This window comes from Aotus nancymaae, unplaced genomic scaffold (genome assembly GCF_030222135.1).
Source record: "Aotus nancymaae isolate 86718 unplaced genomic scaffold, 86718_ANA_hifiasm-v0.15.2.pri h1tg000016l, whole genome shotgun sequence".
NCBI classification, from domain to species: Eukaryota; Metazoa; Chordata; class Mammalia; order Primates; family Aotidae; genus Aotus; species Aotus nancymaae.
In genome coordinates this window covers 63,654,137-63,794,443 of record NW_026988428.1, presented here as the reverse complement: position 1 = coordinate 63,794,443, position 140,307 = coordinate 63,654,137, and the positions used below count along the sequence as shown (strand labels likewise).

Here is a 140,307-nt window from a genome sequence, read left to right as displayed (position 1 = left end):
CGTGAGCCATCACGTTTGGCCGTTTTTCTTTTGTTTTTTTTTTTTTTTTTAAGACGGAGTCTCACTCTGTTGCCAGGCTGGAGTGCAGTGGTGCGATCTCAGCTCACCACAACCTCCAACTCCCTGGTTCAAACAGTTCTCCTGCCTCAGCCTCTGAAGTAGCTGGGATTACAGATACACACCACCACACCCCACTAATTTTGTATTTTTAGTAGAGATGGGTTTTCACCGTGTTAGTCAGTATGGTTTCAATGTCCTAACTTCCTGATCCACCTGCCTCAGCCTCCCGAAGTGCTGGGATTTCAGGTGTGAGCCACCATGCCCAGCCTGCTTTCTTATTTGCTCTGAACAAAGCCAGCTGCCATGCTGTGAGCTGCTCTATTGCGATGCCATGCATCAAGGCACTGATGTCTATAGCCAACAGCCAGCACCCCAGGATCTGCCAAAAGCCACGTGCATAAACTTGGAAGTGGATCTTCTCTCAGCTGGGCCCTGAGATGATGACAGCATCAGCTAACACCTCGATGACAGCCTTGTGATATACTCTGAGCCAGAGGTACCCAGCTAAGTCGTCCTAATCAACAGAAACGTTGGGAAAATAAATGTTTTTTGTTTTAAGCTGTTAAACTTCGAACTAGATAGATAACTAATATGTTGTATAACTATAATATGGGATTATTTTTATCTATTATATAAATTTAATATTTATATATTTGTAACTATATATAGTATATGTCTTAGTCCATTTGTGTTGCTGTAAAGGAGTACCCGAGGCTGGGTAATTTATAAAGAAAAGAGGTTTCTTTGGCTTATGGTTCTGCAGGCTGTGCAAGAAGCGTGGTGCCAGCATCTGTTTCTGGCGAGGGACTCAGGCTTCTTTCACTCATGGGTGAAGGGGAAGGGGAGCTGGTGTGTGCAGATATCACGTGGCAAGAGAGGAAGGAAGCAAGAGAGAGGAGAAGGAGGAGCCAGGCTCTTTTTAACAACCAGCCCTCACAATAACCAATTAATAGCTAATATTTATGGAGCATTTATCACATATTAGGCTATGCTAGCTAAAAAATAAGTACAGTATGATTATGCTGTATAAATTATATCCTTCTTTGAAAATAAATACATTCATAGGAAAGCAGAGAGAAAAGAAAGAATGAAGATGAAAAGAAAAAAGAATGGCCGGGCGCGGTGGCTCAAGCCTGTAATCCCAGCACTTTGGGAGGCCGAGGCGGGTGGATCACAAGGTCAAGAGATCGAGACCATCCTGGTCAACATGGTGAAACCCCGTCTCTACTAACACAAAAAATTAGCTGGGCATGGTGGCGCGTGCCTGTAATCCCAGCTACTCAGGAGGCTGAGGCAGGAGAATTGCCTGAACCCAGGAGGCGGAGGTTGCGGTGAGCCGAGATCGCGCCATTGCACTCCAGCCTGGGTAACAAGAGCGAAACTCCGTCTCAACAAAAAAAAAAAAAAAAAAAAAAAAAAAAAAAAAGAAAAGAAAAAAGAAGTGGGCCGGGCACGGTGGCTCACGCCTGCAATCCCAGCACTTTGGGAGGACGAGGCGGGTGGATCATGAGGTCAAGAGATCGAGACCATCCTGGTCAGCATGGTGAAACCCCATCTCTACTAAAAATACAAAAAATTAGCTGGGCATGGTGGCGCGTGCCTGTAATCCCAGCTACTCGGGAGGCTGAGGCAGGAGAATTGCCTGAACTCAGGAGGCGGAGGTTGCAGCATTGCACTCCAGCTTGGGTAACAAAAGCGAAACTCCATCTCAAAAAAAAGGAAAAGAAAAGAAAAAAGAAGAGATATCAGAGAAGGGATAGGAGAGAAGGAAGAGACATGGAGAGTGAGAAGGAATCAAGGCCCCATGATTCAATTACCTCCCTCTGGGTCCCTCCCTTAACATGTGGGAATTCACCCAACTTGAGATTTGGGTGGGGATACAGCCAAACCGTATCATTCCATCCCTGGCCTCTCCAAATCTCATGTGCATTTCAAAACCAATCATGCCTTCCCAAGAGTTCCCCAAAGTCTTAACTCATTTCAGCATTAACCCCAAAGTCCACAGTCCAAAGTTTCATCCGAGCCAAGACAAGTCCCTTCCACCTATGAACCTGTAAAATCAGAAGCAAGCTAGTTACTTCCTAGATACAATAGGAGGTATCGGGTATTGGGTAAATACAGCTGATCCAAATGGGAGAAATTGGCCAAGACAAAGGGGTTACAGGGCCCATGCAAGTCAGAAATCCAGTAGGGCAGTCAAATTTTAAAGCTCCAAAATGATCTCCTTTGACTCCAGGTCTCACATCCAGGTCACACTGATGCAAGACGTGGGTTCCCATGGTCTTGGGCAGCTCCACCCCTGTGGCTTTGCAGGGTACACTCTCCTTCCTGGCTGCTTTCACTGGCTGGCATTGAGTGTCTGCAGCTTTTCCAGGCTCTCGGTGCAAGCTGCCAGTGGATCTACCATTCTGGGGTCTGGAGGATGGTGGCCCTCTTCCCACAGCTCCACTAGGCAGTTCCCCCTAGGGACTCTGTGTAGGGGCTACAAATCCCACATTTCCCTTCTGCACTGCCCTAGCAGAGGTTCTCCATGAGGGCCCCGCCCCTGCAGCAAACTTTACTTGGGCATCCAGGCATTTTCATACATCTTCTAAAATCTAGGCAGAGGTTCCCAAACCTCCGTTCTTGACTTCTGTGCACCCACAGGCTCAACACCACATGGAAGCCGCCAAGGCTTAGGGCTTCCACCCTCTGAAGCCACAGCCCTAGCTGTATGTTGGCCTCTTTCGGCCACAGCTGGAGTGGCTGAGACACAGGGCACCAAGTCCCTAGGTAGCACACAGCACGGGGTCCCTGGACCCAGACCACAAAACCCCTTTTTCCTCCTGGGCCTCTGTGCCTGTGATGAAAAGGACTGCTGTGAAGGCCTCTGACATGGCCTGGAGACATTTTCCCCATGGTCTTGGGGACTGATATTAAGTTCCTTGCTACTTATGCAAATTTCTGCAGCTGGCTTGATTTTCTCCCCAGAAAATGGGTTTTTCTTTTCTATCGCATAGTCAGGATGCAAATTTTCCAAACTTTTATGCACTGCTTCCCTTATAAAACTGAATGCCTTTGACAGCACCCAAGTCACCTCTTGAATGCTCTACTACTTACAAATTTCTTCCACTAGATACCCTAAATCATCTCTCTCAAGTTTAAATTTCCACAAATCTCTAGGGCAGGGGCAAAATGCCACCAGTCTCTTTGCTAAAACTTAACAAGAGTTACCTTTGCTCCAGTTCCCAACAAGTTCCTCATCTTCATCTGAGATCACCCAGCTGAATTTTTTTTTTTTTTTTTTTTTTTGAGATGGAGTTTCGCTCTTGTTACCCAGGTTGGAGTGCAATGGCGTGATGTGGCTCACCGCAACCTCCGCCTCCTGGGTTCAGGCAATTCTCCTGCCTCAGCCTCCTGAGTAGCTGAGATTACAGGTGCGCACCACCATGCCCAGCTAATTTTTTGTATTTTTAGTAGAGACGGAGTTTCACCATGTTGACCAGGATGATCTCGATCTCTTGACCTCGTGATCCACCCGCCTTGGCCTCCCAAAGTGCTGGGATTACAGGTGTGAGCCACCATGTCCGGCCCAAAAAAGAGGTTTAATTGAACTTACAGTTTCACATGGCTGGGGAAGCCTCAGTCATGGTGGGAGGAGAAAGGCACTCCTTACATGGCAGCAGCAAGAGAGAATGAAGAAAAAGCAAAAGCAGAAACCCCGGATAAACCCATCAGATCTCATGAGACTTATTCACTACTAGGAGAATACCAAGGGAAAGATCAGCCCCCATGATACAGTTAACTCCCCCTCGGTCCCTCCCATGACACATGGGAATTCTGGAAGATGCAGCTGAAGGTGAGATTTGCATGGGGACACACATCATTTCTCATGAGATCTGGTAATTTTTTTTTTTTTTTTTGAGACAGAGTTTCGCTCTTGTTACCCAGGCTGGAGTGCAATGGCGTGATCTCGGCTCACCACAACCTCTGCCTCCTGGGTTCAAGCGATTCACCTGCCTTAGTCTCCTGAGTAGCTGGGACTACAGGCGTGCGACACCATGCCTAGCTAATTTTGGTATTTTTAGTAGAGACAGGGTTTCACCATGTTGACCAGAATGGTCTCGATCTCTTGACCTCATTATCCACCCGCCTTGGCCTCGCAAAGTGCTGGGATTATAGGTGTGAGCCACCTCACCCAACCGATCTGGTCATTTAGAAGTGTGTGGTACATTTCCGCCTCCCTGTGCTTCTACTTTCACCGTGTGAACAGCATGCTCCTGCTTTGCCTTCTGTCATGAGTAAAAGCTTCCTAAGGTCTCTGCAGAAGCAGATGCTGCTATGCTTCTTGTATAGCCTGTGGCATCAAAAACCAATTAAACCTCTTTTGTTTATAAATTACCCAGTCTTGGAGTGCAGTGGTACAATCTCAGCTCACTGCAACCTCCAACTCCCAGGTTCAAGCAAACCTCGTGCCTCAACCTCCTGAGTAGCTGGGATTACAGGCACCCACCACCACGCCCAGCTAATTTTTGTATTTTTAGTAGGGACAAGGCTTCACTACGTTGGCCAAGGTGGTCTCAAACTCCTGATCTCAGGTGATCTGCCTGCCTCAGCTCCCAAAGTGCTGCGATTACAGGCGTGAGCCATCATGCCTGGCCTCTGACCAGGTATCTCTTTTTTTTTTTTTTTTTGAGACAGAGTTTCGCTCTTGTTACCCAGGCTGGAGTGCAATGGTGTGATCTTGGCTCACCACAACCTCCGCCTCCTGGGTTAAGGCAATTCTCCTGCCTCAGCCTCCTGAGTAGCTGGGATTACAGGTACGCACCACCATGCCCAGCTAATTTTTTGTATTTTCAGTAGAGACGGGGTTTCACCATGTTGACCAGGATGGTCTCGATCTCTTGACCTCATGATCCACCTGCCTCGGCCTCCCAAAGTGCTGAGATTACAGGCGTGAGCTACCGTGCCCAGCAACCAGGTATTTCTTTAGAGTGATGCAGGAATAGCCTAATACAGTGACAGACAGAGCTGTGCTGAGAGCAGTGACAGGTAGAGATACAGTGCTGGTCTTTCGAATACTCCTTACTGACAAGTTACCATGAATCACTGATACCTTTCCATTTGAAGAGCCTTCTCCTCAACTCCCTGAATGATGCTATTTAACAAACTATGCCAAAACTTAGTGATTAAAAACAGCAACAGCTGGCGCAGTGGCTTACGCCTGTGATCCCAGCACTTTGGGAGGCTGAGGTGGGCTAATCACGAGGTCAGGAGATCGAGACCATCCTGGCCAGCATGGTGAAACCCCATCTCTACTAAAATACAAAAAATTAGCAGGGCGTGGTGGCGTGCACCTATAGTCCCTGCTACTCAGGAGGCTGAGGTGGGAGAATCACTTGAACCCAGGAGGCAGAGGTTGCAGTGAGTTGAGATGGCACAATTGCACTCTATCCTGGTGACAGAGTAAGACTCCATTTCTTTTTTTTTTTTTTTTGAGACGGAGTTTCGCTCTTGTTACCCAAGTTGGAGTGCAATGGCGCGATCTCGGCTCACTTCAACCTCCGCCTCCTGGGTTCAGGCAATTCTCCTGCCTCAGCCTCCTGAGTAGCTGGGATTACAGGCACGCGCCACCATGCCCAGCTAATTTTTTGTATTTTTAGTAGAGATGGGGTTTCACCATGTTGACCAGGATGGTCTCGATCTCTTGACCTCGTGATCCACCCGCCTCAGCCTCCCAAAGTGCTGGGATTACAGGCATGAGCCACCGCGCCCGGCCTGACTCCATTTCTTTTTTTTTTTTTTTTTTTTTTTTTTTGAGACGGAGTTTCGCTCTTGTTACCCAGGCTGGAGTGCAATGGCGCGATCTCGGCTCACCGCAACCTCCGCCTCCTGGGTTCAGGCAATTCTCCTGCCTCAGCCTCCTGAGTAGCTGGGATTACAGGCACGCGCCACCGTGCCCAGCTAATTTTTTTGTATTAATAGAGACGGGGTTTCACAATGTTGACCAGGATGGTCTCGATCTCTCGACCTTGTGATCCACCCGCCTCGGCCTCCCAAAGTGCTGGGATTACAGGCTTGAGCCACCGCGCCCGGCCTGACTCCATTTCTTTATTTTGTGTGTTGATTGGGCAGGAATTCTGCTTTACATAGTGTTAGCTGGGCTGCAGGGATGGCTGAATGGATAGTCAGTGCTAGCTGCCAGTGGGAATAGCAAATAGGGTTTTTGGCAGAAGCACCAGTTATCTTCCATGTAGTGTCTCTACCAACTCACTTGAGCTTACTTTTTTTTTTTTTGAGACAGAGTCTTCCTCTGTCGCCCAGGCTGAAGTGCAGTGGTGCAATCTCAGCTCACTGCAACCTCTGCCTTCCAGGTTCAAGTGATTCTCCTACCTTATCATGCCAAGTAGCTGAGACTACAGGTGTGCGCCACCATGCCTGGTTAACATTTGTATTTTTCAGTAGAGACAGGGTTTTGCCATGTTGGCCAGGCTAGTCTCAAACTCCTGACCTCAGGTGATCCACCTGCCTCAGCCTCCCAAAGTGCTGGGATTACAAGGGTGAGCCACCGCGCCCGGCCTCATTTGGGCTTCTGACAGCATAAGCATGGCTTGAGAGAGCATGTGAAGAAACATCACATCTCCTAAGGCTCAGTCTCAGAAGTTCCCACCATGTTCTGTTGGTCCAGATAAGCCACAGGGTCCATTCCAATTTAAGGGAAAGAGAAATGAAGTCCACCTTTGCTGAGAAGAGTGGGAAAAAACAAACATGCAGTCATTTTTAGTCCTCCACAGCATCTCTGAAGTTAAACCTCTGCCCATTCAGCCTTTCAAAGTATTGGAATTAACAGTCATGAGCCACTGCACCCAGCCTCTTGTCACAATTCTTTTTTTTTTTTTTTTTTTTGAGAGGGAGTCTCACTCTGTTGCCCAGACTGGAGTACAATGGCATGATCTTGGCTCACTGCAACCTCCACCTCCTGGGTTCAAGCAATTCTCCTGCCTCAGCCTCAGAGTAGCTGGGATTACAGGCAACTGCCACCACACCCAGCTAATTTTGATATTTTAGTAGAGACGGGTGTGTCACCATGTTGGCCAGGCTGGTCTCGAACTGCTGATCTCAAGTGATCCGCCCACCTAGGCCTCCCAAAGTGCTGGGATTACAGGTGTGAGCCACCGCACCTGTCCCTCTTCTCACAATTCTAAGAAAAGCTGTCACACAAGAACCTCTTTGTTGCTGAATAACACAGACACATTTCAGTCTTATTTTTGTATTTTCTGAAGCATTAGTCACCGCTGACCAGTCCCTGCTTTTTGAAATATCCCCTCCTCTTGACATCTATGATATCAGTCATTTTTTTCCTCTTAACACCCTCTAGTGTTCTTTAACATTTCCTTTTTCTTCTTCTTCTATTTATTGTTAAGTGCTGGTTTTCAAGGTTCTGGCCCGGCCAACTCTTTTTACTGTACTTTCTCCCTCTCCTTCACCCACTCCCAAGTCTTTATTTACCATCTACTGGTTCATTCTCCCAGATCTATACTTCAGTTTAACCTGTATCTGTCAACCTAAAATAATCAAAAGGGTCAGGATCTGATTTCAAAACAGTTTATTCAAGTGCAAAGTGTGACGATGGCACGTCTGGAAACATCAACTCCAAAAGAAGGAAGTCAGCCTTGTGAAGTCAGGAAGTTAAGGTTTCATTTACATAGACAGAGACAGAGGAGCTTTTAGCAGGATTACAACTTTTTTTTAACACAAGTTTGGCACATAGTTATCGCAATCTGATTGGCTATAAAAGTGTTTTTTTTTTTTTGGGAGAGTACATGCACTTGTTTCTTTCGTTTTTTTTTGTTTGTTTGTTTTGAGATGGAATTTCACTCTTGTTACCCAGGTTGGAGTGCGATGGCGTGATCTTGGCTTACTGCAACCTCCGCCTCCTGGGTTCAAGCAATTCTCCTGCCTCAGCCTCCCGAGTAGCTGGGACTACAGGCGTGCACCACCATGCCCAGCTAATTTTTGTATTTTTTTAGTAGAGACAGGGTTTCACCACGTTGACCAGGATGGTCTCGATCTCTTGACCTCATGATCCACCCGTCTCAGTCTCCCAAAGTGCTGGGATTATAGGCGTGAGCCACCGCGCCTGGCCTCAGACAGGCTTTAATTACAGAGAGCAGACTCAGAAAGGGGAAACGCTAAAGAAACACTCCAGTTTGAGCCTCCAGGGACTCTATTACTTCTCCACCATCTAGAGGCCACCCTCTAAAATTGGGATATCACCACTGGGGCATGAGAACCACCCGGGCTGCGCTATAGTCCATATCAAGGAATTACATGCTCACTCCTTGCTGCTCTCCTCACTGAGCTTGGTTTTTAATTCAAGCCTCATTCTAGCATATATGGTCGCTGGAACCTAAATCACCTTCAAACTCTAGCTGTAGGAGAGTCTTGAATATGTAGTTTTTCGTTTTCTGCCACCTGTAGTACAGGAAAAGCCTAAGAAAAAAGTGTGGAAAAATGTTGAGCAAGCTAAATCCTAATAGCTTGACATGTCTGAGACAGAATTGTCATCTTCCTGCCCAGTGCACCCCTACCCTCAGCTAAACTGGGACCATGATCTACTAAGTTACACGGTTGAAATATGGGTGAATTGTCCTCATTTTCCTCAGTTTCTCTCTTTGCCTCACTTGAGTTGCAGCACACACACCAAACCCTTTATCACTAAAATTCCACGGAGCCTACCTCCTTAATATCTTTCAAATCCATCCATCCTCTATTCTTTCCACATGGCTTCAGCTCTGTTCAGTCATTGCTCTAACAGAGTCCTAAGTGACCCCCGAGTTCCCCTCCATGCTTCCCCATATTTATGATACAAAGCAGCCAGAGTCATCTCTTTAGAATTTATCTGATTAAGTCATTCCCTGGTTTAAAAACTATAAAGTCTCCTCATCATCCTTAGGATATGGATGAAACTCCTTAGCATGACATGCACAGCTGTTCATAAAATTTTTATGTTGCATCACCTGTGCTCCAATCCATCCACCTCAGAATCTTTGCCCCCCCTCCCCACTTTTTTTTTGAGTCAGAGTCTCCCTCTGTCACCCAGGCTAGAGTGCAATGGTGTGATCTTAGCTCATTGCAACCTCTGCCTTCTGGGTTCAAATGATTCTCCCGCCTTAGCCTCCCGAGTAGCTGGGACTACAGGTGCGTGCCAACACACCTGGCTAATTTTTGTTTTTTTTGTTTTTTTTTTTTTGAGACGGAGTTTCGCTCTTGTTACCCAGGCTGGAGTGCAATGGCGCGATCTCGGCTCATCGCAACCTCCGCCTCCTGGGTTCAGGCAATTTTCCTGCCTCAGCCTCCTGAGTAGCTGGGATTACAGGCACGCGCTACCATGCCCAGCTAATTTTTTGTATTTTTAGTAGAGATGGGGTTTCACCATGTTGACCAGAATGGTCTCAATCTCTTGACCTCGTTATCCACCCGCCTTGGCCTCCCAAAGTGCTGGGATTACAGGCGTGAGCCACCGCACCCGGCACTAATTTTTGTATTTTTAGTAGAGATGGGATTTCACTATGTTGGCCAGGCTGGCTGCCCCCCACTTTTTTTTCCTTTTTTTGAGACAGGATCTCACTCTGTTACCCAAGCTGGAGTGCAGTGGCACAATCTTGGCTTACTGAAACCTTCACCTCCTGGGCTCGGGTGATCCTCCCACCTCAGCCTCCCAAGTAACTGGGATACAGGCATGCACCACCATGCCTGGCTAATTTATTATTATTATTATTATTGTAGAGACAGGGTCTCACAATGTTTACAGGCTGGTCTCAAACTCTTGAACTCAAGCAATCAGCTCACCTTTGCCTCCCGAAGTGCTGGGATTACAGGCGTATACCACCCGCCTCCCCCCCCAACCCCCCGCAAGCCTTGCCCCTTGTTTTTTAGCCATACTGAATTACTTGCACTTCTTCAAAAGCTCAGAGGTCAGGCCGGGCATGGTGGCTCACGCCTGTAATCCCAGCACTTTGGGAGGTCGAGGTGGGCGGATCACAAGGTCAAGAGATCGAGGCCATCCTGGCCAACATGGTGAAACCCTGTCTCTACTAAAAAAAAAAAAAAAAGCTCAGAGGTCTTTCTTGTTTCTCTTCTTTTTTAAAATTAAATCATTTTTTTTAAATTTAAAACTAGAGACAGGGTCTCGTTATGTTGCTCAGGCTGGTCTCGAATTCTTAGACTAAAGTGATCCTTATACTTCAGCCTCCCAAAGTGCGGGAATTACAAGCATGAGCCACCACACCCAACTGGTCTTTCTTATTTCTAAGACACTGGCGAATAATTTCAGTCTTTGAAAGAACACTCTGCAGATGGGATCCTGCCAGAGGCCCTAAGTTCTGGAATGCGGGGCTGTGTGCAGGAGACACTGTTCAAGTTCTGTCTTTCATTTTTCTCATTGTGGCCACTGAGAAATGGCATGGGTCCCAGCTGCTGCAGGGGGATGCAAAGGAAAATTAATCTAATTTTTCAGGATGGCCTGACACCAGATTTTTACCTATTTAGCAGATTCTGCATTCTTTATGTCACTGAAGCTGATACGGTGGCCGGAAAATAGCTACATAAAGAGTCTTGGTCAGGTTAGGAATTCTGGTAATTTTCTAGGGGTAGTAGTTGAAAGAACTCATATGAGTGAGCAGTACTTTCCAGCCATACAGAAGTTCAATATGCTGGACCTTGGGATGGCCAGTCAGATGGAAGCATCCTCTTGCCTCACCATCCAATGAGTTCAAGAGCAAACCAAAGAGCTCTGGAAAAATCCTTCCTCAGGAAGAAAAGGGCTCTGTTCTCTCAGCCATTCATTCTTCATTTTTATTTTTGTTTTGAGACGGAGTCTTACTTTGTCATCTAGGCTGGAGTGCAGTGATGACATGATCTTGGCTCACGGCAACCTCCATCTCCCAGGTTCAAGCGGTTCTCCTGCCTCAGCCTCCTGAGTAGCTGGGATTACAGGCACCTACCAGCATGCTCGACTAATTTTTGTGTTTAAAAACAATTTTTCTAATATATTTTATTTTCCCAACATCACTTCCAATAATTTTTGTATTTTTAGTAGAGATGGGGTTTCACCATTTTGGCCAGGCTGGTCTTGAACTCCTGATCTCAAGTAATCCGCCCACCTGGGCCCCCCATAGTGCTGGGATTACAGGCCTGAGCCACCATGCCTGGCCCCCTCCTTTTTTGAAATGTGCAGCAGATTCCAGGATTTGGAAAAGTTAAAGCCTTCCTTTTGCATCAGAAGTTTCCAACTATGCAGCAACTGAGTAATGATTCCATCGAAGAACTGGAGCAGCTTGTTGGACAAATGATAGCACAGCAAATCCATGCCTTCTTCACACAGCCCAGGTGGTGCCTGGCCTCACATCCACTACACATTCTCCTTTAGACCCTGAACAACAAGATCTTGGCCGGGCACGGTGGCTCACGCCTGTAATCCCAGAATTTTGGGAGGCCGAGGCGGGTGGATCACGAGGTCAAGAGATCGAGACCATCCTGGTCAACGTGGTGAAACCCCGTCTCTACTAAAAATGCAAAAAATTAGCTGGGCATAGTGGTGCGTGCCTGTAATCCCAGCTACTCAGGAGGCTGAGGCAGGAGAATTGCCTGAACCCAGGAGGCGGAGGTTGCGGTGAGCCGAGATCGCGCCATTGCTCTCCAGCCTGGGTAACAAGAGCGAAACTCCGTCTCAAAAAAAAAAAAAAAACACCAAGGTCTTGTTTTCATATTTAAAAACTAAGAAAAAGATTTCTTCTCACAGCAACTAATGGAAGATGAGGTGAGGCCTGAGTGCAGCCTGAGAGTCGTCCGGCTGTCAGAGACGTGTGAACCAGAGCAACTGCATCTTGAATAGGAGTTGGGTAAATGAGGTTGAGACCTACTGATCTACATTCCCAGATGGTTAAGGCATTGTAAGTCACAGGACTCATCCTGTGAAATAGGAGGTCAACACAAAATACGGGTCATAAAGACCTTGCCGATAAAACAGGCTGCTGTAAAGAATCCGGCCAAAACCCACCAAAACCAAAATGGGCGCCAGAGTGACCTCTGATCGACCTCACTGCTACACTCCCACCGGTGCCATAACAGTTTATGAATGCCATAGCAACATCGGGAAGTTATCCTATATAGTCTAAAAAGGGGAGACATAAATAAGCCACCCCTCGTTTAGCATATCATCAAGAAATAATCATAAAAATGGGTAACAGCAACCCTCGAGGCTGCTCTGTCTATGGAATAGCCATTCTTTTATTCCGCTGCTTTCTTAATAAACTTGCTTTTGCTTTGCACTGTGGACTCACCCTAAATTATTTCTTGCGAGAGATCCAGGAACCCTCTCTGGGGGTCTGGATCGGGCCACCTTTCCTGTAACATGGCTATACTGTCTGGGCTCAGGCATTGAAGTTATTGGACTGCAGAGGGCACTGCCCTCATTCAGATAAGATGAAAAGGGTCACTAGAGATCTTTCCAAGACAGTCAGGGACTCTCATTCCCAGCAAAATGCCAATTAGGGCAGATTTTAGTGTGTGACTTTGACCTGCATCTATTATGGAAAGGTCTTTAAAAAAGTTGTGTGTGCTAGATCTAAAGAATCCATCTAAAGGAAACAAACTTAGAGCGCAGCACTGTGTATTATAAGCCCTTTGTTCCTGGTGTCAGAGCTGCTCTTCTTTAGGTCTAGTCTTTTTTTTTTTTTTGAGACAGGGTCTCACTTTGTTACCCAGGCTGCAGTGCAGTGGCATAATCTCGGGTTCCAGTGATCTTCCCACCTCAGCCCCCCGAGTAGCTGGGACTATAGGTCCATCTCAGCACACCTAGCTAATTTTTGTAGAGACGGGGTTTCACTATAGCATATGGACAGATGTTTTGCTCACCATTCCTAGGCTGGTCTCAAACTCCTGAGCTCAAGCGACCCACCCTCCTCAGCCTCCCAAAGTACTAGGATTTCAGGCATGAGCCACTGCATCTGGCAGGTCTGGTCTTCCTATAGTGCTTTGAGGGCTGCTGCCAATGGAAACAAACAATCGTACCTACATATATATATATATATGTTGAATAAATGTGGTACAATAACATTTGGTTTTTGGGCCTGGTTCCTGTGACAAAGATCTTAAAATCCTTGGAATTGGCCAGGTGTGGTGGCTCAGGCCTGTAATCCTAGTATTTTGGGAGGCCAAGGTGGGTGGATTACGAGTTCAAGAGTTTGAGACCAGCCTGGCAGAGATGGTGAAACCCCGTCTCTACTAAAAATACAAAAATTAGCCTGGCGAGGTGGGGGGCGCCTGTAATTCCAGCTGCTCAGGAGCCTGAGGCAGGAGAATCGCTTGACCCCGGACAAGGGAGGTTGCAGTGAGCCGAGATTGCGCCACTGCACTCCAGCCTGGGCGACTGAGGGAGACTCCGTCTCTTTTTGTTGTTTTTTTTGAAACAGTCTTGCTCCGTCACCAGGCGCCAGGCTGGAGTGCAATGGCGCGATCTCGGCTCACCGCAACCTCCCCTGTCCGGGGTCAAGAGATTCTCCTGCCTCAGCCTCCCGAGTAGCTGGGACTACAGGCGCGCGCCACCAAGCCCAGCTAATTTTTGTATTTTTAGTAGAGACAGGGTTTCACCATTGGCCAGCATGGTCTCGACCTCTTGACCTCGTGATCTGCCCGCCTCGGCCTCCCAAAGTGCTGGGATTAGAGGCGTGAGCCACTGCGCCCGGCTGAGAGACTCCATCTCTAAATAAATAAGTAAATAAGAAATCCTTGGAATTTCCCTGGTGATAAGAGTGTCTTTTGTTGCGGCCAGGCGAGGTGGCTCGCACCTGTAATCCCAGCACTTTGGGAGGCCGAGGCGGGCGGATCACAAAATCAGGAATTTTGAGACCAGCCTGCCCAATATGGTGAAACCCGGTCTCTACTAAAAATACAAAAACTAGTCGGGCGTGGTACATGCCTGTAATCCCAGCTACTTGATTGGCTGAGGCAGAAGAATTGGTTGAACCCGGGAGGCGGAGGTTGCAGTGAGCCAAGATCGCGCCACTGCACTCCAGCCTGGGGACAGAGTGAAACTCAGAAATTCCTTCTCAAAAACAAAAACAATTAAAAAAAAAAAAAAAAAAAAAAAAAGGAGTGTCTTTTGTTATTCACTACAAGCCCCTGCTCTTGCATAACCATCAGGTCACTCCTGAGCTTCTGCTATGCTAATGACTGAGAAAAGGTGTGGCTCCCGGATAGTTCCGGATGAAACTGTTCTCCTAAAGACACAGGGATCTGAGGGCTGGAACTATCAGCCCCACCCACTGACCTTCGGGAAGCGGGCAGGAGAAGGGAGCAGTAATAAAGCTCTGTAAAAACTCTGCAGTGGGTCTTGATGAGCTTCTAGCTTAATGGATTCTTGAGCTGCTTCCATCTGCTAGGAGGGTGGTGCACTCCAACTCCAGGACAGAAGCCCCTGCGCTCAGAACTCATCCAGACCTCTTTATCTGGCTGTTCATCTTCCATACTCAACTGGTAAGTAATATGTTTTCCTGAATTCTGTGGGCCATTCTAGCAAATAATGGAACTCAAGGAGAAGGTCATGGGAAGCCCCAGTTTATAACTGGTCAGTCTGGTCAGTTAGAAGTACCGGGACTTTTTTTTTTTTTTTGAGATGGAGTTTCTCTCTTGTCGCTCAGGCTGGAGTGCAGTGGCGCGATCTCGGCTCACTGCAACCTCCGTCTCCCTGGTTCAAGCGATTCTCCCGCCTCAGCCTCCCTAGTAGCTGGGATTACAGGCGACCGTCATCACGCCCAGTTAATTTTGTTTTTGTATTTTTTTTTTTTTTGGGACGGAGTTTCGCTCTTGTTACCCAGGCTGGAGTGCAATGGCGCCATCTGGGCTCACCGCAACCTCCGCCTCCTGGGTTCAGGCAATTCTCCTACCTCAGCCTCCTGAGTAGCTGGGATTACAGGCATGCGCCACCATGCCCGGCTAATTTTTTGTATTTTTAGTAGAGACGGGGTTTCACCACGTTGACCAGGATGGTCTCGATCTCTTGACCTCGTGATCCACCCGCCTCGGCCTCCCAAAGTGCTGGGATTACAGGCGTGAGCCACCGCGCCCGGCCCTTGTTTTTGTATTTTTAGTAGAGAGGGGGTTTCACCATGTTGGTCAGGCTGGTCTCGAACCCCTGACCTCAGGTGATCCACCCACCTCGGCCTCCCAAATTGCTGGGATTACAGGCATGAGCCACCGCGTCCCGCCAGTACCAGGACTTTAGCATCTGGGTGGGAGCAGTCTTGCAGGACTGAGCTCTAAACTTGTGGGATCTGACATTGACTGCAGGTAGTGTCAGTATTGAGTTGGATTGTAGGACACCCAGCTGGTGTTTCGGTCAGTGTGGGAAAAAAACTCGCACATCTAGCCGGGCGCTGTGGCTCACGCCTGTAATCCCAGCACTTTGGGAGGCCGAGGCGGGTGGATCACGAGGTCAAGAGATCGAGATCATCCTTGTCAACATGGTGAAACCCCGTCTCTACTAAAAATACAAAAAATTAGCTGGGCATGGTGGCGCGTGCCTGTAATCCCAGCTACTCAGGAGGCTGAGGCAGGAGAATTATCTGAACCCAGGAGGCGGATGTTGTGGTGAGCCGAGATCGCGCCATTGCACTCCAGCCTGGGTAACAAGAGCGAAACTCCGTCTCAAAAAAAAAAAAAAAAAAAAAAAAAAAAAAAAAAAACTCGCACATCTGCGTCAAAAGTGTTCTGTGTGAGAGTGTAGAGAAACGATGTATTTCTTAGAATACATAAATTTAAAAACACACAAAGTTAAAAGAATCAGAATTCTTGAATGTGGAGAGAAGAGCCTGTAGTTTTTAAAACTGGACACAAGAGGGCAACAAATAACCTCCAGAGCCTTGCTATTGAGTTGCTTTGCCTTCCAATTGACTGCTAATGTAGTTCATGTAGCAAGAACATTGAACTACGCCTGACAGGATGAAAGGCTCCTAATGACTAAGACCTGTACTTCATTTATAGTCGGTTTCCTTCTCAACGCCAGGCACTGCGTTAAGTGCTGATATTTTCTTTTTCTTTTGTTTTGAGACAGAGTCTTGCTCTGTCGCCAGGCGCCAGGCTGGAGTGCAGTGGCGCGAGCTCGGCTCACTGCAACCTCCGCCTCCTGGGTTCAAGCACTGTTCCTGCCTCAGCCTCCCGGGTAGCTGGGACTATAGGCGTGTACCACCATGCCCAGCTAATTTTTGTATTTCTTAGTAGAGACGGGGGTTTCACCGTGTTGGCCAGGATGGTCTCGATCTCTTGACCTCGTGATCTGCCCGCCTCGGCCTCCCAAAGTGCTGGGATTACAGGCGTGAGCCACCGTGCCCGGCAAGTACTGATATTTTCAAAAGATGAATCAGTCAAGAGTCAAGAATTTAGTGGGAAAGAGAAACAAGCGATTCTTACTTTTTTATTTTATTTTATTTTATTTTATTTTATTAAGACGGAGTTTCGCTCTCGTTACCCAGGCTGGAGTGCAGTGGCGCGATCTCGGCTCACTGAAACCTCCGCCTGCTGGGTTCAGGCAATTCTCCTGCCTCAGCCTCCTGAGTAGCTGGGATTACAGGCACGCTCCACCATGCCCAGCTAATATTTTGTATTTTTAGTAGAGACGGGGTTTCACCATGTTGACCAGGATGGTCTCGATCTCTTGACCTCGTGATCCACCCGCCTCGGCCTCCCAAAGTGCTGGGATTACAGGCGTGAGCCACCGCGCCCGGCGATTCTTACTTTTTTTATTTCCCCAAAATATAAAGAAGCAAATGGTCAAACCCATTTCCGTCAGTAATACTAGCTGCTTAAGATGGTGGAGAAAGGCCTGGCGTGGTGACTCATGCCTCTAATTCTAGCACTTTGGGAGGCCGAAGAGGGTGAATCGCTTAAGCCCAGGGGTTTGAAATCAGCCTGGGCAACATGGGAAAACCCTGTCTTTACAAAAAAAATACAAAATTAGCCAGATGTCGTGTCACATCCCTGTAGTCCCAGCTACTCGGGAAGCTGAGGTTAGAGGATCAGCTGAGAGCAGGTGGTCAAGACTGCAGTGAGCTGAGATCACACCACTGCATGGCAGCCTGGGCCATAGAGTGAGACCTGTCTCCAGAAGAAAAAAAAAAGGTGGTGGAGGGCAAGAGCTTTAGGGTGTTAGGAAGAGAGGATATCAAAAGCTCTGAATCTGAGTGGCTGAGGTGTTCACGTGTTTCACCACTAACGCCTACTCTACCCTAAGTCATTCTGGGCTGGCTAAAGGAGTATGCCACATCTTTTTTTTTTTGAGATGGAGTTTCGCTCTTGTTACCCAGGCTGGAGTGCAATGGCGCGATCTCGGCTCACCACAACATCCGCCTCTTGGGTTCAGGCAATTCTCCTGCCTCAGCCTCCTGAGTAGCTGGGATTACAGGCACGCGCCACCATGCCCAGCTAATTTTTTGTGGTTTTAGTAGAGACGGGGTTTCACCATGTTGACCAGGATGGTCTCGATCTCTTGACCTCGTGATCCACCCGCCTCGGCCTCCCAAAGTGCTGGGATTACAGGCGTGAGCCACCGCGCCCGGCTATGCCGCATCTTAAACCCGTTTTTCCTTTTACATAGACTTGATTTTTAAAGAAGATTTAGGTTCACAGCAAAATTGAGAGGCAAGTAGGGTTCCCATGCATTCCTCACCTTCACACACATTCCCTCTAGCATCAGCATCCCTGACCCAGCGTGGTACATTCGTTATAACTGATGAACCTACATTGACACATCATCACTCAGAGTCCACAGTTTACATTATGGTTCACATTTGGTTTTGTACATTCTATGGGTTTGGACAAATGTCTAATGATGTGTATTCACTATTGTAGAATCAAACAGAATAGTTTCAGTGCCCTAAAATTCTCTCTGCTTTGGTTCTTTATCCCTCTCTCCCCGCAAGCTGCTGGTAACTACTGATCTTTTTACATCTCCATAGTTCTGTCTTTTTCCAGAATGTCATATAGTTGGTTGGAATCATACAGCATGTAGACTTTTCAGATTGACTTCTTTCATTTAAGTAATATGCTCTTAAAGTTCCTCCATGCCTTTTCGAAGCCTGATAGATCATATCTTTTTATTGCTGAATACTATCCCATTGTCTGAATATGCCACAGTTTATCCCTTCATCTACTGAAAGACATCTTGATTGTCTACAAGTTCTGGCAATTATGAATAAAGCTGCTGTAAACATTCGTGTACAGGCTTTTGTGTGGGCAGTAAGTTTCATCTCCCGTGGATGAATACCAAGTAGTACAATTGCTGGATCATATTGTAAAAGTACGTTTAGTTTTGTAAGAAACCACCAATCTGTCTTCCAAAGTGGCTGTCCCATTTTATGTTCTACCAGCAATTAATGTCTGTTGCTTCACAGCCTCCCCAGCATTTGATGGTGTCCGTGTTCTGAATTTTGACCAATCTAATAGGGCATAATGGTATCTTATGTTTTATTTTATTTATTTATTTATTTTTGAGACAGTCTCTCTCTGTTGCCCAGGCTGGATGCAGTGGCGTGATCTCGGCTTACTGCAAACTCCGCCTCCCAGGTTCAAGTGATTATCCTGCGTCAGCCTCCAGAGTAGCTGGGACTATAGGCACGTGCTACCACACCCAGCTAATTTTTGTATTTTTAGTAGAGATGAGATTTCACCATGTTGGCCAGGATGGTCTTGATCTCTTGACCTCGTGATCTGCCCACCTCAGCCTACCAAAGTGCTGGGATTACAGGCGTGAGCCACTGCGCCCGGCCTTATGTTTTTTATGTCCCCAGTGACATATAATGTGCAGCACCTTTTTATATGCCCATTTGCCATCTGTATATCTTTGATGTAGTTTCTGTTCAAATAGTTTGCCCATTTAAAAAATTTAATTTTCTTTTTAATTGTTGTTTTTAAAAGTTCATGTATTATTTTGAATAATATGCCTTTTTCCAGAAGCATCTTTTGCAAATATTTGTTCCCAGTCTGGCTTGTTTTCTAAGTCTCTTGACATTCTCTTTAGCAACGTAGATGTTTGTAATTTTGGTTTTTTGTTTTTGTTTGTTTGTTTGTTTAAGACCGAGTCTTGCTCTGCTGCTCAGGCTGGAGTGCAGTGGTGCAACCTTGGCCTGGCTAATTTTTTATTTTTAGTAGAGGTGAAGTTTCACCATTTTGGCCAGGCTGGTCTCGAACTCCTGACCTCAAGTGATCTTCCCCATTCTGCCTCCCAAAGTGCTGGGATTACAGGCGTGAGCCACCACATCCTGATGCTGTTTGTAATTTTTACAAAGTTGAATTATCAATTTGAGTTTTCAATTATTTCTAAGTTATTTCAAAGGATTATGCCCTTGGTGTTGTATCTAAAAAGTTATTGCCATACTGAAGGTCATCTAAATTTTCTTTTTTTTTTTTTAGATGGAGTCTCGCTCTGTTGCTCAGGCTGGAGTGCAGTGGCGCCATCTCCTATCACTGCAACCTCCGCCTCCTGGTTCAAGCGATTCTCCTGCCTCAGCCTCCCAAGTAGCTGGGACTACAGGCACATGCCACCAGACCTAGCTAATTTTTGCATTTTCAGTAGAGCCGGGGTTTTGCTATGTTGGCCGGGCTGATCTCAAACTCCTGAGCTCAAGTGATCCACCAGCCTTGGCCTCCCAAATTGTTGGGATTACAGGCGTGAACTACCACCCTCAGCCTAAATTTACTTCTACGTTATCTTTTGCATTTTGCATATAGATTTGTGACCCACTTTGAGTAAATTTTTGTGAAGTGTATAAGGTTTGCGTCTATTTTCTAGATTATTATTTTTTTCATGTAAATGTCCAGTTGTTTCAGTACTTTTTTTTTTTTTTTTGAGATAGTCTCACTCTCTCGCCCAGGCTGGAGTGCAGTAGCACAAATTTGGCTCACTTCAGCTTCCTGGGTTCAGGTCTCCCAGGTTCAGGTTATTCTCTTGCCTTGCTCTCTCAAGTAACTGGGACTACAGGTGCACACCACCATGCCCGGCTAATTTCTTTGTATGTTTTGTAGAAACGGGGTTTCACCAAGTTGTCTAGGCTAATCTTGAACTCCTGAGCTCAGGCAATCTGTTAGCCTCGGCATCCCAAAGTGCCAGGATTACAGGTGTGAGCCACTGCACCCGGCCTGTGTTTCTTATTTCAAATTATACTTGCTCATCACTGATATATAGGAAAGCAATTAATTTTGTATGTAAACCTTTTATCCTGCAATGGTGCTATAATTGCTTATTAGTTTCAGGAGCTTTTTTGTAAATTCTTTCAGATTTTTTATATAGGCGATCATGTCATCTGCAAACAAAGACAGTTATTTCTTCCTTCTCAATCTGTACACATTTTATTTCCTTTTCATGTCTTGTTGCACTAGCTAGAACCTTCAGTTTGTTGTTGTTGTTTTCGAGACAGAGGTCCACTCTTATTGCCCAGGCGGAAGCGCAATGGTGTGATCTTGACTCACTGCAACCTCCACCTTCCGGCTCAAGTGATTCCTGATTCTCCTGCCTCAGCCTCCCAAATAGCTGAGATTACTGGTGTGCATCACCCACCCAGCTAATTTTTGTATTTTCAGTATAGACAGTATTTTCACCATGTTAGCTAGGCTAGTCTGGAACTCCTTATCTCAAGTGATCTGCCCACTTTGGCCTCCCATAGTGCTGGGATTACATTACAGACTTGAGCCACCTTGCCCAGCTGTCTTTTCTTTCTTTTTTTTTTTTTGGAGGTGGAGTCTCACTGTGTCACCCAGGGTGGAGTGCAGTGGTTCGATCTTTGCTCACTGCAACCCTCACCTCCCAGGATCAAGTGATTGAGCATTTTTTTTTTTTTTTAAAAGACGGGGTTTCACCATATTGGTCAGGCTGGTCTCAAACTCCTAACCTCAGGTTATCCGCCCGCCTCAGCCTCCCAAAGTACTGGGATTACAGGCATGAGCCACCGTGCCCAGATCAGTTTTTTTTTTTTTTTTTAGTAGAGATGGGGTTATCGCCATGTTGCCAAGGCTGGTCTCGAACTCCTGAGCTCAGGAGATCCACCAGCCTCTTCCTCCCAAAGTGTTGGGATTACAGGCATGAGCCACGGTGCCCAGCCATGCTCTTTCATTTCTGATATTACTAATTTGTCTCATCTCTCTTTAATTTTTTTATTAATTAGCCAGGCTTATTGATTTCAAAGAACTAGCTTTTGGTTCTTGTTGGTTTTCTCCATTCCTGTTTACAATTTCATGATTTCTATGCTATTTTTTTCTGTGTATATTTTAATTTGCTCTTCCTTTTCTAGATTCCTAAGGCAGAAACCTAGATTCAATTATTTATTTTTAGATTTTTTTTTTTTTTGAGACAGGGTCTTGCCCTGTTGCCCCAGGAGTGCAGTGGTGTGATCACAGCTCACTGCAGCCTCAACCTCCCCAGGCTCAAGTGATCCTCCAACCTTAGCCTCGAGTAGCTGGGACTACAGGTTCAAGCCACCACACCAGCTAATATTTGTATATTTTGTAGGGACAAGGTTTTACTATGTTGCCCAGGCTGATCTTGAACTGCTGGGCTGAAGCGATCTGCCCCTCTTGGTCTCCCAAAGTGCTGGGATTCAGCAATTTTTAGAGGTTTCTCTTTTTCTTTTGGAGACAAAGTCTATCTCTGCCGCCCAGGCTGGTGTGCAGTGGTGCCACCTCGGTTCACTGCAATCTCCCCCTCCCAGGTTCATTCTCCTGCCTCAGCCTTCCAAGTAGTTGGGATTACAGGCATGGGCCACCACTCCAGGGCTAATTTTTGTATTTTTATTAGACATAAGGTTTCACTATGTTGATCAGGCTGGTCTTGAACTTCTGGTCTCAAGTGATCCGCTTGCCTCAGCCTTCCAGTGTTGGGATTACAGGTGTGAGTCACCATGCCTAGCCTCTTTTTTTCTAATATATGCATTCAGTGCTATATTTTGCATCTAAACACTGCTTTTACTGCATCCCACAAATTTTGTAAGTTGTGTTTTTATTTTCATTTTCCATTGACTTGTATTAATTTATTACTATTATTATTATTTAAGATAGAGTTTTACTCTTGTTGCCCAGGCTGGAGTGCAATGGCATGGTCTCAGCTCATCGCAACCTCCACCTCTAGGGTTCAAGAAGTTCTTCTGGCTCAGCCTCCCAAGTAGCTGGGATTACAGGTACCCGCTACTTGGGAGCCACCATACCCCACTATTTTTTGTCTTTTTGTAGAGACAGGGTTTCACCATGTTGGCCAGGCTGGTCTTGAACTCCTGACCTCAGGTGATTCGCACACCTCGGCCTCCCAAAGTGCTGGGATTACAGGCATGAGCCACCATACCCGGCCTCTACTGACTTTTAAAAAGTTAGTGCTATATAGATAGCTGCATATATAGAGATGCAGTGTTCAACCCTATGCAGATTTGGAGAGGGCTCCACATAGGGATTATGGAGAAATCAGTGATTATGAACTTTAGTGCATCAGAATCATCAATGTATAACAAAATGAAGAATCTTCAGCTCTTTCCCTGAGGATTTGAATTTGGTGTGCCTGTGGTGGGGCAAGAATATGTTCTTGGCAACCACCCTCAAGTGATTCTGATTCAGGTGATGTTACTAAATGCAGCCTTTCTTACTTTCTTTCTTTTTGTTTTTTAAGAAAAACGGGGTTTCACCATGTTGGTCAGGTTGGTCTTGAACTCCTGACCTCAGGTGATCTGCCCACCTTGGCCTCCAAAGTGCTTGGATTACAGGCGTGAGCCACCACGCTCGGCCGCCTTTCTTACTTTCTACCAGTATTTCTCAAATTCGAGTACATACCTGAATCCCCCTAAGGGCATGATTGCCAGATAAATACAGGATGATCCATTTACTGTGAATTTCAGATAAATAAAATACAATTTTTTTAGTATGTGTCTCAAATACTGGAATATTTGGGCAAATAATCTGTTTAAGTAAAATTCAAATATGCTTCCTCTCTAAGCATCACAAGTACTTTCAAATTAGGAGTTTAAATCTCCCTTGTGGCAGATATTTGTGATTATTATTTTGTCTGTTTAGGACATTTCAAAATATACAGCCTCATCAGAGGATTTTCCTCTTCTTTCCTGTTTCTCCTGTTAACTTTTTCTTAATATCTCTATCTTCCTTCTGTGGTCACTTCAGAAACAAAAAGCTCCAGAGAAATTTTACAACTTATCTTCCATACTTTTTCCTCTTTTGTTTCTCTTTTTATTTTCACACCTCTTGCTCCACTTCCTCTCAGCCTCTGCTCTCTCCTGTTTCCTTTGTAAGTCCCTTGCTTTTGCCCAGGTTGTCCCAGCCAAAATGAAATTTCTACCAGGGCTTCCCTCCTTCCTTTCTTCCTTTCTGTTTTCTTCTCTTTTTCCTTCCTTTCTGTTTTCTCCCTAAGCCATCTATGTCAAAACTAAAATCTGTAGAAACAAATTAGAGAGTCAGGGTACTGGGGACCAGCCTACACTATTGTGTTTCAGAAGGAGATTCTGTTCTGACAGTCCTTTTGAGAGCAAGTTCCAAGTCAGGGGGGAAAAAAAAAAGCTGGGAGGAGGGGTCTGGGAGGTGGGGAGCTTCAAGAAACAACAATTGCTTTGCCTGGGGATCTGTTGGGAGAGTGATGGATGGCACTGCAGTTAGGACTTGGAGAACTGCAGGAAAAGGAGGGGAGTCATTGCCAGGCAGCATGAAGGGAGGAGGTGTCTGGGAGAAACAGCCACTCAGGAAGAGCTTACGAAAGGGGTGGAGAACGCACTGCCTGTGTATGCTGCTTGCAAGACCTTTCTGCAGACATTGTGTCTTTGTGAGCTGACTGCAGAGGCCATGCGCATGTGAAATGTATATGAATGTATGTGTTGCTTATTTCGGATCATGGATGAACCTGTGTGAATTGCTGACTGCAAGAAACGGGAGTGGATTGTTGAAAGGATTCTGCAGTCAGAGTACTTGTTTGTGGTTGTGTGGTATGTGTGGCTGACTTTTTGCCAAATGCACTGTTCTAATTCCAGCTCTGAAAGTTTAGTGGAAGTCTGGCAGATTAAGCCAAGACACAACAAAGTCAGAATTTAGAAGAAAATATGGAGGTAACATGAGAGGGAAACAGAAGCTGCTACAATAAGAGACAAGAAAAGGGAGATCTGGGGAAAGGGGAATGAGAAAACAGAAGACAAATAATAGAAATTCTTTTCTTAAAAAGGACAAATTTAGAGAAGGACAGAAAGAAAAACAACATATTCTTTCAGATACAGGCACTGTATACTCTTAGTTCTTCTGGTACTCCAGCGACATAGTTCTTGGTCTCCCTAATTTCTTTCTGGATGGCTTATCTTGAAATAATGTATATTACTGGTATATTTTGGTTGTACCAGGGGATATTTAAACCTTAACAATTATCCAGAAGTGAGCATTACCAGTTTTTAGATGATAAAAAAGACTTGTTGTTGTTAGAGGAGAGCTGTTGAGCATAATGAAAGGACATTTGGTTTTGATCCAAGGATAACTGAACAAGATTAGAGAATTGTGTGTGTGATTAAAATAATGTATGAAGTGCATGACCTTTTTTTTTTTTTTTTTTTTTTTTTTTTAAGATACGGGGTTTCTCCATGTTGGCCAGGCTGGTCTTGAACTCCTGACCTCTGGTGATCCACCCACCTCAGCCTCCCAGACGGCTGGGATTACAGGTGTGAGCCACCGCGCCCGGCCAACATATATATATATATATTTGTATCTGAGGTGGGCTCTCTGTCACCCAGGCTGGAATGCAGTGGCACTATCTCGGCTCACTGCAACCTCCACCTCCCAGATTCAAGTAATTCTCTCAGCCTCCCAAGTAGCTGGGACTACAGGCGCCCACCACCATGCCTGGCTAATGTTTTTCTATTTTTAGTAGAGACGGGGTTTTGCCATGTTGGCCAGGCTAATCTCAAACTCCTGACCTCAGTTGATTAGCCCACCTCGGCCTCCCAGAGTACTGGGATTACAGGCTTGAGCCACTGCACCCGGCTGTGCATAACATATTTCAAAACAGGGATAATAAAATACACCTTATCTCCACATTCCAAAGATGTTTATTGTTATTACTTTATTAGCAAAATTTAACAGGGGCTACCTATACCTGGAATATGATATTTAACTTAATCATAAGATTTTCTTCTAGAGTTGGTAAACACAGGGAGAGCATAACTTCAATTGAATGTGGACTAAAAAGAGATATCCTAGTTGGGACCATCCTAGTTTTGCTTTGTTGCCAAAACACTATAACTACATATTTTGACTTCAAATTGCAACCATTATAATGTCTCTCTTTCCCAGCATTTTGCTCAATTAATATTAAACCGAAATAATTAGTAGAAATTATGTTTCTGGCACTACTTTTGCTCCATTCATTAATCTGTCTTTTGTTTCATTCAGCCATATTTTCCTCCTGTACTTTCTACTCTTTTTTCCTCCTGCCTCTCTCCTTTGTTATTTTTCCTCTCTGTCATGTTTCCCTGGATTTGATTAAAGTCTCCTTCATGTTTTCCTCACCCTTCTCTTCTTTATTGAAATCATTCCTTTTCAGGTTTGTCTTTCTCCCCATTCCTCTCTCTGGTGTCTTTGTCTTCAGCAGAGGGGGTCTGGTGGTGATTCTGAGGTAGGGAATGAGGCCTGGGAGAACGCAGGCTGGGTATAGGGAGGAGGAAATGGGGTTTTAGCTGTTTCTGCAATCAGCCTACAAAAGATTGACTTAAAGCCTGCCTCTGTAAATCCCCCCTCTTCTGTCCCCTCAAAGGATCTCTCTACTTCCCCACCTTAAATTCCGCCTCCCCCACCCCCATTTCTCTAGTGACATCACTCCTCACCAGCTGTGACTGCCAGGGATACTGACCTACTTTTGGCCACTCTACTAGCCAATAAACCATGTTTTCTCCACTAAACTCAGGATTTTCTGCTAAACCCTCTTTGTCCCAGCATGTCAGTGGGTCTTTTTTTAAACCTCAAAACATTTTACAGTTATCTACAATATAGTCATTTTTTCAGGTCTGAAGTTCGAGAAAAAGCATAATTGATAAAATATTTCTATGACTTTAGAAAATCCATTTATGACTTAAATGGACTTATACTTTATCAAAATAGAATCCATATATATTTGAAGAATCATGTATGTGTTAGTAATAATTTTTGTTGACTCTTTAGAGGTGATGCTCAGTTAATGGATTCTTAGGTTCTTTGTGGCAAACTATATGTACCATTATTTTGTACATTATTAAATGCTATTGAAGCATGAACCCAAACAGCAGGCATTGATATTTAAGTAAAACTTTACTAAGAAGTGAAGGGGAACTGTAGACAATTCTTTTTATAGTCTTTGGAGGGTTTACAAAAAATGTTGGACAAGGCCATTAAGAGCATGTACTTTGCTACTTGGATTCAAATCTTGGCTCTGCTATTTTGCTAGTTGTGTGACTTTGGACAAGTTACTTAACCTCACTATGTCTCAGTTTGCTCATCTGTAAAAAGAAGATACTCCAGGCCAGGCATGGTGGCTCACGCCTGTAATCTCAGCACTTTGGGAGGCTAAGGTGGGTAGATCACCTGAGGTTGGGCGTTTGAGACCAGCCTGACCAACATGAAGAAACCCTGTCTCTATTAAAAATGCAAAATTAGCCTGGTGTGGTGTCACATGCCTATAATCCCAGCTACTCAGAGGCTGAGGTAGGAGAATTGCTCGAACCTGGGAGGTGGAGGTTGCAGTGAGCCAAGATCGCGCCACTGCACTCCACTCCAGCCTGGTGATAGAGCGAGACTCTGTCTCAAAAAAAAGAAAAAAATAAAAGAAGATACTCCAAACCCAGTAGGGTTAGAACATTCCATGTTCTAACATATGATAGGTTTATTATGAGACTGGGGACAGTGGTGTAACTATGTGTTTCAAGTATTTCTATGGTGTGATCCTCATGCCTAAGTCTACATTTACCATTTATTTATTAAGCAAGTATCTAAGTTGTCTGCCCCAGATATTCAGAAAAGTTCTGGGAAACAATAAGAAAGATAAAAACCTGTATGAGTGCAGTAGCATGATCATAGGTCACTGCAGCCCAGAACCCCTGGGCTCAAGCAATCCTCCTGCCTCAGTCTTCTGAACAGCGAACAGCTGGACTATAGGCATGCACCACCACTGTTGGCCAAATTTTTTTTTAAACAGTATTTGGCTGGGTGCAGTGGCTCACACCTGTAATCCCAGCACTTTGAGAGGCCGAGGTGGGCGGATCACCTGAGGTCAGGAGTTCAAGACAGCCTGGCCAACATGGTAAAACCTCGTCTCTACTAAAAATACAAAAATTAGCCAGGCGTGGTGGTGAGTGCCTGTAAACCCAGCTACTCAGTGGGCTGAGACAGGAGAATAGCTTGAATCCGGGAGGTGGAGTTTGCAGTGAGCCAATATCGAGCCACTGCACTCCAACTTGGGGAGACAAAGTGAGACTCTGTCTCAAAAAACAAATAAATACAAAGTTTTTGTAGAGATAGACTCTCACTATATTGCCCAGGCTGGTCTCAAACTCCTGGCCTCAAGTGATCCTCCGGTTTTGGCTTCCCAAAGTGCTGGAATTACAGGCACGAGACACCGCACCTGGCCATTTTTCTTTCTTTTTCTTCACAGTCTCATCTTACCTTGTAGTTTTCGGTTAGGATAAAACCCAAATTGAAAGGTACTGAATGAAAGAAAGGAAATCAAGGAAAGAGGGAGTTGGGGGATTCAGTTGTTGATGGAAGAAAGGTTAAGGAAAAGCAATGAAGATTTTTTTTTTAATGAGTAAATTAGCTCAATGATTTAAAAGCAAAATTAGGGGCTGCGTGTAATGGCTCACACCTGTAATCCCAGCACTTTGGGAGGCCAAGGCAGCTAGATCACTTGAGGCTAGTAGTTCAAGACCAGCCTAGGCAACATGGTAAGACCTGTCTCTACCAAAAATACAAAAATCTGCCAGGTGTGGTGGTAATCCCAGCTACTCCAGAGGCGGAGGCACCAGAATTGTCTGAACCCAGGAGGCGGAGGTTGGAGATTGAGCCACTGCACTCTCGCCTGGGTGACAGAGTGAGACTGTCTCAAAAAGACAAACAAAAAATAAAATTTAGGAACTAGGACAGGTTAAGAATTTGGATTGAATAGCAGTAAACTGCTGTTTCTTTGAACCTAGGTTAACCACATGAACTTAGACTATTGAACAGGGCTCCCCAGTCTAATTCTTCCATGTACGAAAAACAGCAAGGCAGATCAGGACAATTACAGTGGTGTCAGGCCATTAGGATGCTTCCAGATTTCATTCATTCATTTAATCTGTAAATGTTTACTAATCATTCGAGGTGCTGCTGGTGACATAAATGTGTGACAGATGCATATAGCCCTTATGTGGTTTGCATGTTATCATTTCTGTGGTTGGACTGTATGGATGCGTTATCTACCAATTCAGTCCTGTTTCCCTGCACCAAGAGAGGGTTTTTTGTTGTTGTTTTTCCTTTAATACTTGATACTTCCTCTATTCTTTAGATGAGAACACATCTAATGTGCTTTTCCACATTTTCTTATTCCATTTTTTCTTCTTCAATTCTTCCCAGGTTGTTATACTTCTAAGATCCTCCCAAAGACAGGACATCAGGATTAGCAAATTGCTGCCAATGATTTAATTTCATTGCCTCATTTTCTCTTCAGTCAGAGAGGACTAACAATATTTGCTCACTCTTAGAATGTTGCTTGAGGCTACATGAGTTTATACATGTTGAGAGCTTTAAATAAAGAGCATTTTATAAATGGCTATTTTGGTCTCTAAGACACTGTGCTCAAACTTCCACGTGTCTAAGGATCCTTTAGCATGCTTATTCCAAATGCAGATAAATGGCTGATTTTAGATGCTTTGAGTTGCTCAAGAAATGCAGGTATACAGGCTGATTCAGGTCAGAGGCAGAGATGAAGGAGTCTGCATTTTAAACGAGCCTTCCAGGTAATTTCTATGTAGTAGAGGGGAAACAAAAAATCTTAACCAGATACAATTAAAGAAAGAGGGGGAAAAACCTACATCATGTCTCTTGCCAAGACTGTCATTTCTTTCCACCCATTCTTTCTCTTCTATGATTCAGCCAATGTATGGTCTTTCCTCCCTTTGTGTCTGGCATCTGCATTTTCTTAGCATAGTTAGAGAGACAGCTCAGTTTAATGTGCTGAGATGGAGCAGGAAAGAGGAGGAGGGGTATGGGTGAAGAAAGGCTAGATCAGTGTTTAGCTATTCTACTGTGAAGACTGTTGTTGGGCCTGTTGTTGGGCTGGTTCTAGCCGGCTGGCTCCAGGAGAGGAAGCAGTAGGGAGAGCTAGATTTACCGCAGCTGCTGCTACTGTTCCTTATTTGCTAGTGAGGATTCTGACATTAGACACCAACCACCTTTTCTCCAGCCACATGAATTTTGCAGTAATAACGTTAGATAATCCACAAAGAACACTATTTTAGGTACTGATGATAACCATCTCAAAGATTAAATTCTTGTTTATAATTCTCTTTATGACTTCGAGGCCTTTAGTTTTGATCAAATTCCAGCTGGTTTCCTTGTCTTCAAACCCAGGGGGAGATGATTTGCAACAGATGATGTGTATGGGGCACTTAAGGATTTTTGCTTGACGTGCAACAGACAAACAGTTTATTGTTACTTCATTCGTAAATTATGTTTTTCTGGCTGATGCAGATATATTGGTATGTACTCAAGTAGCATAAGAGACATGGTGACTGGACCTAGGTAACTCTGTTAGGGGAGATTTTGTTTTCATTAAACCCTCACTTTTATGTGCCTTCACCCCAGTATCTTCATATTATCTATTATCTCACCAAAAATTTTAAAATGTTTTGTACTGCAATTATTTTTCTTTTTTTTTTTTTTTGAGATGGAATTCTTCGTTCTGTTTCCCAGGCTGGAGTGCAGTGGCACCATCTCAGCTCACTGCAACCTCCGCCTCCCAGATTCAAGTGATTCTCCTGCCTCAGCTTCCCCAGTACCTGAGATTACAGGGGCCCACCATGCCCAGCTAATTTTTGTATTTTTAGTAGAGACGGGGGTTTCACCATGTTGGACCAGGCCGGTCTCAAAATTCTGACCTCAGGTAATCTGCCCGCCTCAGCCTCTCGAAATACTGAGATTACAGGCGTGAGCCACCATACCCGGCCTTTACTGCAAATTTAGTTGTCATTTTCTAATTGGCTAATCTCACCGACTAGCTGAAATGGCTCGATAATATGTGTATTTCAGCACAATCAAACAGTATAGTTAATTCTAACATCTCTGTTGTGTAAACTTGGGTCTTTACCCTGGCTGTGTATTAAAATTCCCTGGAGAGATCTGAAAAAATATTGGTGCCTAGATGCCAATGCTGATTTAATCAGTTTTTGGAAGCTCTCCTGTTGATTCTATTTTTTAAAAAATTGAGATGGGCTGGGCACGGTGGCTCATGCATATAATCTCAGCTCTTTGTGGAAGGCCCAGGTGGGCAGATTACTGAGGTCAGGCGTTTGAGGTCAGCCTGGCCAACATGGTGAAATCCTAAGTCTCTACTAAAAGTATAAAAATTAGCTGGGCACCTGTAATCCCAGCTACTCAGGAGGCTGAGGCAGGAGAATCACTTGAACCCAGCAGGTGGAAGTTGCAGTGAGCGGAGATCTCGCTACTTAACTCCAGCCAGGGTGACAGAGCAAGGCTCTGTCTCAAAAAACAACAACAACAAAAATAGACACAGGGTCTCCCTACATTGCCCAGGTTGGTCTCGGACTTCTGTTCTCAAGGGATCCTCTTGTCTCAGCCTCCCAAAGTGTTGGCACTACAGGTGTGAGCCATCACACCCAGCCCTCTGTTGATTCTTTTTTTTGAGACTGAGTACCACTTTGTTGCCCAGGCTGGAGTGCAGTGGCCCAATTTCAGCTCACTGCAACCTCCACCTCCCAGATTCAAGCAATTTTCCTGATTCAGCCTCTCCAGTAGCTGGGATTATAGGCACCTGCTATCACGCCCAAGTAATTTTTGTATTTTAGTAGAGACAGAGTTTCACCATGTTGGCCAGGCTGGCCTTGAACTCCTGACCTGAAGTGATCCACGTTCCTCAGTCTCCCAAAGTGCTGGGATTACAGATATGAGCCACCACGCCCAGTCCCTCCTGTTGATTCTCTTCAAAGACCATTTTTTTTTTTTTTTTTTTTGAGACGGAGTTTTGCTCTTGTTGCCCAGGCCGGAAGGCAATGGCGTGATCTCAGCTCACTGCAACCTCTACCTCCTGGATTCAAGAGATTCTCCAGCCTCAGCCTCCGAAGTAGCTGGGATTACAGTAATGTGCCACCAAGCCTGGCTAATTTTTGTCTTAATAATAGGGATGGGGTTTCACCATGTTAGCCAGGCTGGTCTCAAACTCCTGACCTCAGGTGATCCACCCGCCTCAGCCTCCCAAAGTGCTGGGATTACAGGTGTGGGCCACCGCACCTGGCTCCTGTTGATTCTCATGTGTCTAGGAATAAGAACAAAAATCTGGAAGTGCTTTGGTGCAGGCAAAGGATGAACCCTAATTTCATCTTGAAGACATTACTCATCCATAGAATTGGTCTCACACTCAATAGGGATATGCAGTAAATATGTACAACTATTTGTATGACTGTCACACACATCTAAACATTGTATAATTTCTCTTTGAATTGCTATTTGACTGTTTTGGTATTAATTAGTCTTACGCAATAATAGCTAATATTCACTGACCACTTACTATGTTACGCACTATATTTGAGTTACCTCATTAATCCTTCCATCTTAATAAAGTGGTGCTGATATGATCTTCATTTTGCTGATGAGAAAACTAAGGTTTATGGAAGTTAAGCAACAATCTTATGCTGCTAGTAAATACAGCTAGGATTTCAAATCAGATTGATCTGACTCCAGACATGCTAGGTTACTTATAGCACGTCTTCCCAGGGGATTCAGTTGACCCCAGAACTTCCTGAATAATACTAATTCACTGGTTAAAAATGAGGGGTGCATGATTATGCCAAGAAAAACTACTTAAAATATTTTTCAGCAGGTTGTTGCTACCCAAAAGAGATTTGAGTCCATAGCTGCCTAACCATACTAACCACGAATGCTCAAAGACTATGAATGAATCTGTGTACAGCCTTTCTGAACTTTGGGTTTCCAATATGGAAATGGTGTAATTTTTGCTCCCTTATTACTTCATACAAAAAGTATGAAGTATGAATTTGGTCATTATTCACATAAACATTATGTTAACAATATCATGATAATGGTAATCTGTTTAAAATAACCCATATCAAAATAAAATAAAATAAAATAAGCCATATCATTGGCTTTTTTTTTTTAAATACACTCCTGAGTTTTGTTTTACCCCCATTAGCTTAAGTCAAAAGCAACGTTGTTACACACATGAGAATATCTTAGAATGTATACGGCACATAGTAGCAATACGCTGAATACACTGAATAACAACTTTGAAGGGCAAGTGACTAGTGAGTTTAATAGTCATACTTCCTATCCACAGTTTCATACTGCCTATCCCTACTTTTTCTGGGGATGCACAGTTACCATGAATTGGATTCCTTAAGAGTGGGACTTCTTTTTTTTTTTTTTTCCCTCCTTTTTTTTTTTGAGACGGAGTTTCGCTCTTATTAGCCAGGCTGGAGTGCAATGGCGCGCTCTCGGCTCACCGCAACCTCCGCCTCCTGGGTTCAAGCAATTCTCCTGCCTCAGCCTCCCAAGTAGCTGGGACTACAGGCGTGCGCCACCACGCCTAGCTAATTTTTTTGTATTTTTAGTAGAGATGGGATTTTACCATGTTGACCAGTATGGTCCCGATCTCTTGACCTGTGATCCACCCGCCTCGACCTCCCAAAGTGCTGGGATTATAGGCGTGAGCCACCGCGCCCGGTCTAAGAGTGGGACTTCTTATTCCTTAAGAGAAGGAATAAATATTATTGATCCTTTGTACAACTTTTCTCCTGTTGTCAATTTCACTGTTTATTTTGCCAGATTTTCAGCATCAGCGTCTCTTTGATCAGTTTCCCTTGATCACAAAACATGCTTCTCTTGGTCTTTGAGTTGAATATACCTTATGTCCCAGGGGGCCGAACATCAGATTGGAAGCAAATAGCAACATTCAAGTTTTGTTGACCTTATCCTCTTTGTTCTCAAGATAGTGTATCTATCTTATAGGGCGTTAGTTCCTCTAAATTTTGTAAAAGTAGACGCCTATCCTAGGTTACTCTGACAGATGTAACGCTGTAATAACACTAAACACAACAGCACTTGATCTTTGTCAGGTGTTCAATATTATATACTTGTCCTAAGGAGTAAATGAGTTAATAAGTATATAATATTGAACACCTGACAAAGATCAAGTGCTGTTGTGTTTAGTGTTATAGGACAACTCCATGAAGTAATTATTTTTATCCTCACTTTTACATCTGAGCCAATTAAAATACAGAGAGGCTAAATTACTGCAGAGGATCACATAGGTAGGGGAACCAGAAATCCAATCTAGGCAGTCTGGATCCAGAAGTTACCACCCTAGGTTATACCACATCTCTTAAAGGACTCTCGAGACCCTGAAGGAAATTTTTAAAAGCAGAAGATGAAATTATATTGGCAATTGACTGGGAGAGGAGCACGGAAAAATTGTTGGCTGACATCACTGAGACAGGGCTGAGACCAGCAAGAAGGCAAACTGGTGAGCACACTACTGTAGGTACACCTGGGGTCTCTGGTGACTGAAGTTATTTGGAAATGAATCTTCCATGCAAACCTGGGAGGTCGTCTGTCGCCCTTGGTTTTTTTTTTCCCCCTTAAGAAAAAGTAATAGCATAGTTGAACATTCATATTCTTAGCCTCATTTAGGCTATATATATTATACACAGTTTTAGAATTTACAAAATGCTCTTAAAATATCTCATTTCATTCTCACGACTCCAGACTGTACTCTTTTATCTTTTCACAACAAAGGCTCAGAGGAAGCGTAGCAACAAAACTCGTCCAACGTTTACACTGGTTTCCAGGGGACAGAGCTGGCGCTATCCATCCCGCCTGTGTCTCCAAACCCGCTTCAGCCAGGGCATTTATCATGTGGTTTTAAATTTGCGTCTCAGTATACAGAGGTATTGTCTTTACTCCTCTCACGGATAAAGACCTTCTAGGTATGAATGATCTTTGTCTCCATCTCTTTGCCTACCAGAGGGAGGGACCACCGTAAAAGGGGACTCCGGGCGGCGGCCGGCGGAAGGGCTGGGCGGGAGGCGTGGGGATGCGGGCCGGACCCTGCGCGGGGGCTCGAGTCGGGGCTCCAGGCGCAGACGGACGAGGCCTGAGCAGGGAACGTGAGGGCGTACAACGGAAGGGACTAATCTCGCGGTTTCGAGTTGGGAACAAACCTCGCCCCCCCATCCGTTTCCTTTTCTCAGTGTAGATGGTTTAGGGGCGGGTGGGGAGGCGCGTCCTCGGAGCGCCCTGGCGCTCCCTTTTCGCTCCCCGCGCGCAATCCATCGCGTCTCTTCTCAGGCCAGCGATGGCTCGGGTGCGGGCGAGGCGCTGGGAGGGCACGTCCCGACGCAGGTGTCAGATCCGCTCGGCCGTGCTCGGCGCACTGGCCCGGCCCCCAGCTCCTCCGGCCGCCGCCCCCCGCCCGCCGCGCCGCCGCGCCAGGAGGGCGGGACCGGGGCGCGCGCCGGTCCTCGGCAAGCGGGCGGGCGGCGCTCGGTCTCGGGGAGCGGGGCGGTCTCCGCCGGCGTCGCGCGCGCTGTGTGTGAGCGGGGGTCGCGCGCGCGCGACAGGCGAGTGAGGGAACGAGGAGCGGCCGGGTGTGAGTGTGTGGGAGTGAGAGTGTGTGAGAGTGGGGTGAGGGAGAGGCTGACGGGCCGCAAGGCTGTGAGGAACCCGGCGAGGGTGCGAGGACGCCCGGCCTGGCTGCAGGAGCCGCGGGCGGCGGAGGAAAAAGGAGGCGGCTCCCGGAATCCCGACCCCCTCCCCCTCCTCTCCTTCCCCCCACTTCCAGCCGTCCGGCGGCCCGCGCTTCCTCGGAGGCCCCAGCCCGGCTCCGCTGGCCGAGAGCGAGGGAGGAGCCCCACCCGAGCCAGGTGAGCGGTACAGTGGCTGCTTCCCCGGCGTGTGGAGCAGTGGGGCGGAGGCGCGCCCTCCCGGGTGGGCGAATTCAGCGGAACGGATCTCCCGAGTAGCGGGGGCTAGGCCGGGGAGGGGACTGGGGCTGGTGGAGGCTGGTGGTCGCCGCGCCTCGGAGTGTTTGGAGAGCGAGGCGGGGCCCGGCCTTCGCGCGTGTGCCGGGAGGCGCCGGCCCGTGGCGTGTGCGTGAGACCGGGCGAGCCGTGTCGAGGGGGCGGCGACCTCGGCCATGGAAGGAGTCTGGTTTCCCCGCCGGCGAGGGGGTGTGGTAACCCCGGAACGCCGGCTGGAGTCTGACCCGGGGGCTGCTGACCTGTCCCCCGGAGTACGGCAACCCCCCTCTGCCTTTCATTCCTTCTTCACATTCTGTGGTGTGACCGCGGGAGGAGGATGGTGTGGTGCGGTCCCGCAGCTACTGTTTTCGATTCCACGTTTTCCTCCTTACGTGTAAATTTTAGAGAGTGTGACAGTCATTCCACCTTTTCCTTTGACAGCCCTCCGAATGAGAAGAGGGTGACCAAATAATTGCTTGCCTAGTTTTGATTTTTTAAAAATTTGAGCATGATGTAAATATTACACTCCTCTCCCCTCACCCCTCCCCCCCACACACACACCAGGACGGTGATAACTTCAATCTTACTAATATATCCATGTTTCTGATCACACATTCGTAATTCCACTATTTTATCCCATGTGTGTTTGCGAATAGAGATGGGGCGGTAATTCTGTTCTGTGAGTGGGGTTATTACACTAACCGTGCTCAATGCAACTGCTATGTAAATTCTTTCAATATGCTGTCATTTTCCCATTAGTTACATATATTGTTACCACATCTTTGTGGAGTTAAGTTGAACTGTAAATCGGTAATGAAACTATATGGGTAGCCTACTGTGAAGATTTTTCTTTTTTTGTGGGCTTCATATGTTCATTATGTTTATGAATGTTGCTAATTATTAACTATAACCTTTGAAATTTAAAGGTTTTTAAATCTCATTTTTTTCTTTCACAATATTGGGTAGCTTAAAGGTCATTTCTTCTAGTTTTAAAAATAATTTCTTCTTGCCGGGCGCGGTGGCTCACGCCTGTAATCCCAGCACTTTGGGAGGCCGAGGCAGGTGATCACCTGAGGTCGGGAGTTCGAGACCAGCCTGACCAACATGGAGAAACCCCGTCTCTACTAAAAAAATACAAAAATTAGCTGGGCCTGGTGGCGTATGCCTATAATCCCAGCTACTTGGGAGGTTGAGGCAGGAGAATCGCTTGAACCCGGGAGGCGGAGGTTGCGGTGAGCCGAGTTTGCACCATTGCACTCCAGCCTGGGCAACAAGAGTGAAACTCAGTCTCAAACATAAATAATAATAATAAAATGATTTCTTAAAAACAATTATCAGCATACTTTTAAGATGTTCATTTGAAAAATAGAACAGTCCGAAATTCCAGTCGTGCAGATTTAACATTTAATTCCTTTTAGTGTGTAAACCTCTAACTTTAAAAATAATCATAAATTTCCAATGGTTAGTTTTATTTGGTTAGTGTGTGAAAGAGGAGGAGGCCTATTTTGTCTTGAGGTAATCAATCTTATGTTTATTCCTTTCTATCTTGGTTAGTGCTGTTAATTTCCTTCTTTCATGTCATTTATTTAGTTGTTAGTTTGGCAACATGGCTGTTGATGTTTTTTATCTTTCTCTGTCTCCCTTTTTTTCTCTCTTGTCTTCTCTTACCCCTACCAGGTGCTGGAGTCCGCTTATCAGGGAGGGGGGCAGTCTGTGATTCTGAGAACAGAACCAAGAAGGGGAACAGCAAATTCAGTCACATACAATCCTCCACTCAGTCAAGAGCCATTTTTTTCTTCCTGCCTTGCCCCCTGCCAGGGGGTAAGGAGCTGAAAATTTTACCTTTAGCCCATTGGCTACCAGCTGAAATTCTACTTATTTTAGCTTCTAGTGGATAGCTTTCTTATTTTGCCCATGTTTCCTTAGAGTCCCTATTTAATATGCTCTTGTCAGTAGTAGCATCTAGGAGGAGCAGGGAGAATGACAAGAAATTATCTCCTTCTTTTTTCCCTTCTCAATCAGACCCCTTTTCCTCTCCAGAGGGAAATTACCAATAAAGTCTTAGAAATCTTCTACTTCTCAGCCATACTGTGAAGAAACACTAAAGTGGACATTATTTTCTCTGATCAGTGAACACGAACCCAGCTTCAGGCGTTGGTTTGTTGTGGCACATGGAGAAACATATGTTTTAAAATATCTCCCAATTACCCTTTTCACAAGTTGTATCCACCTAGGATTTGCTGCTGGGGTAAGTCACTAGATTTATTTCTCAAAGTTCCCCTCTCTGTGAACAGAAAGACTGACCAACCATGAACACTGGTAGGGGCCGGGAAAAGGGGACAGAGCAGAGCCAGTTGTTCCACACTTTGGGAAGCAGGAGTAGCTTTTATCATCTTCCTCTGGGGAGCAGGCATAGAGACATAAACTGAGTGAAAATGGGTGGAGGAAGAACTTCTATAACCACGAACAACATGTGAAGAGAGAGAACCAAACATAAAGTAAGGAGGGTGAGTTTTATTGTATGTTGCTTGCTGACAACTGTTTTGGGGGCACTTTAGGGATATACATTCATAGAAGGACTTTGTTTTATGGCAGATTAGTTTACAAAGAAATTTTGCAAGTGGGATTAAGTCATAAGCGTATGAGAAAAGAGCGTTCAAAAATTGTAATTATGTGGCCAGGTGTGGTGCCCTGCCTATAATCCCAGCACTTTGGGAGGCCGAGGTGTGTGGATCACTTGAGGTCAGGAGTTGGAGACCATCCTGGCCAACATGGCAAAACCCCATCTCTGTGAAAAATGTAAAATTAGCTGGGCGTGGTGGTGCATGCCTGTAGTCACAGCTACTTAGGAGGCTGAGGCATGAGAATCGCTTGAACCTAGGGGGCGGAGGTTTCGGTGAGCCGAAATTTTACCACTGCTCTCCAGTCTGGGCAACAGAGCGAGACTGTCTGGAAAACAGAAAACAGAAAACTGTAATATGTTATTTTAGAATCTGAGGGAGGAGGAGACTGTGATAGGAACAGTGAAAAAAGTATTGTTTTTAAATGTTAGCTGTGCTGATAATGTGCAGTTGTTTCAGGAGAGGTTGACTAGGGAGATTACGTACAGATGTTGGAAATTGTCTCTCATTACATGGATTTTCCTGCTTGTCATATTAGGGATTGTTAAGAAATAAGATAGTACCTCCAAAAGTATCTGTACATAATACATTTCAGATTTATGTGCCATATGTATCCGTGTACGTGTTAGGTTTGCAGAAAAGTACTGACTTTTCTGGCTTCATGGTAACTAATGCCATGGTGTTATTTTTAATGTTTTCTTTTCCAGTGTTTTTTTCCCCTCTCAAAATTGGCTTGGAGGACAAAAGCCACAGAGCTAGCCAGCTCTACTCCCCTAGAGGCTGGTCTGCATGGAACCCATCTGTTTATATCTTTTTTCTTCTTTCTGAAATTATGTTTTTGTTTTTTCTTCTAACTTTGTTAGCAAAGCTAATTATTTCTGGATCAGTTATATGATCATTATGGAAAGTAAGCATTAGGCCTGATTTTTTTTTTTTTAAAGAGAACCTGAAACGTTAAATATGAATTTAGGTAACTACATTTAGATCTTATTAAGCCCAGGCACGGTGGCCCACGCCTATAATTCCAGCACTTTGGGAGGCTGAGGTGAGGGGATCACTTGAAGTCAGGAGTTCAAGACCAGCCTGGCTAAAATGACAAAACCCCTTCTTTACTAAAAATTAAAAAATTAGCCAAGTGTGATGGCGTGCACCTGTAATCTCACTCAGGGGGCTGAGACAGGGGTATTGCATGAACCCAAGAGGCTGAGATTGCAGAGAACTTAGATCATACCACTGCACTCAAGGCTGGATGAAACAGCAAGACTCCATCTCAAAAATAAAATAAATAGATCTTATGGGGACACACATTTCCCTGATATTTAATATAAAAATAGCTATGATTTTTTAATGCTCTTTTACAACTTAATATAGCAGATTATTAAAATATGTTCCATCCCTTCTTAGTGTTACGTATCAGGTTATGTTTCCCACTGTGGATAGCAGCAGGGAATAAAATGGTTATGGGTTCTGTCTTCATGGAGTTTACAGACTAATTTAGGTAATCTCTGTATTTTTCATCTGTCAGTTATCCCAGCAGTATCTGGAGGAGTCTGCTAGATTCTTAGGAATGTATACTAATTCGTGAATTGATGAGCTGGCAAAACAAAAATCTGTTTAAACATTTACATGCCTGATTAATTTTACTACTGTTTATTTCAAAAGTGTCAGTATATCAAGTTATGACAAAAAAGATTCAGACCTGTTCCTTTCTTAAATGCTTTTATTCTGTATTCAGCTTCATACATTTCTTTTTTTTTCCTTCTGATGCTAGCTCTTCATGTTTCTTTAAATTTAGAAATACAGTCTCTAAAATGGAATATAGAATTGCTGTATGAGATCAGACCATTTCAGCCTGGTGCAGTGGCTCACGCCTATAATCCCAACACTTTGGGAGGCTGAGGCGGGTGGATCACAAGGTCAGGAGTTGGAGACCAGTTTGGCCAACATGGTGAAACCCTGTCTCTACTAAGGATATAAAAAAAATTAGCTGGGCGTGGTGGCGAGCGCCTGATCCCAGCTACTCAGGAGGCTAAGGTAGGAGAATTGTGTGAACCTGGGAGATGGAAGTTTCAGTGAGCCAGGATCGCACCATTGTACTCCAGCCTGGGCGACAGTGCGAGATTCTGTCTTTAAAAAAAAAAAAAAAAAATGAGGCCGGGCGCGGTGGTTCATGCCTATAATCCCAGCACTTTGGGAGGCCAAGGCGGGTGGATCACGAGGTCAAGAGATCGAGACCATCCTGGTCAATGTGGTGAAACCCCGTCTCTACTAAAAATACAAAAAATTAGCTGGGCATGGTGGCGCATGCCTGTAGTCTCAGCTACTCGGGAGGCTGAAGCAGGAGAATTTGCCTGAACGCAGGAGGCGAAGGTTGCGGTGAGCTGAGATGGCGCCATTGCACTCCAGCCTGGGTAACAACAGCGAAACTCTGTCTCAAAAAAAAAAAAAGATCAGACTATTTCTAACTTACAATTTTGGGGAGTATTTGAATTTTTCATACTTTATTAGAAAACTGCATTTTGAAAAGTCAGGAAGGTTTGCCCAAATAGCAACCTTGGAATTCTTCCTGAGGCTTTAGAGTTCTCAGTTGTTTATTTCTTTGAAATGTGATTTAGTTAGCCATATCTGTAAAGCCTTGGGCTTGAGAGTAAATGAATAGCTTTCTAAGTCCTTTTTCAAAGTAATATCTGGAAAGAAAATTTAGGCAGAAGGCTAGACGTTTATCATGTTTAATATGGGAAACCTTGGGACTTTGAACTGTACTGTGCATTAAGTCTAGGTTTTGTTTTCAAATTTTGTGCCAGAAAGAATTTGATGTAAGTATCTTCTATTAAGTGAAATCATTAGAAATGTTTGGAGGCTGGGCACGGTGGCTCACACCTGTAATCCCAACACTTTGGGGGACTGAGGCAGGTGGATCACCTGAGGCCAGGAGTTCAAGACCAGCCTGGCCAACATGGTGAAACCTTGTCTCTACTAAAAATATGAAAATTAGCTGGGCGTGGTGGCGAGTGCCTATAATTCTAGCTACTCTGGAGGCTGAGGCTGAAGAATTGCTTGAACTCAGGAGGTGGAGGCTGCAGTGAGCCAAGATCAAGCCACTGGACTCCAGCCTGGGCAACAGAACAAGACTCCCTCTCAAAAAAAAAAAAAGAGAAATGTTGTTTGGATTACAGAGAAACTTTTTTTTTTTTTTTGGAGGCAGGGTTTTGTTATGTTGCCCAGGCCAGTCTTAAACTCCTGTCCTCCAGCAATCCTCCTACCTCAGCCTCCCAAAGTGCTTATTTTTTGTAGAGATGAGGTCCCACTGTGTTGCCTAGGCTGGTCTCAAACTCCTGGACTCAAGCAATCCTTTTGCCTCAGCCTCCCAAAGTGCTAGGATCACATGTGTGAGTCGCTGTGCCTGGCTCCTAACACTTTCTAATTGTGACTTTAAACAAGTTATCTAACCTCTCTGCTAGAACAGCGTCACTACCAAATGAAGACCATAACACACTGCAGAGGGATGGTTGTGAGGATTAAATGATAAAAATAAACCATCTCACATTGTGTTTGATACATACAATTACTGAAAATGTGAATTTATTTTTTTTTCAAATTAGCTTTGATGGTTCTGATTTCTTTGTAGGAAAAAAGCATAGAGAAATAGAAAATCTTAATTCCAGTCTTGAGTCTCGTGATATCTTGGGCTGGTCTTTCTTTAAATTGGGATAATAGAAGTCCGTGATCTCACGTTATTGTATACAGAGTAAGTGACAAAATATATATAGAAGTGTTTTGTGGGTCAGGCATGGTGGCTTATGCCTGTAATCCCAACACTTTGGGAGGCTGAGGCGGGTGGATCATTTGAGGTCAGGAGTTTGAGACCAGCCTGAGCAACATGATTAAACCCCATCTCTACCAAAAATTAGCCAGGTGTGGCAGTATGTGCCTGTGGTCCCAGCTACTGAGGAGGCTGAGATGGGAGAATCACTTGAACCCAGGAGGCAGAGGTTACAGTGAGCCCGAAATCATGCCATTCCACTCCAGCCTGGTGACAGAGTGAGAGACCCTGTCTCAAAAAAAAAAAAAAAATTGATTTGGTAAGGAAAATGGCATTTTATAAACTCACATCACCTAAACATGCTTGCTTGTTGAACATGTGTTCAGTCATGACTGAACCTGTAAAAGAGAAATTGTCTTTATAACAAATAGTGTCATTTAAAAAGTATGACCATCTACATGAAAACATAGACTTTAAAAATGCATCTTATAGCACTGGCAGACCCTAGTTTTTAAAACTAAACCTTAATTATATGGTATGATAATGGCTCAGGCTTGGGTGCAGATGTTAACACATGTTAAGTTTTCCCTGACTCCTAAAGTCATTCTTCCAGAGTATGTCTTACTTAATGAATGCGTTAACACTTGGGACATGGCTCATGCCTGTAATCCCAGCTATTTGGGAGACTGAATTGGGAGAATTTTGCCTGAGGCCACAAGTTTGAGACCAGCCTGGGCAATATAGTGAGAACCTGCCTCTAAAGAAAGAAAAAAGGAAAATATTAATTGGATGTGGTGCTACATACCTGTAGTCTCAGCTACTTGGGAGGCTGAAGTGGGAGGATCACTTGAGCCCAAGATTGGAGGTTGCAATTGTGTCATTGCAGGCTTGGTGCAGAGCAAGAGCTCAACTCTAAAACACACAAGCCCCAAAACTAAAACCATTTGAGCTCAGAGTTTACTAAATAGGTAAGTGTTTTGGGGTATATATTCCAAGCAACAGGAAGCATGAAACAATATATGTTTAGAAAATTGGAAGTGACAGAGGGCAGAAGATATGTTTGGAAGCTTTTATGGTAGTCCAGGTGTCATAAGTTGAATATACTGGCGATAAGAGTAAAGTGGGCCGGGCATGGTGGCTCACACCTGTAATCCTAGCACTTTGGGAAGCTGAGGGAAGGATAACTTGAGGTCAGGAGTTTGAGACCAGCCTGGCCAACATAGTGAAACCCTGTCTCTACTAAAAATACAAAAATTAGCCAGGTGTGGTGGCGCACGCTGGTAGTCCCAGCTATTCCCAGCTACTTGGGGGGCTGAGGCAGGAGAATTGCTTGAATCCCGGAGGCAAAGCTTACAGTGATCCAAGATCACGCTACTGCATTCCAGCCTGGGCAACAGATTTTTGACTCCATCTCCAAAACAAACAAAAAAGAGTAAAGTGCAGGTGATAATATTAATATTTAGGAGATAGAATTAGCTTTGTATAAACAGTGAAAGAAGGGTGGAAATAAAAACTGATGCCCAGTTTTCTGAATTGAGTGCCTTAATAAGGATAGGTGTATCAGTCAGGGTTCTCCAGAGAAATAGAATCAATAAGATGTATATATGTATATATATGTGTGTGTGTGTGTATATACGTATATAAGTATATATATATAAAATTGTATACGTATTTTAAGCAATTGGCACATATGATTGCGGAGTTGGTAAGTTCAAAATCTGCCAGCAACTCAGGTAGGATTTCTGTGAGTCTTGAGTCTTGAAGAAGAGTTCCTCCTTCTCAGTTTTTGCTTTTTAACAAGACCTTCAACTAATTGGATGAGGCTGCTCCACATTATGGAGGGTAATTTCCTTTACTTAAGGTCAGATGAGTAGATGTTAACCACATCTACAAAATACATTCGGCAATGTGTAGACTAGAGTTTGCCCAAACATCTTGGAACCATAGCCTCACCAGGTTGATATAAAATTTAATGATCACAATGGGGAATGTAGGTGCTGAAACATTTCTGTGAATAAAAATACATTAATACTTTTTTTTGTTTGTTTTTTTTTTTAATGAGAAGGAGTTTCACTCTTGCTGCCCAGGCTGGAGCAATGGTATAATCTTGGTTCACTGCAACCTTGGTCTCCCAGGTTCAGCAGATTCTCCTGCCTCGGCCTCCTGAGTAGCTGGGACTACAGATGTGTGCCAATACACCCGGCTAATTTTTTTTATTTTTAATGGAGACAGTTTTACCATTTTGGCCAGGCTAGTCTCAAACTCCTGAACTCAGGTGATCCGCCCACCTCAGCCTCCCAAAGTGCTGGGATTATAGGCATGAGCCACCACACCCATTCTTTTTTTTTTTTTTTTTTTTTTGAGACGGAGTTTCACTCTTGTTACCCAGACTGGAGTGCAATGGCGCGATCTCGGCTCACCGCAACCTCCACCTCCTGGGTTCAGGCAATTCTCCTGCCTCAGCCTCCTGAGTAGCTGGGATTACAGGCACACGCCACCATGCCCAGCTAATTTTTTGTATTTTTAGTAGAGACGGGGTTTCACCATGTTGACCAGGATGGTCTCAATCTCTTGACCTTGTGATCCACCCGCCTTGGCCTCCCAAAGTGCTGGGATTACAGGTGTGAGCCACTGCGCCTGGCCTTTTTTTTTTTTTTTTTTAACATGCCCAACTGAGGCAACAGTGAGTGGCATTTAGGCAGGGATACCCAGTAGGCTCATTGAAATAGAGTCTGAAATTTAGTTGAGAAAGGGGTATCTAGTGGGTCAGTAGGTCAGTAATAGTTGAAACCTGGATTCAGATGACATTTCTAGAAAATGGAAAGCAGAGTTTAAGAATAAAAACTCAGGATTATGTACAGAAGGAGAGATATCAGGAGGAAAGTCACAGAAAAAGAGACTCGGCAACATACCTAAAACTTTATGAGAAAGTGTGGAAAAAACATTCAATGTGCTATTTCCTATTCTTTCAACAACACCAGTCAACACAGACTGAAGACCCACTGATGGGGATTTCTCCTTACCAACAATAATTTCTGATTCTGGACACTAGCTAGGTGTCCTCTAATTCAGTTCTGATACTATATCCCCCTGGTTGAGTGCACCCACAAGTTAAGTGCTCAGTCTCTAAAACAAACCCCTGCCATGCCCCGCTCCAGTACAGGCCTCTGGACTTCAGCCAGAACACTAAATGACTTTAAGTTGGAGTTACCACCACCCTGTTTTTGGGTTCAATTAATTTGCTAGAGCAGTTTACAAAACTTAGGGAACATGTTTACCTGTGTATTATAAAGGATACAGATGAAAAGATATATAGGGCAAGGTGTGGAAAAGGGTCACAGAGCTTCTATGCCCTTCCTGGGTGTGTTACCCTCCAGGATCTTCTATGTGTTCAGCTGTCGAGAAGATTTTTGAACCCAGTTCTTCAGTGTTTTTTTTTTTTTTTTTTTTTGACTTCATTACATAGGCATGATTGATTTAAACCGTTAGCCATTGGTGATCAACTTGACCATCAGCCTGTCTACCCTCTCCAGAGGTTAGAGGATGGGACTGAAGTTTCCAACCCTCTAATCATGCCTTGGTCTTTCTGTTGACCAGCCCCCATATTAAAGCTGCCTAGAGGCTGCCAGCCATCAGTCAGTATTTGCATACAGAAAGACATCATTTTGGAGATTCTGATGATTTTCAGACTAGTATGCCAGGAAACAGGGTTGAAGATCAAATATGTATTTTGTAATATCACACTCTTAAGAGACACAAATTTGTTTTCTCCACAAACCTGATTCAACTCCTGTGATTCTTATTCAAGAGTGAATAATATTGAAAACAAGTCTTTATTTTTTTTATCCTATGTACGGTCATTCCCAAAGCAAGTCTGTATTGACAAATGGAATAAATGCTATTAAAATTATGTTACAATAGAATTCTATAGAAATTCTGTTGTATATTAGTATATGTATTTTCTTTAGTAGTAGGAATTTGGAGCTCATGTTATGGATTTTCTTAGTAGTAAGAGGTACCTTAATATCTTCAGATGATAGATTGTGATTTTTTGCTTTTTCTATACTAGGATAAATACTTTTGGGAAGGGTCCTCACAAGAAAGGTGAGAGGGAGAGAAATGATCTTTCATTTTAACTGTTTTCTTCTTATTCTGTGATGTAATAGAAATCTTTTATGCTCTCATTTGTCTTCTGTACATAATATGTTGAAACATCCTTTTGGAAACTCTAAATATTTGTAATATATTTTGAGATGTTGACTCAACACTGAAATTTTCCTTTGTTTATTAAGGAAATTTGATCCAATAAGAAACAGAACACTAAGTGTTAGATTCCAGAATGTTGACTTGAAAAACTTTTAAAGTAGAAAAATAAATTATTCCTAGGATTGGTCTAATAATGAGAAATAAAAGTTGGGAGAAAAAAAGTGGTACTTTCTAAAATACTACCCTAGAAAAAATCTAGGAGATCTTAAGTAGTGAAACAAATGTCTGTTTAGTTCCTATTTCAGAGGATGAATGAAGCACTTAAGATTTCCAATTAGTTTTGACTGAGTATTCCAAGATTCAGGGCTGTTTTTTATTGGTATGCTGATCCAGAAGTTTGCGTGGGAAAACTGTCTCAAAAAGAAATTCTCTTGGTAGAATTTCTCTTTATTTCAAAAAAGGTACTTTTTTCAGTAGTATTTATTTGGCATCTGATATTTATATATTGTTTTTCTTGATACACTGGAGGAACTAAAGAGAGGATGGGATTGGTTGACCTGAGTTGACATTCTAAGAGGGAGAATACTATATAGTACTCATCTGTATGTGGACATTTGCAAATGATGCATTTATCTTTTGCTACTGGAGAATATTTTCATACAGGTATCTTTTTGGGTAACCAAGCTTACTCCTTTAAACTACTAGGAAAAAAGTAACCATTTTATTTTATAGAGGACTGTACTGTCTTTTAAAATAGTGAATATTATCTGAACTTACAGATTGTGGATCATTAGCAGGACTGTCATTTTATTGGTGTACTTTTGAGCTCCTATGCTGTTTAGATTTACTAGAATCCTTTTGACTTCTTGTCAGCATTTTTGTTTTTTTTTTCTGTTTTTCTTTTTTCTTGATGTTAGCAGATGGGAAAAGTAGAAAAGTAGATGTTTTAAAATTCTGTTAAGAAGAGGAAACAGCTGTGCCCAAGGCTGGGCGAGAACCATTGAGGAGCAGAAGCAGACAGGCACACCTGGAGCCTCTACCTTTGGGACTGAAGTCTTCACCCAGTGTTTCTGGCATCTCAGATGTGAATCCAGTTGGAGCAGCCCTAAGAAGGCGAGCAGCTATTGCTGCAGCAGCCCTTGGGGAGGCTTCATTGCCTGGGCACCAAGGAAGGCTAGCCACATGTCTTCCTGTGGGAATGGGAGTGTGCCACTGGACAGGTTTCACTTTCCCTACTTTCACTTTCTGTGGTTTCAGTTACCCCCTGACACAGTACAATAGGATATTTTGAGAAAATGGGATAGATACCACTTTCATATGACTTTTATCATAGTATATTGTTATAATTGTTTTATTTTATTTTTAATCCCTTACTGTGCCTAATATACAAATTATCATAGGTATATATGTTTAGGGGAAAACAGTGTGTGTGTGTGTGTGTGTGTGTGTGTGTGTATGTGTGTGTGTGTATATATATATATGGTGCAGTTTCAGGCATGCACTGGGGGTCTTGGAATTATCCCCTGTGTGTAAGGAGGGATTACTGTACCTGGTAATCAGAGGTTTAATGTAGAAAAATGTGTTCTTTTGTTTGTTTTGTTTTGAGATGGAGTCTTGCTCTGTTTCCTCGGCTGGAATACAATGGCATAATCTGGGCTCACTGCAGCCTTGACCTCTCAGGTTCAAGCAATTCTCCTGTCTCAGCCGTCTGAGTAGTTGGGATTACAAGCATCATGCACCACTACTCTTGGCTAGGTTTTTCGTTTGTTTGTATTTTTAGTAGAGACGGGATCTTAACCATGTTAGCCAGGCTTGTCTTGAACTCCTGACCTTAAATAATCTGCCCACCTCAGCCTCCCAAAGTGAGACTCCCTGCCAGTTTGTTTATTTATTTTTGAGATGGAGTTTCGTTCTATCACCCAGGCTGGAGTGCAATGGTGTGATCTCCACTCACTGCAACCTCCACCTCCTGGGTTCAAACAATTATCCTGTCTCTGCCTCCTTAGTAGCTGGGATTACAGGCATGCACCACCACGCCTAATTTATTTATTTATTTATTCTTTGAGACGGAATTTCGCTTGTTACCCAAGCTGGAGTGCAATGGTGCAATCTCGGCTCACCGCAACCTCCGCCTCCTGGGTTCAGGCAATTCTCCTGCCTCAGCCTCCTCAGTAGCTGGGATTACAGGGACGCGCCATCATGCCCAGCTAATTTTTTGTATTAGTAGAGACGGGGTTTCACCATGTTGACCAGGATGGTCTCCATCTCTTGACCTCGTGATCCACCCGCCTCGGCCTCCCAAAGTTCTGGGATTACAGGCTTGAGCCCCCGCGCCCGGCCTAATTTTTTTATTTTTTAGTGGAGATGGGGTTTCGCCATGTTGGCCAGGCTGGTCTCAAACTCCTGACCTCAAGTGATCCGCCCACCTGGGCCTCCCAAAATTCTGGGATTACAGGTAGGAGCCACCATGCCTGGCCTAGAAAAACATGTTGACTGAAAGCTTTGTGGCTCTTCAGAGGGGAATATTACTATTTTCTGATTTCAGAATCATTGGAAACACTGTTGTAGCCCATGTAATTTCTGACTACTCGTATCAGTAGCAGCAGAACGTTTCTACTTTCCAGTTGCTAGTGACTATAACATTCCATTTTGACTGCTATTGGGGCAGCAACTGCCACACTCAGGTGAAAACCTACAGTGCAGTGAAATTAATCATCAATTGGCAGGGCATGGTGGCTCACAATCATAGCCTCAGCACTTTGGGAGGCCAAAGTGGGAGGATTGGTTGAGGCCAAGAGTTTGAAATCATTCTGGGTAACATAGTAAGGCTATATCTTTACCACCCAAAATAAATAAATAAATAGAGGTCAGGCCTGTTGGCTCACACCCGTAATCCCATCACTTTGGGCAACACGTAGAAACTCCATATCTACTGAAAATACAAAAATTAGCCAGGTGTGTTGGTAGACACCTGTAATCCCTACTCAGGAGGCTGAGGCAGGAGACTCGCTTGAACACGGAAGACAGAACTTGTAGTGAGCCAATATTGCCCCACTGTACTCCAGCCTGGATGACAGAGGGAGACTCCCTCTCAAGAAAAAAAAAAATTAGCCTGATATGATTTGCTTCTGCCATCTCAGCTGCTTGGGAGGCAGAGGAGACAGGTGTATCACCTAAGCCCAGGCTGCAGTGAGCTATGATTGCACCACTGCACTCCAGCCTAGGCGACTGAGTGAGACCCTGTTTCAGGAGAGAAAAAAAAAAAATCTGCCAGCGGATGAGTTTCAAGAGTTAAATGTCAGGCCAAGGCATGGACATACCTTCAGAGTATTGGAGGTCAGTGATAGAGTCTTTTAATAACTACTGATTACAGACATTTTTAGGGCATTTTTACAATTCCTTTGCCAAGGGAAGCTGAGGATATTCTACATCAGGTTTTCTGGTGTAACTTTTTCTTTTGTGGAGCTTTGCTTTCTGAGCGAGACCTTCCCAAGTGCCCTGGAAGGCCCTGTGTGGGTATGACCTCTCTTCCTAATGAGCATAGTATCTTTGGATACAGTGTCTGGTCAGGGACACACTGTGGCCTTCCCTGTGATTGTCCACAGGGAGGAGACTGAAGTGCAACCCATAAGAAAAAGTTGTCCCATCAGGTTGAGATGATAGTGCAGGTTTACTCTGTACCTTTCCCATATTGCTGTTAAAATGGAAATCTCTTTTCAAGAAAAGTTTCATAGGAGAAGTGTATCAGAAACATTCTGTTCAAGGAGGAGGGTGGATAAGGCTTATTGCCTGTAATATGCGTGAAATGTCCTGTTGTAGGGAAGCCATAGTGTTTATATATTTTTCATTTTAATGAGCCTGGTTCTCATCTTGTTTTTTCTTTCTTTTGAGATGGAGTTTCACTCTTGTTGCCCAGGCTGGAGTGCAATGGCATGATCTCAGCTCACTGCAACCTCCACCTCCTGGGTTCAAGCAGTTCTCTTGACTCAGCCTCCCTAGTAGCTGGGATTACAGATGCCTGCCACCATGCCCGACTAATTTTTTTATTTTCTTTTTTAGTAGAGACTATAGGCATGAGCCACCATGCCTGGCCTTATCTTCTAATAAATAAGTTTGTTTATTTATTTTGAGATAGGATCTTGGTCTGTCACTTAGGCTGGAGTGCAGTGACACTAACATAACTCACTGCAGTCTCAGCCTCCTGCACTCCAGTGGTCTCACCTCAGCCTCCTATGTAGCTGGGACCACAGGCACATGCCACCACATCGGACTAATTTTTTAATTTTTCATAGAGACAGGGTCTCGCCATGTTGTCCAGGCTGGTCTTGGACACCTAGGCTCTATCTATCCTCCCACTTCTGCCTTCCAAAGTGCTGGTATTAGAAGACGTGAGCCACTTGCCTGGCCTAATAACATTTAAATATTATAAACTTTAGCACAAATATTATACTTTATAATTTACAAATTGACCAAAATTGGAGAGAGTATGGTATTTAAAAGAATAAACATATTTGAAAGAATAAAACATGTTTATTTTTAAAAATCATTAAATATGGCCAAGTGTGGTGGCTCACGCATGTAATCCCAGCACATTGGGAGGCTGAGGTGGGCAGATCACCTAAGGTCAGGAGTTCAAGACCAGTCTGGCCAGCATAGCGTAACCCTGTCTCTACTAAAAAAAATGAAAAATTAGCTGGGCATTGTGGCACATGCTACTTGGGAGGCTGAGTCAGGAAAATCACTGGAAGCAGGGGTTTCAGTGAGCTGAGATCATGCCATTACCCTCCAGCCTGTGCTAGACAAGTGAAACTCCATCTCAAATAAATAAATAAATAAATAATTATTAAATATTCAGAGCTGCTAACCGTGGAGCATCTGACATTAAGTTAGCATAGTTCCTTCCTATGTGTAAGGTGAGTTAATGCCATATCCACAGCCTGGGCAACAAGAGTGAAACTCTATCTCAAAAAATAATTAAAAATAAAAAATTATTAAATATTCAGAACTGCTAACCATAGAGCATCTGACATTAAGTTAGCATAGTTCCTTCCTAGCATGTAAGTAAGCTCAGTTACTGTCATACCCAGTTTAGATATCCTGCTTAACAGAGACTTATGCCTTCGAGGCAATAGATTATGGGGCAGTAGGTGGGTTAAAAGAGAAGTAGGTAAGTGTGGCAGACTTGGCATTTCAAGGTGCTTGGGAATGTGTGCCATTGGCTCTGGTGGTGCCCTGCCCAGCAGTGCTCTGCTTTTAAACCGTGTGCACTGTGGAGCAGACCCTTCTTGCTGGTACCTGGGAGGGTGGACCATGTCCAGCTGCCTCTATACAGGAATCTGCTCTATGGCCTTTCCTTCCTGCACTCTTTGCCTTGGACTTTTCCTTTTGTGTTAGTTGTGCAGTATTATCTGGAATGATACTTGAATGATAGTTGACATTTTGTTTTTTGTAACACTTAAAAAAGTCTTTTTGTTGCTTGTTCTGAAACTTGTAACTTTTCTGCTTCTCAGGAAGATGATTTTTAATGTTACATTGCTCATGATACAAACTCAGAAGCAACACTATCTGAAAAAAACAGTCCCTTTATGCATTTTAGTAAACAAGCTGCATTTATTTTTTAAAATTCTATTTATAGAAAGAATAAAAACATTGAGTAAGAGCATGCTGTCCTCTGATTGAAATAAATGAAATTTGTGAATGGACCTGGATATTTATTTTGGTTATTGAGAGCTCTTTTGCTCATTCTCCAATTATTTATTTTGGCTGAAGCTACTATGTAAATGACCTCATCATTGAAGCTTACTTAGTAAGATAAGTGCTACTACCTATTTTTTTTTTCTACATACCTATAACAAAACCAGGGAAGAAAATTGAATATAAAGTTAGCCATAGATACAAAAATATACTTAAGTGGAGTTTCTAATGATTGGAAAGATGGAGATATATTGATGATTGGAATTTCATTTTATATCAAGAACAGAATGTTGAGGGAGGAGATAAAAAGTCAGTGATTAGATTAAACTGCATTCCTAGACAATATGTAATATTGGGAATGGTATTTAAAGTTTGTGCTACGTGACCAGCTATAATTATTAAGTTGCAGTGGCAGCTTCCCCAAGGAAAAATAGAAAAATCATATTTCTGAAGAGGTGGTCAGTTTCCATATTACTAGTGTATAAACATTTTAGTTTGAATAAAAGGGAAAAAGAAATAGTATCTCTCGGCTGGGTGCAGTGGCTCACGCCTGTAATCCCAGCACTTTGGGAGGCCAAGGCGGGTGGATCACGAGGTCAAGAGATCGAGACCATCCTGGTCAACATGGTGAAACCCCGTCTCTACTAAAAATAAAAAAATTAGCTGGGCATGGTGGCGCGTGCCTGTAATCCCAACTATTCGGGAGGCTGAGGCAGGAGAATTGCCTGAAACCAGGAGGCTGAGGTTGCGGTAAGCCAAGATCGTGCCATTGCACTCCAGCCTGGGTAACGAGCGAAACTCCGTCTCAAAAAAAAAAAAAAGACAAGGAAATAGTATCTCTCCACTTGTTTTTTCCTGTTTGTATAATTAATATATAATCACAGCATTTACTTGTATGAGATCCAGAAAGCAAGTAGATTTCTTAATTTACCTTGTATGTATATTTTCTTTTCCATCTAGATAGACGTTACATCTAAGAGGAAATAATCCAGCCAAGGAAGCACAAGCTGATCAAGATGTGTAGCTCTGTGGCTGCCAAGTTGTGGTTTTTGACAGATCGTCGCATCAGGGAAGACTATCCTCAAAAAGAGATTTTACGAGCATTGAAGGCCAAATGTTGTGAGGAAGAACTGGACTTTAGGGCTGTGGTGATGGATGAGGTGGTGCTGACAATTGAGCAAGGAAACCTAGGTAAGTCTATACTAAGTGATCTTTTGGATTTTTACTTAGAATATGATGAATTTGCATGTTTTAGGAAAAATTAGGACAGGAATTGTTAGCCTTGTCATTGCTAAGTATCTTCTAATTACAAGGTCTAATATATTTTATGGAAGTAAATGTAAACACTAATATTTATTAACTTACTGTATTAGGAAACAGTTGTGAGGGACATTAAAGATGACTTTCAAAACAAACAATTAAACAAAGTAGGCCCATGCCTGAAGTTCCAGAGGCTAAGGTGGGAGAATCACTTGAGTCCACAAGTTTGATTGAGTCCAGCCTGGGCAACATAGTAAGACACAGTCTCTTAAAAATAAAAGTGAAGTTGATTCTCTAATTCCTTTCATTTTTACTGTCTTCTAGTTTTAAAATACCTTGTTGATAAGGTACTCCTAAGGAAATCTGTTATCTTTGGAGGTTCTTTGAGTAATACTTGAATAATAAATTATATCCATGTGATTCCTTTTTATAAAATACTTTATACATGCAATATAAACTAATACTGTTTTTCTTATAGGTAAAAGTGTCTTAATGATTTAACTTAATTAGTGATAAATATTTCTAGTATTTTTAGTAGTTTGTATTTGTTTTAGGATCTTAAGGGGAAGATATCCTGAAAAAACAGAAATTTTTTAGTGAATTTCACTTTCTTTAAAAGTGATCACTTTTTTTTAAAACTGATTTTCAGGAAACTCAAAATTTTTGCTTTTGAAAGTTTTATGGCTGGCTTGCTGTAGCGAAATTGGTAGTTTCTGTCAGGGAGAATTATATGGTGTCATAAATGGAATTTTTGATTGGCTTTCAGAAAATACTTCATAATTTAATGATACAAAAATTTAATACATCTTAGATCACTTCTTGCTTTGTGACTAGAATTATACTGAAGCCCTGTAATTTAATTTCCTAATCAATGAAGTGGAGAAAGACAGTTATTATGAGAATTAATGCTATGCAAAACACAATAAAGTCTTACCTTTATCTACCATGGTAAGATTTCATTCACAGGCTAGTTAACTGATCTAGAGTCTTGTCTAAATTAATAAAATGTTAACATCGGTTGAGTATCACACTAAGTATAATCTCTTAGAAAACATCACTTTTATTTTCAATCCTCTTGTAACATTTATTTATTTCATCCACAGTACTTTTGGTATCTGTTGTTGCCATAGATGTTTCTTTGTTGTTTCGCTTAAATGGATAAGTACTGTTCTTTTATTTTGAGACAGGGTCTTACTTTGTTAAGCAGGCTGGAGTGCAGTGGCACAATCTTGGCTCACTGTGACCTCCGCCTCCCGGGTTCAAGCAGTTCTCCTGCCTCAGCCTACTGAGTAGCTGGGATTACCCAGCTAATTTTTGTATTTTTAGTAGAGACAGGGTTTCACCATGTTGGTCAGGCTGGTCTTGAACTCCTGAACTCAGGTGATCTGCCTGCCTCGGCCTCCCAAAGTACTGAGATTACAACATGAGCTACTATGCCCGCCGACTCTTGTTTTCTTGAATGTAGTTACTAGCTTTATGAGGATGATGCTCACTATTTCATTTTCAGCATAATTCTCTTTTCAGTGTATATTGCCTGATATACAGGGTCCAATACCTAGTTATTTAGATTCCAGGGATCTGGGATAGAGTCTATTTCATTCTTTCATTAAGTATTATTTAAGCATTTATTATGTGCTTGATAGTGGTATGGTATATGAAATAAGATATAGTCCCCCTGTATTCTAAAGGATAAGGTTAACATTAGTCAAACAATCACACAAATAAATGTAAAGTTATTATCACTTTGGTAAGTTATGAATGAAGAGTATGAATGTACGTTGTACCCCTCTCATATCTGTGACTGAGACCCTTGATCAAATCAAGGGCTAAATCTTCTCTAAAACTCATTATCTATGACATGCTTGTTCAACTTACACAGCTTTACACAGTGTAAGTGTATGTACAATTATTATTAAAATTGGAGTCAGAAACTCAGACACTATTGTTTTGAGAGCCATGTTCTTGAAGTCTGCATGAGAAGAGACATACCAGTGTAAAACGTTAGTTCACTCAACACCACTCCCATAAGGCTTCTGAAGTTTGGAAAACCAAAGGCTATAGCCATAGTTTCTTATGAAATCTAGTGGCTAACAAGTAATAACACAAAATTTGGGGAGTAGAAATGGGCATCTCCCCCCGCCCCCGAAACAGAGTCTTGCTCTGTCCCCCAGGCTGGAGTGCACTGGCATGGTCTCGGCTTACTGCAGCCTCTGCGTCCCGGGTTTAAGCAATTCTGCCTCAGCCTACCGAGTAGCTGGGATTACAGGTGCACAACATTACGCGCGACTAATTTTTTTGTATTTTTGTAGAGATGGGGTTTCACTATGTTGGCCAGGCTGGTCTTGAACTCCTGACCTCAAGTGATCCACCTGTCTCAGCCTCCCAAAGTGCTGGGATTACAGGCATGAGCCACTGCGCCCGACCGGGCATCTCTGTTTTTTAAAAGTGTGTAGGTTGAAAAGGATCTAGGGTTGAAAACCATTGCTCTTGACATTTTTCCCAGTTACCTAGTAAACATTTTCTGTTTACTAGGTAAACAGAAACTCACTGAATTTCATTTTATGCTCAAGTGGCATTTCTGTGCCATTCTAACTTTTTTCTGTCAAAACTGTTTTGTTATCTCATCTTCTCTGTCTCTGTAATATCACCTTTCTCCCATTGAGCTAGCCTTACCTTTAACATGTTTTTTTTTGTTGTTTTTTTTTTTAAGACAGAGCCTTGTTCTTTTGCCCAGGCTAGAGTGCAGTGGTGCAATCTTGGCTAACTGCAACCTCTGCCTCCCAGGTTCAAGCAATTCTCCTGCCTCAGCCTACTGAGTACTGGACTACAGGCTTGTGCCACCATGCCTGACTAATTTTTTGTATTTTTAGTAGAGATGGAGTTTCACCGTGTTAGCCAGGATGGTCTTGAACTCCTGACCTCGTGATCCACCCGCCTTGGCCTCTCAAAGTGCTGGGATTATAGGCGTCAGCCACTGTGCCCAGCAAGGTTAAGACCAATATTTTAATTAATAGGTAAAAGAAAGAGAAAAGAGATCAGCTCTCTCTCCTGTGAGAGAAAGGGGTACCTGAGTGGGGCTTTCCATGGCTTCAAATTTTAATGACTTTAGTTAGCCCTCTAGCTTTTTTCTTACTTTTCTGTTTTTTTTGTTTGTTTTTTTTCTTTCTTTGAGAAGGGGTCTCACTCTGTCACCCAGGCTGGAGTACAATGATGTGATCTTAGTTCACTGTAGCCTCAACTTCCCAGGCTCAAGGGATCTTCCCACCTCAGTATCTCTTTCTTTTTCAAAACTGTCTTTTCCCCTCTAGCATTTTCATATCTTCATTAAACACAACTTTTATCATTTTGATATTAAAAATCTTTAGAAACGTACTTTTCCCCTCTAGTGTTAAATCTAATTTTTAAAGTTTTGAGACTTTTTGTTGATGCACCTCCTATACATTCAGGCATTTCTAGGAGGGTTTTTTTTGTTTTTTTTTTTTTACATTTTTCACATATTAAACTCTCATGTCTTATGAGGGAGGTAATATTACCATTATACAGATGAGGAAACAGCCTCTTTCACATAGTTAAATGGAGAAATATAAACAAATTGGGATAAGGGAAATGTTCTAAAATTGTGACTATTTTGTATAATACAGTGAAAATATTAAAAACCACAGTTTTATACTTTAAATGGATGATTTTACAATATGTGAATTATATTTCAAAGCTGTTTTAAAAATGTTACACATCATCTATGCAAGCAGTGTTTTCACAGTCAAGTTAACGAGAGGGTATAATTGTAAATGAGTAGAAGGTATAGAGGTTGTTTTTCTTTTTCTTTTTTTTTCCCTCATTGCCTCTCCGTTTGTGTCAGTGTGTGTAAAACTTCTCTCTTGAACTTCCCTTACAAATCTGTTCTAGCTCCAATATTAGTCTTTTCTCTTAATGGTATCCTCTTCCTAGCCTAAGCTTGAAGAAATCATGAAGCCAACTTTCTTGTTCATTCTCCCTTACTTCCAAATAATAATGTTGTAAAAGATTTGTCTGTTTTATTTGTAATATATCTGAAATAATGTCTGTTCTTACTACTGCTAATGAAATCAAAGTTGACTGAACTATTAGAGAGTAACCTCTAAATTTGTTTCCACTTTAAATTCATCTTCTAATGTACTGTAGTCAAATTAATCTTTCAGAATTATGGCTCTAGTTATATTTGCCGCTCCCAAATCTTCTTTATCTCTTTATTGTCTAATCCTCCAAGGTTTTTTGTTGTTGAGTACCTTCATCGGTTAAAAACTTTTGAAACATTCACTCCAATATATGCCTGTTTTAAAATAATGAATAATGTGCTGTGCTGTTGCCTGTTGTACGGCTGTCCTTGGGCTAACAGAATTATATTTTCCTTGTTCAGCTCTTTTCTTTTCTTTTTTAAGATGGAGTTTCATTCTTGTTGCCCAGACTGGAGTACAATGGTACTGTCTTGGCTCACCACAACCTCCGCCTCCCGGTTCAAGCAATTCTGCTTCAGCCTACTGAGTAGCTGGGATTACAGGCGCCTGCCACCACGCCTGGCTAATTTTTGTATTTTTAGTAGGGATGAGGTTTCACCATGTTGGCCAGGCTGGTCTTGAACTCCTGAACTCAGGTGATACACCTGCCTCAGCCTCCCAAAGTGCTGGGATTACAGGCATGAGCCATCTCATCTGGCCTTGAAAATGCCTTCTTCACTGAACTTAATCTTTCATTTTAAAGTGAGAGATTTGTGACTCTTCCTTGTCCTTGAACACTTAGAGCCACTGTAGGATTATTAACTGGCCTAATTTCAATATTGTTATCACAAGGAATAGGGAGGCCCAAGGAAAGGGAGAGAGAGATGGGGAAGCCACTTGGTAGAGCCATTTGGCTCAAGTTGTCTTTCTACCTCAGCCTGCCAAGTATCTAGGACTATAGGCACGCACCATCACACCTGGCTGAGTTTTGTTTTTGTGGAGTTGGGGTTTTGTCATGTTGCCCAGGCTGAGCTTAAGCAGTCTGCCCACCTCAACCCCCCAAAATGCTAGGTTTGTATAGATGTGAGCTACCATATCTGGCCATTCTTCAGTCTTTTTCATTCTTTTTTGTTTCTCTTTCACTGACTTGGTAATTTTAGATGATCCGTCTTTAAGCTCACTCTCGGGAGATTTTCAGTTCAGTCATTTGTTTTCTCTAGCTATAGAATTCGTTTGATTTTTACAAATGATTCTCTTTTTTGAACATCTCATTTGGTTCGTTTTTTTCTTCCTGATCTTGTTTAGTACTGTGTATTCTCTTACAACTCACTGAATTTCTTTAATAAGATTATTTTGAATTCTTTGTTAGGTACTTTGTAAATCTCTATTTCTTTAGGATCATTTACATTTGCAGTATTTTATTATTTGATGGTGTTTTTTCTGATTTTTTTTTTTTTTTTTTTTTATGATCCTGAGGCCAAGTGTTGATGTTTGTGTATTTGTTGATGTGCATACTTATTCCAGTCCAGTGGCTTTAGCAGAGAAAGCCTTTAATAGTCAGCTCATCCAGAGATTTCTGTATGGTGTCGTCTCTGAATGGTTTGAACTGCCACTTGCCTTTGCGGCACTGGGCCTGGAGTCTAGCTTCATAATTGCATCACTCAGATCCTGAGCCCAAGTCTGTAGGGACTGGCCAGGTTTTGGGATATAGGCTTGGCACCTGGGTCTACAAATGCTGACACCGGGATAGGGCTGGAAGCTGGATCTGTAGGTCCTTGCCTGGAAACAAAGTCCTCAGTTACCAGCCTGGGGTATGGTGCTATGGGGGACTGCCTGTCACTGGGTTTTACTGATACAGGGCTTGTGTTGGGATCTAAGGCACATCTGTTACTTGCTTCATTCTCCTGCTTACGGTTAGTGGAGGGGTGATGTGGGTAATGTGACACTGTCCTTTCTCTCTTTAATGCATTTGTCTTATTTCTGTGCTACCTCCAGGTACTATAATTTCTCAATTGATTCTTTAGATCTGATAAAAGTACTTCTGTGCATTGGTAGTTATTTAAATTGTTGTTTCTGTGAGATGGCAAGCACTGGATCATCTTACTTCACCAGCTTGCTAACATCCAGAAGAAAATTACTTGCTACACACAGGTGTCAGACATCCCAGGTCATGATGGAGTCAGGCTTCTCATTCAGGTAAAGACATTTCTGAAAACTCCATATGCAGACTGTCTGCTCGTTACAATTTTATTTCCCAGGAGGGCAAGGGATGCTCTACTTTCAAGTCATCCTAGAGTTGCATCTGCCTCAAGTCTGCAGCTGGCCCCTTTGCATGTGTTCTGAGTCTGCAGGGCACACCAGCCCTAACAGAGGCCACAAGGGGGCAGGGAAGGTGGGAGCCAAGGGGAGCCTTGCTCTGGAGTGGCTGCTGGATAGGGCTTTAGTGCCATATAAAGGTGGTTTAAACATCTGTGTGCAGGTATGTGTGGGCATAAATTTTCAGCTTCTTTTGGTACACACCAAGTAGCACAGTTTTCCTGGACCATATGGTAAGAATATATTTACTTTTGTAAGAAACTGCCACACTGTCTTCCAAGGTGATTGTACTGTGTGTGTTTGTTTTTTGAGAGGGGCTCACTCTGTTTCCCAGGCTGGAGTGCAGGGACTAGATCTCAGATCACTGCAATCTCTGCCTCCTGGGTTCAAGCAATTCTCCTGCCTCAGCTTCCCAAGTAGCTGGGACTACAAGTATGCACCACCATGCCCAGCTAGTTTTTGTATTTTTTTAGTAGAGACGAGGTTTTACTATATGTTGACCAGGCTGGTTTTGAACTCCTGACCTCAGGTGATCTGCCCACCTTGGCTTCCCAGAGTGCTGGGATTACAGGTATGAGCCACCCCACCCAGCCAAAGTTGGCACTTTCTATCCATAGGTTTTGCAACTGTGAATTTCAACATTCGCAGATTCAACCAAATGCAGATCAAAAATCTAGTATTTTTGGCTGGACGTGTTGGCTCACGCCTGTAATCCCAATACTTTGGCAGGCTGAGGCAGGCGGGATCACTTGAGGTCAGGAGTTCAAGACCAGCCTGGCCAACATGGTCAAATGCTGTTGCTATTAAAAATATAAAAATCAGCCAGGCACAGTGGTGGGCGCTTGTAATCCCAGCTACTCGGGAGGCTAAGGCAAGAGAATCACTTGCCTCCACCCCGAGGATGGAGGCTGCATTCCAGTCTGGGCGACAGAGTGGGACATTGTCTTTAAAAAAAAAATGTATTATTTTTGAACACAGGATGAAACATATTTGTCTTATCAATACATGTATACATTTGTGGAATGCAAAACCCACAGTTAGGGCCAGCTTTTGGTATCAACAGATTCTACTTTGCCAACTAGGGGAACTTGAGGTTGTTGTACATTTTGATATCCATGGGGGATCCTAGAACCAGTCCTTTCTTAGAATTCCTGTATCTCTCTTTACATTATCCACTAGTTTTTGCATGTTGTCTACTATATTTGTGGAAGTCCTTAGCCTATGAATCACAGTCTTTTAAAATTCTACCAGTCCTGCTACATCTATCTTTGGTTAGTTTAATTTCTGACTCTGGTTTAGTTTCTTCATACTGTGTTTTTGCCTTTTCATAAACCTTGTATTTTTTGGTTGAAAGGTTGGAACTGTGTAAAAGGAACTGGAGTAAATAGGCCTTTAGTGGTATAGTGGTAAGGTGTGGGGGAAGGTGAAGCATCCTATGATTAGGTCTCTGCCTTTTGGTAAGCCTCTGCTTCCAAACATAACTAGTGCATCCGAATTATTTTTATTCCCCTTTAGGTGGGACATAATGTCCAGAGGGGACTGGAGTTTTGTTTTTCCCTCCCCCTAGGTAGGTTAGGTTCTAGTAAAATCCCAGCAAGTTAGTAGCTTAGTCTTGTAAGCTTAACAGAAACTGGAAGTTCTGCTTATGAGTCTCACTGTTTCCCAGGTTAGAGTGCAGTGGCATGATCTTGGCTCACTGCAACCTTCACATCCCAGGCTCAAGCAGTTTCTCATCTCAGACTCCCTAGTAGTGTGCCATCATGCTCTGCTAATTTTGTGTGTATGGTTTTTCTTTCTTTTCTTTTCTTTTTTTTTTTTTTTAAGATACAGAGTTTTGCCATGTTGCCCAGGCTGGTCCTGAACTTTTAGGCTCAAATGTTCCACCTGCTTCTGAAACAGGATATTTCCCTGACAGCTTCGTAGGTGGAAACTGGAGTGCTTGGGCACCAGCAGGGGTGAACTCCACTTACTTACTGCTCCACCCTTCATGGGAAGGAGAGCACAGGTATGCGGGTGCAGGAGCCAGGGCAAGTGCTTTTGGGTGCCAGCAAGAGCAACCTTCATACTGGCCCCCCTGCAGCATGTAGGGTGGGGTACCCACAATCTTTAAAGCCCCTAAGGAAGTGTAACAGTGCCCTTTTAGCTTTGCCATCCATAGATGGCTTAGTTAACAGCTCAGTGGAGGGTCAGTGTGACAGCCTTTTGCACCCACACTTGTGGCACCCAAATTCTTGTCCAGTGTCCAAGAGAAATGAGGTCGCACAAACAAATTGAAGGTGGTAAATGTGGGGTATTTTGTTGCACATGAAAGTGGCTCTTGACAGGAAGGGGAGCTGAAAAGGGTATGGAGCAGGAAGGTAATCTTTTCCTGGAGTCCAGCTGTCCCCAGCAGGACTTCTCTCTGAGGCTGAGCTCTCAAGCTGTTCTCTGAAGTCAGGCTCCTTCTGTCTGACTAACTATAGTCTCAGATGTCCAACTGCTTCTCCTTTCTCTGCTGGCTGAGCCTGGGGTTTTTATGGGCACAGTATGCAGGGTGGAGCAGGGCAAGGCAGGCCATGGGTGGTTTTGGAAAAGGCAGCATTAGAGCAGGACAACAGGGATGTAAGTTCTCACTTTGGACCATGGCATCAGGCTTTTCAGCCTGAAGATGGGGCCCTCACCGGGGACCTGCCCTCTTTTGCCCAGAATTTCCCTGCGTATGACCTCAGCCTCCCAAAGTACTAGAATTTCAGGCATGAGCCACCATGCCTGGCCTAATAGTTCATTTTATGTTTTTACCACATTTTATTATCCCTTTTGCATTCTCATTAGGAGTGTAGGAGGGCTTCAGTTTTTCACATCTTTGTCAACTTGTGTTTTATAATAGCCATTCTAATGGGTAGAAGTATTAGCCCATTGTGGTTTTGATTTGCACTTCCCTAGTGATTAGTGATTTTTAGCATCTTTTCATGGTCTTATTGGCCATTCGTATATCTTTGGAGAAATACGCACATTCAAGTCATTGGGATAATACACAAGAATTTAAGAAATTGTCGGGCCTTTTTTGAGCATGTGTTTTGACTGACCTTGCTTTTGTTCTTTGTGTGTGTGTTACTGGGTCTTTCGCTCTGTCACCCAGGCCAAAGTACAATGTTGCAATCATAGCTCACTGCAGCCTCCAACTCCTGGGCTCGAGTGATTCTCCCACCTTAGCCTCCCAGGTAGCTGAGACTACAGGCATGTATCACCACACACAGCTAATTTTTTTTTTTTTTTTTTTTTTTTTTGAGATGAAGTCTGGCTCTGTCACCCAGGCTGGAGTGCAGTGACGTGATCTTGACGCACTGCCACTTCCGCCTCCCGAGTTCAAGCGTTCTCCTGCCTCAGCCTCCTGAGTAGCTGGGACTACACACACATGCCACCACACCTGGCTGATTTTTGTATTTTTAGTAGAGATGGGGTTTCACAGTGTTAGTCAGGATGGTCTCAATCTCCTGACCTTCCAAAGTGCTGGTATTAAAGGCATGAGCTTTAATGCCCGACAGGCTAATTGTTTTATTTTTCAGTAGAGACAGTTTTTGCTGTCTTGCCCAGGCTGGTTGTGAACTCTTCGGCTCAGGCAGTCCTCCTGCCTCAGCCTCCCAAAGTGCTGGGATTACAGGCATGAGCCACAGTGCCCAGCCACCCTGGCTGCTTTTAGATGTCTTAATTTCCCAAACGGTTTCACTCCAGCTTGGTCCCAGGGCCTAACATGGCCCATTGCATGTGTCGAGCTATAATAGCTTGCCCCAGGTATCTGCTAGGCTGTAGTTGGCTTGCAGCTTTTCCAACCTGAGAGCCTAGTTAGGTGAAACAGAGGACCAGCCCTTAGACAGATCTGAATATTGCTAATGAGATCTGCCCTATACTCTCCAGTTTGAGGTGGGGAATTGGGCTGCCTAAAGTCTTCTAAATCAAGACAGCTCTGCATTGTGTAAAGGGTAGGGCAAGAGTGAATAAAATGGCATCTAGTTTTCTACTATTTTCAATGCAGCTTGCCCTTCCTTCCTTTCTTTCCTTCCTTTCTTTCCTTTTCTGTTTTTCATTTTCTTTGAGACGTAGTCTTGCCATGTCGCCTAGGCTGGAATGCAGTGGTATGATCTCCAGCTCACTGCAACCTCCGCCTCCCAGGTTCCAGTGATTCTCCTGTCTTAGCCTACCAAGTAGCTGGGATTATAGGCACATGCCTTCATGCCCAGTTGATTTTTGTATTTTTAGTAGAGGCCAAGTTTCACCATGTTGGCCGTGTTTAAAATCTTAGCATTCACATAATCTGACATTTTAACATTAATAACTAGTATATGCATATCCTAAGAGTCAAACAGTACTAATGACATAATTACAATACAGTCACTTTGTGAAAATAATGCCTATCACCTGCTTTCTTGAATATTCTTCTGGGAGGAAGCATTATGCATATAACAGATATACACACACACACACACACACACTTTAATTTTTTACACAAATCATACACATTGTTCTGAATATTATCTTTTTCTGACTTACTATTTTGGAGGTTTTTATATGTCAGTCCAGCCAAAATTCTTTATTCTTCAATTTTTAGTTGAGGTATAATTCATACAATATACTGTGTAGATCTTACTGGTGGACGTTTGAGTTGTTTCCAGTTTGCAACTTTGAGTAAGTTGGCTATAAACAAATCTTTGTGATAACATTTATTGTTGTTTCTCTTGGGAATATACCTCCCAATTTAGTATGGCTGTATGCTATTCAGTTTTATAGAATTGTGATTTAGAAATATCTATCGATGTTTTGTTTGAAACAACTGGGCAGGTGGTGGCTCTTGGCAGCTAACAGATAGAGGTAAAGGATGCTGCTAAATATCCCACAATGCATAGTACAGCCCCCAACAACAAAGAATTATTCTGTTCAGAAATAGCAGTTCTTGAATTTCTTATTATATTTTATTTAGTAGACAAATACTTCTTGTTAAAGCAAAAAAAGACTCACATTTTAAAACTTTTGCTCAGATCATTGCCACATCTTAACTCAGAACTACTATTATTTCAAAGTTACAAGATGAGATTGTCATGTAGTATCTATTTACTACCATAGCTATGGATAGATATAGAGGAGGAGAATGTTCTATTATTAAGTAACCTAAATATAACGAAAAACATGAAATTGCTTTAAGTCTGAATAAGTGAGAAACTAGAAAAAGTTGAAGTTTAAATTCATGTGAAGAAAAGAGTTTGTTAATTAAAATTGATTTGGGCTGGGCATGGTGGCTGAAACCTGTAATCCCAGCACTTTGGGAGGCCAAGGTAGGAAGATAGTTTGAGGCCAGGAGTTCAAGACCAGCCTGGGCAATATAGCAAGACCCCGTTGCTACAAAAACTAAAATAAAAATAAGAAATTAGCCGGGTGTGATGGTGCACACCTGTACTCCTAGCTACTTGGAGAGGCTGAGGTAGGAGGAATGGTTGAGCACAGGAGTTTGAGGCTGAAGTGAACTGTGACCACTGCACTCTAGTCTGGGTGACACAGTGAGACCCTTTCTCTGGATAGATGATTGATAGATTGTTTTAGATAGATTCTGTGACTACTTACTGAGTGTCTACTATATATTGACTCTTATTTATTTTGCAGTGTTTGAATAGGATATTGTCCTTACCCCATCAAGTGCTTATAGGGTCTACTAGAGGACGATAAAATAGTGTTAGTGGTTATAATAGATGTACAAATAACGTGCTTGGAGAACACAGAGAAATTATCTGGTATGGCAGAGGAATGATGAAGTTTCGTGGAAAAGTTACATTTTACCTAGGCCTTGTGGTAGCAAAGTAGACTTAACCTTTAGAGAAAAAGAACTGTGTTTTAGGCAAAGAAAGGAGCCTAAATCCGAGATACGGGAGAATGAAGGAGAACTTCAAGAAAGGATAAGTTGCCCTAATTATTGCCAGAGTCAGCAATTCAAGGGTATTTCTGAACTAGGGTAGCAGTTCAAAGCTGTTTATGGGAGATAGTAATCTTGTATTTTAACATGGCTGAGAATAGAGAGAATGAGCTAGTTTTATCTGAAACATATTTTGAAAGTAAACATATTGGTTCTGGTTACCTGTTGACTTTCAGAAAGTTTATGTTCTTCTTTTTTTTTTTTTGAGACGGAGTTTTGCTCGGCTCACCGCAACCTCCGCCTCCTGGGTTCAGGCAATTCTCCTGCCTCAGCCTCCTGAGTAGCTGGGATTACAGGCACGCGCCACCACGCCCAGCTAATTTTTTGTATTTCTAGTAGAGACGGGGTTTCACTATGTTGACCAGGATGGTCTCAATCTCTTGACCTCGTGATCCACCCGTCTCAGCCTCCCAAAGTGCTGGGATTACAGGCGTGAGCCACCACGCCCGGCCAAGTTTATGTTCTTATGAGCAGGAAGTTAGTGCCTATTATTACCCTCACCTTACTACCTTTATTTTACATATATATGAGTCTTTGTTTTGTAGATGAAAAATAATATTTTATTAAATCATACACTATTTAATGACATCAAAGGAATCAAGCTATGTTTGGACTGAATGTGAGTTCATTTAGTGGTACTCATGGGTGTAAAAAGCATTGATTTTGTTTTTGTTGGGTTTAGAGGTTGTCATGTTTTACTTGCCCATAGTATTGTGTAACTTCTCAAAGTTTATTTTAGTTGCTTCTTTTTATTAACTAATTCAACACAGGAAGTAGGAAGGAGTTAACTTGTATTCCAAATTATTTTATAAAAATAGATATATTTATTTACTTAAAAAGCATCTTCCAGATGAAGAAAGTAATAAATGCCAAGAGGTAAACTGAATTTACCCCACCACACTGGGCTAAATTCTATCTTCTCTGTTCCAGTTAGCCATTGGTTAAAACCTTTGAAGTTCTTTGTAGTCCTTTCATGAGACTTGATGTGAGCTAAGCAAAGAATACATTAAAGATCAGAAATTCACTTTAGGGGAAAATGAAAATTGAGGTAGTTTTCTTGCTTCTAGCTTCTTCTGGATTATATTTCTTAAATTACATTTAATAGGCAGTAAGAAAAACTGTCCTAAATACTCATACGGGTACAGGAAGGTTTGTAGGTTAAAGACAAAATTTTGTTTTCCTTGGTCAGAGAGCTGCAGAATATTTGGTAATGATGTCAGCTGCAGGATATTGTTGCTTGCTTATCAAGCAGCAATATTTACCAAGCTACTATTTATAAGGCAGGCTAATTTTTTTTTTATTTTCTATTTTTTTATTTTTATTTTATTTTTTTAGATGGAGCCTCGCTCAGTTGTCCAGGCTGGAATGCAATGGCAGAATCTCGGCCCACTGCATCCTCCACCTCCTGGGTTCAAGTGATTCTCCTGCCTCAGCTTCCAAAGTAGCTGGGACTGTAGACACATGCCACCATGCCCAACTAATTTTCGTATTTTTAGTTGAGATGGGCTTTCTCCATGTTGGCCAGGCTGGTCTGGAACTCCTGACCTCAGGTGATCTGTCAGCATTGGCCTCCCAAAGCATTAGGATATAGGCGTGAGCCCCAGTGCCCAGCCTACATTTTTTTTTTTTAATGTGAATACCAAGGGATTAAACTTTAAAATAAGAGGAAATATTGCTGAATAGATGAGATACATAATTAGCTTTGGGGCAAAAATTTTTAAACTTTATACATTGAACTTTTTTGCCTGTTTTTGTTTAATGATTAAAAATGATTATAAGGGAATGAGACCTTTTTTTTTTTTTTTTTGAGTTGGAGTTTTGATCTTGTTGCCCAGGCTGGAGTGCAGTGGTGTGATCTTGGCTCACCACAACCTCCACCTCCCGGGTTCAAGCAATTCTCCTGCCTCAGCCTCCTGAGAAGCTGGGATTATAGGCATGTGCCACCACGCTTGGCTAAATTTTAGTATTTTTAGTGGAGGTGGAGTTTCTCCATGTTGGTCAGGCTGGTCTCGAACTCCCGACCTCAGGTGATCCGCCCACATTGGCCTCCCAAAGTGCTGGGATTACAGGTTTGAGCCACTGCACCCAGACTGATTTTAGACTTCTTATGGTCTATATCAGTCTCTTCAATGCAGCAAGTTAACCAATTTTGTTACAACAGAAAGATTTCTTCCTCAAATGGTAGTATTTTCTTGTTTTGGAGTGGAAAACCGTTGTTGGTTCTTTCTATTTTAATTTTAAGGATAAGACCTAATTTTAGAAGGCTACGAGATTGCTGTGTGGTTGAAAATTATTTTCTTTTTATAAGGTGCTATTTAGGGATGCTGGGTAATTTCTTTCTCCAAGCAGTTAAAATGAAAAGTCTACCAGCTTTGTCTTTCTTTTACAAACATTTTATTTTGAAATAGTTTCAAATTTATAGAGGTGTTACAAAAATAATACAAAAGGCTCCTATATACTGTTTATTTAGTTTTCACCCTTTGTTAATATTTGGCCACATTTGCTTTACCACTACATGTAGTTTTTTTGTTTTTTCTGAGCTATTTAGAGCAGGTGCCACAAATTCTAAATTGTGTATTTCCTTTTTTTTTTTTTTGAGACAGGTCTTGCTCAGGCTGGAGTGCAGTGGTGCTATCCCGTCTCACTGCAGCCTTGACCTCTCTGGCTAAGACTATAGGTGTATGCCATGATGCCCAACTAATTTTTGTTTATTTTTTTGTGGAGATGAGTTCACTCACTGTGTTGCTTAGGCTAGTCTTGAACTCCCGGGCTCAAGCAATCCCAACTGCCTCAGCCTCCCCACATGCTGAGATTATAGACATGAGCCACTTCACCCAGCCAGTTTCAGGAATTTTAATATTACTATTAATTGTTTTTTTTTTGAAGACAGAGTTTTGCTATTGTTGCCCAGGTTGGAGTGCAGTGGCTTGATCTCGGCTCACTGCAGCCTCCACCTCCCAGGTTTAAGCGATTCTCCTGCCTCAGCCTCCCAAGTAGCTGGGATTACAGGCATGTGCCACCATGCCCAGCTAATTTTCTGTATTTTTAGTAGAGATGGGGTTTCACCATGTTGGCCAGGCTGGTCTTGAACTCCTGACCTCCGGTGATCCACCTGCCTTGGCCTCCCAAAGTGCTGGGATTACAGATGTGCCCTCTTGTCTCTTCTTATTAAGGCACTAATCCCACTGATTAGGGGTCTACCTCGTATCATCACATTGAGGGTTAGGATTTCAACACTTACATTTTGGGGGACACAAACATTGAAATAATGACTGATGCATTTATATTTCCTTCTTTTTTTTCCCAGACGGGGTCTCACTCTGTCACCCAGGCTGGGATGTGGTGGTGCAGTCTCAGCTCATAGCAACCTCTGCCTCTCGGGTTCAGGCAAATCTTCTGCCTTAGCCTCCCCAGTAGTGGGATTACAGATGCCCACCACGGCATTTGGCTAATTCTTGTATTTTTAGTAGAGGCAGGGTTTCACCATGTTGGCCAAGCTGGTCTTAAACTCTTGACCTCAAGTGTTCTGCCTGCCTCGGCCTCCCAAAGTGTTGGGATTACAGGCGTGAGCTTACCACACCTGGCCATATTTGTATTTTCTAGTTTTTGAATTCTTTGATGATGCAATAAATAATAATACCAACATGATGAATAACACCACATTCTATTTTGTGTCCCCTCTTTTAGAATACTTTTTTTTCCCCTGACTGTCATTACAGACTTCTTTTTTACAGTGTATTTTTATTTCAGTAGTTTCTGGGGAACAGGTAATGTTTGGTTACATGGGTAAGTTCTTTTGTGGTGGTTTCTCAGGTGGGTACACCCATCATCCAAGCAGTATACATTGTACCTAGTGTATATTTTATCTCTCACCCCCTCACATCCTTCTATCATTCTCATGCCTTTGTTTCCTCATAGCTTAGCTCCCATTTATAAGTGAAAACATACTATGTTTGATTTTCCATTCCTGAATTACTTCACTGAGAATAATGGTCTCCAACTCCAGGAAAATGTTTTACTCTTGATATTAATATTTTAAAGAATATATGTCTCCTTTTGCTGTTTTCTCTACAACTGACATGCACTTAGCGTGAGAGAATTCTCATGGTTGTTTAACCTAACAGTGATAACCGAACTACTTTTAAAAATAAGAGAACCGGACCGGACATGTTAGCTCACACCTGTAATACCAGCACTTTGGGAGGCTGACGTGGGCGTTGAAGACCAGCCTGGCCAACATAGTGAAATCCCATCTCCACTAAAAAATACAAAAATTAGTCGGTTGCACACTTTGGGAGGCCAAGGTGCATGGGATCACGAAGTCTAGAGTTTGAGATCAGCCTGGCCAGTATAGTGAAACCCCGTCTCTACTGAAAATACAAAAATTAGCCGAGCGTGGTGGCATGCACCTGTAGTCCCAGCTACTTGGGAGGCTGAGGTAGAAGAATCACTTGAACCTGGGAGACAGAGATTGCAGCGAGCCGAGATTGTGCCACTGCACTCCAGACTGGGCAACGGAGCAAGACTCCGTCTCAAAAAAAAAAAAAAAAGAGAACCGGTTTAGCTTGAAATATAACTTGCTGGAAGGAGACAAAACAAAACAAAACAATAGGAGAACCAGGAGGAGGGGCGCAAGAGTTGAAAAACTAACTATTGGGTACTATGCTCACTCCCTGGGTGACCAGACCTCAGCATCATGCAAATATACCCATGTAACAAACCTGCATGTGTACCCCCTGAGTCTAAAATAAAAGTTGACATTATAAAAAATGAAGAGCCTTTTGTTTTTGTTTTTTGAGATGGAGTCTTGCTCTGTCACCCAGGCTGGAGTACAGTGGCGCAGTCTTGGCTTACTACAACCTCTGCCTCCCAGGTTCAAGCAATTCTTAGGCCTCAGCCTCCCTAGTAGCTGGTATTACAGACACATGCCACCATGACCAACTGATTTTGTAATTTTAGTAGAGATGGAGTTTCACCACATTGGCCAGGCTGGTCTCAAACTCCTGACCTCAAGTGATGCACCCTCCTCAGCCTCCCAAAGTTTTGGGATTACAGGCATGAGCCACCATGCCCAGCCAGAGAGCCTTTTAATAACATTTGTTATATACTTAACATAAAAAACATGGTATCTATTTAACTTAAAAAGTAGAAGGGAAAGCATGTGAATTTTAATGCTTTTCGTTTTACTATTCTTTGGTTTCTACTGCCATCCTAAAGAATGACACTGTCCCTTTCTGCCCTACCTAGAGAGGGGGAGGGGTCCACATGGCCTTCTCATCTTAAAAGGGAAGTTTTCACAGTATCTGGAACCCTTGATGTCCAACAAAGAGCACATGAAGGAGGAGGATGTCCTCAAGTTCCTTGCAGCAGGAACCCACTTAGGTGGCACCACCCTTGACTTTGAAATGAAATAGTACATCTATAAAAGAAAAAGTGATGGCATCCGCATCATCAGTTTGAGGAGGACCCGGGAGAAGCTTCTGTTGACAGCTCCTTTCATTGTTGCCATTGAAAACTGTATTGCTGTCAGTGTTATGTCCTCTAGGAGTGCTAGCTGGCAGGCTGTCCTGAAGTTTGCTGCTGCCACTGGAGCCACTCCTGTTGCTTCCCACTTGACTCTTAGAACCTTCACTAACCAAATCCAGGCAGCCTTCCAGGAGCTGTGCCTTCTGATAGTTACTGATCCCAAGACTGACCACCAACCTCTCACAGAGACATCTTAGTTAACCTGCCTACCATTACTCTGTGTAACAGATTCTCTGCACTGTGTGGACATTGGCATCCCATGCAGCAACAAGGGAGCTCACTCAGTGGGTCCATGTGGTGCATGTTGGCCCTGGGAAGTTCTGCAAATGCATGGCACCACCTCTTGTGAACACTCATAGTAGATTGTGTCTGGTCTCTACTTCTGCAGAGATTCTGAAGAGATTGAAAAAGAAGAGCAAACTGGGCATGGTAGCTCATGCCTGTAATCTGAGCACTTTGGGAGGCTGAGGCAGGCGGATCACTTGAGGTCAGGAGTTCAAGACCAGCCTGACCAACATGGTGAAACTCCGTCTTTATTAAAAATACAAAAAATTAGCTGGGTATGGTGGCACATGTCTATAATTCCAGCCACTCAGGAAGCTGAGGCAGGAGAATCACTTGAACCTGGGAGGCGGAAGTCGTAGTGACCTGAGATCACACCACTGCACTCCAGCCTGGGCAACAGAGCCAGATTCTGTCTCAAAAAAAAAAAAAAGCAGAACTACTGCAGAAAAAGCTGTGACCAAGGAGGAGTTTCAGGTTGAGTAGACCACTCTAGCTCCAGTTCACTGCTACTAAACATGAGCTTGCAGACTCTTCTGAAGGTGTGTAGGTGTCCTCATTGCCTACTCAGCAGTTCCCTACTGCAGGCAAGAGTGCTCAGCCTAGCACAGAAGATCGGCCTGCAGCTCCTGCTACTCAGGCCACTGATTCGGTAGGAACAACCATTGAGTGGTCTTAAGCTGTTCTTCTACAGGCTCTTAAGCAAGATGGAAATAAGGTTGATGGGAAATACATGTCAGTTTCTAAAAGTAAAGAAAAAAGAATGACATTTGGTACAAGTACTTGTTTATTTGCCAAAGCAAGCGCTAGTTTGAGACCTAGAGAAAACCCCAAACAGTAGAAATGCCTCTCTTTCTCTGGGGGCTCTTAAGAAAGTAGAACAAAATTAAAAGTTATTCAAAGTTCCTATTGAGCAGTGGTGTTTTTCCTGGGTGTAACTGTCTAGAGAACAAATAAAAACTTTGTAACGTGGATACTTTCGTATACTTCTGTTAGGAATCAGGAAGCTCGATCAGCAGTTCATAGTCAGAATTGTTTTCTTTATATGCTCCTATTTACATTGTGTTTGTGCCAGCTATTATGGCAAATGCATTTTGGGAAGTTATGCTTGACGACTTCTGCTTAAAGGTACTCTTTGGGAGATTTCGCTAGTTGAGTAGAAAATCTTCTGTAAAAAGATGGCAGGTTCTGTAAACCTAGAGAGGAGACTCGTGTCTCTCTGAATACCTTTAAATTACTTCTTGAATTACAAGTTCCTATTGAGGGAAAAGAACATTAAGATTGCAAAGCCTTTTATTTTTAAACTTCTAAGGTTTGATAATAACATAGCCTAGGTTTAATGATAAAGTTTTCAAAGCCTAATATGTTCATTTGGTGCTCACATTTTCTGTTTGAAATACAAAAACACCTCCCTAAAGCTCTTAGGTGGGAACACTACTCTTTTCATGATCTGTGATTAGATGAAGTGATCCCTTTTCTTCCTTGGTAAGGATTTTTAAAATTCTAGAATGGGGCTGGATGCAGTGGCTCATGCTTGAAATCCCAGCACCTTGGGAGTCCAAGACAGGAGAATGACTTGAGGCCAGGAGTTCAACACCAGCTCTGGCAACATAGTGAGATCCCATCTCTACAAAAAGTGTTTAAAAACTAAGCCAGGCATGGTGACACATGTCTGTAGTCTCAGCTACTCAGGAGACTGAGATAGGAGGATCGCTTGAGCCTAGGAAGTCAAGGCTGCAGTGAGCCATGGTCATACCACTGCACTCCAGCCTGGGTGACAGAGTGAGACCCTGCCTCAAAAATTCTAGAGTGGATGCATTTTTCTAGTCTTACACTGACAGTTTCATTCCAAACATCTGGGAAGCCTATACCACATATAGGAATCTATCTTTATCCATCTTACTTTATATACCTGGGAGATCACTGTGGGGACGTTCATCATGTTGTGTTTATTTACCTACAGGAAGAAGGCTTAATTAGCATTGAGCTGTAAGTGCCTTCTAATTATGTTGTTGAGTTCACTCATGTTGGCCTGATCAGGTAGAAGGAACTTGTACTTTAATGAGGTTTTGAAAAACTGATTTTAAGAACAGCAATTTTTATGAGCTGCAGGCATACCTTATTTTTTTGTGCTTCAATTTATTGCCCTTTGCAGGTATTATGTTTTACAAATGAAGATTTGTGGCAACCCTATGTCAGGCAACTCTATCAGCATCATTTTTCCAACAGCATGTACTCACTTTGTGTCTCTGTTACATTTTGGTAATTTTCAAAATACTTTAGATTTTCATTATTATATCTGTTATAGTGATCTTTGATATTACTATTATAAATGGGCATCACTAACTGCAACCAGAGAAGAGAGCAAACTGAATAAATGTAAATGTTCTGAATGTTCCACGAACTGGCCATTTCCCTTGTCTCTTTCTCCTTGGGCCTTCCTATTTCCTGTGACAACAATGTTGGAATTAGGCCAGTTAATAAGCCCACAGTGGCTTTAAGTGTTCAAGGTCAAGGAAGACTCACACATCTCTCACTTTATTTTTTATTTATTTTTTTGAGACAGAGTCTTGCTCTGTTTCCAAGCTGAAGTGCAGTGGCACAATCTTGGCTCACTACAACCTCCACCTCCTGTGTTCAAGCAATTCTTGCATCTCAGCCTCCTGAGTAGCTTGGACTACAGGTGCGCACCACCATGCCCAGCTAATTTTTGGTATTTTTAATAGAGACAGGGTTTCACCATGTTGACTAGGCTGGTCTTGAACTCCTGAGCTCTGGCAGTTCGTCCACCTCCACCTTCCAAAGTGCTAGTATTACAGACGTGGGTTACCTCGCCCACCTATCTCTCACTTTTATTTTTATTATTTATTTTTTTGTGTGTGGGGGAGGGGCGCAACAGGGGGACAGAGTCTTGCACTGTTGCCCAGGCTGGAGTGCAATGGCATGATCCCAGCTCACTGCAGCCACCTCTTGAGTTCAAGTGATTCTCCTGCCTCAGCCTCCTGAGTAACTGGAACTGCAGGTGCACGCCACCACGCCAGGCTGAATTTTTTTGGTATTTTTGGTAAATGGGGATTTCGCCATGTTGGCCAGGCGGATCTCAAACTCCTGACCTCAAGTGATTCGCCCTCTTCACTCTCCCAAAGTCCTGGGGTTACAGACGTAAGCCACCGCCCCAGCCGCATCTTTCTCTTTAAATCAAAAGGTTAAGCTTAGTGAGGAAGACATTTCAATAGCTGAGATAGGCCTCTTGCTCCAAAGTTAGATAAGTTGTGTATGCAAAGGAAAAGTTCTTGAAGGAAATTAAAAGTGCTACTTCAGTGAGCACATGAATAATAAGAAAGCAAAGCAGCCTTATTGCTGATACGAAACCATGGGCTTGTTGAGTACAAGCCTCAGGGGAACCAGTAGCTATTGCCATTGAATAGTTTAAAGAATATGAGGAATTTGGGGACAGGTGGCTAGATTGGCCTTCTAAAGGCATTGGAGAGTTTGAGGCAGGAGAAGGAACACAGGGCTCAGATCTCTAAATTCTTTATTCCACCCAAATAAGGGAATTCAGGGGCTTTCTAGTGTTTGGTACTCTAGGTCTAGCCTCACCATTACAGTATATTCCTGCTAAAAGGAGTTTGCTAGCTATCATGCTGCTTAGGAAACTAGCTAGGAATTTGGGGGGAATTTGTGTGAAATAATGAAGAGAACTTGAGCTTTACAACTTAGTTAGATCTGCTTCTGGTTATTAAACTAAACTTCTTGCAGTTGGTCAGACTGATGTTGACTCATTGACTTCCTACTGAATTAAATCTGTTGGTAATATATTTGCTGTCAAGTAGGAATAAAATGTGAAATGCCTGCAGTAGTCCTCCATTATCTGTGGTTTCAGTTTTCAGGGTTTCAGTTGAGATCAACCTTGGGCTGAAAATACTAAATGGAAAAATCCCGAAATAACACATAAGTTTTAAATTGTTGCCATTCTGAGTAGCCTGGTGAAAGCTCATGCTGTCTCACTCTTTCTAGCCTGGGACATGAATCATTCTTTTGTCCAGCATCTCAGTGTATGTGCTACCTGCCTGTTAGTCCCTTAGTAACCCTCTCAGTTATCAGATCAACTGTCAAACTGTTGCTGTATTGCAGTGCTTCATTCAAGTCACGCTTATTTTATGGAATAATGACTCCAAAGATGCTGGCAGTTCAGCTCTGCCAAAGAAAAGCTGTAAAGTGCTTCTTTAATTGAAAAGGTGAAATATATAATCTAAACCATTAGCACACAGAGTCTTACCGTGTGGCCCAGGCTGGAGTGCAGTCACTGCAGCCTCCACTTCCTGGGTTCAAGTGATTCTCCTGCCTCAGCCTCCCTAGTAGCTGGGATTACAGGCGTGAGCCAGCACACCTGGCCTTTGCATGTTTATTTCTGCAAAAATGGCTCACATTCTGCAATTGTTTGATCATTTCCTTTTGATGTTTGCCTCCTGAAGTTTTCTGTAAATTGGCTTGATTATATCCAGGTTACACAATTGAGGCAAAAAATTACTTCAGCGTGATGGTATGTACTTCGTAGTGCAGACAAACAAAAGGCACAAAATGAAGGTCTGTGTCACTATTAGTGATTTATTAGTTCACATTCTTCTCTAAAAGAGTTTTCTCTACTGGTAGTGAACTATATAGTACCTCCTAAAAAGGTTACGTACATGTGATTTTCCCACTTTACCGGTTTTGGGAATAAGGATTTATGTACATATAGTCCCTGACTTATAATGGCCTAATGTAAGACTTTTCAACTTTACAATGGTATAAAAGTGATATACATTCAGTATGCTACTTAACTTCGAGGAGCATCTGTAATAATCCCCTCCTGAGGTACCAAACAGGGCTTTTTTACTGTTTTTCCATATTCATTATGGACTCATGGACTTTTTATACTCACTGTGTTACAGTTCATTCTTTTTTTTTTTTTTTTTTTTTTTTGATGGCCAGATCATCTCAAATTTAGCTAGTGGGAACACCTCCGGGTTGTCTCCTATGTCCTTTTAATACATAGTCTTTGAGTGGTTCTTTAATTTTTGACACAAAGATTGTGTGGGTTTTTAATTGTTACAAACAGCAACTTTACTTGAAACTTTTAGTTAAAATTCTCAAAATACCATAGGTTTTCAAAAGATTCCAGAAATCCAGCTGGGCGCGGTGGCTCATGCCTGTAATCCCAGCACTTTGGGAGACCAGGGTGGTCAGACTATCTGAGGTCAGGAGTTGGAGACCAGCCTGGCCAACGTAGAGAAACCCTGTCTCTCCTAAAAAACACAAAATTTAGTATTTATGTAATCCCAGCTACTTGGGAGGCTGAGGCAAGAGAATTGTTTGAATCCAGGTGGCGGGAGCTAAAATGAACTGAGATCGTGCTGCTGCACTCCAGCCTGGGTGACAGAGCAAGAGTCGGTCTCAAAAAAAAAAAAAAAAGATTTCAGAAGTCCTAAAAAATCATCTGGAACACTTGAGGATGAAATAAAAGTAAATGTCAGCAAAAAGACCAGCATTTGTCTGTTCCTTGATTCCTGAGGGAAAAAACCACTACTAGTACTTACTATTAAGAGTATAATACTTTTAATACTCTACTCTTATAATATAGTAATACTACAACAGTATTCAGATAAGGGTATTAATCAGTCCTTAATACCGTGTCACTCTGCCTTGACAACAGCAGCAACCTTTTAACACACAATACCTTTTATATCCTAATAAAAAAGGAACAAAGATTGCTTCCCCACCCCATTGCTGTTCTAAGGTTAACTTATTAAAATTGTTATGTTAGCACTTTATTATACACTTGATCCGAAACTTAGTAAAACATTTGTACTGAAATCTTAATTTCAATATTAACAAGCTAGATGAAAAATTGTGTAAGTTGGGGTTTTAAGGTATTTATTAAAATAATATTTATACATTAGAGGCTATGGGGTTGAAAACAAAGCACATTCAGTTGGAATACATGTTTTGACAATAAGTAGTGGAATTGTGGGTAAAGTTCTTCAAACAATTATGTGCGTTTGTATACTGAATAACATGAAATTAAGAGTAGAAACCATTCCTTTTATTTCCATTTATAAGCTCTGCATCAAAGGCACGGGTGATACTTGGTGAGTGCTCAAGAGATCAGTAGCTCATAAGGCAGAGTCCTAAGAGATGTCACTTTGCCTTTTTGGCTCACATTCCTCTTTCCAGCCTTGGATCACTTCTGCTTTCTTAGAATAACATCAAGTGTTTGTTTCAGGAGGCATTGAGTTTCTTTCCATCCTCATTAATACCTCCATAGTGCACTGTGCAGGTCTGACTATGCTTTAGGTAGAGTACTCCCATTTCCTGGTGGCAACAGATAGGCTGTTTACACTGGAGAGTGGAACAGGTTTTTTTTGCTTTCTTTATCCCATTTTTTAAAAAGATCAAAAGCTGTTTCCAGTTTAGCATAATGACAGAGTAATAATGGTTGAACTTTTTCTTGCCAATTTACATTGTACAAGTCTCTTTTGTGACTTGTGTTTTTAAATCAACATGTTTTTGAGATTCATCCATGTGGTTATAGATCTCAGAGATATAAGTAGGGATGACATCACCTAGGGCCTGGTAGCCAGGACAAGAACTTAAGATTCTTCTGGGAAACTGGGGAGCTATTGGAGGAATTTTGTTTGTTCATTTTTGTTTTTGAGACAGGCTGGAATGCAGTGGTATGATTATGGCTCACTGCAGCCTTAGCCTCCTAGGCTCAAGCAGTCTTTTTGTCTCAGCTTCCTGAGGCAGCTGGGACCACAGGTGCATGCCACCATGCCCAGCTAAATTTTTTTATTTTTCTTTTTGAGACAGTCTTGCTCTGTCCACAAACTGGAGTGCTATGATGCAACGTGGACTCACTGCAGCCTCTGTTCCTGGTTCAAGCGATTTTCATGCCTCGGCCTCCTGAGTAGCTGGGACTGTAGGCATGGGCCACTGCACCTGGCTAATTTTTATATCTTTAGTACAGACGGGGTTTCACCATGTTAGCCAGGCTAGTCTTGATCTCCTGGTCTGAAGTCATCCACCCACCTTGGCCTACCAAAGTGCTGGAATTACAGGGGTGGGCCACCGAGCCTGGCCCCAGCTAATTTATTTTTGTATTTTGTAGAGACAGGGTTGCCCCTTATGTTGCCCAGGCTAGTTTTGAACCCTGAGCTCAAGATGATCCTCCTATCTCAGCCTCCCAAAGTGTTGGGATTACAGGTGTTAGCCATTATGCCCGGCCCTGTTGGAGGATTCTGAGCAAAGACTGACTTGACTTGCAAAGTAAAAGCATCTGTCATACCACTGCGGTGTTAGGAAGAGATTAGGAGGGAAGGGTAGAAGCAAGAAGACCCATTAAGGGGTTACTATATAGGTAATCCAAATGAGAGAAGATGATATTAGAAGTGAAGATGGTAAAAAATGGTCAAATTTGGATACATTCTGAGTAGAGATTTCAAGAGGTTCCTGACAATTTGAATATGAGATATAAGAGAAGAGAGGGACCAGGATGCCTCTAAGGATTTGGGTCTAAACTGGAAGAACAGAGCTGTTGTTAAGCAATAAAGAGAGGCTAGGTGTGGTGGCTCTCTTCTATAATCCCACGAGTTTAGAAGGCCAACACAGGAGGACTGCTTGAGCCCAGGAGTTTGAGACCAACCTGACTAACATAGCAAGACACTATCTGTACAAAAAAAAGGGTAAAGAATTAGCCAAGTGCTGGGCATGGTGGCTCACACCTGTAATCCCAGCACTTTGGAGGCCAAGGCAGGCAGATTTCCTGAGATCAGGGGTTCGAGACTAGCACAGCCAACATGGTGAAACTCTGTCTCTACTAAAAATAAAAAAAAATTAGCTGGGCGTCGTGGCAGGTACCTCGATAAAAGTTTGCAAAACATTTCTTTTAAAAAATTGTGTTTTTTCATTATAGAGACATATGTTGTCACTTTTTTTAAAAAAAAGCATATAGAACATGATATAGATAGAGAATTGCGTGGAGCGCAATATTAACGTTCCGTCTTCAACCTTCCTCTTCCTGCCTTGTCACCCAGTCACATTCAGAGGAAGCCAGTTAAATCATTAAACCACTTAAACATTTGTTTTTGTTTTCCTTTTTTTTTTTGAGACAGAGTCTCACTCTGTCGCCAGGCTAGGAGTGTAGTGGCGTGATCTTGGCTCACTGCAGCCTCCGCCTCTCAAGTTGAAGCGATTCTTCTGCCTCAGCCTCTCAAGTAGCTAGGATTACAGGCACTTGCTACCATGCTCAGCTAATTTTTGTATTTTTAGTAGAGACAGGTTTCACCATGTTGGCCAGGATGATCTCGATCTCTTGATCTTGTGATCCACCTGCCTTAGCCTCTCAAAAGTACTGGGATTACAGACATGACCCACTCTGCCCACCCGCTTTGATATCTTTTATGTGTATGCACAAATAAAACTTTTTGTCAGATTTGCTATTTAAAATAAAAACTCAATATTATGTATCTGGGCATTTGTTCATCTCTGAACTTAACGTGTTTATGACCTTCTTTTTAATGACTTTGTGGTAATTCATTCTAGTGGGTACTATAGTTTAACCAGTGCAAAGATTTATCTAATTTTTCTTGTTTCTTACAGAGGAATATCTGTATCCAAATTTAATATTAACAAAATAGTTCATTTAATTTTGTGATACAAACTTTGGCATATTACTGTTCCTCTATTTTATTGTATATTTTCCTCTAATGGTTTTGGCCTTGTTTTTATATATTTCAGGTCTACGGATCAATGGAGAGCTAATCACTGCCTACCCACAAGTTGTAGTAGTCAGAGTACCAACCCCGTGGGTGCAAAGTGATAGTGACATTACTGTTTTGCGCCATCTAGAGAAGATGGGATGCCGGTTGATGAACCGACCTCAAGCCATCCTGAACTGCGTTAATAAGTTCTGGACATTTCAAGAGTTGGCTGGCCGTGGTGTTCCTCTGCCAGATACTTTCTCTTATGGTGAGCCTACTAAGAAGCATGCATAGCCTAAATGGTTAACCACTGATAGTTTAATAGGATAAATTTACAGACAGAAAAGAATATCTTATAGAAGTGATTTTCAGATAAAATTGATCACAAAATACTTCTGCTGTTTTTCTTAAAATTTTTTATTGCTCAAACCAGGTGGCCATGAAAATTTTGCTAAAATGATAGATGAAGCAGAAGTACTGGAGTTCCCAATGGTAGTAAAGAATACGCGGGGTCATAGAGGTGCGTATGAGTTATTGATACCTTACATAGTTTTGAAATTATTCTTATTAATACGTGTGACTTTGAAGAATACTTAGAGGGAAATTGTTAGGTGCATGATACTTCAGGCTTACAAAAGGCTACTATGAGTTGTTCAGTTTGGCTAGAAGCTATTTCTGTTTAGTGGTTACCTACAGATTGTAACATACATACTTATACTGACTCTCAAGTTAATGTCTGTATCTTCCTCCTCAGCAATGTAAGTACCCCCTGTAATTTCAGCACTTTTGGAGGCTGACGCGGGCAGACCACCTGAGGTCAGGTGTTCAAGACCAGCTGGCCAATGTGGTGAAACCTCATCTATACTAAAAATACAAAAATTAGGCAGACGTGGTGGCATATGCCTGTAATCTCAGCTACTCAGAGGCAGGAGAATTGCTTGGATCCAGGAGGCAGAGGTTGCAGTGAGAAACAATATAAGATCTTAGATCACTAACTCCCGTCATCCTATCTAAATATATGTAGTTTGAGGTCTTAAATGAATAAGGTAAAACTATAACACTTTGTAAGATGGCATATGAAAATATCTTAATGACTTTGGATTAAGGTAGAATTTTTTTGTTTGTTTGTTTGAGATGGAGTTTTGCTCTTGCTGCCCAGGCCATAGTGCAGTGGTGCTATCTCGGCTCACTACAACCACTGTCTCCCGGGTTCAAGTAGTTCTCCTGCCTCAGCCTCCCAAGTAGCTGGGATTACAGGTGTCCTCCACCACACCCAGCTAATTTGTGTGTGTGTGTGTGTGTGTGTGTGTGTGTGTGTGTGTGTGTATTTGTGTATTTTTAGTAGAGATGAGGTTTCACCATGTTGGCCAGGCTGGTCTTGAACTCCTGACCTCAGGTGATTCACTTGCCTCAGTCTTCCAAAGTGCTGGGATTACAGGCATTAGCCACCATGCCCAGCCTAAGGTAGAATTTTAAGGCATAAAATGGTACATAGGCCGGGCGCGGTGGCTCAAGCCTGTAATCCCAGCACTTTGGGAGGCCGAGGCGGGTGGATCACGAGGTCAAGAGATCGAGACCATCCTGGTCAACATGGTGAAACCCCGTCTCTACTAATACAAAAAATTAGCTGGGCACGGTGGCGCGTGTCTGTAATCCCAGCTACTCAGGAGGCTGAGGCAGGAGAATTGCCTGAACCCAGGAGGCGGAGGTTGCGGTGAGCCGAGATCGCGCCATTGCACTCCAGCCTGGGTATCAAGAGCGAAACTCCGTCTCAAAAAAAAAAAAAAAAAAAAAAAAATGGTACATAAATCTGAGTACAGTGACATACTTTTGTGTTATGGCAGGGATGGCTGGATCAGACTTCAGCTGGAACTGTTGACTTTTTATATTTGGCTTCTCCAGTAGGGCAGCCAAGAGTCTCAGGCCTCCTACAGTGAATGCTACAGTGAACAAAGAACTTATATGACCTTTTATGATCTACCCTCAGAAGTCATAATAGAATTACTTCTGCTATGTTATCTTTTTTTGAGCAATCACAAGCCCTCCTAGATTCAGCCAATAGTGACAAATTTAGTACCCTCCTTTCCCTTCCCTACTATGGGAGAAATTTAGAACCATATATTAAAAACAGCCACTTCCATTGGCACAAAAACAGAGCAGTGGAACAGGCTTGAGAATTCAGAAATAAATTGAAGTAACATACTGCTATATTACTATATTCTAATGTAATAATATATTGTAATATATCACACATATGTTTCAATTCAGAGAGGAAGTTTTGCTAGTGAATAAGGTTGACATTACTGGCTAACCTGGAGAAGTACAAATCTAGACCCCTGTCTCACAACATGTATCAAAATAAATTTTAGTTTGTCATGAAAGAGTTTGAGGAGTGGTAAAAGGAGATTATTTACCTTGTTTTTATATTTTTTTGTATGATTTCACTGTTAAAACAGTTCTAACAAGGATAACTGTTTAAAAAAATAAAGTATAATTGGTTCTGAAAGAGCGGATTGGGATACAAGAAGATTCAGATAATAGTTATCATCTGCCCACAATTAATGACTTCTGTGTATTTTTATTCTTTTAAATCATAGGTAAAGCTGTTTTCTTGGCTCGAGATAAGCACCATTTGGCTGATCTAAGCCATCTTATTCGCCACGAAGCGCCATACCTGTTTCAGAAGTATGTTAAGGAGTCTCATGGACGGGATGTACGTGTCATTGTCGTGGGAGGCCGTGTGGTTGGCACCATGTTGCGTTGTTCAACAGATGGGAGAATGCAAAGCAACTGCTCATTAGGTAAAAATAATGCAAGTATCTTTCTAGTATATAAAGTAACATTATAACTTGTCCAGTGAGTATTCATATGTGTATAACTATAGATCTTCTTAATAAGTTGAAAAACACATTTCCTTTTACAGGTAAATAAGATTTTTAAACATACCATCAATGTAATTAAACTCGAGTTATTTTTCTAGTAATATAATTCTATTTCACTGAATCATACTAAATCTGTCTTCATCCAAGCTCAATTTGTAACCCAATTTACACATGTATTGGATGTCTGACAGGAGTTAGAGATTCCCTCTTTGAAGATATACTTATTTTGTATATGATCGGAATTCCTATAAGCTGTCTTAATCCATTTTCCCCATTAGTCCAAACAAGATTGCTGATTTTGATTTTCTTAAATATATATTTTCTCAGATCTCTTACTGCTCAGGTACATCAGAGCGTAGGCTTTGGGTTTTTATCCTTCTCTTCTCTGTTTTTATCAATTTCTTGGTAATCTTGTACAGCTAATGACTTTAAATACCATTTTTATGTTTATTATTTTCAAATTTCTGTCTCCAATTTAGGCTTTTTTCCCTGCTCCAACTCCAGGCTCATATAAGGAATTGCTTACTCAGTATCTCCAAAACTGGACTTCTTACAACGTATTCTACCTACAGTTATCTCCTTTTTGTTTTATGTATGTATGTGTGAGTTAATGAATGAATGAATGAGTGAGTGAATAATGGCGTCTTGCCTGTCACCCAGGCTGGAGTGCAGTGGCAGGATCATAACTCACTCCATCCTCAACCTCCTGGGCTCAAGTGATCCTCCTGCCTCAGCTTCCCAAATAGCTGAGATCACAGGCATATGCCACCATGCCCAGCTAATTTTTTATTTTTTTGGTTTTTTTTGAGACGAGTCTTACTGTGTCACTGAGGCTGGAGTGCAGTGGTGCAATCTCAGCTCACTGCAATCTCCACCTCCTGAGTTCAAGCAATTCTTCTGCCTTAGCCTCCTGAGTAGCTGGGGCTATGGCCACCTGCCACCACACCTAGCTAATTTTTTTTTTATTTTTAGTAGAGACAGAGTTTCACCATGTTGGCCAGGCTGGTCTCGAACACTTGACCTCAGGTAATCTGCCTGCCTTGGCCCCCCAAGGTGCTGGGATTACAGGTGTGAGCCACCACACCCAGCACTTGGCTAATTTTTTTACATTTTTTTGTACAGATAGGGTCTCGCTATGTTACTCAGGCTGGTCTTAAACTGGGCTCAAGCAGTCCTCCTGCATTGGCCTTCTAAACTCGTGGGATTATAGAAGAGAGCCACCACACCTAGCCTCTCTTTATTGCTTAACAACAGCTCTGTTCTTCCAGTTTAGACCCAAATCCTTAGAGGCATCCTGGTCCCTCTCTTCTCTTATATCTCATATTCAAATTGTCAGGAACCTCTTGAAATCTCTACTCAGAATGTATCCAAATTTGACCATTTTTTACCATCTTCACTTCTAATATCATCTTCTCTCATTTGGATTACCTATATAGTAACCCCTTAATGGGTCTTCTTGCTTCTACCCTTCCCTCCTAATCTCTTCCTAACACCGCAGTGGTATGACAGATGCTTTTACTTTGCAAGTCAAGTCAGTCTTTGCTCAGAATCCTCCAACAGGGCCGGGCATAATGGCTAACACCTGTAATCCCAACACTTTGGGAGGCTGAGATAGGAGGATCATCTTGAGCTCAGGGTTCAAAACTAGCCTGGGCAACATAAGGGGCAACCCTGTCTCTACAAAATACAAAAATAAATTAGCTGGGGCCAGGCTCGGTGGCCCACCCCTGTAATTCCAGCACTTTGGTAGGCCAAGGTGGGTGGATGACTTCAGGCCAGGAGATCAAGAGTAGCCTGGCTAACATGGTGAAACCCCGTCTGTACTAAAGATATAAAAATTAGCCAGGTGCAGTGGCCCGTGCCTATAGTCCCAGCTACTCAGGAGGCTGAGGCATGAAAATCGCTTGAAACAGGAGACAGTCTGCAGTGACTCCACGTTGCACCACAGCACTCCAGTCTGTGCAACAGAGCAAGACTGTCTCAAAAAGAAAAATAAAAAAATTTAGCTGGGCATGGTGGCATGCACCTGTGGTCCCAGCTACTCAGGAAGCTGAGGCAGAAAGATTGCTTGAGCCTGGGAGGCTGAGGCTGCTGTGGGCCATAATCATACCACTGCATTCCAGCCTGTCTCAAAAACAAAAATGAACAAACAAAATTCCTCCAATAGCTTCCCAGAAGAATCTTATGTTCTTGTCCTGGCTAACATGCCCTAGGTGATGCCATCAGTACTTAAGTCACTGAGATCTGTAACCACATGGAGGAATCTCAAAAACATAATGTTGATTTAAAGAGGCAAGTCACAAAAGAGGATACATGTATTTCATTTATATAAAATGTAAATATATGCAAAACTAAACAGTGCAGTGTTGGGAATACAAACATAGTAAAACTAAAGAAAAGCCAATGTATTGATAAGCATGAAATTCAATATAGTGGCTTATTCAGAATACATGATAGAGTAAGAACATAGTGAGGATTTGAAAGATATTCGTTATATTAATTTTACTTTCTACTTTTTTTTTTTTTTTTGGAGATAGAGTCTTACTCTGCCACCCAGGCTGGAGTACAATGGTACAATCTCAGCTCACTGCAACCTCTGCCTCCCAGGTTCAAGCAATTCTCATGCCTCAGCCTCCCATGTAGCTGAGACTACAGGTATGCACTCCCATGCCAGGCTAATTTTTGTATTTTTAGTAGCGATGGGGTTTCACCATGTTGGCTAGGCTGGTCCCGAACTCCTGGCCTCAAGTGATCCCACCTCGGCCTCCCAAGGTGCTGAGAACCACCAGCTGTGGGCCACCATGCCCAGCCTTCTTTCTGCTCTTGAGAAATGACTCTACTTTCTTGAACTAGCTCTTCATGTCTCATTTTAATTTTTCATTGTAGCATGTCATGCTGACTAGCTGGAAAAGAGCTAAATGGCATCTTTTCCTTTCTGGGTCACCTTTACCTTACCACCTTGAGATTTAATTTAATAGTTACTCTTCATACTTTAGGCAAAAAGAACTTTAAAAAGTAAGTTAGTTTCATATTAAGAAGTAATGCTTTTTTTCATTAAGTTTGTTATTGAGGTCTGGTGTTGTAGCTCAGTCCTGTAATCCCCCACCCAACACTTTGGGAGGCTAAGGCAAGAGTATAGTTTGAGCGCTAGGATTTGAAACCAACCAAGCCTGTACAACGTAGAGAGACCCCCCCACACCTCTGCCCCCCCCCAAAAATTAAGCCAGATGTGGTGATTCACGCCTCAGGTCCCAGCTGCTTGGGAGGCTGCACTCTGCCTGGGTGACACAGCACAACCCTGTCTCAAAAAAAAAAAGTTTGTTTTGAGATCAGTGAGGCTTACTTGGTATTTATTTTTCCTATAATGTACTTTTCGTGCTTCTGTCTGTATTCCTAAATTAGGTATTGTTTTGTTATAAAACTTTAGATACGTCGTCAAGAGAGTTTCTGGGTTAGCCCATTCACCCAGAAGTGGGATTTTTGTATCATAGTGTATTACATAACTTCAACTCTACTAGATATTGCCAAATGATTCTCCAAAGTGAGTATGCTACCTTAGAATTTCTCCTCATTGAATACTCTTATAGTGCCACCTTCTTGCCAACCTGTAATGTCAGTAGACATTGCACCTGTTGCCAAAATAATGTGATTATGTCTCACTGTTGAGGTTATGCATCTGTTCACTTTTTTTAGTGCATATTCCGGTATCTCATTTATGAATTGCCCTGTTCAAGTCCTTTGCATCCTTTTTTAATCGAGATTTTTTTTTCCTTTTTTTCTTCATAAATTTTTTTTTTTTTTGAGATGGAGTGTTGCTCTGTCACCCAGGCTGGAGTGCAGTGGCATGATCTCGGTTCACTGCAACCTCTGCCTCCTGGGTTTCAAGCGATTTTCCTGCCTCAGCCTCCTCAGTAGCTAGGATTACAGGCACACGCCACCACACCTGGCTAATTTTTGTATTTTTAGTAGAAACAGGGTTTCACCATGTTGGTCATCCTGGCCTCAAACTTGTAACCTTGTGATCCACCTGCCTTGGCATCCCAAAGTGCTAGGATGACAGGCACAAGCCACCATGCCAAGCTAATCTTTTTATTTTTTAGTAGAGATGGGGTTTCCCCATGTTGGCCAGTCTGGTCTTGAACTCCTGACCTCGTGATCCGCCTGCCTTGGCCTCCCAAAGTGTTGGCCGGGCGCTGTGGCTCACGCCTGTAATCCTAGCACTTTGGGAGGCCGAGGTGGGTGGATCACCTGAGGTCAGGAGTTCAAGACCAGCCTGGCCATCATGGTGAAACCCCATCTTTTAAAAAAAAAAAAAAGTGTTGGGATTACAGGCATGAGCCACTGCGACTGGCCTATTTTATTTTTTATAAAGATGAGGTCTTGCTGTGTTGCCCAGGCTAGTTTTGAACTCTTGGCCTCAAGTCATCCATCTCAGCCTTCCAGAGTGCAAGGATTATAGGTGTGAGCCACTGCACCTGGCCGAATTTATGTAATCTCACTTCAAATTATTTTGTCAGTTTTATGAATTCCGAGTACAGTGTTTTCATCCCAGTCTGTGATATTTCTTCTTTTTTTGATTATAGATTTTGATGGACAGGAATTTTCACTTTTAATGTCAAGCATATTCATCTATGTCTTTATATTCTCTACTATTTTTAAATTGAAGAAATTGTTTTCCACTCTTTGGTCATATTCAGTTCTTGAATACAGTCTTCTAAAAGTTTTGCTTACCATGTTTAGGACTTTAATCTATCTGAAATTGATTTTGCTGTTGAACATGATGAAAGAGATCCTGTTTTCTTTTTTCAAAATGAGTAACTGGTTGTCCAAACACTACTTACTGAATAGTCTGTTTATTACTAATTTGTAATGTATTGAATTTCCACATGTGCATTGGTCTATTGCAAGGTTCCTTAGTTTATTGTATCCTGCTTTTTCTGTGTGAATACCAGTCTTTATTCCTTTGGTACTATGTGTAGATGTCTGATAGAACAAGAGCCCCTCTATTTTGTTTGTCAGAATTGAATTGCAATTTATGTTCAGTGTTTTACTATTGTGAGCAATAATACTATAAACATCCTTGTGAATATGCTTTGTTTCATATACTGGTGCTTTTGTCTTGATAAGTCTCATCAAGACTGGAATTGCTGAAACAAAATACATATTTAAAAAACTTTATGGCCAGGCACTGTGGCTCATGCTGTATGTAATTCCAGTATTTTGGGAGGCTGAGGTGGGAGGATCACTTGAGGTCAGGAGTTTGAGACCAGCCAGCAACATGTGAAACCCTGTCTCTACTAAAAATACAAAAATTAGCCGGGCGTGGTGGCGAGCCCCTGTAATCCCAGCTGCTCGAGAGGCTGAGGCAGGAGAATCTCTTGAACCAGGAGGTGGTGGTTGCAGTGAGCTAAGATCCTGCCACTGCGCTGCAGCCTGGGCGAGACTCCGTCTCTAAATAAATAAATAACCAGATTACTTTTTAAAAAGCCCTTAACTTTTTGCACTTCAACTTACAATTTTTTTTCCCAATCAGATGAGAATTAAATGCTATCTTATGGCTAGTTTAATTTGTATTTTTTCACTATGAATGATGAGAGAATCTTTACATCGTTTATTTGGTCATTTGTATTTACTTGTATATGTATTGCTTTTCATTATATTCGCTCACTTTTAAATTGGGCAGTTTTGTCTTTTGGATAGCATTTCTGACCAATGACTACTAAATGCCAGTATGTCCACCCCAAATCTCAAACAACCAGAAATGCCACCATACAATTTCCAAATTCTCCCCAGCTTTAGAACCTTCAGTATAGTGTTAAGCAGTAAGGATTGCAGTGATTTCTGTCTAGTTTCTGATTTCCACTGAAATAGGTTTAGTGTTTTGCTATTTGAGATACTATATTTAAGGAGATTGATTCCATTAGAGACTCTATTAGGAGTTTTTAGGAGGGTTGTCAGATTTTATCCTGTGCCATCTTGGCATCTTTAATTTAGGACCAGACAGGTTTATCACTCAGTTTTATTTACCTATCCTAACAAAGGTCCTTAAGACCTTTAGTTTTTTGGTGTAATGAATTATATTGATACATTTTAGATTAATAATAATTTTTTTATTTTTTGGCTGGGTGCAGTGGCTCATGCCTGGTAATGGAGCCAGACCATGTCTCAAAAAATAATAATAATTTTTTTTTCTTAAATACTCTTTGCATTTTTAGAATAAACCTTATTTGGATAGCTTATTGTTCTTTCAAAAATTACTGAATTTTTCTTCATATTCTTTTTAGAATATTTTCATCTAAGGCCAGGCATGGTGGCATACTCCTGTAATCCCAGCACTTTGGGAGGATGAGGTGGGTGGATCACCTGAGGTCAAGAGTTCGAGACCAGCCTGGCCAGCATGGTGAAACCCCATCTCTACTAAAAATACAAAAATTAGCCAGGCATGGCACATGCCTGTAGTCCCAACTACTCAGGAGACTGAGGCAGGAGAATTGCTTGAACCTGGGAGGTGGAGGTTGCAGTGAGCCGAAATTGTGCCATTGCACTCCAGCCTGAGTGACACAGGGAGACTCCATCAAAAAAAAAAACCAAAAAAAACCCATCTATTTTTATGAGTAAGATTGGCCCATATTATTTTTTAAAAACTTTATCACATTTGATATTAAGGTTATGCTGGCTTTATTGAATGTATTGGGGAGTTTTCAGTCTTTTCCTAGGGCATTCTGTATTGGTAAAGTAACATTGGAATAAAGGATAGCTAAATAAAACTGAGCTGTGAACCTTTCTTGTCCTAGTTCCTTGTGCAGTAATAGCTTTTATCACCTTCTGAAACCCTTCTGTAATAATTGCCCTGTTAAAGTTTGCCACTTCTTGGATGGGTTTTGGAAATTTATCATTTGCTTAGAAAATCATCCATTTCTTTTACGTTTCCAATTTTTTGCCAAAGAGTTTCGTGAGATATTTGCATATGCGGCTTTTTTTTTTTTTTTTTTTTCTTTTTTTGAGATGGAGTTTCGCTCTTGTTACCCAGGCTGGAGTGCAATGGCGCAATCTAGGCTCACTGCAACCTCCGCCTTCTGGGTTCAAGCAATTCTCCTGCCTCAGCCTCCTGAGTAGCTGGGACTACAGGCATGCGCCACCATGCCCAGATAATTTTTGTATTTTTAGTAGAGACGGGGTTTCACCATGTTGACCAAGATGGTCTCGATTTCTTGACCTCGTGATCCACCCGCCTCGGCCTCCCCAAGTGCTGGGATTATAGGCGTGAGCCACCGTGCCCGGCCCGCATATGCGGCTTTTAATCTCTGCTTTGTGTTATCAAAATAGCTTTTGTATTAAAAAAAAAATCTCTTTCTGTGGTATTCATTTTACTTTTTATTTTTATTATATCTCTCTTCCTAGTTTCTTTGGCTGGAACACTTAGTTTCTTGTTTCAAAATAAAGACATTTCATGTTAAACATTTTCCTCTGGAGAACTTTCCCAGTGTTGGAAGGTATTAATACAAAGCATTTTTCTTTTGTATTTACCGATGGTTCTCATTTTTCTTTGTGATTTCTTTAACTCAAAGGATCAATTTTGCAACCTCAAAGTAGTTAATTCTTTTGGCTACCTTTACCATTACCTTCTGATTTTCTTGTATTATTATTAGTATTGTCTGAGAATGTGGCCTATAACATTTTTTTAAATTTCATTAAGGTTTTTTTTGGTGTGTGGCCAGCATGATTGTTTAATATTAATATTTAACAAAGGAAAAATACATGTATATGGATGTATACTCTAGTCAAGAGAAATAAGGCTGTGAAGTAAAGTGTATTTTGCCGATGTTTGCTACAGGTAGTGTATAGCTAAGTTTTGTTTTTTATTCAAATTGGACTAGTTTCCATCTTTTTATGGAAGATTTGGTCATTTTTTATATAATTACTAATATACTTCATTTTATTCCTTCCATCTTATTTTGTGTTTATTATTTAATCAAATTGTTCCTTCTTTTTTTTCTTCTCTAATTTTTGCTGGTTTGTGAGTTGCCATTCTATTTTCACTCCTGCCACAAAACCCAGTTAATTTAGGAGATCAGCCAGGGTTTTGCATTCCATTATTTTCTATTTTCTTATGCTCATAACCAGACACATTCTCTACAGTTATTTGAGAATATAATTTTCCTTGATATTTTCTTTACTACTTCACTGTGTCGTCATAGTAATAATGAAGTCTTTAGAATACCTTCACTTTTCCCTGGTGTTACTTGTTCCCTCTCCCTGCCAATGGGAATATTAGAACAATTTCATTTCCTTCTTACTCTTCCTTCTTGATTCATTCATTCATTCAGTAAATAGTTTTGAGTACCTCCTAAGTGTCAAGTACTGTTGTAACAGTAATTTTTTTTTTCTGAGACAAAGTTTTTTGTCACAATGGCACGATCTCAGCTCCCTGCAACCTCCACCTCCCGGGTTCAGGTGATTCTCCTGCCTCAGCCTCCCACATAGCTGGGATTGCAGGCACCCGTCACCACACCCAACTAATTTTTGTATTTTTAGTAGAGATGGGGTTTCAACCTGTTGGCCAGGCTGGTCTCAAACTCCTGACCTCAGGTGATCCACTCACCTCAGCCTCCCAAAGTGCTGGGATTACAGGCATGCGCCACTGCGCCTGTCCTGTTGCAGCGGTATTTTGTATATAGCAGTGAACAAAACAGGCAAAAATCCCTAATCTCATTGGCCTTACATTCCAGTTTTGCTGAAATCATCTAATAGTTTTAGTTAAGTCTATATTGGAATTTGTTTTACTATGTCTCTTCTGTTTCATGAACCCTTATATACCACTTTATCCATTCCCAGTCAGTCTTCCTTTATCTACTTAAAATTAATTATGCCTATATTACAAAGTACTCACCGTGGTTTACTCCTCATATTCATTTTCCCGTATCTTGAGATCTCTGTTCTTAGCCATTTACTAGTATGTTAGTATCATTTCTTGATTATTTTCCCTGGTGGGCTATCAGAGTCACAGATACTCTCACATATTCTATTAATATAAAAAATACACTCAAAATGCTTTTTCTACTCTCTCATTCGACAACAGTTCACACAGAAGACCTACTTCACCACGTGTAGGGGATATCTCTATTTGGAGTTACCATCAGATCCCACAGGTTGAGGACTCAGTCTCCAAGATTATCCCCAACTCCCCACTTCACCCCCTTCAGACAATAGTTCCAAGTCCAGGCCTGCAGAACTTCTGACCAACTAGCTTCAAGTTAGGGTTCCTGTGACCCTCTGCTTAGGTTCGATTAATTTGCTACAGCAGCTCACAGAACTCAGGGAACACTTACCTTGTGTTTATCTATGTGTTATCAGTTATATTACAGAGTATACAGATGAAGAGATACATAGGGCAAGTCATGGGAGAAAGGGTGTGGAGGCATGCTGTGTGTTCCAGCTATCCAGAAGCTTTCTGAACCTTGTCTTTTTAGATATCCAACTGGATAGACATAATTGATAACCATATAAAAATGTAATTGTACCAGAAGGGTATGATCTAACACTAATAGACTCAGTGGAAAAACCCAGCAAGCCTGTCTGTTCAGATTCTTCTTGGCCTGTCTGTGCCACATTCCTTCCTCCAGGGTATAGGGCAGGTCCTCATCTGGAATGAGGTCTTAGGACCCACAGTCAGAAAGGCCATGAAAGATTAGAGTCCTGCTGTAGGGTAGGTGAAAGGAGGACAGGGGAAGGTTAGAGAGATTCTATTTTCTAAGGCCTAAAGTGCCCCAGCATTATAACAAAAGACTATAAGAAGGGCTGTGGGAGTTATATGCCAGGAACTGTCTACAAAAACCAAAATATAATAAAGATCAGAATATCACACATCTTTCTTCCTGAAAGAAGAATAGTATTTGGTCTGAGATATAATTCTTATTTTCTAAGAGTTTAGCTTCAGTTCTGCCACCTTGAAGATTTTATTGTTTCAATTTAATGTCCAAATCTACTCTCATTGTTTTCATTTGTAGGTAATTTATTCTTTATAAATTTTTTTATTAGTTCTCAAATTTTATTGGAATTTTGTAGATGTATCTGTGTCTTTTCTTATCAGTTTAACCTGGATTTTAGTTAGCTGTTTTAGTCAGCAAACTAAATTTTTTCCTTATACAGTTTCTGGAAAATTTCTTCATTAATTATTGCCTCTCAGCAATCTGTTTCTCTCCTTCTTAAGGAGTATTTTTTTTCTGATTTTGGTTCTCCAGTTTTCCTTTTCTTTTTCTTTTTCTTTTTTTTGGAGATGGAGTCTCATTCTGTTTCCCAGGCTGGAGTGCAGTGGCACGATTCTCATGCCTCAGCTTCCTATGTAGCTGGGACTACAGGCGCATGCCACCATGCTGGGCTAATGTTTGTATTTTTTAGTAGAGATGAAGTTTCACCATGTTGGCCAGGTTGGTCTTGAACTCCTGACCTCCAGTGATCCTCCTGCCTCAGCCTCCCAAAGTGCTGGGATTACAGGCATAAGCCATTGCAACCAACCCAAATTTTTTATCTTTATGATTTCACCTCACATTTTTAGCTATACTTTGCGTATTACTTGATTTTCTGAGATAACTCTCAAAAGCAACTGTACTCTGAGTTTCTCTTGTATTTTTTAGTTGAGTAATCATGTTTTTGTTTTAACTTCAGAAAGTCTTTTTGTGCTGAACTTGAATCTCCTTAAAGAGCTGTTACTTCTTTCAATAAAGTCAAAATGGATATTATTGTTTTATTCTTAACATCAGGACTCACTCAGCTTGGGTTATTTGTAGTATTCCGCATGGCCTCAGTCTTGGAAGTACTGTGAAGTAGAATAATCTAATTCACAGGCCAGTGTTCTATAGAGATACCTAAAAGAAGCCTTTTGATTCCTTGACTCTTTTATTCCTCCAGCCTCAATGGTAGGGAGGATCCACCTCACCTGTCTAGCTACTTCTGGCTTTTCTGGGGTCAAACACTACAAGCAATCTCACATAATGTTGTCATCCTCACTCCTGTGGATACACAGAGCTCTTGGAGCCAAGCTCTTCTTAAAGTTCTTTGCTTTCCTGTCCTTAGCTCAGAACTTCGTGAAGCTAATCTCCAAGTGAGAAAATGAAGTTCTGCTTCCTTTCTCTTCCTTCCTTTTGGCAAGGCCAAAAACTTCACTTATATCCAGCCAGCTACCTTATGACACAGAAGCCTTTTGGCTTAGGAATGCAGCTACATTGAAGTGAGGGCTATAGAGGAAGAGAGCTATGTTCAGGTCACCACCTTCCCAGATTCTGCCTCATCCTTGGTCCTGTTATGTATTTTTATTATTTTTTATAAATCAAAAATCAATAATACTTTTGCCATCTATAAAGTAGTCAAATTGTATTTATGCTGAACTTCCTTATACTTGATCTGTATTCTTATAAGTAAGATAGGCTTGGAAAAAATAGTGAAAAATTATTAAATCATCAATTCCTGGGAGACTGGATAGGGAGAGGATTCCTAATGAAGGAAAATCTAGACTTAGAAGTCCTAATTTTACACTAGAAAAGCACCTTTGTTTTCACTATTAATTTAGAAGAGAGGCTAAGCCTTGGAGGCCAACTTTAATTTTATTGAAAAGTTTATGATTTTGTTAATTTCCTGTCTTGTTTCTCTTGCCAGGTGGTGTGGGGATGATGTGCTCATTGAGTGAACAAGGGAAGCAGCTAGCTATCCAGGTGTCTAATATCCTGGGGATGGACGTGTGTGGCATTGACCTGTTGATGAAAGATGACGGCTCCTTCTGCGTCTGTGAGGCCAATGCAAATGTAGGTTTCATCGCCTTTGATAAGGCTTGTAATCTAGATGTAGCTGGTATCATAGCAGACTATGCCGCCTCCCTTCTACCCTCTGGCCGGCTCACCCGGCGTATGTCCCTGCTCTCCGTGGTGTCCACGGCCAGTGAGACTAGTGAGCCGGAGCTGGGTCCCCCAGCCAGCACTGCTGTTGACAACATGAGTGCAAGTTCCAGCTCTGTTGACAGCGACCCTGAAAGCACGGAGCGAGAGCTGCTCACCAAGCTCCCAGGGGGCCTGTTCAACATGAACCAGCTGCTAGCCAATGAAATCAAACTACTGGTGGACTGACTCCACTGGTAATTAACCAACAAAACCCTTGTAAACCTTTCTTTCTTTTTTTCTTTTCTATTTTTAAAACCAACTTGCAATGCTGTTCATGGAGGATGCTCAGGAAGATGAGAGAAAATTAGTAGGATTAGTTGGAGGCAGTGGGAGATAGATGAGACCTCTGCTAATAAGATGTTACTTTCATTTACAAATCCTACAAATAGAGAGGCAGAATAGGTGGGATATAGAAAAATGTTAGGCTCTCATAGTTACCCTTTTAAATTGCTAAAAAAATTTGTATGCTCATAGGCCATGAGGAAGATATACTTTTATTTTTATGGTTCCTTGCTTTTGTTTTTGTACGAAAAATGATTTTGCTACATATATCCAAGTAGCATAACTTCACATTATGTTGCAAAATTTGTCATCAGTGAGGAAAACATCTGCCTAAATTACAGGAATTCTTGTATTATATAGCTCTGAAAATTCTGCTATTTCCTTATTAGTAGCTTTAGTTTGTAGTTTATGAAATCTTGAGGGGCTCTTTTACTGGGATTTCTTATTTTTGTGTTTTGTTTTTTCCCTCCTTAATTTGGTGGGAGGGTCAAAGTGAATATAACTTAATAAAGGCTTCTTAATGACAAAATTGGCATGTTTGCATGATGAAATGGAAATGAACAGTATTGCAATGTCCGGTATACAAAATAACATTTATTCAATGTAGATAAAATTACACTAGTTTAAAATGTGCGTTGACTTGTATTTGTTAGTGTTTTAGTCTTTTATGTGCTCTGTTAATGTTGCTTTTTTTTTTAAAAAAAAATACACGCTAGTCTAACATTTCCTGCTCTATGCCTGCATCTTTAACAATGGCCAAAGTGAAGAAAATGCTACCTTTTTTGTTAACAAGACTTGAAATGTGTACATTTAAAGCCTTTTACTTTTTCCCTTTTTCTTTTGGTGGTTGGGCATTTAAATAAGGACAAGAAAAAATATTTTTTGGGACAAATCAAGAGCCTATATGAGTTCCAAGTTTAAAGCTGAAGTGATTTCTAATGCCAGCGTTAATATATTTGCATTTTTCACATTTTAGAGGGAGTATATATGTATGTGTGTGCACGCATGCATGTGTATGTGTTTTGCTTTTTGTTTACATCAACTAATCAAAAAGGATAATTTAGAAAATGGAGCATGATGGGAAACAGTTTTTGACTTTAAGAAACGGATGAGTTGTTTTCATAAGTAGACTCACTGGGGTAGAGGTATTCACTTTGAAACATAGGGTGAATAGATGCTTTTTAGGCCTTTTTGTGTATATGTATGTTGTTTGTTCTTTTCCTTTTGTTTCTAAACTGTTCATTGTATGGTTTATTCAAGGCTACATGCTTTTCTTTAATGCTTCTGGCTATGCATTTTCTCTTTTTACATACAGGAGTTGGGATTGGGGGTGAGTTGGATGTTTTTGTTTGGGGACTTACTTAGTAGTATTGAGTCTCTTATAGCCCTACTCTTAAGCCTTCAATACTGTCCACTCTTTATATTTCTTTACTTTCAGAATTTATAAAAGCCCCCAAACTGCATATAATTTGAGCCTTTAAAACATGGGTAAAACTAATCCCACTGATGGGTTTGGATGGTATGTTAAGAAATGGAGATGCTGCAGAGCCCAACGTAATTTTTTAAACAGCAAGTTCCATCTCCCTACAAATCCTCTGAAGCTTTTACCCAAGCCCTTTCTTGCCTCTCCAGTGCTATTTTCCATCAGATGGACCTTAAGCATAATTTCTTGGACACTACTAGAGAGACTTCGAGGCAATAATAAAAGATCAGTATTAACCACCTATAACAGAGGTTTGATCATGCTTACTGTACAGTTTTTCCCCCGTTTTAAAAAGGAATGTAATAAAATTTGTTTTTTCCATAGAATTAAATAATATTAAAATTGAGTGAAAGGTTGATTGTTGATGAGTAGAATAGTACCTCTCATCTGTGCAGTGTCTCATTTCACCTCAGAGAAAAGGATACATAAAAGGAGCTTGTCATTTATCTTAGGATATTCTAATTGCATTTAAAACAACTTATCTTGCACAGGGTAATTGGGGGGCTCACATACATATATTAGTATCTCTGACTCATTAACAGAAGGAAATACTTGGTACTTCTTTCACTGAATGACCATACTGTGGAGGATGCATACTATTTGGTATAGAGAAATAAATGAGGGAGAAAGAACTGCCTAGTTAAATTATCATTCATATGTTCATGTAGAGACCATCTGGTTGCCATGTGTATTATAACACATACACTTTGAATAGTTATATATCACAGGTATGTAGATTAATACATTTAAAAACAACCTCTTTATTCGATGAAAAGTTCAAGTTTATGTTGGTGGGGTAAGGCATCAGGAAAAATGTAGTAAGCCATCTTTTAACTTATACCAAATTAACCAACTATATTATAGGAAATATGTGAAATTAGTTCATTCGTTTTGTTCACTATCTATTATGCATTCACATAATATTAAAACATAGCTTAAGCAACCAGTTTCTGGATTATACACTCACATGTTAGAAAAGAACAGTCGTTATCATCTTAGATCTTAAAAACGTGGATATCTTCTTGAATTCCTTCAAAATTAAGGTAAAGAATAAAAGCAAATCATTCTGGAAGGACCCTAAGGAAACAGCAGCAGATATTTAGGTGAAAATTAAATTTATTTTTATAATTGTTTAATAACTTTTGTATAATCTTCATTGCTATTATGAGAGATAAAATGTATTTATCAAATATGTGAAATCATGATAAAATCTGAATTGTAAAATTTTTGTATATTGTTAAAACTGTAATTCTAAATTGTACTTCAAAAATAATTATTTCTGATTGTATTTATGTCACCCATGATGAAAACTGGACTATATATTTACATCTAAACATATAAGTATGAACTATTCTAGTTAATTTTTAATAGTTTTTTTCTTTTTTGGTGCCTATAATTTCTGCTGGCTTTTCTCCAATGAACATTGAAATCTTTCTGTATATGTTATCAATACGAAAACTACCCTGGAACATTAGAAAAACCCAACAAGAGACTTGGCTTTCATCAAGCACATTATCAGACTTTGAGAAGATATTGAAGGCATTGACTTTGAAAATCATCTCTTTTTCTCAAGAAGAAAGCAATGGAGAAGCAAATTTGCTTCATTCAGTGAATCCCCAGTTTGGGGGTTGGGGGGCTTAGAGACATTGTAAAATCAAATCTTGTGTTATATTTTTCTCCTGGCTCACTTTTTTTGAGAAGGTTTATGGGCTATTTGGCTGGTGAGACACGATCCCCTCCTAAGAAAATGTAGGTGCTCAGACAGGTAACCTCTGCTGCTACTGTTTTTATTTGTTTGTTTGTTTAATTTTATTTAAGAATTGTTTTTGTTGTACTAGGATTTTTTAAAATGTAATATATTGCAGGATTTATAACCAGGTTCACTGACTGCTTGCTTGCTTTCTTTTTTTTTCTTTTCCTTTTTTTTCTTAAAAAACAAAACAAAGTTTCATTTAAAATACATTTAGGCACCTTTGGAGCTTGGATTTTGGAATGTTTCAGTAGTGGACAGAAATCTGCTGTTGGAATCTTCTAGTCTTCCAGGTTTAATTTGAAATGTTTTTAGTTTTGTTTTGGATTTTTGTGTGGCATTTTATTTCCTTTATATCAGTGCCATTTTGCCATGCTGTTTTGGGGTGGCTGCCTAACTCTAGTGAAAATTCTTTCTATATTAACGAAAGTTTGGCCTTTGAAAATCCTTAATGTTTTACATTTTTTACATTGTTTTTAAAGAAATATTCTAACTGCTTGCACTGTTACTGTTCTTTACCAGCCTTTTCAGGAGCCAAAAAAACAAATACAAACAAACAAAAAAATACCCAGAGAAAAAACTTTCCTTCTTCCCCCTTCCTGATGATGAGTGAGAAGTATTGAGAACTTTCGGGGTCATTGCCCTTCTAAACTCCCCTTCCCCCAATAATGCAGCTGTATAATGAATGGTAAATGCACCGGTTTGGATTCAGGCACAGCCCAGCCTGCTTGCAGGTAATTTAACTCTTTCTCCTCTCTTTCCAACACTAGGCTAACGTTCTTTTTTAAAAAACTTCTCCTTCTTTATGTACTTTAAAAAGTAACCATGAGTTTGTCATAATTCTCAATTAAAAATAAATGTATCTAGCAAATAATATGATTAAAGAAGAGCTTTTGGGGGTAATGTTTGACTTGATTGCGATATACTCAGGACTTTCTTGGAATTTTGTTTAGCCATTTAGATGACTCCATTTCTTGAATGTATGTCTATAATTAAATATTTCAGAGTGTGAATTTTTTGGCTTTGTTTTTGTTTTGGGTTTATTTGTTTCTTCCATTGTGCTACTCTGGCTTAAGCTTTTTCAGGGGTTGGTGTTCCGAAACACAGTGAGCTCACAGTATAAAGACATCAATTAGGAGTTGACAGGTATGGAAAACTAGAGTTTTGAAAGGTAAAATTAGGTTCTAGGTTATATATATGGTAAAAACCCAACATAGCATTCGTTTTACCTTAGTGCTTCTCTTTCTGTGACACTATAAAAGTGAAAGGGAATAATACGACAAAGATAATACAAAACATTTTAGTTCTTTTAGGAGGAATGTGATTTCAGAACTAATCATTTTGGCGGTTCTAAGATACTAGTTCTAACAAGGAGATGTGAGCAGTTTGAGATGATCAGAAAATCATGGTTTAAATATTCAAAATTACAGGTTTGAACAGATAGGAGGGCAGTTTGAAGTACAAGATGGCTAAGCACATTAACCAAGGACATAAATTTTTAGGGATAGGACTATATACCTTGTCCATTTTAATAGCCTTTCTGTTAGGTAATAAACTAAACTATCCTCTCCACTGTCTTTACCCCAGTCTACCTACCCTTTCTTCTTTTCTCCTATCCTTCCTAAAGTTTTAGCTCTGAGCTTTTGTTATTTTGGGGTATTATCATCTTTCTAATAGGTAGAATTTTAGTGAGAGTAATCAGGACCTTTTCAAGATATACTTCTGCATAATTTCATCCTGTGGCTTTAGACGTACTATCCAAAGAGGCTGTACGTCCAGCAAGTCACTAGTTAGTGAACAGGAAGTCTTGGCTTATAATATTATTTCTGTAGCTGAAGGAAGACATAAAGAGATGTAATCAGTGATTAACCTGTTCTGTGCTTCAGTTGACTCTTATAAGGACAGTCATTCCCCTTAAGGATCTTACGACAGAGATATTTATCTGTTGAATTGGAATTTACTAACAGAGGGGTCCCAGCTGCACTCATGCAAGAATTTGTGATGTATACTGGGAAAAAAAAAGGCTTATTCAGGAGAGCCTTGTTCTCTTGCTTATATGAATGACTTACGCTAGAGTATACAAACTATGTGATTGTATAAGGCATGGAGAGTTTAACAACCTCCGGTCAACTGCCTGTTTGAATGCCACTGACTTGTTAAGAATGATCTTGCGTTTAGATTTTACTATATTCATACTTATTAGGTGAGCCTTATATAGCATATATACCTGGCTGCTATTGTGGGGTTTGGGAACATGAGGGGTGGGTGAACTGTTGTTGTTTTAGGTTTCAGTCAGACAGACATCCCTGTGCCTCAGTTCCCAGCAGCACAGCAGGCCTCTAGGAGCATCCGTGGGAACGGCGCAGTCCTGACATCACCAACTCTCCTGCTCAGGCTCATCCCATATACAGAGGTCAAAGGGTGGGGTTTGAGACTGGGGGAAGGAATGAGAAAGTAGAAGCAATGTCACTGCAACGCCACTGTTGACTAGTCTTTGCTGCTTATGTCAGTGTTTGTTTTATTTCCTGATTCTTTTAAGTTGGCAAAACTGTGCGTATTTTTATCTTGATGAAGGCAGTGGGAGGGCGGAACAAAAACAAGCCATTACTGCTATTTGTAGTTCATTACCAGAGACTGTCCCTTAACAGCTAATAAAGAATAAATATGGAACGTAGACCTAGATGACAAAAAGAATGGGAATAGAAATGAATCCCAAGATGTTTTTTTTCCTTGTCCTAACAAAGTGGCAGAGCCAAAGTAGAATCCCAGGATTTTAACAAACAGAAGACATTTATGCTGTGTTAATCCCCAGTTCTACAACTGCTATTATATTTGTCATTCTGTCTCCCTTTTTCCCCTTATTATTTTATGTATGTATAGTTTGAGGAAGTGGGCATTTATGGTCAGTCCTTTTTAGAGGACTTAATGAATTTATTACTCTTTTGCAAAAAATATACCCACTGCTTATATGGGCATACAAATGCTACCCTATTTTAAATGTAGGTGGCGTATGTGTTCGTGTTTTAATGTATTCAGAGCCTTGGGCAATAAGCAGTCCAGAACATTGAAAACTCAAGCAGGTAAAGCACCTAACACCCTTAGTTTCTAGAGTTACTTTAAAAAACTTTTACATTGCTGCATCTTCCACACTTCCTTGGGTAGTCTCTGAACTTAAAATTTGTAGGAGTTGTAGACTACCTACTTCAAATTTTATGTTATGGTATTTATTCATAGATTGTAGGACTAGGTAAAGAAGGAAACAAAAGAAAATGGCTTCTTGAGATGGCAACTGCTGAGTGGCTAAATCTTTCCACTTCCTTTCTTTTTTTGTAAATCTTTCTAGCTTAGATGAACATTAGTCATACAGTGTTTGATTTTCTGTGATTGGGATTTTTGTTTTTGATTTTTGGAGGGAAGGTCTTGGAGAAACATTAAAAAGTTGGTGTATATGCAAAAACACAACATGTTAAACAAAATAATTTTTTCTATTTAATCTAAATAGTAAGCAATAATTTTTTCTATATACCCTTCTGCTGCAGCAGAGAATTAAACTGGTAGGTGGCAGCAGAGGAAGGAATTCTTCAGATTGATGGCTACTGACTTAAAATCTGCATAGGAGAAGAGAGAGCATGACATACCAACTGAAGCAAGGGGGGCAAAAATGGAAGCAGGACTAAGATTCCTGGATTTTTGACTCTAATTGGTAAGTTATCTTTAATCGTGTGTTTTTAGTCTGATAGCAATGTTATACGTTATATGATTATGTACAATGGCATGTAATCATAAATGCCTGTAGGTTCTTGCCTGAGGTTGAATTTAACCTCACTGGTGTATTCTCATTCTTTACTTTGAATAATAACTAATAGTATATAAGATTAGGATTTTCTCCTCAGTAAGTTGGTGTATGTGACCTTTAATTATGGCAAAATTATACTGACAGTAAGTCTGATTTTTTCTGATTTGTAAGAGAAATAAAATATTCATTGTTAATCATTTTATAAAAACAAAAGGTTCTGGCCAGGCACTGTGGCTCACGCCTAGCACTTTGGCAGGTGGAGGTGGGTGGATCACCTGAGGTCAGGAGTTCAAAACCAGCCTGGCCAACATGGCGAAACCCCATCTCTACTAAAAATACAAAAATTAGCTGGGCGTGGTGGCGGGCACCTGTAATCCCAGCTTCTCGGGAGGCTGAGGCAGGAGAACATCCTGATCCCAGGAGACAGAGGCTGCAGTGAGCCAAGATCGTGTCACTGCACTTCAGCCTGGGCAACAAGAGAAAAACTCCATCTCAAAATAAATAAATCAAAATTAAAAGACTCTTCCCTTTTTAGTGGGCGCTTTGGGAGATAACAAAAGAATATAATTGGAAAAAAATTATTGGGGTTGGAGTGATCTCTTCCAACTGGCCGTCTCTAGATCAAGACTCATTTCCTTGTCACTGTGCCATGTTCCACTCTGCCATCAGTTGCACCCTGCCCATTCACCTTTCTCTCTTGATTATCTGGTTGGACTTTTCCCCTGTTCCTCTGTCTCTCCCTGTCTTTGTGCTTCTCCCTTACCCGAGTCTATTTGTAAGCTTCTTTCTCTCACATTCAGTTCTGAATTTTAATTATCCAATGTTGCAATTCTTCATCTCTGCCTGCCTGTTTTTCCTAAGAGCGTGTGTATGTCTGTCTCTTCCTCCCTCCCTCTCTCCCCACTTTTCATTTGCATTCTTTATTAGAATTTGACTAGACTGAATAGAAGAAATTAAATAATACTTGGAAGTTCTCTAGAATTAAAGAATGTAAATTTCAATTAAATTTATAATAAGATGCAGACCTGTTTATTCTCTCAACTACTTATTTATTTTAACTATAGTATCTATTGTTTCTGGCAATCAAGCTGTGTAAGATCATTTGGTCAGAAATGAAAGGCATATGGCTCTTATTCTTTTTTTTTTTTTTTTTAAAGACAGGGTCTCACTCTGTCACCCAAGCTGGATAGAGTGCAGTGGCATGATCTCAGTTCACTGCAACCTCCACCTCCTGCATTCAAGTGATTCTTGTGCCTCGGCCTCCTGAGTAGTTAGGATTACAGGTGTGTACCACCACACCTGACTGATTTTTTTCTTTTTTTTTTTTTTTTGGTCATTTTAGTGGAGATGGGGTTTTGCCACATTGGCCAGGCAAAAGGTCTTTAACTTCTGGCCTCAAGTGATCCACCTACCTCAGCCTCCCAAAGTGATGGGATTACAGGCATGAGCCACCACTTCTGGCTTATTTCGACAACTTTTAACTTCAAGTTGACCTTTGATTTTTTAAAGTCTCTAATGAAATCAGAAAATGAGCAGAGCAGTCAGTGTTTTTAGAGACCTTCATATTAGAGAGTATCAAGTTTTAGTCTTATAAATGAGTGTTAAACTGTAACTGGTATAAATCTGTTTTTAGGGCATATACGTGACCATCTTAGAAGGTTTTTTATTCTAGTAAAGTAGCACACAGATAATGTTTTCAACTTTTAAAGATGGTAAAAACAGTATATCTAGAGGAAGAAATTATTAAAGAAGGAGAGTCCTGACTCCTGTTAATATCTATAATAACAGAATGAGCTACCAGCCTGCAGAGCCCTGCCGTAGAAGTTAGAGTAATCTGGAAAGTTTAGTCATCTGATATAATCTTGAATTTGTACATAAGGAAACTAAAGTGCAGAGAAGTTGGTGACTTGCCCAAGATAACTGAGCCAGGCCTAGGATTCTCGTCTCCTAATTGTCAGTCCAGTGCTCTTTGCATTGTATACCATGCATCCTCAAAATCTATAGTTACTGAGCATGTGCTCTGCAGTGAGAGCTGCGGTGTCACAAAGAAAGTTGTATTTGTGCTTGTGGTTATCCAAGATAAGATGGGGGTCTATTTAAGTAAAGGATATTAAGGCAGGTTGTAGATGGCCGTTTTAGATGGTTTGTGTGCAGAATTGTTTACATGTTTTGCATGTACATTTATTTGTTGTATACAGCAAACATGTAATTATAAATACATCGTAATTATAGGGTTTGACACTGAAAAGATATCCCTTGCTGAATTAAAAAATGATGCAAAAAGGCCTTTGTTTTCGCTTTAACTTCTGGTCAAGGGAGAAGAGGAGTGGATTCCTTATATCTAGTATACCATTAATCCTCACCTACCTTCCATTTCTATTCTGGAATATGAATCAATCTACAAGAAAGATAATCTTTTTATTCTGAAAATCCTGTTCCTTGCAGATTTTTAGGCTAGCAGTGGGTAAGTGGATCGTTAAATAAGATGATTGTGTTTACTTGTAATAACAGGATGTATAGTAACATGATGCTAGAATAACTGATATATTGTCTAAATGTGCAGTTTTCTTTTTCTTAACCATGTGAAAAGAGGAGCCCTTTATTTTTAAAAATGGGCTGAATGCTGAAAAACATCATGCATATTAGTTTGGAACATAAGAACACACTGCCTCTGTTAATATGGTCAGTGTCTAAATTTTTTTAAATGTATTATCTTAATTTTGATTAGTGGCCAGGGATGGTAGCTCACGCCTATAATCCCAGCACTTTGGGAGGCCGAGGTGGGCAGATCACTTGAGGCCAGAAGTTCAAGATCACCTTGGCCAACATGGCAAAACCTCGACTCTACTAAAAATACAAAAATTAGCTGGGCACGGTGATGTGTGCCTGTGATCCCAGCTACTCTGCAGGCTGGAACAGGAGAATCATTTGAGCCCAGGAAGTAGAGGTTGCAGTGAGCCAGGTTCGCGCCACTGTACTCAAGCCTAAGTGACAGAACAGTCATTTTGATTAACATATAGAAATCTTAATGTTTTAGAACTGAAAGAAAGTGATAAACTTGAGTTTTAATCTGAACCAAAAATTTTTTTCTTCTGTAACTTGCTGTAAAGTTAACCTAGAACCCAAGAGAGCATTTAACTTGAATTTTGTTTGTCTGGACATATTGGCACAATAATTTTATTTTGTGTGTTCTACAAGAAATTTTTTTCTTTAGAGTATTTCTCTTGGTAGAGTTTTTCTGACTAAAATGAAGCACAATTGTCTGTATTATAGGATTGCTAAGGAGTAATAGTACAGAGACATCTTCGTGATTGTATTTTTTAAGTTACAAATATTCAGTGTCTGAAATTGGGTTGATTTTTTTTTTTTTTTTTTAACATGTTACTTCTTTAGTGCAGTTTAATTTAATCCCTGGAAGGCTGGGCACTGTGGCTCTTATCTGTATGTAATCCCAGCATTTTGGGAGGCCAAGATGGGAGGATAGGTAACAAAGCGAGAGACCCTGTCTTTACAAAAAAAAAAAAACAAAACAAAACTAAGGTGTCTAAAATAAGTCACAAAACTTGCAGATTAAAAAAAGGTAAAACTTTTTGGCTGTTTTGGTGTCAGCATCTTAATGAAGTGGAAAACATTATGGACCTATAAATTAACTTATGACTGCTCACTCACTAGAGAGAACAATTTCCAGGGAGTTAGAATAGTTTTTCCTGAAGGAGAGTCAAATAAATTTGGGAAATAAGGTTGCTCTTATAAAACAGTAATAGGTTTAGCTTTTATTTTCTAATGGTAAGAACATTACATGTCTTCTAAGTCAGAATCAGAGAATACCTTTGTTAGCTGAGCTCACCAAGACAAATTCTTTGATAATACAAAGCTGGTTGTGGATTTTGGTAGTCTAATCAATTTAGAATGTTTTATTGTCATCTTAGTTGATTTTCTGTCTTTATTTTCTTTTTGTTTTATTCAGGTTATAGAGAGTTTTAAAATCTATGATTTAAGTAAGTTGTATGTGTTTTTCCCCCCTAGGTTCTTTTGAACTAACCAGGATCTTTTTTGCCTACCCTCACTAACAGAATGGATGAAGATAGATTTGACTGTGTGCTTTTTCAAGTGGAGAATATGAATATACAGAACAAGAAAGCAATAACTCTAATCTGTTTGATTCAATCTGTTATCTAAAATAAAGATACCGTGCACTGGAAATAAGATAGCATGCAGTGTGAAGCAGCTGTTTCTCTATACTCCATTCTGTATCAGTTCACTTTGGTCCAGGTATCGACTTCACAGACACAATGGGGGTGTGGGCATTTTGAGACTCTGTCTCAGGGAAAAAAAAAAAAAAAACAATTAACATGGTGCTGGGCATGGTGACCCACACTTGTAATCTAGCACTTTGGGAAGCCCAGGCGAGTAGACCACTTGAGGTCAAGAGTTCGAGACCAGCCTGACCAGCATGGTGAAACCACATCTCTACTAAAAATTATGTATATATACAAAAATAAACCAGGTGTGGTGGGGCATAATACCAGACAGGAGGCTGAAGCAGGAGAATCGCTCGAAAAACCTTAGTCAGGCACAGTGGCTCATGGCTGTAATGTCAACACTGGGAGGCTGAGGTGGGTGGCTCACTTGAGCCCAGAGGTTCAAGACCAGCCTGGGCAACGTGGTAAAATCCGGTCTCTACCAGAAATGCAAAAATTAGCCCAGCATGGTGGTGGACACTTGTGGTCCCAGCTACTCGGGAGGCTGAGGTGACAGGATCATCTGAGCCCAGGAAGTTGAACACTGCAGTGAGCCATGATTGTGCCATTGCACTCTACCCTGGGTAACAAGAATGAGACTCTATCTGGAAAAAAACAAAACGATTATTCTCATTTAACAAATTTATTGTTAAAGCATACATGCTAGTGTTACTTTGGATCCTTCAAAAGGCAGACACCAAGATGGAGTCAGATAGGCTAGAGACATTGAGGGAAATGCCTATAGGGATACAAGGGAGAGGGAGCAGTAGGTAGGGAAGGCCTTCAGAATGCAATGCGCTTCTGACACCTGTGACGAAGACAGAGGAGAGAACTCAAACCTCAGCTATTCTGAGAGTCTGCCAGCCTGATGAGGAAACTCAGAGCAGAGTTTCTATTATAGTAGTTCTGGATTGGGCAGAGATGGCCTGACTGCTAGTCTGGAGCAGCCTGGGGAGAACATAACGGTTTGGTTTTCATGTGAATGCTCCAACAAATCAGGAGGACTGGCAGCTGGAGGCTGTCAGCCAGGTTTGTTACTTGCATCCAGTTTTGAGACCTGAGTGGCACAACTCCATGGTAACCTCATTACACTCCTTAACACTGCACAGATCCACTCTACACCTTTGGGTAGAGTAGATGACAAAGGACAATTATGCCATCCCAGCAGTCCCCCAAAGTCTTAACTAATTCCAGCATTCACTCAAAAGTTCCAAGTTTCAAATCCAAATTCTTGTGGAAATGAGTTCCTTCTACCTATGAGCCTGTAAAATCAAAACAAGTTACTACTTTGAAGACACAATGGGGGTATGGGCATTGGGTAAACATTTTTATTCCAAATGGGAGAAATAGGCCAAAAGAAAGGGGTTACGGAGCCCATGCAAGTTCAAAACCTAGCAGGGCAGTCATTAAATCTTAGACTCCATATTCCATATCCAGGGCACACTGCTGCAAGGGTGGACTCCCAAGGCCTTGGGCAGCTCCTCGCCTGTGTCTTTGCAGGGTCCACCCCTCTCAGGTGCTCTCACAGGTTGTTGAGTGCCTGTGGCCTTTTCAGGCTCAGGGTGCAAGCTGCAGATGCATCTACAAGTCTGAAGGATGGTGGCCCACAGTGCCCCAGAAGGGACTCCATGCGGGGCCTCCAATCCCACATTTCCCCTCCGCACCGCCCTAGTAGAGGTTCTGTATGTGGGCCCCACTGCTGTAGCAGGTTTCTGGCTGAACACCCAGGCTTTTCTATGCATCCTCTGAAATCTAGGCAGAGGCTGTCAAGAACCCACCACTCTTGGACTCTGTACCTGCAGGCTTAACACCCCGTGAAAGCCATTTACAACTTGTATTCTCCAAGGTGGTATCTTAAGCTGTGCTTGTGCCCCTTTGAACCCTGGCTGGAGCTGGAGCTGCACCGTATAGGGAGCAGTGTCCCAAGGCTGTGCAGGGCAGCGGGGCTCTGGGCCTGGCCCATGATACCATTCTTCCCTCCTAGGTCTCAGGGCCTGTGATAGGAGGGGCTGCTGCATAGGTCTTTGAAATGTGTTCAAGGCTTTTTTCTCTGTCTTGACTGTTAACACTGGCTCCTTTTTAGTTATGCAAATATCTCTAGCAGGTGGTTGCTCCACAGCCTGCTTGGATTCCTCTTTTGAGAAAGCTTTTTCTTTCTTTGACACATGGGCAGGCTACAAAATTTCCAAACTTTTATGCTCTGCTTCCCTTTTAAATATAAGCTCCTTAGCCAGGCGCAGTGGCTCACGCCTATAATCCCAGCACTTTGGGAGGCTGAGGTAGGTGGATCACCTGAGGTCAGGAGTTCGAGACCAGCCTGACCAACATGGTGAAACCCCATATCTACTAAAAAAAGGAAAAAACAAAAATTGGCTAGACATGGTGGCAGGCACCTGTAATCCCAGCTGCTCAGGAGGCTGAGGCAGGAGAATCACTAGAACCCAGGAGGTGGAGGTTACAGTGAGCTGAAATTGCACCACTGTACTCCAGCCTGAGGGACAGAGCAAAACTGTCTAAAATATATATATATATATATATGTATATATATGTGTATATGTATATGTGTGTGTGTGTATATATATATATATACACACACACAAGCTCTAACTCTTCCTCATTTCTATCTGAGACTCAGCAGCCTGGATCTTGCTGTCCATATCACTATCAGCATTTTGGTCGCAACCATTTATCCAGTCTCGAAGAATTTCAAACCTTTCCTCATCTTCCTGTCTTTTTCTGAACCTTCCAAACTCAACCTCTGCCTGGTTACCCAGTTCCAAAGTCACTTCCACATTTTCAGGTATCTTTATGGTAATTCTGCACTCCTGGTGCCAATTTTTTTTTTAGATTGCTATACAGAAATACCTGAGACTGGATAATTTATGAGAAAGAGGTTTAATTGGCTGGTGGTTCTGCAGGCTGTACAGGAAGCATAGCAGCATGTGCTTCTGGGGAGGCCTCAGCAAACTTCCAATCATCACAGAAGACAAAGGGGAAGCAGGCACATCACATGGTGAAAGCAGTAGCAAGGTGGGGGGCAGATGCCATGCACTTTTAAATGACTAGATCTCAAGAGAACTTGAAAGACAGCACCAAGCTATAAGGGATCCGCCCCTGTGATCCAAACACCTCTGGCCAGGCCCCATGTTCAGCACTGGGGATTAGAATTCAACATGAGATTTTGGTGGGGACAAATAATGCCAACTATAGCAGCCTACAATTCACATTTTATCATCAATGGAGCAAGCATTATTCTTGGGGCAAAACTAAGTAAATATTGTCTGTCCCACGTGGATGCAAACCATTTCTAGTCTTTTTCCTGAGACAGATGAGGGAAAGAATGCATTTACTAAATCAGCGACTGTATTATGTACCTCAGACTTAGTACTCCTTCCTACTGCGTGCAGTCATTGAGTGGGAGTAAACCAGAAAGTGGCCTCAGTGTGAGAACTGAGGTGGAAGGTGGATCCAAACACGGCAGCTGGTCGGGCACGGTCGCTCACACCTGTAATCCAGCACTTTGGGAGGCCAAGGCAGACAGATGACTTGATGTCAGGAGTCTGAAACCAGCCTGGCCAACATGGTGAAACCCTATCTCTACTAAAAACACAAAACATTAACTGGGCATGGCCAGGCACAGTAGCTCATGCCTATAATCCCAGCACTTTGGGAGGCTAAGTCAGGCAGATCACCTGAGGTCAGGAGTTTGAGACCAGCATAGCCAACATAGTAAAACCCCATCTCTATTAAAAATACCAAAATTAGCTGGGTGTGGTGGCTTGCACCTGTTGTCCCAGCTACTCGGGAGGCTGAGGCAGGAGAATCACTTGAACCTGGGAGATGGAGGTTGCAGTGAGCCGAGATCAGGCCGCTGCACTTCAGCCTGGGCAACAGCAAGATTCTGCCTCAAAAAAAAAAAAAAAAATTAGCCAGATGTGATGCGCACCTGTAAGCCCAACTACTTGGGAGGCCCAGGCAGGAGAATCAGTTGAACCTGGGAGGCGGAGGTTGCAGTGAGCCGAGATTGCGCCACTGCACTCCAGCCTGGGTGACAGAGCGAGACTCCATTACCAGCCCCACCCCCTGAAACAAAACAGCAGCTGGAGACTGACCAGGCAACCACATTTCTCATAGAGGCCTGCCTGCCTTCCTTTCTGTCTGCCTTCCTTCCCTCTCTTTCTTTGACAAGATTTAAAAAATAATTTTCATTATGTATGCATTAACATTGTTTTATTGTGGCAAGAACACTTAACATGAGTTACACTCAACAGATTTTTAGGTGCACAATGCAGTATTGTCATCTACAGGCACAATATTGTGCAGCAGAGCTCTAGAATTCATCTGGCATAATTGAAATGTTACATCCATTGATTAACAACTTCCCATTCCCGGCAATCAGCATTCTGCTCTCTGCTGCTATAAGTCTGATTATTTTAGATGCCTCATATAAGTGGAGTCATAGAGTATTTATCCTTCTGGGACTGGCTTATTTACTTAGCATAATGTCCTCAAGTTTATTATGTTGTTGCATATTCCAGGATTTCCTTTTTTAAAGCTGAATAATATTCCATTGTGTGTATATACATTTTTTAACCCATTCGTTGGTCAATAGACTTTAGGTTGTTTCCAATTCTTGGCCAAGAATAGTGCTGCAAAGGAACATGGGAGTGCAGCTATCTAAGATCCTGATTTCAAGTTTTATTTTTTTATAAATACCCAGAGTGGGATTGCTGAATCATATGGTAGTTGTATTTTTGGAGCAACTTCCATACTGTTTTCCATAGCAGCTGCACCATTTTACAGCAGGTTTTCTTTCTTTTTTTTTTTGAGACAGAGTCTCGCTGTCTCCCAGGCTGGAGCGCAGTGGCGTGATCTCAGCTCACTGCAACCTCTGCCTCCTGAATTCAAGCGATTCTCCTGCCTCAGCCTCCCGAGTAATGGGGACTACAGGCGCCCACCTCCACACAAATTTTTGTATTTTTAGCAAAGACGAGGTTTCACCACATTGGCCAGGCTGCTCTTGAACTCCTGACCTTGTGATCCTCCTGCCTCAGCCTCCCAAAGTGCTGGGATTACAGGTGTGAACCACCGCACCCAGCCTAGCAGGTTTTCTTAAGGGAGGTCTGGGTGGCTTACCTCTATGACTGTCAAAGCTCACAGAGTACAAATACTTCTCAAGAAGAGAATAAATAAAGGTAAAATCCACTGACACCCTTCCCATTCTGGTGACCTTACTCCCTAGAGAGATCACTGTTAACATTTACTAGCATATCCTTCCAAACTTTGTATATCCATTTATAAGCATATAGCCCAGTGGGATCATGATATAAACAGTGTTCCGTGACTTAAAAATACATCTTGAGTATCTTGTCATACAAGCAGGTATACTGCTATCTCAATTTTTTAAACAGCAACATAAAATTTTATTATTTGGTTCTACCATAATTTATTTCCTTGGCTTAGTTAAGTGAAATAACTCAGTATTCTTCCAATAAATTCTCACTCTCTCCTCCCCTGCCACCATTTTTTGAGACAGGGTCTCACTCTGTTGCCCAGGCTGGAGTGCAATGGTGTGATCATAGCTCACTGCAGTCTCAACCTCCTGGGCTCAAGAAATCCTCCTGCCTCGGCTTCCTGAATAGCTGGAACTACAGGCATGCACCACCACACCTGGCTAATTTTGAAAATTTTATTTTTATAGAGATGGGGGTCTCACTATGTTGCCCAGACTGATCTCAGACTCCTGGCCTCAAGCGATCCTCCCACCTTGGTCTCTCAAAGTACTGGGATTATAAATGTAAGCAACCATGCCTGGCCAATTTTTCTCCTTTGCTTACATGCAGCCACAGAATTCTAATACAAGAAAAGAGAATGGAAGACAGGCACAGTGGCATGTTTCTGTAGTCCCAGCTATTTGGGAGGCTGAGGTGGGAGGATCACTTGAGCCCAGGAGTTTGAGGCCAGCCTGTGCAACACAGCAAGACACAATCTAAAAAGAGAGAGAGAGAGAGAGAGAGAGAGAGAGAGGGAGAGAGAGACAGAGAGGGAAAGAGAGAGAGAGAGAGACTGGGAACAAGAACATAAACTATTTGACCTATTTACTTAGAATAACCAACTGAAAATTATTTGAACACATTGAGCATTGCTGGAGGAAAGGTAATCCTTTGTGGGGAAAATCCATATCCTAATGGTAAAAAATAAAAAGTGCCTAGAAAGTTATAGAGAGGCTCAGGATGTTATACCCAAAGTGAATGCCAAAACTTCGTCACATGGTTAATTATCAAAAGGTGAAGGAAAAACGTAAGTTCATAAAATAAGGCCTTAGTTAGGGCACGGTGGCTCACACCTGTAATCCCAGCACTTTGGGAGGCCAAGGCAAGCAGATCACGAGGTCGGGAGATTGAGACCAGCCTGGCCAACATGATGAAATTCTGTCTCTACTAAAAATACAAAATCAGCTGGGCGTGGTGGTGCACACCTGTAGTCCCAGCTACTCGGGAGGCTAAGGCAAGAGAATCACTTGAACCCGAGAGGCCGAGGTTGCAGTGAGCTGAGATCGCTCCACTGCACTCCAGCCTGAGCAACAGAGCAAGACTCCATCTCAAAATAATAATAATGATAATAATAATAACAACAATAATAATGCCTTAGGACGGGCACAGTGACTCATGTCTATCATCCCAGCACTTTGGGAGGCCGAGGTGGCAGATCACCTGAGGTCAGGAGTTCAAGACCAGCCTGGCCAACATGGCTAAACCCCGTCTCTTCTAAAAATACAAAAATTAGTTGGGCTTGGTGGTGGGTGCCTGTAATCCCAGCTACTCAGGAGGATGAGGCAGGAGAATCGCTTGAACCCAAGCAGGCAGAGGTTGCAGTGAGCCACGATCATGCCACTGCACTCCAGCCTGGGCAACATAGCAAGACTCCATCTCCAAAAAACCCACAAAACATAAAATAATGCCTTGCTTTTACAAACCAGTAGAAGTTATAGATTGACCTGAATGACACTAGATCTAGTGAAGGATACTTGCACCATCATAGGGATGTAGTAGGATTAAAGAATTGCCAAATCTAATTACCATCTAGGGACTATAACGTACCAAAAAGAAAAGTGATTTGTACCACCAGTTCAATAAAAATCAATTGAATAGTTGAACACACACTTGGGGAATGTAATCAAAATCCATTTTTGGTACAATTAGAGTATGAGATCATAATAACAAAAGCATAAAGTCTGCCAATTCAATATTTCCAAAGCAATTTTTATTTTACTGTATTCCTAAATCTACAGGAAAACCCATTTAAGTGAAAATACATACCAAGATCAGCCAGTCAAAAACAATATGTATTTATTGGGCACAGATCATAAATATTTCTATATTCAGTGTTATGTGTAAGCAGAGGAATTCTAGATCACTTTATGTAAAGCATCTCTGCCAGAGAGCATGAAATATAATGCTCCTAGTCTGGGTTGAACAGACCTAACTCTTGATAACATAAATATATTATCTCCAGAGCAGATCTATGCAGATTTCCCAGGTAAAGAAGTTTGCCATGAAGTCCAGCACTAAGTAAGGCCGATCAAGTCTGTTACCTGCCCAGTAGTCTTTAGTAACCCTAGCCTAATAATTTGACATTTGATAGTAAGCAAAGTCCAGGTAGAATTGATTCTAAATTTCAACTTTGCCACATCCTAGTTCTGTAACAGTGGGCAAATTAACCTCTCTGTATGCCAATTTTTATATCTGCAAAAGAAAGTCAATGATAGGTTTTTCTTTAAGAGAGTTAAATAATCCTTGTAGTATGTGAAACATAACATAACTGGTATTAAATAAATGACTCTCCTAGAATTTCCCTCCTTTGTACTGAAGGACCATAACTATAAGTGACAATCTTTTTTTTTTTTGAGACAGAGTTTTGCTCTTGTTGCCCAGACTGGAGTGCAAATGGCACAATCTTGGCTCACTGCAACCTCCGTCTCCCAGGTTCAAGCGATTATCCTGCCTCAGCCTCCTGAGTAGCTGGGATTACAGGCATCTGCCACTACGCGCAGCTAATTTTTGTATTTTTTGTAGAGACAGGGGTTTACCATGTTGGCCAGGCTGGTCTCAAACTCCTGACTTCAGGTGATGTGCCTGTGTTGGCTCCCAGAGTGCTGGGATTACAGACATGAGTCATCGCACCTCGCTCTACAATCTGTCTTTATTAGCCCATTGGGTTATGGAGAGAAGGAAAAAATACTTATGAACAATTTAAGAAGAAATCTGCGGCTGGGCGTGGTGGCTCACGCCTGTAATCCCGGCACTTTGGGAGGCCAAGGCGGGAGAATCATGAGGTCAAGAGAGCGAGACCATCCTGGCCAACATGGTGAAACCCTGTCTCTACTAAAAATATAAAAAAATTAGCTGGGCATGGTGGTGTGCGCCTGTAGTCCCAGCTACTCGGGAGGCTGAGGCAGGAGAATTGCTTGAACCCAGGAGGCGGAGGTTGCAGTGAGCCGAGGTCGCGCCACGGCACTCCAGCCTGACGCCTGGTGACGGAGTGAGACCCTGTCTAAAAAAAAAAAAAAAAGAAAAGAAAGAAATTTGCAAGATAGTGTAAAATTAGGTGTCAACCTGAGCGGTAATGAAAGTATTACAGAAATTCAGGGGCTGGCTGGGCGCGGTGGCTCACACCTGTAATCCCAGCAGTTTTGGAGTCTGAGGCAGGAGGATCAATGAGGTCAGGAGTTCAAGACCGCCTGGCCAACACGGTGAAACCTCGTCTCTACTAAAAATTATCCGGAGGTTGTGGCACATGCCTGTAGTCCCAGCTAACCCAGGAGGCAGAGGAAGCAGTGAGCCGAGATTGTGTCACTGCACTCCAGCCTGGGCAACAGAGCGAGACTTCATCTTGGGTGGGGGGAGTGGGAATAAATTCAGGAACTTTGCAGATGCTGCCACCGCCAGAAGCCCCGTGCTATCGGCCATGGTCAACCCCACCGTGTTCTTGGACATCACTGTTGATGACAAGCCCTTGGGCCACACTTCCTTTGAGCTGTTTGCAGACAACATTCCAAAGACAGTAGAAAACTGTTCATGCTCTGAGCACTGGAGAGAAAGAATTTGGTTGTAAGGATTCTTGCTTTCACAGACTTATTCCAGGGTTTATGTGTCAGGGTGGTGACTTCACATGCCATAATGGCACTGGTGGCAAGTCCATCTACGGGGAGAAATTTGATGACAAGAACTTCATCCTGAAGCATACAGGTCCTGGCATCTTGTCCATGGCAAATGCTGGACCCAACACAAACAGTTCCCGGTTTTTCATCTGCACTGCCAAGACGGAGTAGTTGGGTGGCAAGCATGTGGTCTTTGGCAAGGTGAAAGAAGGCATGAATATTGTGTAGGCCATGGAGTGCTTTGGGCCCCGGAATGCCAAGATCAACAAAAAGATCACCATTGACTGTGGACAACTCTAATTAATAAAGTTGGACTGGTTTTATCTTAACCACCGAATCATTCCTTCTGTAGCTCGGGAGAGCGCCCCTCCACCCCGTCTGCTCGCAGTATCCTGAATCTTTGTGCTCTCGCTGCAGTTCCCCTTGAGTTCCATGTGCTCCTTATTCCCTTCCATGCCTAGCTGGATTGCAGAGTTAAGTGTATGACTATGAAATAAAAACTAAATAATAAAACAAAAAAAAATTCAGGGGAGAAGATTGGTATATCTTTAGAAGAATATAGCAAAATCTTAAAAAGGAGCACAGGACTTAGATCAGACCTACAACAATAATATATTATGTCAGTATCAAGTGAGGCTGTTTCCTATGCTTTCACATACATTTTCAAGTAGCCTTCAAAAGAACCCTGCATTATATGAAATTGGTGTTTTTGGTATTTTCAGAAGAACACAGATTACTCGTCTTGCTAAAAAAGTACAGCGCTGCAAAGCAGAACAGGTGTCCGTGTATCCTGATTTCTAGAGAAGAAAAAGAACATTTTGCTGAAAAAGCCACTATGATCAAAGAAGCATATGTGTTTAGGAAAATCATAAGGGTTTCCATTTATCTAGAACAGGGTGAGAGCAGAAAATAAGGTTGAATAGGCCTCCTATGTGTCAGGAACCACATTCTCATGGGACAATAGACAATTTGTGGAGTAAGTCCCCACCCTTTTCTTAGCCTGAAGAGAGTTTTGTTCCTTATAACTAAATGAACTGGTAAGAAAAGGAAAGAGGAATGACGTTTTGCAGGAAGGCTTATAGAGGATGAGGACTAAGCTCTGATTTGTTTTTGTTTTTTTTTTTTGAGATGGAGTCTCGCTCTGTCACCAGGCCGGAGTGCAGTGACGCAATCTCAGCTCACTGCCAACTTTGCTCTCTGGTTCAAGCAATTCTCCCTCCTGAGCCTCCCAAGTAGCTGGGACTACAAGCGTGCACCACCATGCTCAGCTAATTTTTGTATTTTTAGTAGAGACAGGGTTTCACCTTGTTGGCCAGGCTGGTCTTGAACTCCTGACCTCAAGTGATCCACCTGCCCCGGCCTCCCAAAGTGCTGAAATTATATGTGTGAGCCACCACACCTGGGCCAAAACAAGTATTTCTTAACTGTATTTGATCGATGTCTCCTGCCTCCCTAAAATATATAAAACCAAGCTGTACCCCAGTCACCTTGGGCACATGTTCTCAGGACCTCCTGAGGGCTGTGTCACAGGCCATGATCACTCATATTTGTCTCAGAATAAATCTCTTCAAATATCTTACAGAGTTTGACTCTTTTCATCAATGAGGGTAAAAACAAAGCAAAACAAAAAAAAAACAAACCTTTTTTCAGATTTCTAACTAGGGAAACTATTGAATATGGTGTTCCCTAGGGCTGGCCCAACAAAGTACCACAAACTGCATAGCTTAAAAGAATGGAAATTCCTTCTCTCAAAGTTCTAGAGGCCAGAAATCCACAATCAAGGTGTTGGCAGGGTCATGCTCCCTCTGAAGCCTCCAAGGAAGAATCCTTCCTTGCCCCTTCCTCCTCCTGCCCCGGCCCCTCTTCCCCTCCCCACCCCCTGCCAATCTCTAGCTGCATCACTTCAATTTCTGCCTCTGTCATTACTTGGTCTTCCCTGTGTGCCTGTGTCTTCACATGGCCTTCTTAGAAGCACCCCAGTCATTGCATTTAGGGCCCACCCTGACCCAGCATGACATCATTTTAACAAATTACACCTGCGATAAGCCACCATTCTACTGCTGCACCCCACGACCTCAACCCCCGCTGGTCCTCTTTCTGCTCCTCCCGCTCACTCAGGCCAAGTTCCAGAGCGGCACGATTTCAAGCCTACGACAGCACCATGCAGCGGGCACTCCACACCAGGAGGTACCAGGATCATCTACCACTGAAAGTTCCTGCTGCAGTGCAAGAATTTGCCCATTCCCCGTGTAGCAGGAAGAACTGTGAACAAAGCCACTCAGACACCGGAGTAAGAAAGGAAGAGACCTTTAATCGCCGTGGAGTCTCGGTAGACTTACGTCCCAAGTACCGAGCTCCCGGAGGAACAGTTCCTCTCCCTTTTTATAGGCTTACAACTCTAAAGGAGAAACTGAGGCAGAACTGTGTCATTGCCCATAGGCTAGGCGTATGACCTCACAGTCTTTGGCTTCATTGATTTACTGGTTCATATTTGACGCACTTGGGGAGGGCAAGGGGTAGGCTTACTGGAGCTGGACAAAGGCAGTAAATTGCTAGTGGACAGAGGTATCTCCAGGAAGGGGTCTGGGTTGTGTAAACCTGGAGGACGTGACTCAGTGCTGGGCTCTGGCCGGCAGTAATAACATTCTTTGCAACATTTTCAAGGTTTATAGAAAACATATGTACTAGTTATCAAGAGGGGAGTTACTTTCCCAGTCTCTGGGCCTCATTGTGGCCTGGCCTGTGGTGTCAGCAAGTTGCCTGATCACTGGTCTCAATATTTTATCTCTTTTACCCTCCCTTCCATCTGGAGGGTGCAAGGCTAAGGAATGAGGAGGCCTCCTCTCTCATTCCCTGATTCGAGACTCTCACTGCTACTTTTTTTTTTTTTTTTTTTGAGACGGAGTTTCACTCTTGTTACCCAGGCTGGAGTGCAATGGTGTGATCTCGGCTCACCGCAACCTCCGCCTCCCGGGTTCAGGCAATTCTCCTGCCTCAGCCTCCTGGGTAGGTGGGATTACAGGCATGCGCCACCACGCCCAGCAAATTTTTTGTATTTTTAGTAGAAACGGGGTTTCACCATGTTGACCAGGATAGTCTCGATCTTTGACCTCATGATCCACCCGCCTCGGCCTCCCAAAGTGCTGGGATTACAGGCGTGAGCCACCGCGCACGACTCCTTCACTCAATTTGAAGGCGAGAGTTAGCGCTATCAGCTCTGTTCACTGTGCTGAGGCACCTTGAGGTAATAGTTTTGCTTCTATGATTGAGTTCAGAGTAATCACCGCATACCCAGCTCACCTTTCCCCAGAGGGTTGACAAAGCTGCTTCCGTCCTCCTACAGCTCCCAATCAGCCTAAGCCCACGGCTGGTCCTGCAGACCCGGCCAACTGGAGTAGACTGAGTCCAGTACCTCTAGGCAATCATGTGTCACTGGGTCCGTGGCTGGGTTTAGGGTGTTGCAAACTTCTATGGTTATGCATGGATTTTCACACAGCAAGCCCTGATACTTGGTTAATCGGGCATTGGTGAGCCAATGATGGCCTTTTGTGTTCATTACTGTGACCACAGCATGAGGGGCTTTTATCTTTAAACTCTGTCCCAGAGTTAACTTGTCTGCTTCCTGTGTCAGTAGGGCAGTAGCCGCTAGCGCCCGCAGGCACCGGGGACATCCCTTGGAGACTACATCCAGTTGTTTGGACACGTAGGCCACAGGCTGGGGCCATGGGCCTATGGCCTGAGTGAGGACCCCCACTGCCATTTTCTTCCTCTCAGACACATACAAAGTAAAAGGCTTTGTCAAGCCTGGCAGCCCGAGAGCTGGGGCAGACATCAACTTTTCCTTTAACTGAGAGAAGGCCTGTTGTTCTGAGCTCCACTCAAATGGCTTTCCATCTCCCCTCTTTGTGGCCTCATACAGAGGTTTTGCTAGGACCGCAAAGTTAGGAATCCACAGCCTATAGAATCCCACAGCCCCTAAGAACTCTCGTGCCTGTCTTTGAGTCTTCAGCACCAGCAGGTTACTGATAACCTGCTTCCTCTCTATTCCTAGGCTTCACGGCCCCTGCTGGAGAGTAAATCCCAGAGAGCACACCTGTGGTTGACACATCTGGGCCTTTCTTGGAGACCTTGTATCCACAGATCTCCAGATGTCTGAGCAACGAGTCAGTTCCCCGGGCACATCCGGCTGCTACCGGGTGTCCCTGCAAAAGATCATCCATGTACTGAAGCATCACAAAACCTAGGTCTTTGGTGGGAAACACCTAGAGCTCCCGAGCCAGTGCATCTCTGAAGGTGGTTGGGGAGTCCTTAAATCCCTGTGGAAGCCGAGTCCAGGTGTACTGTGTGATTACAGCTGACTCCAGATCTTCCCACTGGAAGGTAAACAGTTTCTGGCTCTCAGAGGCTAACCGGATACTGAAGAAAGCATCTTTTAAGTCTAAGCAAGTAAACCAACTGGCCTCAGCTGGCAGTAGTCCTAACAATGTATAAGGACTGGGCACCACGGGGTGCAAAGTCACCATTACTCGATGACTGCACAGTGCAGGTGCAGGTCCTGCACTGGCCAATAGTCCTTGGTGCCCGGCTTGGGGACAGGTAAGAAAGGAGTGTTCCAAGGAGACTGGCAAGGAACTATGGTTTCAAAGGCTTTTAAACATCTGAGGTGGGCTCGGATCTCCTCCAAGGCCTCTCTTGGTACTGGGTATTGTGTTTGTCTACATGGCAATGCCCCTGGCTTTACTTCAGTGACCACTGGAGCCTGGTTCACAGCCATCCCTGGAGGGTTGTCCTCCACCCAAACACGTGGCCACCTTTTGTGCAGGGTGGGGGTTAGCCCCTGACTCAGTTCAGTCAGGAAAAGTCTCCACCCTTCCTCCTGCAGGACAGTGAGAGCCATGACTGTTCATGGTAGTTTAAGCTGCAAGGAAGGCTGGTCGGTGAAGGTAATAGTAGCTGTCAGTTTGCTTAACAAGTCTTTCCCCAGGAAGGGTAAGGGGCAGTCTGGCATATACAGGAACTGATGTATAATTTCATGGCCTCCTACAGAGCAGGTTCGTGGTAAACAGAAGGCTTGTTTTTCTGAAATTCCATTTGCTCCAATTCCTATTGATCTGCTGGACAAAGGGGCTATGGGCTGGGTCACCACTGAGTGCTCCGCCCGTGTGGACAAGGAAATCAATGTCTCTGACATCACCGTCATCCTGACCATAGGCTCTTTGGGGGTGAATGAGCCCAGTCCCCTTTAGTCCAGTATTCCTTCAGCTAAGTCGAATAGGGCTCCTTCTCCCTCTACAGCAGCTCCTGACTCCTCACCTTCCTGTCTCTTCTTTAACTGAAGACATTGACTTTTCCAATGTCCCATCTCCTTGCAATAGGCACATTGGCTCCTCAGTAGAGGCTGGCTCCCAGGCTGGGCCCGTTTGTTCGGGCCCCCCTTCCCTCATCCCTTGAGGGGGGTTCTCCCCATGGCTGCAGCTATTAAGTCAGCATCGGCTGTGGCCAGCAAGTCAGCATCCTGCTCGGCCCACCGTTTATCCTTCCTGTGAGCCTGTCTGCAGTTCACCACATCTGGGTCAGTGAAAACCTGATGTTCTATTTCCCGCAGCTGAGCAGCACTCAGGGTCGGTCACAAACCCAACCTGTTTCTGGAGCTTTTTCCTAATATCCTCAGCACTTTGCATAACCAGGGACACAGTGACCATTGTCTGGTGCTCAGGCCTCTCCACATTGAATGGGGTGTACATCTGAAAAGCCTCACATAGCCTTTCATAGAACCACCCAGGGATCTCATCCTTCTCTTGCTTAAATTCCGACACCTTGTGAAGACTGGTTATCTTTTGAGCCACTCCATGAGGACCTTTCTATATTGGAGTATGTTTTCCTTACCCTCACGCTCATTGGGATCCCAATGGGGATGCGTGGTGGGCAAATGTATCTTAGCGTACTCCTGGGGATTCTGAACATCACTTGGGACATTCTCCTTCAGCCACTTGGTGGCCCTCTGGAGCACCCCTCACCTCTCGTCTGCGTTGAAGAGGTTCATCAGCAGTTGATGGCAATCAGCCCAAGTGGGGTTATGTGTTTGGATAATAGTTTGCATTAAATTGATCATGGCTTGTGGCCTCTTCGTGTATGTGGGAGTGTTCTGTTTCCAATTAAACAGGTCAGTAGTGAGTGGTGAAGGCTTGGTACACATATGCATGTCTCTCCCTCATGTGTCCCTCCACGGCCACTCCAGTGTAGCGCTGCTCTCTCAAAGGCATTTGTACCCCAGGTTTAGGCCGTAAGCAGGCCACCAGTGGAGGGCTTTCTTCTGGTGGGATGCTATCTTTCCCTTCCCTTTTGGGTGGCCTGGGGGTTCTGGGACTTGGCAGTTGTTCTGGTGCTTGGGCTCTAGCCCCTCTTCTCCATAGGGGGAGGTTCTAGTGGAGCCAGAGGTGTCCTAGGGACAGGTATTGCTTCCTCCCGCCAATTATTCTGACTCTGGGTCCACTAGAACCTTAGGCTTCTGTTTCTTCTGGCAAAGTGGAGCGTGAATCTCCTTTCCCTAACTGTCCCTTTGCTACAAGCACTGCTGCAGCCTTTCCTCTTAACCACTGCAGGGGGGTTCAGCACTAGTTGAAGCCAGCTATCTATACAGGGGAACTGGTCTGGATGTCCCGGCTGGCCTGTAACCTGAGGCCACACTTCAGAAACCAAAGATTTGTCTCAGCTGCCCTCTGTTGGCCACCCTACCCTAAGGTTGGCCAATGTATTTCACACAGAGTACACAATTTCTCTGGTGTCATAGTCACCACTGTACCCTTTCTTGAAATTCTTCAACATGGTTCCCACCGGGATTGGTTTCCCAGCTCCCTCCCTCGACAAAACCCCACTCACACCACAAGAAGGGAAAAGGGAATGAGGTCGCACATTCGCGCAGCCTGTTGCAGGTTGGTGCAGCGTGCCAACACAGTCTGCCACTTAGTCATACGAGGCGTCCTACGGGACCGCGGTTCAAGGCGCACACTCGCTTCGGACGGTGAGGGCGGCCCAGAGCCCCCCACCCAGTGCCCGTCTCGACCTCACACTCGCTCGCACTTACACACTCCTCACGCCAGCCAGATCAGAAACAGAAACGGACGAGTTGCCAGAACTGGCTTACAAAGTAACAAAACCGAGTAAAACCCAAAGTATCAAAACTAGCACTCTGTGGGTGATCAGGCCACCCTTCCACTCGGAGGGAGCGGGCAAAGTGTCAAGCAGGGTTTCGGGCTCGACCCTAGGTGTTTCCATTGTGCGGACGCCACCTGGTGTCGGTTCCTTCCCCGTGTTCAGCCGCTGCGCTGATCGCCGCGGGCCTGCAGGGTCCCGCCTCGGCCAGGCGGCCCGTTGAGAAAGTGAAAATGCGCTCAGACGCGCGCGTTGCCTGAGCTAACCAGAGCCCCTGGCGGGGATGCCCCGCAGGGCAGGCCAAAGTCACCTCAGAGGCAGTTCCGGTCATCCGCCAAAGCAAGTTTCACTTCCCAGTCAGGAAACCAGAAATGTAGCAGGAAGAACCGTGTACAAAGCCACTCAGACACCGGAGTGAGGAAGGAAGAGACCTTTAATCGGTCGTGGAGTCTCGGTAGACTTACGTCCCAAGTACCGAGCTCCCGGAGGAACAGTTCCTCTCCCTTTTTATAGGCTTACAACTCTAAAGGAGAAACTGAGGCAGAACTGTGTCATTGCCCATAGGCTAGGCGTATGACCTCACAGTCTTTGGTTTCATTGATTTATTGGTTCATATTTGACGCACGTGGGGAGGGCAAGGGGTAGGCTTACTGGAGCTGGACAAAGGCAGTAAATTGCTAGTGGACAGAGGTATTTCCAGGAAGGGGTCTGGGTTGTGTAAGCCTGGAGGACGTAACTGAGTGCCGGGCTCTGGCCGGCAGGGATAACATTCTTTGCAACATTTTCAAGGTTTATAGATAACATATATACTAGTTATCAAGAGGGGAGTTACTTTCCCAGTCTCTGGGCCTCATTGTGGCCTGGCCTGTGGCGTCAGCAAGTCACCTGATCACTGGTCTCAGTTCCTTGGTATTTTATCTCTTTTACCCTCCCTTCTATCTGGAGGGTGCAAGGCTGAGGAATGGGGGGCCTCCTCTCTCCTCTCTCACCGGGACACCCGCTGCTGACTTACTCAGATTCCTGGGGTCACAAATCCTTCAGCAGCCCCACCAACCCTCCAAGCTGGAGGAGTTGAAAGAGCAGGAAACAGGAAAATATACCCGATGATGCACCGTTTGAAACAGACATGGAATCCAGTTCATATTACCCCGGTGTGGAGTTATTGAAGGACCTCTCATGCCGCTGCTGCCCCACATCTTCCTGGGGGATCCAAAGGCCAGCTAGCCTCATCTAACCTGGAAGGGAGTGACTCCTTGATTCTGGGCTTCCTCTAGCTGAGGCAGGGATAGGAGTGGGCAACCTGCCAAGCCCTTAGTGCTACTTTCTTCTCAGTCTATAGAAGCTCCCCTTAACCACCAACACCCTGTGGGCTCAGCGGTTGGGACTGGGGGATGGAGGATGTCACCTCCTGGCTGCATAGTAAACAAAGAAAAAAAACTAAGGCCACATTCTGAAGTTCTGGGTGTACATGAATTTTTGGAGAACACAATTCAACCCAGATGGCAGGTAAAGTTCATTAATAACAATTTTAGTATAAAATCATGGGAAAGATAAAGTATAGAGATTTCTTTTTTCCTTAAAGGTTTCTTTTTTCCTTATCACAAAAAGCAATGCAGATTAATTATGGAAAAAAAAATAAAAGCACGGTTAAGCAAAACGAAGGTGGAAAAATTGAGATTTAGATGTGCCTGTTATTAAGTTTTGAAGTAATTGTTACCCATGCATACTTCCTGTTCACAGAAGGAAAAAACAGAGAGTGAAGGACTTCGTGTATTTTAGTTAAGGGAATGTGGAGTTGAAGAAAGAAAACCAGAGTGAAATTTTGCAGATGCAACGGCAAGAAAATCGGATTGCCATTTATATTTTGAGTCAAGGTATTAATAGTAATTAATTGCCAAGATGCAAGATGTCCTTCCATGTTTCAAACAAAATGTACATTATTTATTTTATTTTCCTCTTGAGACACGGTCTTACTGTGTTGCCCAGGCTGGAGTGCAGTGGTGCCGTCATGGCCTCAAGCGATCCTCTCTCCTTGACCTCCCAAAGTGCTCGGATTGCAGGCATGAGCCCCCGCACATTCTTGACTGCATCCCCTGTGCTTTTTCATTCCTCCGACGATTGATGTATATTTTCCATTACTGGATTCATACTGAAGACCTACCTGCGGTTATATTTTGCTTCTCGTAAACAATTTTTTTTGGTAACAGAAATGGGAACCTTGATCAGAAATTTGCAGTTACGTGGATTGTGTTAATCAAGACTCTTAGTTGCAAGTGACAAACTCAATTCAAACTAATTTAAGAAAGGGGTGGTGGCGGGAGGAAAGGAACATTTACTTCCTGGTTCATATGACCTAGATTTTCACAATTGCAATGGTTACAGGCATACTAGATCCAGAGACTCAGTTAATGTTGCTACGAATCCATTTCTTTCCATGTCTTGGATCTGTATTAGATCTGTGTTTGCTGGACTTCATTTCTGGCTAGGATTCAGGGCTTTTATATCTCTTTCCATTTCTTAGCTCTGCTTGTTACTGTTTGGCTTCATTCTTCAGATAGGCTTTTTCCCCTCCCCTGTAGAGCAAGCAAAATAATCACTGACCCCTCCTGACCTCTGTCATTTCAGTTCAGTAGCTTCAGCCATCTTCCTTAAATTGCTCTGGCAGAAGATTTAGGAGTAAGCCAGGAAGGAGCCTCTGGTTGTCATGGGTTGGCTCTCATACCAGTCCCTGAACTCACCCTCCTGTGGCCAGGAAGGTGAAGTCTGCTGATTGGCTAGGCTTACATCAGCCCCTCCTGGTACGCCTAGAATGAGTTTCCCACAAGCTTAAAGGGGAGAGGACACAGGGTTTTGTTTTCCCCCAAAAAGGAGCACAAGAGATAATAAATGGAGTAAAAATGGTTGGAGAATATTAATATAGAAACCTAATACTCTCTGGTTTTACTCGAAATAATATTTGAAAGATTAAGACATACATTTACAGAAATTAAATGATCTTCCAATTGTCACATAGTAACAAAGGCAAAATTTTAAAAATAATAAAATAAATATGTTTTTTGTTAGTTTTTAGTCACTGTTCCAAAAGTGGGAATTTCAAGCATTTTAGTTTGCTTTATGATAATCTGGTAAAGGAAAATCGATCGGAATAGCTCTGTATACTCAGGAATTGAGATGAATAAAATATCGCTCATTAAATATTGTAGTAGGCAGAATTCTAAAAGAGCTCACACCCCCGATATGGGATACAAGGCACACAAAGTCCCCCTTCCTTGAATGGGACCTTTGGATATGATGGAGTATCATTCCATGACTAGATTATAGTATACATGAAGGTGGAGGGATTTTTTTCAGATATAAATAAGGTGTCTAATCATTTGACTTTAAGTTAATTGAAAGAGATATCGCCGTAGGTGAGCCCTTTAAAAGAAGATTTAGAAGTCAGAGACAGGAGAAATCAGATTTAAAGCAGCAGAGACATTCCTTGAAGATATAATCTGACCTATGAAGAGGAGAAGAGAGGGCCATATTGCAGGGAACAGAAAATAACCACTAAGAGTTGAAACCTTCGATCCTACATTCATAAGAAACTGAATTCTGCCAACCACTGGTGAATTGGGAAGAGGAACCTGAGCCTCAGATGAGATCGCAGCCGGTGAGACCCTGAACAGTTGTGTACCCAAATTCTTGACACATGAAGACTATGAGATAACAAATTTGTATTGTTTTAAGACTCTATATTTGTGGTTATTTGTTATACAGCAATAGAAAACTAATACAAGTTTCTTCATAGTAAAAATATATACAATTAATATGATTATTGTATATAAATATTTAAATATATTTTATTTATTCATTTATTTTTTAATTTACTTGAGATGGAGTCTTGCTCTGTAGCCCAGGCTGGAGTGCAGTGACACGACCTCAGCTCACTGCAGCCTCTGCCTCTCGGGTTCAAGCGATTCTCGTGCCTCAGCCTCCTGAGTAGCTGGGATTACAGGCACGCACCACCTCTCCTAGCTAATTTTTATATTTTTAATAGAGATAGAGTTTCATCATGTTGACCAGGCTGGTCTCCAACTCTTCAAGTAATCCACCCACCTTGGCCTCCTAAAGTGGTGGGATTACAGGCATTAGCCATGGCGCCCAGCCTATTTAAATATATTTTTATATTAATATAGATATTATATGCTATATATTATAATTTATTTGTTATGTTATAAAAAATCCATAGTAGCAAGACCAGCCTGGGTAACATAGTGAGACCCCATCTCTACAAAAAATTTAAAAATTAGCTGAGTGTGGTGGTTCTTGACTATAGTCCCAGCTACTCAGGAGGCTGAAGTGGGAGCATCACTTAGGCCCAGGAGTTCAAGGCTGAATTGAGCTAATACTGAGCCACTGCATTCTAGCCTGGGTGGCAGAGTGAGACCTTATCTCTTAAAATAGAATAAAATAAATATATATAAAAAATATATAAATATAACATCATATATTATTAATATTCACATCTATAAGTAATAGAAAATCTATACTATAATCAATGTGATATATTAATATATTAACATATATGAATATATAGTCAATGTCTATATAGCTAATATATAACACAGTTACATATAAAATGGTTAATATTTATATAGTTAATATATAATGTAGTTATATATAGTTGATATTTATATAGTTAATATATAATATAGTTATATATAGTTGATATTTATATAGTTAATATATAATGTAGTATATATGTAAAGTATATAGACTGAGGCAGAATTGTGCTACCTTGTAAACTTACAAGCTATGTCGAATACATGGTACCCACTATCACACAAGTGTCTTTGTGCAGTAGCATTGTATAGTCGGAAGAGCACGGGATTAGGAGCTAATTTTGCCATTACTTTTTTTTTTTTGAGATGGAGTCTTGCTCTGTCATCCAGGCTACAGTGCAATGGTGTGATCTCGGCTTACTGCAACCTCCACCTCCCAGATTCAAGTGATTCTCCTGTTTCAGCCTCCTGAGTAGCTGGGACTACAGGCATGAGCCACCATGCCCAGCTAATTTCAGTACTTTTAGTAGAGATGGGGTTTTGCCATGTTGGCCAGACTGGTCTCAAACACCAGACCTCAGGTGATCCACCTGCCATGGCCTCCTGAAGTGCTGGGATTACAGGTGTGAGCCACCGTGCCGAGCCTGCCATTTCTTTCAATGGCAAAAACCGGAATTACTTTTGCACCAGCCTAATAGTATTCTGGTGTGCTGGCTCAGCCACTAACAACTAATCGACTATCTCTGGATAAATTGCTTCATCTTTTGGAGCTTTAGCTTCCTCATCTGGAAAAGGAAGGCATCAGCCTGGCATAATTTTTGTGTATCTTCTGATTCTTACCTTCTATATTAAATGTGTCAGTTATATGTAGGATGCACTTAAACCTGGAAGGGAAGGTAAACTATGCAAAGTGGCGACACATAAATATTCAGGAACTAAAATGCCTTCACCTTGGTCAGTGCCAGGAGAATTGGTATTGGCAGCTACCACAGAATAGAAGGATGGAGGAACTACCAGACAGTCTTCCCAGCAAGGCATACAGTTGAAAGACAAGATCTGACACTACGAGAGACCACTGAGTCCTGGATACGTTTTTCTTCTTAAGCTAAGAAGTTGTAAGTCTTTTCTACTTTAAACATAGAACAGGATGTGTGGTTGAATGCACACACAAGAGATTACACGGGGCCAGGTGCTGTGGCTCACGCCTGTCATCTCAGCTATTTGGGAGGCCGAGGTGAGCGGATCACCTGAGGTCAGGAGTTTGAGACCAGCACGACCAACATGGCGAAACCCTCTCTCTACTAAAAAATACAAAAATTGGCTGGGCATGGTGGTGAGCGCACCTGTAATCCCAGCTACTTGGGAGGCTGAGGCAGGAGAATCGCTTGAGCCCAGGAGGCAGAGGTTGCAGTGAGTTGAGATCGCGCCACTGTACTCCAGCCTGGGCAACAAGAGTGAAACTCCATTTCAAAATAATAATAATAATAATAAACAAAAAAAGAAATTATAAGGGTCTCTGAGATTCAGTTGTGCTTTTTCCTACTTTTACTGTATAACTGATCTCTTCAGGATAATGAAGGAGTTTATTAATCCACTGAGTATATAAGTTGGTAAACACAAATACTTTTACCAAAAAATGATTACTGCACAATTTTTTTTTCTAATTTAAGAACTGAAAAAAGTATTAGAGCCACTGGATCTGGTGGCTCATGCCTGTAATCCCAGCTACTCCGGAGGCTAAGGTGGGAGGATCTCTTGAGTCTAGGAGTTTGATAGCAGTCAAATTATATATATAAAGTTTGATAGCAGTCAAATTATAAAAAAGTATAGCAACAATAAATTAAAAAGTAAGGAAGTAAAAAGTAAAACAATCAGCTGGGTGTGGTGGTGCATCCTTGGAGTCCCAGATACTCAGGAGGCTGAAGTAGGAGGATCACTTAAGCCCAGGAATTCAAGGCTGCAGTGAGTTATGATTGTGCCACTGTGTTTCAGTCTGGACAACAGAGTGAGACCTCATGTGTTTAACCTGGAAACCATCATTCTCAGCAAACTGACACAAGAACAGAAAATCAAACACCACATGTTCTCACTCATAGGTGGGTGTTGAACAATGAGAACACATGGGCACAGGGAGGGGAGCATCACACACTGAGGTCTGTTGGGGGGAACAAGGGGAGGGACAGTGGGGAGTGGGGAGTTGGGGAGGGGTAACATGGCAAGAAATGTCAGATATAGGTGATGGGGACAGAGGCAGCAAACCACATTGCCATGTATGTACCTATGCAACAATCCTACATGTTCTTCTCATGTACTCCAAAACCTAAAACACAATAAAAAAAAATATATATATATATATATATATTTTTTTTTTTAAAGGGCTCGGTGGTTCACACCTTTAATCCTGGCACTTTGGGAGGCCAAGGCAAGTGGATCACGAGGTCAGGAGTTCGAGACTAGCCTGGCCAACATAGTGAAATCCCATCTCTACTAAAAGCACAAAAATTAACTAGACATGGTGGCACGCTCCTCTGATTCCAGCTACTCGGGAAGCTGAGGCAAGAGAGTTGCTTGAACCCAGGAGGTGGAGGTTGTGGTGAGCTGAGACCGCACCACTGCATTCCAGCCTGGGCAAGAAAGCAAAACTCCATCTCAAAAAAAAAAAAAAAATTCTAGCGTTGGTTGGTGGTTACGGTTGTACAACAATGCAAATGTACTTCATGCTACTGAACCGTATATTTAAAAATGGTTAAGGTGGTATTTTTTTTTTTCTTTTTTCGATACGGAGTTTTGCTCTTGTTACCCAGGCTGGAGTGCAATGGCGAGATCTCGGCTCAGCGCAACCTCCGCCTCCTGGGTTCAGGCAATTCTCCTGCCCCAGCCTCCTGAGTAGCTGGGATTACAGGCACGCGCCGCCACCTCGCCCAGCTAATTTTTTGTATTTTTAGTAGAGACGGGGTTTCACCATGTTGGCCAGGATGGTCTCGATCTCTTGACCTCGTGATCCACCCGCCTCAGCCTCCCAGTGCTGGGATTGCAGGCGTGAGCCACTGCGCCCGGCCAAGGTGATATGTTTTATGTTTATATATTTTACTGCAATTTAAAAAATTAATATAAAAAATTGCAATAGAATTCTACCATTAGTTTATTAGATACTTTTATCAACATTAAAAATCTTAACAAATAGATTTTTTAAATTATGGTATCACATAGCAAGTTTTCAGTATATCCTAGTAGGAATAGTATTTTCCAAGTACACATCTAAACTCCTGAAATTCTTCTGTTTGACATGTTTGCCCTCTGAAATCATGTTTTCAGACTATTTAAAGCTAAACTTAGGCTGGGCGCGGTGGCTCACGCCTGTAATCCCAGCACTTTGGGAGGCCGAGGCGGGCAGATCATGAGGTCAAAAGATCGAGACCATCCTGGCCAACATGGTGAAACCCCATCTCTATTAAAAGTATAAAAAAATTAGCTGGGCGTTGTGGTGCGCACCTGTAGTCCCAGCTACTCGGGAGGCTGAGGCAGGAGGATTGCTTGAAACTGGAAAACGGAGGTTGCAGTGAGCCGAGATCGCGCCACTGCACTCCAGCCTGGCGCCTGGCAACAGAGCAAGACTCTGTCTCAAAAAAAAAAAAAAAAAAAACTGAGTGTGGTGGCACACGCCAGTGATCCCAACTACTTGGGAGGCTGAGGCAGGAGAATCATTTGAACCTAGGAGGCAGAGATTGTGGTGAGCCGAGATTGCGCCACTGCACTCCACCTTGTGCAACTAGAGCAAAATTCAATCTCAAACAAAACAAACAAACAAACAAACAAAAAACAATAAACATAATGAAAGACCTTAAGTTGGATGTGTGCCAGACTTGTCGGAGGAACAGCAATGAGGCCAGTAGGGATGGAGCAGAGAGAGCAATGGTTGATTAGAGAGGTAGTGAAGGGCTAGATTACAAACGGCCTTGGGATGACTGCAGAGACGTTGTTTTATTCTGAAAGAAGGTAAGAGACATTGAACAGTTTTGAGCAGAGACATAGTATAATCTAATTTGCATTTTAAAAGGATCATTTTTAGTTACAATATTGGCAACAGACTCTGGAAAGTCACAGGTGGAAGCAGGGAGGCTACTGCAGTAATACAGGCAAAAAGACTTCCGCTTCTGGCCAAGATGGAGTAACAGAGACTGGATTCACCCTGCCAGCTGAAAAACAGCACATGACATATGAAACAATGTTTTTCAAATATTGGACATAAGTTAGCACATGGTAGCAATCCCTTAGAGAAAGAAAGCAACCAAGGTAATCGCTGTCATTGCTACAGCTTACTACCTGGGGAGAGTTTCCAGGTCACAGTACAGGGGAGGACAATCTAACAGGAGCCTAGTGGTGCCACTGAATTGAAGAAATGGAGTTAGGCGTATTGGGCCAGGGCAGCTAAAAATCTCAGAGCAGAGCATCAGAGAGGAGAGATGCGCAGAGAGAGAATCCTGAGATCTGCCGAAGCTTGCTGAGCTTTGGCTGAGAACTGATTGGCAAAGTATGTAGTGCATGCCTGTAGTCCCAGCTACTTGAGAGGCTGAAACAAGAAGATTGCTCAAGCCTAGGAGTTTGAGGCGGTAGTCAACATCATACTGAATGGGCAAAAACTAGCAGCATTCCCACTGAGAACTGGAACAAGACAAGGATGCAGTCTCTCACTACTGCTATTCAACATAGTATTGGAGACGGCACAGCGACTCACACCTGTAATCCCAGCACTTTGGGAGGCCAAGGTGGGTGGATCACCTGAGTTCAGGAGTTTGAGGCCATCTTGCCAACACGGTGAAACCCTATCTCTACAAAAAATACAAAAATCAGCCATTTCTACAAAAACCCCGTCTCTACAAAATATACAAAAATTAAGTGGCAGGTACCTGTAATCTCAGGTACTTGGGAGGATGAGGCAGGAGAATCGCTTGAACCTGGGAGGTGGAGGTTGCGGTGAGCCAAGATCGCGCCACTGCACTCCAGCCTGGGCAACAAGAGCGAAACTCTGTCTCAAAAAACCAAACCAAACCAAACAAAAAAAGCAAATACAGTCCCTATAGTATCTAACATGCTGAAGGTTTGCATAGTCAGGTTTCTTCAGATAAAAAAACAGGCAAACTATATACACATATACAATATTTTATATATATGTATATAGTTTGCATATATGCACATATGCCTGCCCCATACCCTGAGAGATTTATAATTGGCTCACTTGATTACAGAGGCTGGCAAGTTCAAAATCTACAGGGCAGGCTATTTCCAAATCAAGTTGCATTCAGAGATCCTAGGAGTTGGGACTTGAAGTCCCAACATATAAATTTTGAGGGGGATACAATTTAGCCCATAACAGTGTTCAATAAATATTTGTTGAAAAAAAAAGTCTTTCTCCCTAGGTATAATCTGAGCATGTGATCTCCATGTTTCTCTTTTCCCTCTTTTAACATGAACTTTCTGTTTTCTGTCATTTCTGACTTTAGGAAGCCAAATGTTGGTTCATGTGCTGTCTAAGCATGGGTGGGGGTGGGTGGCACCCTTGTTTTCCCTGATGCATTCGTATTTGATCTTTGGTATATTGCACAGTTGCTTGAATGAATTTGAAAAGAAACAAGCTGAGGCCTATAATTAGTAAGAAGGAGGGAGGAGACAGTGGCAAGCAAGGAGTGGCCCCAGCTTCGGCTTGCTCTTTCTTTTTTTTTCTTTGAGATGGAGTATCACTCTTGTTGCCCAGGCTGGAGTGCAATGGCCAGATCTCGGCTCACCGCAACCTCCACTTCCGAGGTTCAAGCGATTCTCCTGCCTCAGCCTCCCAAGTAGCCGGGATTACAGGCATGCGCCACCACACCTGGCTATTTTTGTATTTTTAGTAGAGATGGGGTTTCTCTATGTTGGTCAGGCTGGTTTCGACCTCCTGACCTCAGGTCATCCACCCACCTAGGCCTCCCAAAGTGCTGCGATTACAGGCGTGAACCACTGTGCCTGGCCTCTTTCTTTTCTTTTCCTTAATGTTGTGACTTGGTTTGATTAGCTCCCTGCTCTCTGGAGGTAGAACCTCAAATCAGTAGTCTTGCGTGGAACAGAAACAGGCCCTTCGCCTCTGGTCTCCCTTGCAGTGAGGAGAGCAGAATTGACTTGCTGAGAATAGCATCCCCTAGCAGACAGGACTAAACTGTCTCCTGGGAGGTTACCAAGTAAAGTGGGCTAATAGCTTTTTGGAAAGTGCGTCATGGAAAAGCAAAATAGTCAAAGAAAATGACAGCAGATGTAAGACCAAAGATTACCTGTGAAAAGTAGAAGTAATCTGGAAATGTGAAAATAATATCCTTAAGCAGAATGGTGTGGAACAAAATATACACAGAAATGAGTGAGGAAACATGAGGTAATATAAAGAAAGAGGAATTCTAAATACATCAGAATGAAAACACTTTCTTTAGCTGTACTGATTGGTAGTCATCGCTGATTTTTTTTGGCAGAAATAAGTTGGAAATTTATGTCAGTACCCTTAGACAATAATTCAAATATATATATATATATTATAGGCAGGGTGCAGTGGCTCATGCCTGTAATCCTGGCACTTTGGAAGGCTGAGGCGGGTAGATTACCTGAGGTCAGGAATTCCAGATCACCCTGACTCAACATGGTGAAACTCTGTCTCTACTAAAAATACAAAAAATTAGCCAGGTGTGGTGGGGGGGGGGGGCACCTGTAAGCCCAGCTACTTGGGAGTCTGAGGCAGGAGAATCACTTGAACCCAGGAGGTGGAGGTTCCGGTGAGCCGAGATTGCGCCATTGCACTCCAGCCTGGGCAACAAGATGGAAACTCCGTCTCAAAACAAAACAAAACACACACACACACACACACACACACACACACACAGTCTCTCTCTATATTATATAGTTATGCCTAAGATAATATGTAGCAAAGATGATAATATATAATTGATGTAATTCTTACTTCAGAAATACTTTTATTATTTACAATAAAGGTCCAGGTTTAAGAAGCCTTTGAGGTAACACATTATGGTGCATTTATAAGCTAAAACTCTCAGGTCAGGATTCTGATATCCAGAACAAATCCAAGCACGCTAACCCCCTTACAGAGTAGCCCTCCACACGGCTCCCTTTTGCCCATATGCACCCCGTGCTATGACAACAATAGAGATTTATGCAGACTAACTTTGGGAGATTATTAAACCCTGGACATTTCCTCCCACCAAATTCCAGACAGATGATCGGGCTGATAACTGCATTTAAATAGATTTTAAAATGGATCAGAAGAGATAAAAATCAATGGTGGGTGGATTTGACTGACAGAATGGTAAAGGGGAGTCAGCAGTCTCGCCGGAGGGGCGCTCACCCCCTGCAGGGGAGTGGGTGTTCATGGACCTGGGCGATTGCTCTCAGCAGGAAGACTGATGGAAACCAAGGAAAACAGATATGCTACGGGCACGGTGGCTTTTGCCTGGCATCCCAGCACTTTAGCAGCACGGCGGATCACTTGAGGCCAGGCTATGATTTGGGCTGTCTCCACCAGCCTGGTCAACGTGGTGAAACAGTCTCTACTAAAAATACAAAAATTAGCCGGGCGTGGTGGCGCACACCTGTAATCCCAGCTACTCAGGAGGCTGAGGCAGGAGAATCTCTTGAACCCCGGAGGTGGAGGTTGCAGTGAGCTGAGATCACGCCACTGCACTCCAGCCTGGGCGACAGAGCGAGATCCTGTCTCAAAACAAAACGAAACAAAACAAAAAACAAGTTTATGGAGTTTATGTAGAGTGAACTAAAACTCAGTTGAATATACTAGTTTTCCCTGTGTGCGAATCAAACGGAGCATCCAGAGACCATCACAAGTCTTACAGCCTAACCAAGAGGTTCGGTGTGTGCCTGTATGAGTGTGGCTAATGTGTATGAATTAGGGGAAACATGGAGAAATTGTTTATAACTCTTGAATCTGTTGTTTGATATCTTTCATTATTTTTGGAAAATTCTCATTCGTTATCTCTTCCAAGATATCTTCTGCTTGCTCTTTTTCTCTTCTCCTTCCAAGATTCTCATAACATGTATGCTAACCCATTCGATATTGTTTTACAGCACTTGAATACCGTTCAAGTGTATAATACACCTAGCTTGAACACTGTTCAGGTGCTATAAAAATTCAAATTATTTAAAAGTAATTCAAATTGTTTTAATACTTTTTTCTTATTGTGTTTGTTTGGGTAATTTCTTTTCTTTTCTTTTTTTTGAGACAGAGTTTTACTCTTGTTGCCCAGGCTGGAGTGCAATAGTGTGATCTCAGCTCACTGCAACCTCTGCCTCCCAGGTTTAAGCAATTCTCCTGCCTGCGCCTCCTGAGTAGCTGGGATTACAGGCATGCGCCACCACACTGGGCTAATTTTTTGTATCTTTAGTAGAGACGGGGTTTCACTATGTTGGCCAGGCTGGTCTCAAACTCCTCACCTCGTGATCTGCCTGCCTTGGCCTCCCAAAGTGCTGGGATTACAGGTGTGAGCCACTGCATCCAGCTGTTTGAGTAATTTCTATTGACATAACTTCAAAGCAATTGATTATTTTCTCCACTGCATTTATATTGTCAAGATTATTAATGAGCCTGAAGGAGGAGCTGTTCATCTCTGATACTGCATTTTTTTTTTTTTTTTTTTTTTTTTTTTTGGAGATAGGATTTTGCTCTGTTGCCCAGGCTGGAGTGTAGTGGTGCGATCTCAGTTCACTGCAAACTTGACCTCCTGGGCTTAAGCCATTCTCCCATCTAAGCCTCCCGAGTAGCTGGGACTATAGGTGTAGGTCACCACACCTCGCTAATGTTTCTATTTATTTATTTATTTATTTATTTTGAGACGGAGTTTCGCTCTTGTTACCCAGGCTGGAGTGCAATGGCGCGATCTCGGCTCACCGCAACCTCCGCCTCATGGGTTCAGGCAATTCTCCTGCCCCAGCCTCCTGAGTAGCTAGGATTACAGGCACGCGCCACCGTGCCCAGCTAATTTTTGTATTTTTAGTAGAGACGGGGTTTCACCATGTTGACCAGGATGGTCTTGATCTCTTGACCTCGTGATCCACCCACCTCGGCCTCCCAAAGTGTTGGGATTACAGGCGTGAGCCACCACGCCCGGCCTAATGTTTTTATTTCTTATAGAGACAGAGTCTCCTCACTGTTATCTTGCTTGTTCTCCCACTCCTGGGCTCAAGTGATTTTCTTGCCTTGGTCTCCCAAAGTGCTGGGATCACAGGCTTTAGCCACTGTGCCTGGCCTGATACTGAGTATCTTATTTTTAGCATTTCTATAAAGGCTATCAGTTTTTGTATTTCAGAAAGTCAATCACTTCCATCTTTCTTTCGAAATCCTACCCCCACCCACACCATCTCTTCACATCTGTTGTCCTTTTCTTTTCTTTTTTTTTCATGAGATCTTTTAACATATTATTCCTGGCCATTTTAAAGTCTCTCTCTTAGTTATAACATGGAGGTCAGCTCTGAGTCTGGGTCTGTTGATTATTTTGTATCTTGACAGGGGGTTGTTGTCATCGTTTTCTTCTTCTTTTGATTCAATTTATAATTTTTCATTGATGGCCAAACATCTTGTGTAAAACAGGAGAGATTTAGATAAATCGTATTTGTGACTAGAACTGGACACACCTCTTCTCAGGCAGTTAGCTTGGTGGATTGAATTAATCTAGTTAAAAGGTGAAATGAGCCAGGCGCGGTGGCTCAAGCCTGTAATCCCAGCACTTTGGGAGGCCGAGGCGGGTGGATCACGAGGTCAAGAGATCAAGACCATCCTGGTCAACATGGTGAAACTCCGTCTCTACTAATACAAAAAAAAATTAGCTGGGCATGGTGGCGCGTGCCTGTAATCCCAGCTACTCAGGAGGCTGGGGCAGGAGAATTGCCTGAACCCAGGAGGCGGAGGTTGCGGTGAGCCGAGATCGCGCCATTGCACTCCAGCCTAGGTAACAAGAGCGAAACTCCGTCTCGGGGGGGGAAAAAAAAAAAAAAAGGTGAAATGGATTTTTTTTTTTTTTTTTTTGAGATGGAGTTTCACTCTGGTTGCTGAGGCTGGAGTGCAAAGGTGCAATCTCAGCTTAATGCAGCCTCTGCCTCCCCAGTTCAATTGATTCTCCTGCTTCAGCCTCCTGAGTAGCTGGGATTACAGGTGCCCACCACCACACCTGGCTAATTTTTGTATTTTTGGTAGAGACAGGGTTTCACCGTGTTGACCAGGCTGGTCTCAAACTCCTGGCCTTGGGTGACCCACCCACCTCAGCCTCCCAAAGTGCTGGGATTACAGGTGTGAACCACCAAACCTGGCCTCAACCCCTTTAAATTCGTATTGCAAATAATTCCCCTTATCATGAAAACATTATTTTTAATGGCTGCAGAGGATTGCTTTCTATTAACATGAAAGTTTATTCAACCAAACTCATTATTGGACATTGTAATAGACTTAATGTTTTATTTTTCCAGCTCTTTACACCAAAACATTTCCTATTGTAGTGATTTATTTGAATAATTTCCCCTCCCCAACTCCATGTGGTTCTAAAAGGGTGGCCAATCACAGTACCCCCATTTCCCTAGCCTCTACATGGGAGAATGACCCAGGCCCTGCCTATCACACCCTCCTGGCTACAGCGAGTGATGCAAAGGTGAACCAGTGAGAGAAGGAGGAACAGTCCTTTTTCAGGAATTTCTATAACATTGGTGAAAAATTTTGTCAGTTGGGGTCATGGAGCTGAATGAATATGGCTTGAGGGCTCCCAGCTGCCATCTTCCTCGGGACTTGAGGAGAAAAGGAACCAATCAGAGACAAGTACACAGAGAGAAAGAATGGGAGGAGTGAGCTCTGGCTGCACCAAGTCTCTAATCCCAGGCTATAAAGTCTTTTGAGTTGCTCTGGTTCCATAAACTCATTCTTCCTTTTGGACCCATTCTAGTTACCAGGAACACTTTTTTATTTAAGCTGGTTTGATATAGGTTGGTCATTGGTCCCAGAGAGCATCCTCGCTATTTTATTTTATTTTGTTTTACAAGTTCTCACCATCTCACTGTTGCCCAGGCTGGAGTGCAGTGGTGTAATCATGGCTCACTGCAGCCTTGAACCCCTCGGCTGAAGTAATCCTACCATCTCAGCCTCCAGAGTAGCTGAAACTACAGGCATGCACCACCACACCCAGCTAATTTTAAAGAAATGTTTTGGCCGGGCACTATGGCTCACGCCTGTAATTCTAGCACTTTGGGAGGCCGAGGTGGGTGGATCACCTGAGGTCAGGAGTTTAAGATCATCCTGGCCATCATGGTGAAACCCCATCTTTTATTTAAAAAATATAATAAAGGCCGGGCATGGTGGCTCACACCTGAAATCCAAGCACTTTGGAGACAAAGGCAGGTGGATCACCTGAGGTCGGGAGTTCAAGACCAGCTTAACCAACATGGTGAAAACTTGTCTTGAAAAAAAATAAAAATAAAAATAAAGAAATGTTTTGCATATATTGAAACTGCCTTTGCAAAGTTATAACTGAGGAAATTGTGACAGTGAAAGAAATCAGACCTAACTGACTCCATCTTGCTTCTAACCCTTAAGCTGTCCTTGTTTAGTCCTGGGTGTAGGCTAAACTAACTTTGGGAAGAAATTCAGTTCATGGTTTGACTCTGAAACAAAATTGATAACATCTCTTTCCTGAAAAGACTCCCTTCTTACCTGGGGTCCAATCTGTCTTTGCAGGACTCACAAATTAGCTACAAGATTAGAAGTTACAGTTTGCGGGTTGTGCAGCCTCTGGCTCCAAGAGTCTGAACCTCCCCAAATTGCTCCTGGGAATAACAACACTGTTGTAAAACCTAAGATCAGTAATTGAGTTATTTTGCAGACGCTGAACTCAATGGATCAGTTGACACCACACAGACCAATAATCTAGCCCAGCCAGTTCTGCCATCGCACCCAGGAACAAAAGACTTTAAGAAAACCTAACTTTGACACTCTATGATTCCATCTTCAACCTGACCAAGCAGCACGCCCCACTTCCCAAGCAAATTATCTTAAAAACTCTAATCCCTGAATGCTCAAGGAGATTGAGTTGAGTAACAATAAAACTCCAGTCTTCCGCGCAGCCAGCTCTGTGTGAATTACTCTTTCACTATTTCAATTCCCCTGTCTTGATAAATCAGCTATGTCTAGGCAGCAGGCAAGGCAAATCCATTGGGTGGTTACAAGACGGGGTCTCATACCCAGGCTGGTCTCCAACTCTTGGGCTCAAGCAATCCTCCAGCTTCTGCCTCCCAAAATGCTGGGACTATAGGCGTGAGCCACCACACTTAGACTAATTTATATTTTAGTATAAAATATAAGTATTACCATCGTAATACTTAGAAGTCACCTAAAATATAAAGACACAGTGAGCCTGGTATGGTGGCTCATGCCTATAATCCCAGCACTTTGAGAGGCTGAGGTGGTCATTGAAACTCAGGAGTTCGAGACTAGCCTGGGCAACATGGTGAAATCTCATTTCTATTAAAAATACAAAAAAATTAGCCAGGAGAGTTGGAGCCCACCTGTGGTCTCAGCTACCCAGCCTGTGGTCCAGGACTGATGTGGGAGGATCTCTTGAGTCCAGGAGGTCAAGGTGGCAGTGGGCTAAGATTATGCCACTGCACTCCAGCCTCAGTGACGAAGCAAGACTCTATCTCAAAAAAATAAAAATAGAAAATAAAGAAAGAAAGAAAAGAAAAAAAGAAAGAACAGTGTGAAGAAACTCAATGTAGATACATTTTTGCATACATGCATGCTGTCCTTTTTCTCCTCATTAAGAAACATTTCCGGACTAGGAGTTGCTGAGTCAAAGAATATGCAAATCTTAAAGGCTTTGATGTGTATTGCAAAATTGCCATGAGAAAGGTTATCCACATTCTATTTTCTCTAGGACTATATGTGTCTCTGTTTCCATATAGTCACAACAATACTGAGTAGTATCAATTTTTTTAAATTCCCAATTCGATAGAAGTTTATTGCTTTTCTTCTTCTTCTTTTTTTTTTTTTCTGAGACAGTCTCGCTGTGTTGCCCAGGCTGGAGTGCAGTGGTGCAATCTCAGTTCACTGCAACCTCCACCATCAACCTCCATTTTCTCCTGTCTCAGCCTCCCAAGTAGCTGGGACTACAGGCACCCACCACCACGCCTGGCTAATTTTTCTTTTTTGTATTTTTAGTAAAGATGGGTTTCACTGTGTTGGCCAGGCTGGTCTTCAACTCCTGACCTCATGATCCGCCCACTTTGGCCTCCCAAAGTACTGGGATTACAGGCGTGAGCCACCACGCCCGGCCACATTTACTGCTTTTCTATTGATACTGTTCTCCTACCTATGTTCCCAACTACACCTTAATTTAATAATAAAAGAAAATAAGGACATC

At 42.6% G+C, this 140,307-nt stretch overlaps 1 protein-coding gene and 1 pseudogene across 7 annotated transcripts; both read left to right on the top strand.

The window, feature by feature from the left end:
* Positions 1 to 34,921: 34,921 nt before the first annotated feature.
* On the top strand, positions 34,922 to 105,984 carry RIMKLB (ribosomal modification protein rimK like family member B). Of its 7 annotated transcripts, none has more exons than XR_010343028.1 (10): positions 36,815 to 37,834; positions 52,572 to 52,802; positions 79,686 to 79,916; positions 80,082 to 80,168; positions 82,246 to 82,449; positions 94,183 to 94,328; positions 98,498 to 98,709; positions 101,515 to 101,678; positions 104,087 to 104,235; positions 105,798 to 105,984. XR_010343028.1 is itself a non-coding variant. In XM_012458389.3 (6 exons), exons 2-6 carry the CDS (start codon positions 52,628 to 52,630, stop codon positions 94,644 to 94,646), a joined length of 1,161 nt encoding a protein of 386 aa, XP_012313812.1. In that variant the 5' UTR covers positions 35,211 to 35,231; positions 52,572 to 52,627; the 3' UTR covers positions 94,647 to 98,104. The 7 variants fall into 7 exon arrangements, 3 of the variants coding, with proteins under 3 accessions (XP_012313812.1, XP_012313813.1, XP_064233527.1); XR_010343029.1 differs by having other exon boundaries at positions 98,498 to 101,055; XR_010343031.1 differs by lacking the exons at positions 36,815 to 37,834; positions 104,087 to 104,235 and adding an exon at positions 34,922 to 35,231.
* Positions 105,985 to 114,979: 8,995 nt separating this feature from the next.
* LOC105721340 (peptidyl-prolyl cis-trans isomerase A-like) lies at positions 114,980 to 115,472 on the top strand (annotated as a pseudogene).
* The last annotated feature ends 24,835 nt before the right edge of the window (positions 115,473 to 140,307 follow it).

Bases quoted from the DNA above. Each gene is read 5' to 3' on its own strand.
- RIMKLB (XM_012458389.3), top strand. From the start codon at position 52,628: ATGTGTAGCTCTGTGGCTGCCAAGTTGTGGTTTTTGACAGATCGTCGC. The intron at 52,803-79,685 runs GTAAGTCTATAC...TATATATTTCAG, and splicing joins AATTGAGCAAGGAAACCTAG to GTCTACGGATCAATGGAGAG. The intron at 82,450-94,182 runs GTAAAAATAATG...TTCTCTTGCCAG, and splicing joins GCAAAGCAACTGCTCATTAG to GTGGTGTGGGGATGATGTGC.